General features: G+C 44.5%; 2 protein-coding genes and 1 non-coding gene across 9 annotated transcripts; 2 read left to right on the plus strand and 1 right to left on the minus strand.

Annotated features, from left to right (window-relative positions):
• Positions 1 to 4,085: 4,085 nt before the first annotated feature.
• On the minus strand, positions 4,086 to 20,501 carry TRIM16 (tripartite motif containing 16). Its single transcript, XM_068976815.1, has 6 exons — positions 19,978 to 20,501; positions 13,496 to 13,591; positions 10,563 to 10,796; positions 10,066 to 10,231; positions 9,504 to 9,599; positions 4,086 to 6,389 (listed from the first exon to the last, which is right to left on the minus strand). The coding sequence occupies exons 1-6, from the start codon at positions 20,479 to 20,481 to the stop codon at positions 5,806 to 5,808; spliced, it is 1,680 nt and encodes a 559-aa protein (XP_068832916.1). The 5' UTR covers positions 20,482 to 20,501; the 3' UTR covers positions 4,086 to 5,805.
• Positions 20,502 to 43,745: 23,244 nt separating this feature from the next.
• Positions 43,746 to 110,273, plus strand: LOC138082681 (zinc finger protein 624). Of its 7 annotated transcripts, XM_068975920.1 has the most exons (6): positions 59,720 to 59,748; positions 64,054 to 64,111; positions 66,042 to 66,107; positions 67,910 to 68,036; positions 68,749 to 68,844; positions 70,684 to 72,998. In XM_068975920.1, the coding sequence occupies exons 1-6, from the start codon at positions 59,720 to 59,722 to the stop codon at positions 72,906 to 72,908; spliced, it is 2,601 nt and encodes an 866-aa protein (XP_068832021.1). In that variant the 3' UTR covers positions 72,909 to 72,998. The 7 variants fall into 7 exon arrangements, with proteins under 7 accessions (XP_068832028.1, XP_068832021.1, XP_068832027.1 ...); XM_068975927.1 differs by lacking the exons at positions 59,720 to 59,748; positions 64,054 to 64,111; positions 66,042 to 66,107; ... (1 more) ...; positions 68,749 to 68,844; positions 70,684 to 72,998 and adding exons at positions 43,746 to 43,818; positions 44,971 to 45,059; positions 48,654 to 48,768; positions 49,816 to 49,908; positions 54,401 to 55,632; XM_068975921.1 differs by lacking the exons at positions 59,720 to 59,748; positions 64,054 to 64,111; positions 66,042 to 66,107; ... (1 more) ...; positions 68,749 to 68,844; positions 70,684 to 72,998 and adding exons at positions 98,474 to 98,873; positions 99,545 to 99,645; positions 101,307 to 101,433; positions 101,873 to 101,959; positions 107,581 to 110,273.
• TRNAW-CCA (transfer RNA tryptophan (anticodon CCA)) lies at positions 86,288 to 86,359 on the plus strand. Its single transcript has one exon. It is a non-coding gene; the product is annotated as a tRNA-Trp (tRNA).
• Positions 110,274 to 110,495: the final 222 nt, after the last annotated feature.

Below are 110,495 nucleotides of genomic sequence, written 5' to 3' on the forward strand. Positions count from 1 at the left end.
CTTGTGATCCACACAGTCAAAGGCTTTGGCATAGTCAATAAAGCAGAAATAGATGTTTTTCTGGAACTACCTTGCTTTTTCGATGATCCAGCGGATGTTGGCAATTTGATCTCTGGTTCCTCTGCCTTTTCTAAAACCAGCTTGGACATCTGGAAGTTCACGCTTCACGTATTGCTGAAGCCTGGCTTGGAGAATTTTGAGCATTACTTTGCTAGCGTGTGAGATGAGTGCAACTGTGCAGTAGTTTGAGCATTCTTTGGCATTGCCTTTCTTTGGGATTGGAATGAAAACTGACCTTTTCCAGTCCTGTGGCCACTGCTGAGTTTTCCAAATTTGCTGGCATATTGAGTGCAGCACTTTCACAGCATCATCTTTTAGGATTTGAAATAGCTCAATTGGAATTCCATCACCTGCACTAGCTTTGTTCATAGTGATGCTTCTTAAGGCCCACTTGACCTCACATTCCAGGATGTGCAGCTCTAGGTGAGTGTGAGTGATCACACCATTGTGATTATCGGGTCATGAAGATCTTTTTGTACAGTTCTGTGTATTCTTGCCACCTCTTCTTAATATCTTCTGTTTCCATTAGCTCCATAATATTTCTGTTCTTTATTAAGCCCATCTTTGCATGAAATGTTCCCTTGGTATCTCTAATTTTCTTGAAGAGATCTCTAGTCTTTCCCATTCTATTGTTTTCCTCTATTTCTTTGCATTGATCACTGAGGAAGGCTTTCTTATCTCTCCTTGCTATTCTTTGGAACTCTGCATTCATATGGGTATACCTTTCTTTTCTCCTTTGCTTTTCGCTTCTCTTCTTTCCACAGCTATTTGTAAGACCTCCTCAGACAGCCATTTTGCTTTTTTGCATTTCTTTTTCTTTGGGATGGTCTTGATTCCTGTCTCCTGCACAATGTCATGAACCTCCATCCATAGTTTATCAGGCACTCTATCAGATCTAGTCCCTTAAATCTATTTCTCACTTCCACTGTATAGTCATAAGGGATTTGATTTAGGTCATACCTGAATGGTCTAGTGGTTTTCCCCACTTTTTTCAATTTAAGTCTGAATTTGGCAATAAGGAGTTCATGATCTGAGCCACAGTTAGCTCCTGGTCTTGTTTTTGCTGACTGTTTAGATCTTCTCCATCTTTGACTGCAAAGAATATAATCAATCTGATTTCGTGTTGACCATCTGGTGATGTCCATGTGTAGAGTCCTCTCTTGTGTTCTTGGAAGAGGGTCTTTGCTATGACCAGTGCATTCTCTTGGCAGAAGTCTGTTAGCCTTTGCCTTGCTTCATTTTGTATTCCAAGGCCAAATTTGCCTGTTACTGCAGGTATCTCTTGCCTTCCTACTTTTGCATTTCAGTCCCCTATAATGAAAAGGACATCTTTTGGGGGTGTTAGTTCTAGAAGGTCTTGTAGGTCTCCATAGAACCATTCAAATTCAGCTTCTTCAGTGTTACTGGTCGCGGCATTGACTTGGATTACCATGATATTGAATGGTATGGCTTGGAAACCAACAGAGATCATTCTGTGTCAGCGTCACTTCAGTGTCAGTGTGAGGATTAAATGAGGTATTATTACATGCGAAGCAGGGCTTCCCCACTGGCTCAGACAGTAAAGGATCCCCCTTCATCCTTTACTGGATGGAAGGATGATCCTCTGGAGAGGAAGGAAGATCCTCTGGAGAAGGGAATGTCAACCCACTCCAGTATTCTTGCCTGGAGAATCCCATGGACAGAGGAGCCTGGCGGGCTCCAGTCCATGGGGTCACAAAGAGTCAGACATGACTTAGCAACTATAACACCATCAAAAGGCAGGCAATGGCATGAGCATTTCTAGCACCCACATTTGGAAACTAGCTACTGCCAGAGAAAGGCGGTGGAAGTCATGGCCAGGCTGGTCTTATAAAAGGTTAGGGTGAAGACAGGACCCAGAAGGAGATCAGTGCTAACAGCTCAAGCCTGGAGAAGAGGCAAGAGTGGATTAGCTTCTGGTCCACCAGGAAGGCCAGACAGAGCAGAGAGGCCCAAAGCACCTGTATAGGGGGCACGTTACCCCCAGATATGCTACAAACTGGAAGCAGCTTGTTCCTAAAGGTCTAAATAAATTAGGGTTTTAATCTGTGGGGCTGACATATGCCAAAGAAGCAGTTTTACAATCCAGTTTGGCCTTGACTTCATGCTTGAGGGCCCAACCTTGGGAGTTAGAGATGGGCTGGAATCCCCCACAGTTTTCTTACTGGAGCTGTGGCCTTGGGCAAGCCCTACACCCCCTCCGGGCCCCATTCTCATCATAGAAGACAGGTGCTTACCACTGATTGGTGGGGTGTCCTAGTGTGAGGCCTACATTCCATCTGTGATTAAGGAGCTGCCAGAGACAGTGGAGGCTCCTATATGACATACAGCTTGGAGATATACATACCAAGCTTGGAAAAAATGACAGAGAACATAACACTGGCCTTTGTTATCTTTTTATTTTTTATCTGTTTGTTTTAGGCAATTTTCAGTTTTGGACCAAGTAAAAGAAGATATGACTGTCACTTGAGGCAACAATAGAAAGAAACTAAATGTTCCTAACACCCAGTTTTGCTGTGATCAATCAATTTTGATCACAGAAAAACCGAGCGTTACTAAAATTTAAGAAGGGGCTTCCCTGATACCTCAGTTGGTAAAGAATCTGCCTGCAATGCAGGAGACCCTGGTTCGATTCCTGGGTCGGGAAGATCCCCTGGAGAAGGGAAAGGCTACCCACTCCAGCATTCTGGCCTAGAGAATTCCATTGTACAGTCCACGGGATCACAAAGAATTGCACACAACTGAGCAACTTCTCGGAGAAAGCAATGGCACCCCACTCTAGTACTCTTGCCTGGAAAATCCCATGGATGGAGGAGCCTGGTGGGCTGCAGTCCATGGGGTCTCGAAGAGTCAGACACGACTGAGTGACTTCACTTTCACTTTTCAGTTTCATGCATTGGAGAAGGAAATGGCAACCCACTCCAGTGTTCTTGCCTGGAGAATCCCAGGGACGGGGGAGCCTGGTGGGCTGCAGTCTATGGGGTCACACAGAGTCGGATATGACTGAAGTGACTTAGCAGCAGCAGCAGAGCAACTTCTACTTTTTTACATCAAGAAAAAAGGTCTTCAAGCCAAAAGAAAGAAAAAAAGTGATAGTTGCTCAGTCGTGTCTGACTCTTTACCACCCTGTGGACTATAGCCCACCAGGCTTCTCTGTCCATGAGATTTTCCAGGCAAGAATACTGGAGTGAGATGTTATCTCCTCCTCCAGGGGATCTTCATGACCCCAGGATCAAACCAGCGTCTCCTGTGTCTCCTGCATTGCAGGCCGATTCTTCACCCCTAAACCACCAGGAAAGCCCTTAATGAGTGAACAAAAAGAGAAGCCGGTGTTGAAGACAGGTGAGGAGACACCCAGAGGGTTCCTTTTATGAGTCTGAGTGTGGCGTAAACAAATGACATCTCACGATACTGACACAATTTACCAACGTGACTGAAATCCAAGCAGAAAATTTTGAGAAACTAGGGAGAATGCTGGAGGATGGAGACAGGCAAAATTGTCTAGATTTTTTAAAAGAAAAATAAGGTAGATTCTACAAACAGCAGACTAGATGTGAATTTGTACCTGATTTCTAAAATGCTTTATCAAATAGTTTGTGAGCATTTAAGGAAGAAACATCAACAACCTATAGGGGTTTAAAAAAAACACGGTGGCCAAGCTGATCTCATTTTCTCCTTTCAGAGCACTGTTAGAAGGAAGTGCTGACATAGTGTATCTTGACCTTTGCAGTTGAAAACGTCCTTCATGGTGTCCATTGCATAAAGGTGCAGAGGTGAACTACGTTATCGAAGAGTTCTACTCATGCATAACTTTTTAAAAAAATTTTTTAGACATGGACTATTTTTTAAGTTTTTATTGAATGTTACAATATTGCTTCTGTTTAATGTCTTGGTTTTTTGGCCATGAGGCATGTAGGATCTTAGCTCTCCAACCAGCAATTGAACTCGCACCCACTGCATTAGAAGGTGAAGTCTTAACCATTGGACAGCCAGGGAAGTCCCACACGGATGCATGACTTATTGAATAACTAAAACCAAAAGGTATTGACTGAGGACTGCAAGACTCTCACCAATTTATGTATCAACAAGAGTAAGATTTAAGAAAAGGTCACCAATTTCTGCAGGATAGGAAGGAGAGCTGTTATAACCCAGTAGGATCATGAAACAAATCTATCTCCACAAGCAGCAGTGATGTCATGAGTTTTACAATTCAAATTTTTTAAAAGTCAATAAAATTGAAAAAATTTAAAATTCAGTTTGAAAATTAAAATCCTACACTGTGTAAATCCTATGATTCAAATGTCTGACAGGGTCTCCAGAAACAAGTCAAGTGATGCTGAAATAATGTGCTCTTGAGACAGGACCACCAGACAGGGCAAAGAGGAAGAGGATTGCCTTGACACAGGTCATGGAAAAGACCCAGAAGTTATATTTCCAGTGAATCCCAGAAGGGATTTCAGGTTATGTCCTCAGAAACCCGTTGAAATACAGTTTGTCATTTGCCTAAAGGTTTGATGTTAGTAAAGAACTGTCTGCCAATGCAGGAGACACAAGAGACGCGGATTCGATCCCCAAGTCAGGAAGATCCCCTGGAGAAGAAAACGGCAACCCACTCTGGTATTCTTCCCTGGGAAATCCCATGGACAGAGGAGCCTGGCAGGCTACAGTCCATGAGGTCACAGAGTCAGACACAATTGAGCAAGAATAAGGACTAAAGACACCTTTAATTTTAGGGAACAATCTGTCAAAAGGAAGACAAAGTGATCAGAGACGTAAAAAATCTGGAAACCACAAGGAAACTGGGAAACAGGATGTGAAAACACGCATATTCCCAGGGGACCTGTGAGAGCTACTTCTCAGTGTGTAGACAACTGTCCTTTGGATAAGGAGCTCCCCACCGTCCAGGTGGCTCCAGAAGAGAGGTGCTAGGGCCATATGCCGAGGTCATAGGGACTAGGACATGGACCCTACGAAGACAGTCCTATAGTTCTCGCTGTGCCCAAGCCAGGAGAGCTGCCTGTGAGGTAGTGAGCTCTCTGTCACAGCACAGCTGCAAGGCCCATCAGACATGGGCAGGAAAAGCCACCGAGGCTGTCAGACTCTCCATGCTCACAAATGCAGTTCAGCTTGTAGTTTATTCACTTACACACAACACCTGTGATCTAAGGAGGAGGGCAGGGTTGGGTAGTGGTTAGAAGTTCGATGTCAGGTTTGAATCCCAGCTCAGCCACTCACTCGCCACATGACCACAGTGACCCTGACTGAGTTCACTAACCCCCTAGACCGCAGCCTGTCCATCCGCCAAGTGGGGGTGGTTGAGCACCTCCCCATGGGGCTGCCGAGAAGGTCACGAGGGCTGAGGCCCAGGAGGCGCTCAGAACAGGGAACACGGGAGTAAGACAAGGTTAGCAATGGTTCTGATTCCTCTGCAGTCTTTCTGATAGCTCTGAGGTTGCCTGGTGACCACCTCTGGGCACAGCATGGTGTCCACCCAAGCAGACAGGGCGAGATCATAAGAATATGGTGAGGGGGACCTAGGGTTTGAGGATTACTGCAAACACGGGGACCAGTGCAGTGAGGAGCCCAGGGCGGTGACCAGAGACCTTTCCCCTCATCCTCACATGATCTCTAAAGCCAGCAGGTGCTGGCATGGACCCCTCGTCAGTCTCCCAATAGAAACTGCCACCTGTCTGTGTGTCAGCACAGGTCTGAGACCTGGGTCAGCGTCTAGGCAGCAGCCTCCTCCGGGGCCGGCCCTGGCTTCTCGGGTTCCTCTCCCAGATCCGCAATCCGGATGGCACTGTCCTTCTTGGAAAGCCAGAAGGCTGGGTAGACGGGCTCCGAAAACTTACACTGGAACCTGTGCAGCAGCGTCAGGGTCTCAGGCTCGATGCCGTAGAAGGAGAGGCCCCCACCGGGGAAGTCCACATAGATCCCCAGCCTCCGGCAAGCGCTGGCGCTAAGCAGGGTCTCCACATCGCTGTGCCATGCCCTGAACCCCTTCCCGTCCCAGTGGAGGCTCCAGGAGAAGTCGTTCCCAGAGATACAGCTGTTGCGCTCTTCACCCTTGCGGTCAATGCCCTGGCACGTCAGGCCCACATAGACGCCCGCTCCTGAGAGCTCCACCTCGAAGTAGTACCTGTGCAGGTACAGGCTCCGCTGGGCCAGCACCTGCCGCCAGTGTGAGAACCTGCTGGGCAGGTCGGGGTAGGGGTGCTCCCAGGGCGCCGTGTTGGTGACCTTGCGGTTGTCCTCCTGCAGCCGGAGGTACCTGTGTGCCGTGTCGGGGTCGAAGACAATGTCACAGGCATCTGGGGGGGACATAGAAGGTCGGGGGCTGGCAGCTGACTCACATCTAGCCAGCCTGCAAGGGATGAGTAGACACCCATCCCTCTGTTCCCTGTCTACCCAAGTTCTGTCCCCTCCCAGAGAAGAGGTGGGTGAAAACCAGGAAACAGAACACAAGCGGGACTCTGTGACTTACAGTAATTGCAGACTTGGTCTCTGCCCCTGGCTCCCACCACAGAGTTCCCTGTAATTTCCTGAGTGGTAACAGCACTAGCACCATCTTTTGTTCTAATGTTTGGTCTTTGACAGGCTTCCCAGGCAGTTCAGAGGTAAAGAACCTGCCTGCCAACACAGGAGACGCAAGAGACTAAGTTTTGATCCCTGGGTCAGGAAGATCCCCTGGAGCAGGAAATGGCAACCTACTCCAGTATTCTTGCCTAGAAAGAATCTGCCTGCAATGCAGGAGACACAGGAGACACAGGTTCAATCTCTGGGTCAGGAAGATCCCCTTGGAAGAGGAAATGGCAACCCACTCAGTGTTCTTGCCTAGAAAATCCCATGCTGAGACCAGTTCCTGACACAGAGTTCCTGAAACCCTTGTAATTTCCTGGGTTAAACAAATGTCTTTTTTCTCCTTAAGAGGTAGAGTTTGGGGGGTTTCACTTTATGTTTATTTATTTATTTATTTGGCTACACCAGATCTCAGTTTTGGCATGTGGGATCCAGTTCCCTGACCAGGGATTGAACCTGGACCTCAGTGCCTTGGAGCTAGAAGTATTAGCCACTGGGTCATCAGGGAAGTCCTGGTGTCTTTCGTTCTAACAAAGTGACTCTGTGTGGGGATGGGGGGGTGGGGCTGGCTGGTCACCAGAAGGACCAAGTCATAACCAAGTTCTGCTTGGATCTTGCAGCCCTAATTCCTCTTCTCTTGGGAAGAGAGATGGGCTGGAAGTGGTTCATCATGCCTGTGGGATAAAGCCCCCATAAAATCCCAGGAGTGTGGGGTTCTGAGTACTTCTAGGCTGACAAACATCCACATCAGGCAATTGACCCCACCTCCATGGGGACCCTCCCAGCCCTCGCTCTGAGCATCTCTCCCTTCCTCTGGCTGCTCATCTGTGTCCTTCATCACACCCTTTGATGAACTGGTGAACATAAGTGTCTCCCTGAATTCTGTGAGCTGTTCTAGCAAATGCTCGAATCCAAAAAGGGTCCTGGGAGCCTCGGATTGCAGCCAAGTCGGACAGAAGTTGTGGGTCCTCTGGGGGCCCCATAATTGTGACTGGCATCTGAAGTGGGGTCCATCTGGTGGGCTCTGATACCATCTCCAGGCAGATAGCATCAGGACAGAGTTAAATCCTGGGATGCCCAGCCATGTCTGAGGGAATTGCTAGGTTGGGGTTGGGGGAGGGGGTCTCACTCCCACTCATGTGGTAAGTGGTCCCAGACACCTTTTAACAAGTCACCCCCACTTCCTTCCTTCCTTCTTGAAGCTCAAACTGCTTGCCATTTACTGTATTATTTGTTGAACTGAATCAAGAAATACAATTTACTGATGGGCTCATGTTTTCATTCATTCAACAAACATGTCCTGAATTCAGGTGCTTTTCTATGCAGTGTTGGCAAGGGTCATACACCCACATCTGATTCACTCATTTGTTAAAATATTTGGCCACTATTTAGCAGGGGAATTCTCAAGCAGTCCCCCCCCACATGTACACAGATATTCTTTTCCTGGCCCCAGAGGACACCTCCACACACCCAAATGCTCAAGTCACACTCCAGGTTATTTTGACATTTCTCTTGGCCCCATCCTCCCTCATTTTGCCCCTCAACTCACACTGGAAGCCCCAAGTCCCACCTAGAGACCCCGTTCACCCCCATCTAAGCCACCCCTGAATCTCCCCTGACGCGTGCAGCAGCTCATCAGTTGGCTTCTTGTATCAACTATATGTGCGCATGCTAAGTCACTTCAGTCATGTCCTACTCTTTGCAACCCCCACAGACTGTAGCCCACCAGACTGCTCTGTCCATGGCATTTTCCAGGCAAGAATACTGGAGTGGGTTGCCATTCCCTTCTCCAGGGGATCTTCCTGACCCAGGGATCAAATTTGCATTTCTTATGTCTGCTGCATTGGCAGGAGGATTATTTTCCATCACGCCAGCTGGGAAGCCCCTATATTAGCTGCATTGTCTGTTTGTAAAACATAGATATGCTGCTGTCAGGAAGCACAAAAGATAAATAAAGGAAACTGGAAACCAAGAGGTCCTGGGGGAGACGAGGAGCTGCGGCAAGAACAGGGTCATCAAACCCGAGGCTCCACGTCAAGACCAGAGAAAACGGGGTTCAGGAGTCAGCCAGCCAGAGCTCACCCCAGAAAGCAAGCAGAAGCAGGGTTGAACAGTGAGTTCCAAAGAGATGAAAGTCAGAAAAATTAGCCTTGATTACCCAGACATGTCCTTCCTCTCCTGGGAGACAAGACCTCCCTGTCTTGTTAACCATGAGCAAGTATTGATTGAAAATAAGTGTTTCTAAAAATGCCAACAGACCAGGACACTTCGATGTCAGGACAGGACAATGGGCTAAGTAATTTCAGCCAAGCCAGACTTAAAAGGGAGCCACCTGGTAACCAGCCAGGATCTTTAAAGGGGCCAAGGTTTTGAAGGACACAGAAGGACTAAAGGACTGGACACAGACTGAAGGAAGCTAAGGAGACCAGAAAACATCTGTGACTCTGGACTGGACTTCTGACCAGAAAAAGGACACTGGAAGCAACCCTGGTGAAATCTGAATAAATTCCAGCCAGCAATGCTCACTTCCTGATTTGGATCAATGGACCATATATATGTAAAGTGCTCACGTTTGGAAAAGCTAGGTGAAAGGTGTATCAGAATTCTTGGTCCTCTTTTGTGCAATGTTTTTTTTTAACTCTGAAATACTTTCAAAATTAAAAGTTCTAATTTTTTTTTTTAATTCAGCTTATTTAAAATTTAAATGTACCATTTGGGGATAGACCTAAAGTTGCAAGAACCTGAAACCTGCTGAAAGATGGTATCCTTGCTTCTGAAGCATCACATGCACAGTCCCCACCCACCCACCCCCCTGCCCCGGGAAAGCAGAGCAGCTCACGACTTACACTGGAGGAACTGCTGCCTGGTGCAGGGCTCAGGTTTTGAGGTCCGATGTCTGTGCTCAATGACAGCACACACCTGAGTTCTGATGTCGTACTCCTCTAGAAAATCAAGAGTTGTAAATGCTCACCTGTCCAGGTGGGCAAGAGAATCTAAGGAACAGGAACCCCCCACTTCAGTTGCTCTTCCCTGGGCCTCCTGGGGAAAGTCAGGACCAGACACTAGTCATGCTTCAGAGAATCCTGCTCAATGGACCACATCGAAGTAAAACCCACTGAGGAAAGATCCCAGCCTAACCTGGGTTTCACTTGAAAGCACAGGCATCAGTGACCTCGGTAGTTAGTCTGCACTTAAGTGGAAATGCGGGCCAAGCGCATACCAAGACCATGTTTTCTGAAATCAGTTGTAAGTTAACATCATCAAGGTACGTGTCCACCAGCTGCACGGTCCAACCAGAGGACGGCTCTGAAAATGGGACATTCTCTCCACCCCTGTTCTGTTCTCCTTCCCTGACCCCCGCCTCCCCTGCCAACCCCTCCAGAGATGTCACAAGGCCTGGCGTCTCACCATCCTTGGAGAACTCCTGGAGCTTCTCTTTGTAGCTCTGCAGCAGCTGGATCAGGTGGGCAGTGGAGTCCGTGATGACCTTGTGGATGCCTGATAGCTTGTCCTTGAGCCCTATGTAGACACTGGGGAAGGCGCCATCCTCCGTGTTCTTGAACTTGCAGTACTCCTGCAGGAAAAGAAACACAGCGGAACTTGCCCTGGCTTCTGTGCTTCCTAAACAGGGCTGCCCTACTCAATACAGCACCTTCTGCATCTGTGACACGGGCTGATAGGGGCGTGTACTTCACAAAATGTAATGGGTCCAGCTCAGCACCTGACCACATAGAAGGCATCTTCCACGACCTGGTCTGGCCTCCCGCTCTGGGCAGCCCTCCCTCCTACTCCTGTTCTCTGCTGCTCTCTGCTTCATTTATCAACAGGGTGGTTGCCTTGCCATATCCACTGCGGACCTAGCAGAGTGAGGGTCTCTCTGGCTCCGGCGTCGCAGTGACCCATACCTCCAGGAATAGCACGGGACTGCCAATGGCAGCGATTCTGTCTAGCTCCTGCCTGGCCTTCTCCATCTCTGCACTCCTACACTCCAGGTGGGTCTTGATGCCGTTGGTCTGGCCCAGGGCAGCTTGCTCCTTCTCCTCCAGGAAGAGCATCACGTCGGCCTGGGCCTTCGTCACGGCAGCACGGAGCTCCCCGAACTGCTCCTCCACCCTGGCCTTCACCTCCGACACTGACACCTAGTGGCAAGGGGGTGGGGGAGAATCAGTGAAAAACCCATTAGTGATTAGTGAAGCATCAATCTTATCAAAGCTCAACACACAGAAATGTAAAAAAGCATGCATGCACACTCAGTCATGTTCAACTCTGACCCCACAGACGGCAGTCCGCCAGGCTCCTCTGTCCATGGACTTTCCCAGGCAAGAATACTGGAGTGAGTTGCCATTTCCTCCTGGAGGGGATCTTCCCCACCTAGGGATCAAACTTGCGTCTTCTGAGTCTCCTGCATTAGCAGGTTAATTTTTAACCACTAGCGCCACCTGAGAATCCCAATATAAACCCAAGAAACTCTCAAATTAGGGAACAATTTCCTACTATAAAAGAAAGCCTTTATTCTCATTTGAATCCTGGGTTCCATAAAACAAGGACCCCCCGGGGTGTGAGTCCTTATTTACTCTTCATTAACTTTGTCTCTCATCCATTGGACGAGACTGTGCGTTGTCTGCTGAGGCCAGATCTGACAGTCAGGTTCCTCTTCAGGTCTGTGACATCAGTCTTCCTGCCTGGACAATGGACCTGTTCAGTGTACTTGAGAGTCATATTTCTTGCAGAAAATTAATAATTTGTCTTCTTTGTACAAATCAGTAGCCTGAATTTGCTTTCTCAGCACTTCATTATGTCCAGCTAAACTACCCACCAAGGAAATCAAACCGTCCAGCAAGGAGATCACACCAGTCAATCCTAAAGGAAATCAACCCTGAATATTCATTGTAAGGACTGATACTGAAGTTGAAACTCCAATACTTTGGCTACCTGATGTGAAGAGCCAAATCACTGGAAAAGACCCTGAGGCTGGGAAAGGTTGAGGGCAGAAGGAGAAGGGGATGAAAAAGGGTAAGATGGTTGGATGGCATCACCAACTCAACGGACATGAGTTTGAGCAAACTTCAGGAGATAGTGAAGGACAGGGAAGCCTGATGTGCTGCAATCCGTAGGGTTGCAAAGAGTCGAACACGACTTAGTGACTGAACAACACCAAACTGCCCACTGGATCCATCTGAGCTGAAAGCACATCCTCTGGTGTCTGGGCCAGACACAAAACGTCTAGGGCATGTGAAGGCAACCACAGCACCTGAGCATTGCAGGACAAGCCTACCTGTATGGAATGGAATGCCACATTCAAAAATATATACAACTAACTCCACGTGATGAACAGTAGGGATTTGCCTGATGGCACCTGTGTATGTGGGAGTCTGTCCTTCCATATCTTTAGTAAATGCCTTAGTCAAGGTCATATTTACAACTTCAATCCACGTTCTTTTCAACAGTTCCCTCTTATCTTTGGTAGTTCTTAGGTACTGGTGCTGACAGGTGAGTGGGTGGATGGATGGATGGATGGATGGATGGATGGTTGGGGGAGGGATGGATGGATGAGTGGGTGAACGGATGGAGAGGTAGAATCATTCTTCATACACAAAGATGCCACTGCTCCTAACTGCCAATGTGTGCACGTTTTGCATTCTCCTCTGAGTTGTGGTTATTGGCTTGCCACTAGTGAGAAGCTTTTGTGAAACAGTATGGGTCCACTTCGAGTTTATTATGGAAAGTGGTCAGAAACCAGAGAGACTAAAACTAAGTAGCCTGGCATACCATTATGGGACTTCCCAGATGGCCCAGTGGTAAAGAACCCGCCTACCGATGCCGGAGATACAAGAGACTTGAGTACAATCCCTGGGTCTGGAAGATCCCCTGAAGGAGGGCATGAAGAGCCACTCCAGGATTCTTGCCTGGGAAGTGCCATGGACAGAGGATCCTGGTGAGCTAAAGTCCACGGGGTTGCAAAGAGTCAGACTGGGCACACACGTACACCACTGGCCTTATCAAGTTGCTATTGTTGTTGTTCAGTCACTAAGTCATGTCCGACTCTTTGCAACCCCATGGACTATGGCATGGCAGGCTCCTATGTCCACGGAATTTCCCAGGCATGAATCCTGGAGTGGGTTTCCATTTCCTTCTCCAGGGGATCTTCCTGACTGAGGATTCAAACCCGAAGTACCATCCACTAATCCAGCCGCTCTCGCCTCTCTTTTCTGTCTGCCAGGACTTAGGACAGGCGAGAATCGCATGCGGAACACCCTTTCATGGTGGAAGAAGACAAGATTATGCATAATTTCTGGAGCTCTAGCTAACCACCCCCCTCCATTCCCACATATACCATTTGCTCCTGGTCAAAAAAGCATATGCAAATATACAAATAAGCCAGAGCTATCACAGGACTGGAGGAGGGCATGGTAATCCACTCCAGTATCCTTGCCTGGAGAATCCCATGGACAGAGGAGCCTGGTGGGCTAAAGTTCATAGCGTCGCAGAGTCAGACACGACTGAAGTGACTTAGCATGCACACACATCACAGGACTAGTTTGCTTCTATTCTCTATTGTTAAAAGTGAATCACTTGCCAGTTTTCAACCTTGAACTAATTTCACAGCAAATCCCAGAGACAAGGTGATGCCACCCTACAGTGTAGCCAACCTGATCTGTACCCACAGTTTCCATCAGATGATAAGACCTAAGGGGCCTGTAGACACAGAGGCCGGGCCTGCAGACGTGGAGGCCAGGCCTGCAGCCGAATCCCACGGTTCCGGGTGGGCCTGATTGAACCAGCAGCAGCAGCCAGCCAGGTGTGTCAAAGCCTGGCAGGTGACTCCAGCCAGACTTACCAGGACAGATTTATGGTTAGCCTGGAGCCTGGAGATAGCATTTTCATTCAACTTGAATTTCTGCTCCAGGTCTAACTGGGTCCTCCGAAGCTCAGCCTAAGAAGAGGAAAGGTCAGCAGTGTTAGGGAGGAAGGTGCCCAGCGTACCCGGAAGGTCCCAGGGAGCAACGGTGCCACCTGCCCTTCTTCCACAGAAAGGAGAGTTTGCCTCGGAAGCTGCTCTCAGGGGCAGGCTGGGTGCCCTCCATGGAGGCAGAGAGGGTCCACTGTGCACCAGCATTACCAGCTGAATCTCCTCCTGTCATTGAGACCATGCCCACAGCAGGTAAACACGCTGTCTCCATAGCACAGGTGAGAAAACAGAGCCACGAGGGTCACGTAGGTGTCAGTGGTCTAGAACAGGCTGACAGGGAGCACAGGGGCTTGGAACTGGCAGTGGGGGGGACCCCAGGGTTTCTACTTACCAGCCAAGACTTTGGGACAAAGTTGACTTAAAGCTTCCCCACTTGCATTTCTTCACTGTAAGGTGGGGAAAGCTAGTGTCCAACTCACAGGGTTCCTATGAGGACGGGAGGCAGCAGGAAGTCTGCACAGCAGCTGGCACCTCGCGGGTACTCCATCAGTGGCAGTGGCGTCATTGACTTCGTCATTTTACTGGTGCCTCTTTGGTTGCTTTCCATCACAGAACCTTCTCTCCCGAACGCAGGCAGGGCAACCCCTCCCCACCGAGGTGAGTGCCCACATGAGAACTCTGGGTTTGCCTGCTTTGACCCCCACCCCCCGCCCAGCCCCACTCCACCTCCCTAAGCACTTTCTGCCCAGAACCTGACAAGACAGGAAACCAGAGCCTTTGTGAACTTCAAAGGCCCCCATCACTTTCTGCCTCCACAAGGGTGTGAGACAGTGGCAACAGAAAGGATAGCTTTCACTGCTTTTCACAGTAGCGTGTGTCAGCACTGAGTTCTGAGTCACTTGCCCTAACAGGTCTTGGACTGGCGGGGAGCACCTGACGTGTCTCCCCTTCCTCCCACCAAAGCTCGTGGTAATCCCAGGCCCCAGGGACAGAAGCCCAGGCGAGCAGCGGACCTGCCTCACTCTGCCAAAAACTGGGAACTTCTGATTAAGCTCCAGGGTCCTGACTCATAGCTGATGGGAGTCCACTGACTTCCCACACCTGAGACCTGATGGAGTGGGGGAAGCGGGGGAGAAGGAGGGGATCTGACCTGTTTGGGGGAGATTGTGGAATCCTGATCTATCAGAAAGGCTTACCCAGTGACCTCTCCAGGTTGGGCGGGGGGAAGGACATGAGGTGCTTGTTTAAAAGGTGGTGGGAGACGCAACAGGACACACAAGAGCAACAGCACAGACGTGGACATGTTAAAGGGGCCAGCCCCAGCATGACCCAGGGACCCAGGAGATCCCCAGAGTATATAGGGAGGGGTTTTTCCCCACTGTCTGCAGACAGCCACTAAAGGAGAAAAGGACTCCAAAGTGCCTCATGGGGACCTCTGAGTCACCCCACCAGCGGGCACTCCCGCTTCCCCATGACAGGCGGGACCACTTGGGCAACCAGCACCTCCAGTTATTCCTGTTCCTAGAAAATGACGGGGTGCCTCAGACCCCGGCTCCAGGATTTCCCAAGACTTCAGCCTCACACACATCGCAGGCCAGGGCAGGCTCTGCACCAAAGCAGAACAGGGGTGCCAGTGAGCGTAAATGCCCCACATCCAGGGGCACAGAGAGCCCCGCCCACTTTGGCGGGGAGAGGACAGATGCTGTGCAAAGGACACCGTGTCTGTGATCCAACACCTGCCACTGGCGGGCTCCACGGCCCTCGTCAGGCCCTCTAGCATCTCCTCTGGCACCTCAAGAAAATGTTAACAGACTGTTTCTTGCCTCTTCCTCCAGGGCACAGGCGGCACCCAGCTGGGTGGCCGGGATCAGGTTAGAGATGCAAACTGGAACAGCAGAGGGAGTGAGGAGAGAGAAAAAAAGACATTCTACGTGGTGTCAGGCACTCTGTGTGTCCCTCTGGGAACACAAGAGTCCGGCCTGGGCCCTGACTTCGCTCCTCAGGTGGCTGGTCGGAACCCACTACACGTCAGTCCAGTTATATAAGGCAGCCTCCCTGTTCTTGAAGGCAGTAGAATGTTTAAGAAAAAACAAGTTAGATAATACTGAGCCCAACCACTCTTCAGAAGTTCTAGAAGAAATTCTTCTGAACAGCCTCAAGCCATCCACCTTCTGGCAGCAGACGGCCATGAACAACGCTGGTTAACTGCTCCCCCGAGAACTGGGGACACTTGTGGCTCTCAGAACCTGGCTCTTGCTTCACCTTGAGACTGTGTCCACGTCCCTACCCTGTCCTTAGCTTTCTGGAACCTGTGCCGAGGTTGGATGCAGTGACCTGCCACAAATGGACCTAAAGGTCTAAGACGGGGTCCAGCCCAGGCCTTCCCTCCTGCCAAGACCCCCACCCCTCACCTGCCAGGGGCTCCCTCCTCGGAACACACGGCTGAGCTTTTGTGCTGTCCCAACCCTTGGACGTCTGGGGAGCCAAGGGCCTGCTTTGGCTTCCTGATTACAGCCCACACTCCCTGGGAGGGTGCAGCACACTGAGCCCACAAAAAGCTCTCGGTAATGTTTGATAAACACAGTGAGGAACAGAAAAGAACAGAAAAGCAGTCACAGAAGTGGTACAGACTTCACTACATGCACACACGCATGTCCACTTCTTGGCAGTGAGCCTGAGTTCTGAAAAGGTGAGAGGAGTTAAGACCAGCTGCTCTTGAAGGCTAAGGGAGAGGGATAGACTGGGAGTCTGGGATTCAGTTCAGCTCAGTCACTCAGTCATGTCCAACTCTTTGCCACCCCATGCACTGCAGCTCGCCAGGCTTCCCTGTCCCTCGCTATCTTCTGGGGTTTGCTCGAATTTATGTCAATTATATACAGGATGGATAAACAACAAAATCCTACTGTATAGCATAGGGAACCATATTCAATATCCTGAGATAAACCCTAATGGAAAAGAATATTTTAAAAAGAATATATATATGTTAAAACTGAGTCACTCCATTGCTGTACAATGGAGATTGGCACAGCATTGTAAATCAGCTATACTTCAATTAAAAAAAAATTTTTTTTAAGTTAAGGGGCCCTGGGAAGTTGGCCCCAGGAAGGGGAAGAGGTGAGTCCCCATAGGAAAGGGCTAGGCCCTAGGAGCCCAGCAGCACAGAAGAAATACTCAGAGAACACCTGGAATTTCCAAATTCAAGAGTTTTTGCCCACAGGCATAGCTGGAGAGCATAGGAGCCGCAGAAGAGGCTCAGTCGGAGAACTGAGAAGCCATGCAGACCCTGTGCAGGGTCCTGGCTGCGCTTTGTCCCTGTGGCTGACCCTGCCGTTCTCAGCTTCCTCTGCATGATGGGCTTGCCTTAGCAAGCAGCCCTAAACACCATCCAAAGTGACCTTCAGCAAGTAGCTCCAGCAAGTTCAGGCTGGCTGAAGGAAAGATGGAACTTCTGGAGCCTTACTTAGGTCTGTTAAGGCTTTCCAAATAATCCTGGTGGAGGTTGCAGCCTCCTCAAGGAACTGTGTCTTCTGAGCCAGTCTCCTGGCAAGAAATCTTTCGGCTCCTGAGCAGTGAGGACCACCGAGAGAGAGCACAATTATTGGGCTCGCTCGCTCTGAATTGAAAGCAAGGACACAGGGCAGAAAAGCAGAAAACTCAAACAAGCAGAACCGCAAGCAGAGGCGGTGAACAGGCCAGAGCCTAGATCTGGGGCCGAGGCTACCACACTGCTCCTATAACCGCCACTGCTTTCAGCACCAAAAACTGTCCTGGGTGCCTTTGTGTTACCTGACACAGCTCCCTCCTGGGATGTCCAAATTTGGGGTTCTGCACATGTACTATATAAGCAGCCCCCAACTTTATTAGCACCAGAAACTGGTTTCGTGGAAGAAAAGTCCTCCATAGGTAGGGGGATGGTTTTCTGGATGATTCAAGCACATTACTTATTTTTATTATTTATTGTGTACTTTATTTTTATTAATGGTAAAGAATCTGCCTGCAATGAGGGAGACCCAGGTTCAATCCCTGGGTTGGGAAGATCCCCTGGACAAGGGAATGGCCACCTACTGCAGTATTCTTGCCTGGATAATCCCACGGATAGAGGAGCCTGTAGGGCTACTGTCCATGGGGTCACAGAGTTGCACACAACTGAGCAACTAACACTTATTTCTATTATTACATCAGCTCCACCTCAGATTGTCAGGTTAGATCCCAGAGGTTGGGGTTCCCTTCACTAAACAACTCTCCCTGCTCAGAATGACAACTACTCAATGTCTCTGTAACGCACCAGCTTACACTACATTTAAAACTTATATTGTATCTATGTTGCTACAGGCACAGAATTTTCTGAAAGGAACAAGGAGGAAGAGTATATGATGGTGTTTACCTCTGAAGAGGAGCTTTCCAGGTGGCTCCAAGGTAAAGAATTTGCCTGCAGCGCAAAAGATGCAAGTTTGATCCCTGGGGATCGATGTTATTCCCATGTAGTTATTCCCCTGGGTTGGGAAACTCCCCTGGAGAAGGAAATGGCAACCCACTCCAGTATTCTTGCCTGAAAAAATCCCATGGACAGAGCAGCCTGGCAAGGCTGCAGTCTGTGGGGTTGCAAAGAGTCGGACACGACTTGGTGACTGAGCATATTATACTTCTGAAGAAGGAGATGGGTGGATCCAGGATGGGAGGGAGACCTTTTCTGGTAAAATCTATTGCAGTATTTGGTGATTGTTCCTCTGTTGTGTATGTACATGCATTCCTTTTCCAGCTAAACATGACAGAATTCAGATATTATACCCTGAACAAGGGAAATGCACTCTGCCTTCAACTCTTTACTACATGTATGGCAGGTTTTGGAAGCATTAAAAAAAAAAAATAAGGTTATAATATTGTGACCTTGGAGTTCTTCCTTGTGTCCTCCAGTGGGTGGCCTTCCAGAAGCTTCCATCCCTCACTCCATGACTTAGCCATCTGCATGAGCTTGGACAAATGTGGTGGGGATGAAGAGTCGCCACCTCATAGAGTCATCCCAGGACCAAATGGGGAAATCCCAGGGAAGCATGTTGCACATGGCAACGCTCCAAGACCAGTTTCCTCAATTACCTGGAGCTTTGTCCTCTGACCTGTCTGTTGATCCAGAGCCTCCTCGTGGCCATGAACGTGAGGAGTGGGTGGAAATGACCAGCTCTCTCCTGACCAGACGTTTCCTGGCACTAGAGACGCTGGGAACAGTCAACAAGTGGATTCTAGAGCTGGAAATGGTGACTCACTGACATCTGGGATACAGAACTTTCCAGAATTATTCCCACTTACACCAGATAAAATCCATACTTAAGGGAGGACGTGGAAGAGGGACCCTGCTAGGAACCTGCCCCTCCCAGGAAGCTCCTTCTCAGCTGTCTGGAGCCCTGGGCCAAGGCACTGTGCTCAGTGCCAACAAGGGAGCTGCCCAGCATCTAGACACAAGAAATGTGGCACAGGACTTCCCTGGCAGTCCAGTGGCTAAGAATCCACCTTTCAACACAGGGGACAAGGGTTCAATCCCTGGTCAAGGAACCAAGATCCTACATGCAACTAAGCCGGCATGCTTCAAGCAGCTAAATAAATAAACATTTTAAAAAGAAAGAAAGAAATGTGAGACAAAGTTCAACTGCACGTCACCCCACCCCCCAGAAGCAAAGTGCTCGTAGGAAGTCCAAGTAAGAGAAACAAAGCATTTAAGTCCATTCCCAAGAATTCTCCAGGCTCTCAGCCTTAGGGCAGAGAAAAGCCAGTTGTTCCATAAACAGTTTCCCTATCTGATGGGAATAAAATTATAGGCTATGAGCACAGTGTTTCTGTCTCTCCTGATGCTTCTATCTGATAAGGAGGTTTATTTTCCCTAAGGGAAGTGGTCCTTGACATTATCCAGGAGGGACGTTCCCAGTTCTATGTTATCTCAGCCCATCTCAAGGTCTTGAATTTCATAGCTGGCACCTCCAGGGGGGCCCTGTCTCCTGATATCTCGTTTAGGGTAAAGGGAAGAAGAGAAATTAGGGGAAATTTTTGGCTCTTTTCTCTAGAATTTCTGCCAAGATTTACATTTCATTCATTGCCACTCAGACCTGACCAGAGGGGAACACCACTGTCCTCAGTCATACACCTTGCATACCCCACCCCCAGAAACAGATCAGCACTGAAAGCTGAGTGAGAAACAGCAGGAAACTAGCAAGAGGAGCGACAGACAGACAGGGAGCATTTCAGGGACAGTGGGGCCAGTGGGGATAGAGTGAGCCACTACAGCATCCAAAGCCAAGTGCAAGAGACATTCAGGCTGGGTGTACCGCCAGGTAGCAAGGCTGAGAGAACGCAGCCCCAGGAGCCTCGGCAGAGGCCTGGCAGCCTCCCCACCTCCCTCTCCCCTAGACCCCAGCACTCACCTCCTTGTCCCTGCGGGCGGCGTCCAGGGAGACCAAGGCGTGGCCCCTGTGCTCCGCCTGGCTGCACTCCTCGCAGATGCACTGCCCGTCGGGGTCGCAGAAGGCAATCAGTGGGCTGCGGTGGGCGGGGCACACCCGCAGGTCCCGGTCCCTGGCGGGCTCGGTCAGCTGGTGGCCATGCAGCCTGCTGTTCTCCTGGTGTGGCCGCAGGTGCTCCGGGCAGTAGTTCACCATGCAGGTCAGGCAGGACTTGACGGCCTTCACCCTGCTGGCCCCGAGACAGAAGTCACATAGGACCTCCTCCTCCTCCTCCGGGCCCTCTGTCTCGGGAGCTCCCTGCCACTCAGAGCCCTGTCCCCCAGTTTCCCCTGGGGGGCTCCCCGGGGAGCCCAGGTTCTCTTCTTCTGCGGGACTGGCCGAGCCAGAGTCTGGGCTGAGAGTGGCCGGAGGGTGAGCGGGGACCCCGCTCAGCGGGCCTGGAGCCATCAGATCCAATTCAGCCATGTAAACAGTCTGCCACTGCGAAGCTGGGCTTCCTCTGCCTCTGGGCCCAGGATCCGGAGCCCCAGTCAGACAGCAGAACCACGCCCAGAGGACTGCAGCTGCGGCAGGACTTTAACTGTTTCCTCCCCCAGAGGCAGCTCGGTTGCTCATTACTCCACTGAGCTGGGAGGACAGCCAACTGTGATGGCCACCAGGGAGCCCGGGTCCTCGCGCTCAATGGCCCAGGCTCCAGCTCCTCCTCCAGCCCAGAACCGAAATAGCTATTCTTCTGTGAATCATTCGTACCACCATCCCCACCCCATAATCTCAGCCAAGGCAGGTCAGTTTGGAAAGGACCGGAGATTCCTGAGATCTGCAGTCACAGCCGATGTTGCTTTATATAACTTGACAGGTTCGACTTTTTGGTCATCAACTTTTTCTTTCCTGGGGCCACACCACATAGCATGTGTTCAGTCGCTAAGTTGTGTCTGACTCTTTGCGACCCCATGGACTATATCCCACCAGGCTCCTCTGTCCATGGGATTTCCCAGGCAAGAATACTGGAGTGGATTGCCATTTCCTCCTCCAGAGGACCTTCTTGACCCAGGGATCGAACTCGCATCTCCTTTGTCTTCTGCATTAGAAGGCAGATTCTTTACTGCAGAACCACCTGGGAAGCCCGCTAGATAGCATACAAGATCTAAATTCCCCGACCAGGTATCAAACCCAAGCCCCCTTCAGTAGAAGCACTGGACCGTCAGAGTGAGAGTGAAAGTGAAGTCAATCCGTCGTATCCCATTCTTTGTGACCCCACGGACTGGAGCCTACCAGGCTCCTCCATCCATGGAATTTTCCAGGCAAAAATACTGGAGTGGGTTGCCATTTCCTTCTCCAGGGGATTTTCCCAACCCAGGGATCGAACTCGGGTCTCCCTCATTACAGGCAGACACTTTACCATCTGAGCCACCTGGGAAGCCATCAGGGTGGTCCCTTCTTTTCAATTTTTAAAGGGACCCAAAATGTAAGGACTTAAGTAATAGGACAGCCCTTCATCCCTTCCCACCTCTTAGAATAGGAGGGACACAGTTGAGAACAAGATCTGTGTCTCTGACCTTTTGTATATGACCTTCTCCATTCCAGGAGAAGGGTTTAGGAGGTGGGCCTAGTGGCGATCAGGAGGGTCAGGAAGAACTTGTCCCTTTCCACATAAAACTAAGCAGACAGCCCTCTCGGGCTGCACAACCTGCCCAGGGGCTCCTAGAGATGGCTGGTCTCTTTACCCACTTATTAAGGTTTTCCTAGATATGATGAGGGCTTCCCATGTGTCTAAGTGGTAAAGAATCTACCTGCTAACGCAGGAGACATGGGTTCGATCCTTGGGAAGATCCCCTGGAGAAGGAAATGGCTACCCACTTCAGTATTCTTGCCTGGAGAATCCCATGGACAGAGGAGCCTGGTGGGTTACAGTCCGTGAGATCACAGAGTTGGACAGGACTGAGCGACTAAACAATAAGATGCGGTGATGGGTTTCCTCCAGCTACACAGATTGGCTGATTTAAGCAACAGAAGCTTATCTTCTCCCAATCCGAGAGGGCAGAATTTCAAGATCGAGGTCTGAGCAGGGTTGGTCTCTCCTGAGGCTCTCTCCTTGGCATGCAGATGGCCGTCTTCTCCCGTGTGTTCACATGACCTCCCCTCTGTACACACCTGTGTCCAGATCTCCTCCATTTATAAGGACAGCAGTCAGATTTGGATGAGGGGCACCGTCATGACCTCTCTCTTACCTTAATTCCCTCTTGAAAAAGCCCAGTCTCCAAATTTAGTCACATTCTGAAGGTTAGGACTACAACATATGAATGGAGGGGACACAATTCACCGCGTAACAGATGCCAGAGGATAAGACGTGAGCATTTATCTCCTTAGGAGAAAGATGGGGATAGACAGCAGAGGAAGAATCTACCAGATGGGCATCACAGAACCAGGATATTCCAAGGCACCTGGCCCCCATCTGTATCTGTTCTACAGCTCCCCCGTGCCCAAGGATTTCTCCAGATACACTCAAGGGATTTGGAACGTTAATGGAACAGAGACAGAATGGGATGGGGATGATCTGGTTCGCCCCTGAGATTAGCGTTGGGGTAAGTCCAAGTCATGGCACCACCCCCCGGCCATGGCTCTCCACCTATGTGAGTTCTACAGGATCCAGATAAAAGCAAATAAACCAAGAAGTCCTGCCTAGTGTAGGAGGACAGGCAGGCAGTAAAAATCTATGTCAGGCGCAGCCCTGTTTTTTGTCAACATGTACAGAGCATGCATGTCAAGATGGCCTAGACACGCTCCTTTTCAGCAACATGAAGGTTCTTCTCCCCTCTCCACTGGTGAAGACACCCAAGAAGAGGTTTCCCTGCATTTCATTCCATGGGTTTTTCCCTCATCATTCTATTTATTTATTTATTTTTGGCTGTGCTGGGTCTTCGTTGCTGCACAGGCTTTTCTCCACTTGCAGCGAGTGGGGGCTACTCTCTAGTTGCAATGCTCAGTCTTCTCATTGCAGTGGCTTCTCTTGTTGCAGAGGTTCTAGGGTGCTTGGGCTTCAGTAGTTGCGGTTCCTGGGCTCTAGAGCACATGTTCAGTAGTTGTGACACAAGGGCTTAATCTCCACGTGGCATGTGGGATCTTCCTGGATCAGGGATTGAATCCAAGTCCCCTGAATTGGCAGGTGGATTCCTCACCACTGAATCAGCAGAGAAGCCCCACTTCATGGCTTTAAATCTCCAGGTGGGAGGGAAAGGAGATGACTTCTCCTGGCCCAGATCATTTCTGGAATTTTAACAAATAGGGTTGCTTTCCTTTCTTTCTCTAGATGACCTGGTTCTGGAAACTGAACTGGTCTACTCACATGCCAGGAGCCTCTGATTTTTCTGGGGAGGAGGAGGGGAGGTAACTGCCCGGCCCGACCTGTTCCACAACCTCGGGTGCCAATCCGAGGGCACTGAGCCAGCCTCTCCCTCACGAATGGTCACCTTGCCTGCCCCTTCTCTCCTGCTGACCCAGAGGGCAGCCCGCACGCTTGGTGCCCATTGGAGTCCTGAGCCAGCAGACATTCCACAGCAGCATGGAGAACAGGACACCTGACATTCCGATGCCAACCTGATCCAGGAAAATCATTTGTCCTGTCTCAGCCTCAGTCTCCTCATCTATGAAGTGGGCAGGCTGGCAAAGCCAAGGCCAGTAAACATATTCCTGGCTTGGCTCTCGGGGCAACTGTGCTGCTGTACCTGAGATCTGCCCAAGCTTGTGGGAAAGAGCACTGTGGTCTAGTTGAGACATCTGGCCTGGGCTCAGGCCTGGAGAACGCTGACCATCTGGAGGCCCCTGGCCCTCTAAGGACCACGAAATCCACCTCAACTTCTAAGTCCCCTTCACTGCCGGGCCCGATGCAGCTTCTTCCAGACAACACTGCTACCTGAGCTTCAACCTGACCTCCCAGGGCTGTAGCGCATCTCATCATGCCCCAGGCACCCTGGTGCAATGCTCCAGCACCTCAAGATTGGGGCTAATGTCCCATGTGTCTCCTAAGCCCAAATTCCCTACTGACCCAGCTTGCCACAGTCACCCCCCTCTCTCCCCTGTGCCCCGGGTGCCCCAATATTCTTAGTCACAGTTCCCCACTTCCCTGCCTTAACTGAAGCTCATGCGTGCTAAGCCTCTTCAGTCATGTCCAACTCTCTGTGACCCTGTGAATTGTAGCCCTCCAGACTCCTCTGCCCATGGGATTCTCCAAGCAACAATACTGGAGTGGAGTGCCATACCCTCCTCTAGGGGATCTTCCCAACCCAGGGATCGAGCCTGCATCTCTCATGTCTCCTGCATTGGCAGGCGGGTTCTTTACCAAGCTCGGCTTTTCCCAAAAGTGCTGTTTCTCCCGCTGACCCCCTCCCCTTCCCCAGACCCCTGCCATATCTCAGACTGAGGTGGAAGTCCCCCATCACGAAGTCCAGACCACCCTCCAGCCCTCTCATCACACCTGCTCCTTTGATGTCAGATGGAACCCCACATATTTTTCTGGGCTCCAAAATCCCTGCAGATGGTGATTGCAGCCATGAAATTAAAAGAAACGCTTACTCCTTGGAAGGAAAGTTATGACCAACCTAAACAGCATATTAAAAAGCAGAGACATCACTTTGTCAACAAAGGTCCATCTAGTCAAGGCTATGATTTATCCAGTGGTCATGTATGGATGTGAGAGTTGGACTATAAAGAAAGCTGAGCACCAAAGAAGTGATGCTTTTGAACTGTAGTGTTGGAGAAGACTCTTGAGAGTCCCTTGGACTGCAAGGAGATCTAACCAGTCCATCCTAAAGGAAATCAGTCCTGGGTGTTCACTGGAAGGACTGATGTTGAAGCTGAAACGCCAATACTTTGGCCACCTCATGCGAAGAGCTGACTCATTTGAAAAGACCCTGATGTTGGGAAACATTGAGGGCAGGAGGAGAAGGGGACAACAGAGGATGAGATGGTTGGATGGCATCACCGACTCAATGGACATGGGTTTGGGTGGACTCCAAGAGTTGGTGATGGACAGGGAGGCGTGGCATGCTGTGGTTCATGGGGTCGCAAAGAGTTGGACACGACTGAGCGACTGAACTGGACTGGACTGGAGCCCCACAACTCCACCCTGTCCTGTCTTCCACACCAGCCTCTGACCGTTCAGCCTCGCATAATACTAATGTTTTTCTTCTTCACAAAACAAACATAATTTCCTTCTTCCCTGAATCACATCTGCCATCGGGGGCCTCAGGGCCAAGCTGCAGCTTGGTTTTCCTTTCTGGAATTGAGGGAGGTTTCCTGCCCAGAATTTGAGCCCCGGTGGTAGGAAATGAGTCGGCAGGTAGGTAATGGTTAATCTTTCATGAGTGACTCTGTGATGAATAACCCCACAACCTGACACTCTCCCTCAGGGCCACATGAACAGTAGCGCCAACACACCCCTTCCTGGTTTCTGGGTTTAAGGTCATCCCCCTGGGGGAAGAACTCAAGAGGAACTTTCTCCACCCGAAGACTCTTGTCTGGCAGTTTCAGGATAAGGAAGCCTCTCAGCCTTTTCCCTAAAGAAACAGCTTCCAAACTCTCTCTGAGGACTTCCTGGGTGGTCTAGGGGGTTAAGAACCTCCCCGTCAATACAGAGGGCGTGGGTTCGATCCCCGGTCTAGGGAGATCCCAAATGCTTCAGGGAGACTAAGCCCATATACCACAACTACTGAAGCCCGTGTGTCCGAGAGTCTGTGCTCTGCAACAAGAGAAACCACCACAGTGAGATGGCCGTAGCCCCTATCACCACAACTAGGGAAAGCCTGCACACAGCAACAAAGACCCAGTGCAGTCAAAGACAAAATAAGTAAATAAACACATCCTTTAAAAACAATCTCACTGAATGTTTCTCATCTTTGTCTGCTGAGCTGTGATTTATAAACCTAGCTAATACTTCCTGTCAAAAATTAGAAAGGGGACTTCCCTGGTAGTCCAGTGACTAAGACTCCACACTCCCAGTGCAGGGGGCCCAAGTTCAATCCCTGGTCAAGGAACTCGATCCCACATGCCACACTAAGCGTTCGCCTGTCCCAACTAAAGATTCCACGGCAGCAAAGATGGAGAATCCTGTGTACCACAACTAAGACCTGGCGCGGCTCAATAAATAAATATTTTTCAAAAAGAAATTAAGAAAAAGCAGGCATCAGACTGAGATAAATAAGGATAATATAATAAAAAATTATACATCTGAATTTGACCCATCTCTAGGGATAATACTTAATTGAGGCTGTGTCCTTTCCCCTTTTCTGGAACTGGCAGTCTTATCTTTAATAAGTGGGGTAGAGTTATCTGGAAGAGTTACACCAGTCCTCCAAACTCACTCTGCAGCTTTTCTGGTGAAATCCCAGGGTCTGAGAACCACAGAGGTGGAAGCGGCACCAACACTCCTCCAGACACCAGCCCAGACTTCTCCTGCCACCTGGGGATGTGGGTCCAGTGGACTTTCCAGCCTATGGTCACCATCAGGGTCCCCAGCCCTGCCTTTCTCTCAAGATGAAAAGACTTAGATCATTCCGGTAATTTGCAAACTAAAAGAACAAACTGAAGAAGAGAATAGACTCAAAGAGTCTTTGCTCTAAGTCTCAGAGCTGGATGGCTGTGACTACCCCAGCCCCTCCCCAGCCTCACCCCCAAGCCCCTGGTCCCTTTGTGGGGTAGTGACTGTTCCACTTGGGAAGGAGGGGTGGTCCCGGGGTGCTGCACATGCTTGCTCTTCACAAAGATGGGGGACACACATGTTGGTTCAGGAAATAAGACTGTGAACCCGACAGGGTGCTCTGGCTTGCTCATGAGCACCTACCACAGAGCTTACAAAACTCATGCTGATGGACAGAGAAAACCGGCCGAAATCAGCTTTCACTGTGCCTGGAGTGACAGACCTCCTCCAACTTAAGGAAGCACATGGATCACTTCCTGCCTCTTCCACAGAAGGTCTGGCCCTGGGCTGTTTCCAGGTCACTCTTGTTTGCCCATGAGGTGTGGTCACAGTGCACCCCTTGATCAGCAATCCTCAAGCCACCCAGGCTCTCAGGGCCATAATTAGCTGCTGGACCTGCCAATAACTCCCATGGGAGCTTTCAATGCCCTGGAAACAGGGAGCCCAGGATCCAGGCCACACACTCCAATCATTCCTCATACATTCCAGACATACATCCCAAGAGCATAACGCTTTATGTGGCAGGTGGCTACCATATGCCTTAAACTGTGCCCTGTCCAACCTACATAACAACTCTAAGAACCATGAGAGAAAACCCAAAGTAACTACACAAACTAAATGCTAGTCCCCTTCACAGCTTAGGCATAAAACAGCCAAACATCCTATTCTGACCAAATGAGTAAATCTTTTAAAATATAGAACAAATGCTCTTTCCCACCCTGGGGATGGAAGATGGGCTTCAACTGTGACTCACCCCAGAGGTCCCAGGACAGCTGCAGCTTTGGCCAGTTTCCTGGACCTGGGACAGCTGCACAGTCCCCAGTCAGAACTGGCTGGGGCACCACACATTCCAAGGAGCCCTGTTCACTTTCATAAAGGTATTTCAGGCCAAGAAGCCTTTCTGGGACTTCCCTCGTGGTACAGTGGATGGGAGTCCACCTCCAATGCAGAGGACACAGGTTCCACCCCCAGTTCGGCAGGATTTCCATATGCCGCGGAACAACTAACCCAGTATGCCACAACTACTGATGCCTTCACGTTCTAGGGCCCCCAAGCCACAGCTACTGAACTGTGTGCTGCTACTACTGAAACCCACACGCCCTAGGGTGCATGCTCTGCAACAAGAGAAGCCACCACAATGAGAAGCGCTCGCACCACAAGGAAGAGTAGCCCCTGTTCACCGCAACTAGAGAAAGCTCACGCAGAGCTTCACAAAGACCCAGAGCAGTCAAAAATAAAATTTAGAAAGTTTTTTAAAAAAGAAGTCTATCTGTTTACCTCACCTGAACAGTATGAAAGAATGTAGAGCGAGGGCCTGTTCCAGGAAGGGAAATGTCACCAGAGATAACTACAGTGAGAACTAGGTGTGGGACAGGGAGGAATCCAGCTGAGTCTGTTTGCTGGAATTCCACTCAGCATCCTATTGACTGCACTGGCCCAGCAAACACTTGTTTATCAAACATTCACTTTTCCATCTTCTTGTAAACTGACTTCCTTCCCTCTGAAATCCCAAACCACTACCCACAACATCCTCTTTTTGTCTTTAACTTAAAAGTGTTGGTCACTCATGTGTCTGACTCTTTGCAACCACATGGGCTATAGCCCGCCAGGCTCCTCTGACCATGAGATTTTCCAGGCAAGAATACTGGAGTGGGTTGCCATGCCCTTCCCGAGAGAGTCTTTCTGATCCAGGGATCAAACCCAGGTCTCCTGCATTGCAGGCAGAATCTTTACCATCTAAACCACCAGAGTTGAAGATGGTATTTAGAGTGAGGGTTTCGACTGTTTTGGTAAGTTGCTCAGTTTTCCTGGGTGTCTCCCAAGTACATGTATTGTTATTAAACTTGTACTTGATCTCCTCCTGTTAATTTGCCTCATTTAACTCTCACACCAGCCAGAAGAACCCAGATCAGTTCAGTTCAGTCGCTCAGTCATGTCGGACTCTTTTTGACCCCATGGATTGCACCATGCCAGGCTTCACTGTCCACCACCAACAAACTCCCAGAGTTTGCTCTAACTCATTCATGTCCATTGAGTCGGTGATGCCATCCAATCTCACCCTCTGTCATCCCCTTCTCCTGCCTTCAATCTTTTCCAGCATCAGGGTCTTTTCAAATGAGTCAGTTCTTCACATCAGGTGGCCAAGGTATTGGACTTTCCGCTTCAGCATCAGTCCTTCCAATGAATATTCAGGACTGATTTCCTTTAGGATGGACTGGTTGGATCTCCTTGCAGTCCAAGGGACTTTTAAGAGTCTTCTCCAACAACATGGTTCAAAAGCATCAATTCTTTGGCACTCAGCCTTCTTGTATAGTCCAACTCTCACATCCATACATGACTACTGGAAAAACCGTTGCTTTGACTAGATGGACCTTTGCTGGCAAAGTAATGTCTCTGCTTTTTAATATGCTGTCTTGGTTGGTCATAGCTTTTCTTCCAAGGAGCAAGCATCTTTTAATTTCATGGCTTAAGTCACTATCTGCAGTGATTTTGGAGCCAAAAAAAATAAAGTCTCTCACTATTTCCATTGTTTTCCAATCTATTTGCCATGAAGTGATAGGACCAGATGCCATGATCTTAGTTTTCTGAATGTTGAGTTTTAAACCAACTTTTTCACTCTCCTCTTTCACTTCCATCAAGAGGCTCTTTAGTTTTTTTGCTTTCTGCCATAAGGGTGGTGTCATCTGCATATATGAGGTTACTGATATTTCTCCTGACCATCTTGATTCCAGTTTGTGCTTCATCCAGTCCAGCATCTCTCATGATGTACTCAGCATGTAAGTTAAATAAGTAAGGTGACAATATACAGCCCTTCCCAATTTGGAACCAGTCGGTTGTTCTACGTCCAGTTCTAACAGTTGCTTCTTGACCTACATATAGATTTCTCAGGAGGCAGGTCAGGTGGTCTGGTATTCCCTTTCTCTTGAAGAATTTTCCACAGTTTGTTGTGATCCACACAGTCAAAGGCTTTGGCATAGTCAATAAAGCAGAAATAGATGTTTTTCTGGAACTCTCTTGCTTTTTCAATGATCCAATGGATGTTGGCAATTGGATCTCTGGTTCCTCTGCCTTTTCTAAATCCAGCTTGAACAACTGGAAGCTCACAGTTAACATACTGTTGAAGCCTGGCTTGGAGAATTTTGAGCATTACTTTGCTATCGTATGAGATGAGTGCAATTGTGTTGTAGTTTGGGAATTCTTTTGCATTGCCTTTATTTGGGATTGGAATGAAAACAGACCTTTTCCAGTCCTGTGACCACTGCTGAGTTCTCCAAATTTGTTGGCATATTGAGTGTAGCACTTTAACACCATCCTCTTTTAGGATTTGAAATAGCTCAACTGGAATTTCATCACTTCCACTAGCTTTATTCATAGTGATGCTTCCAGATGTCTTCCTCCCTGACGATGCTAAGATGGGGACAATAAATACGAGAGTTGGAGGAGAGCAAAGGTGATAAAAAGCATAGATGAATGTAAAATGGGAGCAAGGGCAAAGGTGGGAAAGTTCAGCCTGAAGAAATCCAGACAGACACCGAGGAGGACCTGCTCTGACTTCTTACCACACACCCCGGGTCTGTTCAGACTTCTGGGCTCTCTCCCCAGCATGACATCTCAGTCCTGGCATCTCAAACATGGACAGACCACGTCCTAAGAAAACATGCACCAGGGACACTTCCTAGGTCAGGCAGGAGTCTCAGGATCTAGGTTGTTGTTCATTGTTCAGTCGCTATGTGGTGTCTGATCAAGGCAGAATGTGCCTTAGGTCTGCAGCTCCAACCACGAACAGGCAAACAGGGCTTCCACTGACCCTGAGGTTATGTGCTCCCCTCCCGCTCTGGCTTCGTGTGGGTGCCTTCTGGATCGGTGTCAGGTTTGAAACTGGATTCTCCCTGGGACCCATCCTGACACCCATATGAACCTATCTTTTTGTTCCCTTGAACTGAGCATAGCGGTTTCTGAAGTTTCGTCTTTGAAATAGTGTGGCTTCCTCTTAGGGACCAGGGAAAGGGTGTGTTCATTCTGCTCCCATAAACTAGAAACCCATGTGGACCCACAGGGCCAGGAACATCATGTCAGGCCCAGGCACAGAACACATGCCCTCCAGGGTTGCATAAGGGCGGTGGGGATTACTGATGTGAGCCGTGGAGACTTTAGTTCCGGAACCGCTGTTCATTCCAAAAAGTGAATGCATATGTTCCATAGAAAGTATATAAAAAGATCATAGGAGCTGGGTAGGACTGAAGGTCATCCACCCAACAAGGTTTGTTTGCTTCTGCCAAGCTGTTCTATTTGCTTTTCTAACTCATTCAAAACCAGTTACTCATTATTTAAAGGCATGAGGAAGGATCACAATATATTAAGTTTCTTAAAGGTTATATAAAGTGGATTGTACACTAGGAGACTATGTCAAAAAGAACAGCTTTAGTATATGTGTGTCACTGCAGGAAACACAGGTTCCACCCCTGGGTCAGGAAGATGCCCTGGAGAAGGAAATGGCAATCCACTCCAGTATTCTTGCCTAGAAAATCCCATGGACAGAGGAGACTGGTGGGCTACTGTCCATGGAGTCGCAAAGAGTCAGACACGACTGAATGAATGAGCAAGCAGACCACATCTACACGTAGACAGCAGGAATGAAGTTATTCCAGGTACTCCATCCAGAGATGCATGACATTCTTCCAGGTAGTCGTGCTTTCTACCTGGAATGTGCTTTCCCAAATTATCCAACTTTTAAAATAACAACTCATACCATACATCATCATAAAATAGTATTAATAACTTAAAAAAAAAAAAAACCTGTTTGTCGACATGTCCCCTGTGGCAGCTCAGGGGTCATCTTCCAAGGAGAGATGTCCAAGAGTCGGGAATCAGAAGACAAGTCTGCACTCAACTCAGCCACTGGTTCATTAGCCACTTTTGCATGTCATTTGTCATCCAATCCTTTAGTCTCTTCACCTGAAAAACAAGAGTAGGACTTGCTTTGTCTAACTCTCAGGGTTATTGTAAGATTCTAAATTTTAAATCAAGAGAGCGTAGCCGGTAACACCACATTGTAAAGCAACTACATTTCAATAAAATAAAATTTAATAAGAAACAAGATAATGTAGTAGAAAACTGGATAATGACTAGATAGCCTTCAAAGGACACTCCCCCCCTTTCTCCTGACTGCCCCATCTCACGGCCACTACTTTCCCTTCTGCTCTTCTTGCTTCTCTCCCTCTCCCTGGCTGTAAAGACAAGAAATTCTTTGCAGTTCAAGCCAAGATCACTTTCTCTCCCAGCTGATGCTCTGCCCTCAATGAGTACACCCCTTCCTTAACCTTCAGTTACCAAGTGGACAAGTTGACATCTCCAGCTCACACTTTCGGATCTGTATCTCCAACTACATTCTAAATATAAAAACTTGGGATGTCCCTGGTTGTCCAGTGGTTACAACTCCACACTTCCATTGCAGTGGCCACAGGTTCAATCCCTGATCAGGGAACTAAGACCCTGTATGCCATGCACTGAGGCAAAAAAAAAAAAAAAATCACTCTAAAACCAGCACAAGATTAGATATAACAGAGTCCAAAATTAGACCCTGGGGATGCATGCATTTCGTTACAACAGAAAGGAAGGAATTAAGTAATAAAGGTTGTTAGTTCAATTGGCTAGCTGTTTGACAGAATATTAAGTTTTATCCCTAACTCACCCCTTACTCTAAAAGGTCTTGCAGGTCTTCATAGAACCGTTCAACTTCAGCTTCTTCAGCATTACTGGGCAGGGCATAGACTTGGGTTACCGTGATATTGAATGGTTTGCCTTGGAAACGAACAGAGATCATTCTGTCATTTTTGAGACTGCATCAAAGTGCTGCATTTTGGACTCTTTTGTTGACTATGATGGCTACTCCATTTTTTCTAAGGGATTCCTGCCCACAGTAGTAGATATAATGGTCATCTGAGTTAAATTCACCCATTTCAGTCCATCTTAGTTCGCTGATTCCTAGAATGTTGACATTCACTCTTGCCATCTCCTGTTGGACCACTTCCAATTTGCCTTGATTCATGGAGAAGGCAATGGCACCCCACTCCAGTACTCTTGCCTGGAAAATCCCATGGACAGAGGAGCCTGGTAGGCTGCAGTTCATGGGGTCGCTAAGAGTCGGGCACGACTGAGCGACTTCACTTTCGCGCACTGGAGAAGGAAATGGCAACCCACTCCAGTATTCTTGCCTGGAGAATCTCAGAGACAGAGGAGCCTGGTGGGCTGCCGTCTTTGGGGTCGCACAGAGTTGGACACAACTGGAGCGACTTAGCAGCAGCACCAGCAGTGGACCTGACATTCCAGCTTCCTATGCAATACTGCTCTTTACAGCATCGGACCTTGCTTGCATCACCAGTCACATCCACAACTGGGTGTTGTTTTTGCTTTGGCTCCATCCCTTCATTCTTTCTGGAGTTATTTCTCCACTGATCTCCAGTAGTATATCGGGCACCTACCGACCTGGGGAGTTCATCTTTCAGTGTACTATCTTTCTTCCTTTTCATACTGTTCATGGGGTTCTCAAGGCAAGAATACTGAAGTGGTTTGCCATTCCCTTCTCCAGTGGACCACATTCTGTCAGACCTCACCATGACCCGTCCATCTTGGGTGGCCCCACACGGCATGGCTTAGTTTCACTGAGTTAGACAAGGTCTGTGTGATCAGATTGGCTAGTTTTCTATGATTGTGGAACAACAGACTGGTTCCAAATAGAAAAAGGAGTTCGTCAAGGCTGTATATTGTCATCCTCCTTATTTAACTTATATGTAGAGTACATCATGAGAAACGCTGGGCTGGAAGAAGCACAAGCTGAAATAAACATTGCTGGGAGAAATATCAATAACCTCAGATGTGCAGATGACACCAACCTAATGGCAGAAAGTGATGAAGAACTAAAGAGCCTCTTGATGAAAGTGAAAGATAAGAGTGAAAAAGTTGGCTTAAAGCTCAGTTCAGTTTAGTTCAGTCACTCAGTCGTGTCCAACTCTTTGAGACCCCATGAATCGCAGCACGCCAGGCCTCCCTATCCATCACCAACTCCCAGAGTTTACCCAAACTCATGTCCATTGAGTAGGTGATGCCATCCAACCATCTCATCCTCTGTCATCCCCCTCTCCTCCTGCCCTCAATCTTTCCCAACATCAGGGTCTTTTCCAAGGAATCAGCTCTTCACATCAGGTGGCCGAAGTATTGGAGTTTCAGCTTCAACATCAGTCCTTCCAATGAACACCCAGGGCTGATTTCCTTTACGATGAACTGGTTGGATCTCCTTGCAGTCCAAGGGACTCTCAAGAGTCTTCTCCAACACCACAGTTCAAAAGCATCAATTCTTCTGCACTCAGCTTTCTTTATAATCCAACTCTCACATCCATACATGACTACAGGAAAAACCATAGCCTTGACTAGATGGACCTTTCTTGACAAAGTAATGTCCCTGCTTTTTAATATGCTGTCTAGGTTGGTCATAACTTTCTTTCCAAGGAGTAAGTGTCTTTTCATTTCATGGCTGCAATCACCATCTGCAGTGATTTTTGAGGCCTAAAAAATAAAGTCAGCCACTGTTTCCCCATCTATTTGCCATGAAGTGATGGGACCAGATACCATGATCTTAGTTTTCTGAATGTTGAGCTTTAAGCTAACTTTTTCACTCTCCTCTTTCACATTCATCAAGAGGCTCTTTACTTCTTCTTCACTTTCTGCCATAGGGGTGGTGTCATCTGCATATCTGAGGTTATTAATATTTCTCCCGGCAATTTTGATTCCAGCTTGTGCTTCTTCCAGCCCAGAGTTTCTCATGATGTACTCTGCATATAAGTAAATAAGCAGGGTGACAATATACAGCCTTGATGTACTCCTTTTCCTATTTGGAACCAGTCTGTTGTTCCATGTCCAATTCTAACTGTTGCTTCCTGACCTGCATACAGATTTCTAAAGAGGCAGGTCAGGTGGTCTGGTATTCCCACCTCTTTCAGAATTTTCCACAGTTTATTGTGGTCCAGTCAAAGGCTTTGGCATAGTCAATAAAGCAGAAATAGATGTTTTTCTGGAACTCTCTTGCTTTTTCCATGATCCAGCAAATGTTGGCAATTTGATCTCTGGTTTCTCTGCCTTTCCTAAAACCAGCTTGAACATCTGGAAGTTCACGGTTCACGTATTGCTGAAGCCTGGTTTGGAGAATTTTGAGCATTACTTTGCTAGGGTGTGAGATGAATGCAACTATGCGGCAGTTTGAGCATTCTTTGGCATTGCCTTTGGGATTGGAATGAAAACTGACCTTTTCCAGTCCTGTGGCCACTGTTGAGTTTTCCAAATTTGCTGACATATTGAGTACTGCACTTTCCCAGCATCATCTTTTAGGATTTGAAATAGCTCAACTGGAATTCCATCACCTCCACTAGCTTTGTTCGTAGTGATACTTTCTTTTTTTTTTTCAGTCTCAGATACTTTTATTTTTAACACTAGAAATTACAAACACTGTCTGCATACAGGCATAAATTTGCAGTTGAACTAATGCAATGTAAAGTTTTCATTATGTTAAAAACTCAAATTCTAGAAGAATTAAGAATGTCTGCTCTTATTCCAATGTGAAGAGAAATAGAAAAATATGCACATACCAATGAAAAGGCTGCATGTGTGGCTACTTTAGAAACTAAAATATTTTTGTTAAATTCTTGTCTTTCCTCATTAATAATATCCATACGTTTACAAAAGATCCCCAAAATGAGGATTAAGAGTATTTAATCAATTATGAATCTGCCACTTTAGGTGGAGCTTTTCAATTAGCTCTCTCTCTTTCTCAAAGTGGATCATAACTCCAGAAAGGGATTAGCAGTGGCTTTCCTGGGGGTGGGGTCTGCTGCTGCTGCTAAGTTGCTTCAGTTGTGTCCGTCTCTGTGCGACCCTATAGACGGTAGCCCACCGGGCTCCCCATCCCTGGGATTCTCCAGGCAAGAATACTGTAGTGGGTTGCCATTTCCTTCTCCAGTAGTGATACTTTCTAAGGCCCACTTGACTACACATTCCAGGATGTCTGGCTCTAGGTGAGTGATCACACCATCATGATTATCTGGGTCATGAAGATCATTTTTGTATAGTTCTTCTACGTATTCTTGCCACCTCTTCTTAATATCTTCTGTTTCTGTTAGGTCCATACCATTTCTTAAAGCTCAACATTCAGAAAACTAAGATCATGGCATCTGGTCCCATCAGTTCATGGCAAATATGGCAATCAGATGGGGAAACAGTAGAAACAGTGGCTGACTTTATTTGGCAGGGGGGGCTCCAAAATCACTCCAGATGGTGATTGCAGCCATGAAATGAAAAGACACTTACTCCGTGGAAGGAAAGTTATGACCAACCTAGACAGCATATTAAAAAGCAGAGACATCACTTTGTCAACAAAGGTCCATTTAGTCAAGGCTATGGTTTTTCCAGCAGTCATGTATGGATGTGAGAGTTGGATTACAAAGAAAGTTGAGTGCAGAAGAATTGATGCTTTTGATCTGTGGTGTTGGAGAAGACTCTTGAGAGTCCCTTGGACTGCAAGGAGATCTAACCAGTCCATCCTAAAGGAGATCAGTCCTGGGTGTGCATTGGAAGGACTGATGTTGAAGCTGAAACTCCAATACTTCGGCCACCTGATGTGAAGAGCTGACTCATTTGAAAAGATCCTGACGTTGGGAAAGATTGAGGGCAGGAGGAGAAGGGGATGACAGAGGATGAGATGGTTGGATGGCATCACCTACTCAATGGACATGAGTTTGGGTAAACTCCAGGAGTTGGTGATGGACAGGGAGGCCTGGCATGCTGCAGTTCATAGGGTCTCAAAGAGTTGAACATGACTGAGTGACTGAACTGAACTGAACTGATCACCACTTACTCAAAATCAAAATTCAGACAAAGCAATAATAAGCAAAAGATATAAAGAGCTACTTCAAATTGATTTTTCTAAATTGAATATAAAATTGGGAAATGTACTGATAAACATTAGAAAATATTTTAAAAGATATGAAAAAAATCCAACTTCATAAGAATAATACAATACAATATGAATTAAAGATAATCAAATATTGAGGACTTCCATGGCAGTCCAGGGGTTAAGATTCTGCACTTCCAATGCAGCAGGCTCAGGTTCCATTCCAGGTCAGGGAACTAAGAGGCCATATGTCACACAGCACAGCTAAAAAGTAAAAAAAAAAAAAAAAAAGACAGTATTCAATATAGATATTAGATACTAATGGATACCAATATAGGTGAGACTATGGGGAAATGGATTCGCTCTGGCACTTTGGAGCACAAATCAGTGCTTCTGAGTCATCAAGATTCTACCTTTCATGCACTCTGACTCATCACATTTCTGGAAACCTATCCTGCAGCAACAGCAGGATAATCACAGAATTGCTTGCATTTGGAAGAAAGGAAAAAAAACTGGTAAGAACTCAAGTGCACATCAATAAGAATATATATAAATAATTATAGTATTTATAATATAATTTTATATATAATATATAATAATATATATTATATATAATATGTTGTGTAAATTATATATTTATATCATGATTGATATGTTAATTATATATCATAATTAATATATTATAATATTGTATATAATATATAAATATTATACATAATATATATAAATAAACTATAGTACACGAGACACTATGCATCCATTTAAAGCACATGGTAGCTCAAGAGGACTTGTAAAGTTATCCAGAGTATAATGTTGAGAAAAAAGAAATGAGTTGTAAAAAGAAACAGTACAATACTGGTGACATGTGTGTGTACATACACATGTATACATACACAGACACACATACATGAGAAAAGATTCTGAATAGGTACACAGATTCAAACTCAATTCTTTTTTATTTTCGGCTGTGCTATTTTATTTTTATCTTCGTTGCTGTGCGCAGGCTTTCTCTAGTTGTGGTGAGCAAGGGCTAGTCTCTAATTGTGGTGTGCAGGCTTCTCAGTGCAGTGACTTCTCTTGTTGCAGAGCATGAGTTTAGTTGCCCTGCGGCTGAGATCTTCCCAGACCAGGGATAGAACCTGTGTCCCCCCACACTGGCAGCTGGATTCTTAACCCCTGGACCACCAAGTGAAAGTGAAGTCGGTCAGTCGTGCCCGACTCTTCGGGACCCCATGGACTGCAGCCTTCCAGGCTCCTCCGTCCATGGGATTCTCCAGGCAAGAGTACTGGAGTGGGGTGCCATTTCCTTCTCCAGGGGATCTTCCCGACCCAGGGATCGAACCCAGGTCTCCCACATTGCAGGCAGACGCTTTAACCTCTGCACCACCAGGGAAGCCCTTAGGACCACCAAGGAAGTCCCAAACTCCTTTCTTTAAGGGTAAGCCTTGCAGGGGAACAGAGGAACCCTTATATCGTACTTTAAGATCCCCTGGAGGAGGGCATGGCAACACACTCCAGTATTCTTGTCTGGAGAACTCCATGGACAGAGAAGCCTGGTGGGCGATACAGTCCGTGGGGTTGCAAAGAGTCAGACACAACTGAGCCCCAGGAGAATGCACCTGGGGCTGGCGAGCGCCTGTGATCTAACATCTTAGCAGCAGGCATGACTGCCACCTGGTGGTCATGTGCTGCCATGGCATGCCACCAACATGAGGGTTTCTCAGCCTTGCACTGTTGCCATTGTGAGGGGGTAGGGGGGCTGTTTTGTGCACACTATGGGAGGCTCAGCAGCACCCCATGGAAACCAGCACCTTCTGGAAACCAGTGACACTCTCTCCCCAAGTGGTGACAGCAAAAATGTCTCCAGACACTGGCAACTGTCCCCTCTGGGGGCAAAACCACTCCTGGCTGAGAACCTGAGTCTCGTGAATGCAAAGAAAATAACTAAACTGTTTGTTCATTCACTTAGGAACAGCTCACGTTAGGCAAAGGCTTTTGTTCCTAATGTCAGCTGGAAGGAGTGAGCTCTTGGCCAGGGTCACTCACACACAGAATGCTTCTCATAGCTTTGCGAGATTCTGAGCTTTAAATTCGGGAACAAGAAAATCCATTCTTACCCAGTGACTCCCCACCTGCCTGAGGCAGAAATAACAAGCATGGTGACTCCTGGCACACACACGCCCCACACTCAGCTCAGACCTCCGGTGGGAACTCACAGCGGACCACGCTGCGGCCTCATCACGGCACTTCAGCCAGCGACTGCCACCTCACCCAGACAGAAAGCTGCTTTACCCCTTGGACTTGAGTCTCCTCTCCCCCACCTAGAGCTGAAGTCAGGGTGAAGTGGGGGATCCTACTTGAGAACCCTCTTTGTCCCCCGCAAACCTGAGACTCCACTAACCCGCAGAGAGAAACCAGGCTCCAGGTGGCACTGGCAGAGGTCCAGGAAGTACACTCTGTCCCAGATGGTCCTGGGAGTCCCCACTGCCCCTCGAACACACACACATACACAAACACCCCTAGAGACACCAGATGGCTGGGTGCTACTGGTACTGGCAGGGAGGTGCCACCAAACAAAGCACTCTCCCCAGGAAGTTCCTCTTCCTCACGGGCAGACGATCCCCTACCCATCCAGTTGCACTCCCTTTCCACCCACTCAGGCAGCATCGGCAGGGACCAGGTAGAGCTCCAGCAGCACCAGATCAACCAAGCTAACCAAAATAGTACCACAAAGGCTCTGAAGATTAAATTGCCATTGAAACCACGGCCCACAAAACTACACCGAGACCTACTATAAACAGGGTGACGATGCCCTAAAGCAGAAGTTTTAAATAGCACCCTCAGTTACATGAAAGTAACACGTAAAAGCCTAGATTGAAAGCTTTATCTTTTACAATTTGAAAAGATCCTTTTCTTTTTGTAGTCAGTGCTACTGACAAGTCAGATTTACTCAGTCAGTTATTCACTGAGGGACCACAAAATGCCAGGAACTGGGTTTTTTTAAATTTGTTTAATTTAATTTTGCCTGTGCTGGGTCTTCATTGCTGCCCACAGGCTTTTCTTTAGTTGTGATGAGAGGAAGCTACTCTGTAGTTGTGTGTGGGCATCTCATTGGGGTGGCTTCTACTGTAGAGCATGGGCTCCGGAGCACAGGCTTCAGGAGTTGTAGCACCTGTCCTGCAGGCATGTGGAATCTTCCCAGACCAGACATCAAACCACTGTCCCCTACATCAGCAGATGGAGTCTTAACCACTGGACCATCAGGGAAGTCCCAGGCACTGCTTTTGACACTGGGGTTTTAGCACTCATTGAACAAAACAAATCATTCTTTTTTTTTTTTTTTTGTCTTGTAAGTGATCCATGTTTAGTCTTTGAGGTTGTCAGAAGTCCTTCTTTGTTATTTATTGTTAGAGGACTTCAACAAGAGGATGTGACCATTGGTTGACCCAAGACCTGTTGTTTAGTTGCTGCTGCTGCTGCCGCCAAGTCGCTTCAGTTGTGTCCAACTCTGTACGACCCCGGAGACAGCAGCCCACCAGGCTCCCCTGTCTCTGGGATTCTCCAGGCAAGAAATCTGGAGTGGGTTGCCATTTCCTTCTCCAATGCTAGTTGTATCCAACTCTTCACCACCCCGTGGACGGTCAGCCTCCTCTGTCCATGGGGTTTCCCAAGCAAGAATACTGGAATGGGTTGCCAGTTCCTTCTCCAGGGGATCTTCTCCACTGAGGAATCAAATTTGTGTGTCTTGCATCTCCTGCGCTGGTAGGTGTGTTCTTTACTAGCTGAGCCATCAGGGAAATCAAAGGAATTTGAGTTATTTTCAAAGCAGAGAATCCATGGTGTTAAAATATGGTCAAGACCACTCCCTGTTTATTACCCTCTTCCTACCAGATGATCTTATATAATAATAAATCTATTTTCACTTCTGTTTTGCAGTAATCATCTGGCTGACTGCATGTATGTTCCTGCATGTGCATACGTATTTGGGTGTTCATGTGGATCAGGGTGCGACAAAGGTGAATAAAACCTTTGGAAGTGGAGCTGCTTGTATCTGTTAGTATCTACTCCTCTCCTAGCCCAGCTATAAGGTTACCCTGTGCTATGGTGAGTGGATAAAGATTTTCCCAGAGTGATGTCAGAGAGAGTAGAAAGGAGCACACAAGACATCAGAAAACACCCCCACTCCCAAAGCACATCCCTGAGTCCCCTCGTGGCATCTGGAGCTTTTCATCACTGCTACCATTCCATCCCCATCTAGACACGCCGCACACACACCCTAGGGCAGACTGTAGCCATCTGTCTCCCAGAGGGTCTCCAATCCATTTCTCATTCATTTCTTAATTCAACAACCTCCCTCCTTCCAGAGGCACCCAGGTTGGGTTTGGGACAAGGATCTAGCCATGTACATTGGGATGCTGTGTTAGTTACCGTTTTCTATCTAACAATATTACTACATACTTAGTGGCTGAAAATGGCACACATTTGTTATCTCACAGTATCTGTGGATGAAGGTCCAGGCACAGCTTAGCTGGGTCCTTGCAGTGGGCTGTCAAGGTATCAGCCAAGACTGGTTTCTCATGTGAAGACTCTACTAGGGTTGATCCACTTCCAAGCATCTGGGGGTTGTTGGCAGGCGTTAGCCCTCATCTGTCTTTCTGGGCTGACAGTTTCTTGTCTTGCAGATTTCCCCAATATCATACTTGTTTCACCAATGCCAGCAAGGAGGATTCTCCTAGCAAAACAAGCATTAGAATCGTGTCACCTTTGTTCCGTTTTATAGGTTAAAAGTTAAGTCAGAACTCCTACTCACACTCAAGGTCAGAGAGCGGATAACACAAAGGTGTGAATACCATGAGGCTCAGATCATGGGAACCACTTTGGAAAATGGGAACTGGATAAGGAGTACCTTCTTCTTCTTTTTGCCGTGTCTTGTGAATTGCAGGATCTTACTCCCCCTACCAGGGACTGATTCTGCGCTCACTGAAATGGAAGTGAGGAGTCTTAACCACTGGACTGTCAGGGAAATCCCAGGGGGTGCCTTATGGTAGGAACTAAAAATCTTTTCCCCAAAAGTTTTTGAAAACCATTGAAGGGTTTTAAGCAGGAATGTAACATCTTATTCTTAACTTTAGAATGATCACCAGCCAGAACATGTGGCTAACTGGTGGGAAAGCAAACTTGACTTACAGAAATCAGCTAGGAGGCTGGTACCTTAACACCAGAGAAACGTCGGTGTCTAGAACTAAGGTAATGGGGCTTCCCTGGTGGCTCAGACATTAAAGAAACCGCCTGCAATGCAGGAGACCCAGGTTTGATCCCTGGGTCAGGAAGATCCCCTGGAGAAGGGAATGGATACCCACTCCACTATTACACTAAGGTAATACTGAAAGGAAAAGAGAAACATGAACAAACTGGAGAATGATTTAAAGAACACAGTGAATAGGACTTGGTGATGAATAAACAGTGAGAGTTGAGGATATTCAGGTTCTGGTTTTTGCAAATGATTTGTAAGCAGTGATATTATTCACTGAGAAGAAGAGGGACAGTGTAGACAAAAGTTTGAAGTGCCTAGGTTTGTCCAATAACAGAAAGTGAAAGTTGCTCAGTTACATCCAACTCTTTATGACCCTCCTGCTGCTGCTGCTGCTAAGTCGCTTCAGTCGTGTCCGACTCTGTGCGACCCCACAGGCGGCAGCCCACCAGGCTCCCCCGTTCCTGGGATTCTCCAGGCAAGAACACTGGAGTGGGTTGCCATTTCCTTCTCCAATGCGTGAAAGTGAAGTCGCTCAGTCGTGTCCGACTCTTAGCGACCCCATGGACTGCAGCCTACCAGGCTCCTCCACCCATGGGATTTTCCAGGCAAGAGTACTGGAGTGGGGTGCCATTGCCTTCTCCATATGACCCTATAGTCCATGGAATTCTCTAGGCCAGAATACTAGAGTGGGTAGCCTTTCCCTTCTCCAGGGGATTGTCCCAATCCAGGGACCGAACCCAGGTCTCCCGCATGGCAGGCGGATTCTTTACCAACTGAGCTATAGGGAAGCCCATTAACAGAGACTAATCGTGCTCCCTTAAGGGAACACCTCCTTTGATAAATTTAATTTTTATGCTTGCAGAGAACCTGTTGCTCAAATCTGTTGAGCCAGTTGAAACTGGTTGAATCTTTTCAACTCACCCATCTCACATGTGTGAATTTTCAGTATTACAAGTAGTCTACGAACGCATACACATCGGTCTGCAAATACACCTTTCACACTGTTTGACGGCAAAGGATGAGTTTGGGAGAAAGGAGACGAATGTGGGGAAAGCCAAGTACTCTGAACATCTTACATTGGAGTGTCTTAAGTGGGACGCCTCAGCAGCGCCACGTGGAGACAGAGCGCGGGACTTGCAATATCTCGGTTCTGCCGTTTGCTCTTTTGCGTGTCCGCGGGATCCCGCATGAGCTAAGCGCCCACTACTCTCGCGAGACGGAGGCAGCCCGCGGCTCCTAGGATTTCCCCCAACCGCGCCACGCGTGCTCCCACCTGCTAAGGCGCGGGAGTCTGGCCGCGCCCGGGGCCTTCTGGGAAGCGTAGTTCCGGGACCGAACGAGGCCCGCCAGCCTAACCCCCTGCTCTTGCGCATGCGCGGTCCCGCTGGCCCGAGAAGTTCGTAGCCTTTGTGAGGCCGTGGTGGGAGGTGAGTTGTCGCTCAGGTACCGCTTCTCTCACTCGGCCTCGGCGGTGCCCCTTGGGCAGCTGTCTGCACCGATCAGGGCTGGAGTGCGCGCTGGAGGAAGGGGCGTCGAGGGCAGGAACGAGGCCCGGGGGCGCGGGACGGGCTGGCGGGTGGGGGGCTTGGTCTGCGCGGCGGCCCCTCGGCGGCGGCCCGGGCGCTGGTGCTCCTGCCGCGCGGTCCCGGAGCGGCAGCGCGAGGCGCTAGCGCCCAGCCTCAGGGATGCTTGTCCCGGCTTTCCAGGTGCCAGCTTCGAGGGCCGAGCCGGCTCGGGACGGAGCGAAGCCTTTTGGAGGAGCCCCCCGAGGGGCGGCGGGAAGGAGGATCACGAGGCCTCGGGGCTTCCCGCCCCTCCGCCCCGAGCGGGCTGCGCTGGGGGGAGAGCAGAACCTTCGCGGCCGGGAGGAGGCGGTGGCCATGGAGACTAATGTGGCCGAAACGCCCGGGAAGAGAGGTGAGAGGGGCTGGTGTTGAACTTGTGCTGGGGGCCGGGCCGAATCCTTCCTGATGAACGGGAGTCAGTGTTGTCTGGCTCCTTTGTCTGGGGACGGACGGGCTCTTCGAATGAGAGTGGAGAGCTTGCTGTGGGATCCCCTCTCTTCCCACTCCAGCTGGGTGCACAGGAGACCCTTCAAAGCCTCCCTCAAAATGTGAGCGAAATGTTATTAATTGCTGCTGAGGCTTGGGCATAGCCTCTCACTTAGTGTCACACCTTCTTCTTCTCCTGGGTGGTTATACCATCCTAGCTTCATCAGTGGGTCCGACGGTTTAGCTTTTTGGTAAACAAAAGTATCTTCCACATCTTCCCAGTTGGCTCAGTGGTAAAGAACCCGCCTGCTAATGCAGGAGACACAGGAGAGAAAAGCTCGATCCCTGAGTCTTGAAGATCCCCTGGGGAAGGAAATGGCAACCCACTTCAGTATTCTTGTCTGGGAAATCCCATAGACAGAGGAGCCTGACGGGCTACAGTCCATGCGATCGCAGAGAGTCGGACACGACTGAGCACGCATGCATTTTCCACACCTATTTTTCCACTTTGCACAAAAACTCTTTGATTTCGGTAGAGCAGATCCTTTGTCTTACAGAGGAGACACGAGGCATAGGAGTCAGTGACTGGCTTCCAGTTCTCCTAAATCAAGGCTTTCTTGAAGTTTTCTCTGTGACCTACATCAAATCTACACTCCTCCCCCACCCCTGCTTGTTGGATTTCTAAGTTCTACCCCAGTCTCAAGTAATAATAATTATTTGGAGGTGGGATCCAGCAGTCTACCTTTGGACTAAGGTTGCAGAGTGATTTCTTTCAGAGCTGTTGAGCCTGTTTTTCCTATGTAGATCAAGCCTGGGGCGGGGGTCGGGGGGTCGGTGTGGCTGGGACTTTTAATTTCCAGGCTCAGAGGATGCTGTCTTCCAGGATCTGTTAGGGTAACAGCAGCTGAATGAATTGAAGCCCCGAAGAGCAGCGTTCCTGAGTTATTTCCAGATTGGGATCCCTTCAGTAGCAGTGTCTGTAAGGAGCACCAGTAGTACAGAGGCAGGAGTTTTAAACCTGCAGATCTGCATCACGAGATATATTTGGGTCCTATCATGACTGCTTTCTTGCTTTTAGCTCTGCCTCCCCAGGATTCTCCCTTTTCCCAAGAAAACTGCACAGAAGAGGGAGAAGTGGCAGCTTTGCGCCTCATGGCCAGGTCGCAGGTGAGTGGATCTCTGCTGATTATTGAAATTCACCTTATCTCTCAGATCGTGGACACGCTCTCTTCTGTTTGAAGTGGAGTTTCTGTGTCCCGCTAGAGCCCATCTGGAGAGCTGAGTTCTGATTCTAAGAGATGGCTCAAGTGACTAGTGGATTCGGTGAGAAATGTTTTCTACTTCTTCATAGTATCTTGTGCATCTAGTTTGATCACTCAGCAGGCATGGAAGGAGCTTTGCCCTTCTTGAATGTAGCAGCTAATTTCTGTGCCTGGTATTTGGAAATGATTTTAAAAGATAGTGTGGTGCACTCTTCTTAAAATGTATGTTTCAGTAGAGGGAAACAGCATATACGTGACTGTTAAGTAGGAATTTAAGAAAGCACCGTAAGTGCTGGAGTGAATTATGAACATAATTACTCAGATAGTTCAAAGAAATACTGGAAGAGGAAGCCTATAGAAGATTCTAATCACCCCTCCAAGATGATGAATGCTCAGGTATTTTAGAGGTGAAGTGTTATCAAGTTGCAGCTCACTTTCCAATCTCTCCCTTCCCCAAGGGCTGATATTAAGAATTGTTAATTTGGGACTTCACTGGCAGTCCAGTGGTTGAGACTGCTTCCACTACAGGAGGCTCGAGTTCAATCCCTGGCCAGTGAACTGAGATCCCTCATGCCCTGTGGTGTGGCCAAATATATATATATATTAGAATTGTTGGATATAAGTGATAGTTGTAATATATGGGTGATTGGTATAATAGTCTTTCAACTTTCTTTGCATGTCCAAAAATTTTTAATTTTTATTAAACTTGGGTAGGAGAAAAGAGTTCTCCCTGATGTGTGTCATACCACAACCCAAAGATTCCTCCACTAGCCTCTGTCTTGGCTGCTTTAATCCAGAGTGTGAAAAGTGGGCCTGGCACATTCCTACCATTTAGCAAAGTGATTTCTCAGAATCCTTGTGTACTTGGTGGCGTCCGTTGGTTTCTTGAATATCTTATATGATTATTGAAGATTTTATCACTCAAGAAGCTTTTTAAGTTGCAGCTAATGAAAACTCAATTCAAACAGGCCTAAGCAAGTTTATTGACAGTTATAAGGGAAAATCCAGGTCTGGCTAAAATTAAGTTCAGACAGTGACATTAGAACCTGTTTTCTCCATTTCAGTCAGCTTTTCCTTTCTCTGTGTTTTGCACTCAGTCTTTTCTTCTAGTGCAGGCTGGCCCCTAACAAATTTAAGCTTACATCTTCCTATGTTGAAAATCAGAGGAAAAGAACATCTTCCTTTCTAGTCGTTCCAGATTCCAGAAGTACTGAAAGTTAACTCTAATGGGTATTATACCCTTCCTTGGACCATTATTCACCAAATCTGAGTGTGATGATCAGAGTATAGACCTGAGCACACATGTAAACCTGTATCCCACCCGTGGGTTAGAGGTGAGCTAGGACTGCCTGAACTGTGTGGACTAAACGTGGCTAGGCATGGCAGCCAGAGGACAGTCAGGGTATAAAGCACCAGAAGAAGGGTGAACGCTTAATACATTTCAACAAGAGACTAGTTTCGAGAGTTGTTACAGCTTCAGGATGGATTAAACCTTTTATGGAAATTTTGAAAATTCTCCGTGTGTCCTTTTTGTATTGCATTAGATTTTGTTTGATGCTAATATTGCAACTGTCTTTCTTATTAAAATTTGCCTGGGCTGTGGATCTTTTACTTATCAGATTTTTTTTTTTTAATGTTTTAAAATTTTGCTCACAGTAACCAGGTGAAAGGCACAGACATGTATAAATATAAAAGTATAGTATGCATACTGACCTCACCAAATTGTTTGCTACCTCTCCCTACTGAGGATAACAGTTTGGTGTATATTTTTCCATATGTTTTCGTTGGACTTGAACTACTATATTCAGACATGTAGTATACTGTGTTTCCTTCCATTTCCCCAGCCACCCACCCAGTCCCCAACTTTGGGGGTTTTGTCTGGATCTCTTTTCTGTAAAGAGGATGTGTCTGTTTTAAGAAACCTTTTTATAAGGGAAGTGAATTTATTCATATTAATATAATTGCTTGTGTGTTTCACATTTTTGTTGCTGTGTGATTTTTGTAATTCTGTTTACTGTGCTTTCTCCTTCTATATTTTTTCTCCCTTTTGTGCAGTAGTTTGCATTTTGTTTTTCTGATTTTTTTTGTTTGTTTGGTTTTCCGATTTTTTTTTTTAATGGTTTGGAAGTTAATTTCCACTGTCAGTTTAGCTATAGATAGGCAGATTGGAAGATCAAAGTCATTTTTTCTCATAGTATCTTGTCTACTTAGTAGCTGATTAATGATTTTTATATTTTCTAAGGATGATTCCTAAATTTTTTTAAGTCTCTAAGGTTAGTTCCATTTTGGGAAACTTTATTTGAAATAATTTGAGACTTATGTAGCAAGTGGTAGAAAGATTTCTCATATATGTACTCCATTCAGATTCTCCAGGATTTAACATTTCACTTCATTTATTACTTTCTTTTTCCAGAATCAGGAAGTTGATGTTGTTATAGTACTATAACGTACTGCTCTTATTCATGTTTCCCAGTCCCTTATTTTTCTTGATTTTCTTCCCCTTAATTTCTGCTTTTATCCTGTAATTCCTTCTGTTTTCCCTCATTCTGTCTCTAATTTGACTTGTATGCTTTGTTCACTTAATTCTACTAATTTTTTTTAATGAAATGGAAGTGTTTCTTCTGAGTACAATTTTAGCCTTATGACATTGATTTTTGCCTTTTATTTCATTATTTTGAAATTTTAATATTTTTGTAATTAATTTTTTCAATTACCATCAGTTATTGCTTTTTCATTTCTCTTTTGGAATTTATTAACATTTACTTCATTACTTTTGCAAATGCTTTATGGATATTTAAATAGAAGTGGTTTTCTATCAAGTTATAGCATTTGGTATATTTATTTCAACAATGTGGAATATTATTACCATTCTCTATCGCTTAAAGAGAAACCTTCAGTACTGGTATATATCTTTTTCTAATGAGTTTTTGTATTTTGTGTGTTAGATTAATTCAGTCCTAAGGTGTTTACATATGAACATTTACATTTTATATCTGTACCCTTTCTTAATCTGTTGCTGTCATTTTCCAGTTTAATGCTTCTTGCTTTGAATTGATTCCATGCTTCACTGAGCTTGTCCAGTCACAAGTTCTGTGTAAATTATCTTTCAAATTTTTTATTGAGGACTCCCAAGGAGAATTATACAGATGTGCTTTTTGTCTCTGCCTGTATTTCATTTACTTTGCCAAACTGTTTTGTTGATTCATTGGTTCCTGTTTTAATTCTTTATTCCCCAGAAAAAATGATAGTCTCTCAGTGCAGAAACCATGGTCTTCTTTTGATTCCCATGTTGGATCTTGGACAGTGTGCCTGGCACGTAATTGTTACCCAGCGACTTTACATGGAAAGTCCAGGACACATGAGAATGGTTGTCTCTTACTGCAGTCATTCCCCCTGTTGAATACATCTACGCACTTACTCCAGGACCAGCAGAAACTGAGAGGTGATAGGGAGACTGCGAAGAGACGGATGGTAAACAGAAGTATGTTTTGTGTCTTAGGCATCAGTGACCTTCAAGGATGTGGCCATGGACTTTACCCCAGAGGAGTGGGGGAGGCTGGATCCCGCCCAGAGGGACGTGATGCTGGAGAACTACAGGAACCTGGTCTCACTCTGTAAGGACAGACTCTCGTTGTGACTGCTGACCTGCTTATGGGGACCTCATTGTTTTATTGACAGTGAAGTAGCTTAACAAAGCCAGAAAAAGTATTGGTCCCTTTGGGCCCAGAGAGAATCTGTGTATGCTCTAGGGTCTTGGTGAAAGGTCTAGGCTTGTTTTCTTTTATTAGGAGTCTTTGGATTCAGGTGACAAAAACTGAATTCACACTAGCTTGGAAGGGAATCAGGTATGGTGTCAGGAGTTTCTTTCACCTGCTTATTTTTTAATGACGTGCCATAGGTTTTCCCGAATCTCCCTGTGGGCAGAGATGGCCTTTAGCGCCTCTAGTGTTACGTCCTTCCAGTTACAGAGCTGAGGAAAGAAAGAGGGCTTCTGTCCTGGGAGTTTCAGCAGATAAGCTCATGTGTCCATCATGAGACAGTTACTCAAGCCAGGGAAATAGAGAACACTCTGGCCAGTTTGGATCCTGTGTCCACCTCTGTGTGGTGTGTTTGTGTGCAAGTGTGTCCATGCATACACATGCATGTACATGTATGTGTTTGTATGAGTAGTGGAAGGAACTATCTTAGCTCCTCCCAAATCTCATGTAATAAATTCAGTAAGAAAGTGGGTTCTAGTAACTGAAGAAAAAAAGAAAGGAAAACATCAGAAACAACTAGTCATAGACCCCCAGGCTCATGGTGCTGCTGCAGGGGTCCCACTTCACCCAGCTCTTTCCCTGAGCTGAGGATTGATGAGCAGTGTCTCCCTGGGACTCCCGTAATAAACAAGTGAGAAAATCTTTTTTTTTTTTCTTTCCATTTTTTACAGGCTAAATATTTGTCTTCTCAAATGTGTGTGACTCCTTACTGTGCCCAGACTCTTGCTGCGCATGTTTTAAGCTTCATTTATAGGCTTCCACCTCCCTTATTCCAGAACTTCCTATGGTGTCTTGTCTTTGTGGATCCAGGGGTTGGGGCTGTGCTCTGGGACACAGCTTTATACCCATCACCAAGAGCTAAGTTCCCTTTTTTTTTTTTTTTTAAATTTTTCTAATGAGCAGGGCTTCCAGTTTCCAAACCTGAGAACCACAGTTTGGAGAATGGAGAAGAACCACTGCTGCTTGAGAGAAAAGCCCCCAAAAGCAGCTGCTCAGGTGAGTCAGATAGATGGGGGTCTCCAGAAAGAACAATCCCATGGGATGCTAAAGAAGTCAGGACTTCTTTAGCATCTGGTGGTCCAGTAGTTAAGACTCCTTGCTTACAATGCAGGAGCCATGGCATGGGTCCAGTCACTAGTCAAGATACTAAGATCCCGCGTGCTATCTCTACTTGTTTATGTCAAAGATGCTACAGTACAACATGTTGAAAACTCAGTGCCTGGTATGTGCCCAAATTCTTCATCCCCCTAACAGGATCCTCTTCCAATAATTGTATTAAGGCACTTGCTGCTTATCAAATTGTACATGTCAGAAATCTGAACAATCTTTACATAACCTCTTTGCCTTTATCCAGTTCATCCTTGTGTTTATCTGATCACTTCTAAGTATTTCCTCATCATTAACATCTCTCTGTCTCCCTTTCATCTGAGGTCATCTCCCTGACTCCACCCTTACCCCTATAAACTCCATTCTTTATGTGGCAGTGAGTGATACTTTCAAAATGCAAGTCTGATGGCGTCACCCTTTTGCTTAGGGCTTGTCCGTGGCTTCCTGTTGCTCTTAGGATGACCACCAAAATCCTAGAGGCCTATAGACGCTTGTAAAATCTGACCCTTACTCATAATATCCAGCCCTGCTTCATACCTACTTTCCCTCTGATTTTGTACCTTATCTTAGCAACTCTTTAATGGTTTTAGCATCATTGAACCTATTTAACTCCCAAAATTGTTGAGAATCTTAGCATGCTTTTGTTTATGTGGGTCATATCTACCAGTAGTTACCATATTAGAAATTAAAAGTGAGAAAGATTTTAAACTATTGTATGATAAATTTAGAAATAACAATTATAAACCCATTACATGTTAATGCAAATAACACAATTTAAATAAAAATTATTTCTCTACAACAAAAATTTATTGAAAAGAATGGCATTGTTTTACATTTTTGCAGGTCTTTTTGTATATGGCTAATAGAGGACAGCTTTATAATTATATCTGCTTCTGAATGCAGCTTGATGTGATGCATTGTTTTGGTTGGCCTGTATGAAGAATATTGCCTCATGCCAATATTTAGCTGGAAGAAGTAGGAGTATTTTATAGCCTTTTGAGATAATTTTGGCTTTTCTCCTGATTATACACCAAAGTGGGGCAAGTAGTAGTTTCCTAAAGGGTTAGGTACAAGGTGCATCTGAAACCATATCCATGAACTTTTCATACTCTTAAAATCTATTGATCTTTTGGAAAATCTTGTTTACTGAGTTAGGCAGATCTTCCAAATATTGACACATTATGGAATATGTTAAAAGTCACAATTTTCAGTATCACCACTGACCTTATCAGAAAAGCCTTTAAGTATTAGGAAACTATGAAGCTCTCAGTGGGAGGTAAAAGTTTTCCAAAATTCTAATTTCTGCCTAAAAGCTCACATTTTTTCAAATACTGTCAGTTGTTTTCTTTGAAATGGTAGGCTCATCTTTTTTTCAGTTTTGAGAGAATATCTGCCAGATACCCAACATAGATAACATAGTTTGTCAGTCATTCTTTCAAGTAAAAGTGCTAGTCTATTTAAAAAGGAAAAAATGACTGATTCCACAATGGATGGTTTTCCTCAAGACAAGCACCATATTTTTATATAAGTGGACTTGCATTATAAATATTTCCTATTTCATCATCTAGAATGTTAAAAAGGCGTGTAGTCAAAGTTTAATAGATTAAAATTAATTTATTAAATTAATAGTGTTTCCTATTGTTTCCATAGACATTTTTAGGTGAAACTGGCTCCCCCCTCCCCTTAACTGAGAGTACACAGCAGGGGAAAATGTAACAGCTACTGGTACATCTGGTGTTTTGTCCTGATTTGTGCCTAAGTTGTGGGCAGTTTCACCACCATTACTTTGCAACATAAATGCAAATTTCAAGACAGTGAAAAAGGCCAATAAGATCCAAGTATTATTTTGAAAACAGTTTTGAACCTAGAGACTCCCAGAGGTCCACAGACCACACTTTGAAATCACTGCCCATACTAGCCTTATATCAATTTATATTTTACAAACAACTTATGTAGCACCTATGCTGTATTAGGGTCCTCAGTGTTTTATAAATATCCTCATTTAATGCTCCTTGAGGTAGGTGTTGTTTTTATTCTTCATGAAGCAGGTATTGTTTTTGCCCCATCTTACAGATAAGGAAGCTAAAGTAGAAAGTTAAATAACTTGGGCCAGGTCACATGGCTGGAAGTGACAAAGCTGGTTTTAAATTCATGCGTTCTGATTTCAGAGTCCATGCTGTCAACCACTGTGCTCTTCCTAAGTGCTCCCTCTCACCTTGGGGCTTCTATACATATCATTTCCTCTACCTGGAAGGCTCACCTTTTCATCTGTACCTGTTACCTGGAACACTCACCCGGACCCCAGCCCTACTTGGATTTCAGCTCAGTGATTTACCTTCTCAGGGAGGACCTCACCCCCCATGCCCCTGGATTCCCCTTATAATCTTTCACAGCATCATTTGCCTTTTATTTCTTACTAAGGTGCATTTTTTATATGTATTCATGGATGTCAGACTAAATTTTTTTCTCCCCTTGTGTACATAAGGACTGTTTGTTTTTCCCCAGAGCCTAGCATATCCACTAGATAATCATTGAATAAATGGATAGACGAGTAAATAAATGAACAAAGTTCATCTGGCTGTGTGGAATGAGGGACAGGTCTAACTTGTCTTCTGAATGTTTAGTAAGTCACAGGACCATTTCCTTTAAAAACCAGTTATCTTTAGTTCACTGACTGAAATTCCACCTTTGTATTGTCCTTAATTATATACTTGATTTTGTTTCTGAATTGCTCTTCTGTTTCATTTTTTGTTGTTTGTTGTTGTTTAGTTGCTAAATCATATCTGTTTTGCGACCCCATTAACCCACCAGGCTTCTCTGTCCATGGGCTTTCCCAGGCAAGAATACTGGAGTGGGTTGCCATTTACTCCTCCAGGAGATCTTCCCAACCCAGGGATTGAACCCGTGTCTCCTTCATTTCAGACAGATTCTTCACCACTGAGCCACCTGGGAAGTCCACCTATCAAGCTATCAGACTTTTTTACCAGACCTTTTTTTAGGCAACCAAGAATTTATCTGGTCAAATGGATTTCACTGAACTATTTATTTATTCTTTGGAACTATAGTCTTTATAAATTATTTTGGCTTTATAATTTCATATTGAACATAAAAATTCTAATAGATATATAGTAGATAATATTCAGAGAGGTTGGCTACTGTCCCTGCTCTCTTGTATTCTGGTGCTCTCTCTGAGTAATCTTATTTTCTAGTATTTCATGTATCTGTCCTTGATTTTGGAAAATGTAACCAAATATGTCGATAATATCTGTATCTCTCAAAGTAGCAAACCAAACACACTCCTTTCCAGTTTGCTGGAGTTTTTTGTTTTGTTTTGTTTTGTTTTGTTTTGTTTATTTCACTTTAAATATTGTATTGGTTTTGCCATACATTGACTTGAATCTGCCATGAGTGTACATGTGTTCCCCATCCTGAGCTGGGGTTTTTTAAGTCTATTTAATGTATCCTGAAGATCACCTCCTAGCAATTATCTAGTGATCAATGTACTATTTTTTTAAGTTCCACATACTCCATTGTGTATATACACCATGATTTAATCAGTTCTCTATAGTAGAATATTTGAGATGTTACCAGTTTTGCTACCTCAATTAGTGTTGTAATGTTTAGCCTTGTGCAGGTATCAGTTCAGTTCAGTTCAGTTCAGTCGCTCAGTCGTGTCCGACTCTTTGCGACCCCGTGAATTGCAGCACGCCAGGCCTCCCTGTCCATCACCAACTCCCGGAGTTCACTCAGACTCATGTCCATCAAGTCAGTGATGCCATCCAGCCATCTCATCCTCGGTCGTCCCCTTCTCCTGCCCCCAATCCCTCCCATCATCAGAGTCTTTTATATTTGCCATTATATCTTAGGGAGGTCATAGATTTTTGAATCGGGACATTATAAATGCATTCTTAGGAGAGATTTTAAACTGAAAATGGAGTGCATAGTAGGATTGAGTAAGGCTGGGTGACTGGAAACTTAGAAGTCATCACTGTGCCTGCACCAAAGTGGTGACTGCCTGGCTGTATCTGATAGACAACACTTGATGTTCTGTTAGAGGTTGTTCCTCCCCTGTCCTGATCTGGGATACTCATTTCCTGCTCAGCCAGCAATATAGCACTTCCTCTCCATCCCTCTTCTTGTCTTTTTGGTCATCTTTTGCCTTATTCTGCCTCCTGGGTCAGATTGTGTACGGATTTATCTGCATAGCTCTGTACATTCGTTCCCCTCCATTTTCTTCTCTTTGCAAATCTTCTTCCAAGAGTCAAATCCACTTCCTCATTGAAGCCATGCTTTTCACCTTCATTAACTCTGACCCATTACAGAACTACCATTTTGTCAAACTCAGAAGACGAAAGAAATTTACATTTCCAATTTCTTTCAGACTCAGAGACTAGTCCCAGAAGCAAGGATTCAACTTCAGTGCAAGATTTTTGCAAAGAAGAATCATGCCAGGTTGCAATCATAGACAGGCTGACAAGGGACAGTGTCTGTATCTCCAGCACAGAAACAACTCTTGACTGTAAAGACTGGTTGGAGAATCAGCAGGGAAGTCAGGAGAGACACTGGAGAGGAATGTTCACCCACATGAATTCACTCCCAGAAGAGAGAGCCCCTGAGCACGACGTTTACTGGAAAACCCTAGGCCAGAAGTCAGTCCTTCTCACTCAAGACAGAATTCCCAAAGGACCCTATGCTTTCCACACCCTTGAAAAAAGACTGAAACAGAAATCTACCTTAATGAAAAAGCAGAGGACCTATAAGGAAAAGAAACCTCATAAATGCAATGACTGTGGTGAACTCTTCACTTACCACTCAGTGCTCATTCGACACCAGAGGGTCCATACGGGGGAGAAGCCCTACAGCTGTGCAGACTGTGGGAAATCTTTCAGCCACAGGGCTAATTTAACCAAACATCAGAGAACTCACACAAGAATTCTCTTCGAGTGCAGTGAGTGCAAAAAAGCCTTCACCGAAAGTGCATCCCTTGCCATTCATCAGAGGATTCACATTGGAGAAAGACCGTATGAGTGTGGTGAGTGTGGGAAAGGCTTTAATCGAAGCACCCACCTTGTGCAGCACCAGCTGATCCACACGGGGGTGAAGCCCTATGAATGTAACGAGTGTGATAAAGCCTTCATTCATTCCTCAGCACTCATTAAACATCAAAGAACTCACACTGGAGAGAAACCTTACAAATGCCAGGAGTGTGGGAAAGCCTTTAGCCACTGCTCGTCGCTTACCAAACATCAGAGGGTTCACACTGGAGAGAAACCCTATGAGTGCAGCGAATGTGGGAAGACTTTCAGTCAGAGCACACATCTTGTCCAGCATCAAAGGATTCACACAGGAGAGAAACCCTACGAGTGTCATGAGTGTGGGAAAACCTTCAGCCGGAGCTCCAATTTCGCTAAACATCAAAGAATTCATATTGGCAAGAAACCATACAAATGTAACGAGTGTAGCAAAGCCTTCATTCATTCGTCAGCCCTTATTCAACACCAGAGAACTCATACTGGTGAGAAACCCTACAGATGTAACGAGTGTGGGAAGAGCTTTAAGTGCAGTTCATCCCTCATCAGACATCAAAGGATTCACATGGAAGAGCAACCCTGAAAAATGACTTGAGTGCTAAGGAATGTAAGTTGGTGTTATCGCTGTGTTAAATACCTGAGTGGTTTGGGAGGAAGACCCAAAAAATGCTGCCTGAGAAACAGTTCTGTGTGCATCTAATTCTACTCACATAACACAATAGTTTTGAGCCATAAACAGAATGTTTCTTCTATCCATTGATTTGATGATTCTGAGTGCTTCCAGCCAGAAATCTCAAAGGTTGATCCCTAAACCACCATCCCACTACCCATAATGCTCTTTTGTAGAAATTCAGAAAGTCCTTGGGAGTGGGTAGCAATACAGTCATTGTGAAGTCCAATTCCCCCTCTTTGTCACACCAAAGCTTGTTACTGCATCTCACTGTGTAAGAACATCCTTGTGGGTGAGGTTCATATCCTCAATTATCAGGATGACACAGAGCTGTTTATTTTCAAATCCAAAGTGGACACCCAGCTATCTGGAGAATGTTGTTTCTTTTACATTAACTGTAAAAATTTAAAGATTAGAGTTGAAATACACTCTGGCTTCCCTCCCAGCCCCAAAGGCTGCTGTCTTAGTTGATGAACAATGGGGTTTGAGTTATGCCCACATGGATTAGGCTGACACTTAGATAGTTATTACCCCTCTGCTGGATACATCCTCACTTCACACTTCCTTGGAAGTGACCTTGAGATAAAGAGTTGGAACCTTAACTGTAGTTTTGTTTCAGGTCCCTCTTTCCTTATCTTTGACATTGAATGAATCCTTGGTTTTCTGTACTACAGAATTAGGGAGATTTCACTCCTTTACCTCATTCTGCTGTTTGTAAAGTAAGTTTTGTCACTTTGAGAAAAAGCCCCTGGGATATGGAGAGTCTAGAAAGTTGACTGACTCAGTGTGCTGTTCCATTTAGAGTCCCAGGCAAGAAGAAGACCTGGAGCAGCTCCGAGGCACAAGAAATATATCCTCAGACCTCACATGATGCACATTTTTTGTCGTCGTTCTTCTATGTATTGGTCTTTGTCGTATCCCAGAGCCCTGGAGAAGGTAGAAAAGGCACAGAGCCACCCTGATCTTGACATAAGTTACATGGGTGACCAAAGACCTAGTAGTGGGATGGAAACACAAAAGCAAGAGTTCAAATAAATATTTAGCAGGACACCACACAAATGTCTTGTTACAGACTTTTTATTTATTGTTACAGAGAATAACAGAGACTGTGAAAAGAAGATTATAGAAAAGAAAGTGGAAACATTTGCAGATTTCCTCTCTCTTCTAAATCCTGTCCTTGATGAACACTCAACAGCCAGCGCACGCTTTTCCCCTCCACGTTATCCCCATTACTCCTTACAGTTCTCATTGTTCCCTCCGTATACCTTAGTTCTATCGTTGAGGAAAAGGAGAGGAAGAGTTTAAAGTGGGGTAATAGAGATCAAGGTCAGGTCTAAACCCAGCAATAATGGAAACCAAAACAATAGGAAATAGAGTGTAAAGGACTAAGGAGAGGCTTTGAAAAGAATTAAAAAAAAAAAGCTGGAACTTGAGAGATGATACTAGGAGAATGGCTGACATAGGACAAAATAAAAAGGAGCTCAGCCCTCATCACTTGATACTCGGATTAACAACCTAAAGCAGGAATTGACAAACTGGCCTGGACCCACCACCTTGTTCTGTAAATAGTGTTTAATTGGAACTGGGCCTCACTCATTATTTACATGTCATGTATAGCTGTTTTTGTACTAAAATAGTGGAGTTAAGTAGTTAAGGCAGAGATTTCATGTCCCAGAAAGCCTAAAACACTTGCTGTTTCTCAACATTCCAGGTGTTTGAGTGAGAAGTTCATTCATTTGGCGGCCAATACTTGGCTAACACAAGATTAGTGGGCTTGAATTCTGTCACCTCCACTTGGCAATTAATTATGTGACTTTAAAAAGCTACTTCTTTCTGAGCCCCAGCCTTATCTGTAAAATGGAAACAGGTCATCCCTCTCTCAAGGCTGTTGTGAGGATAAGACTGCAGGTAGAGAAACTGGCACACAATTATTCTTTTCTCTCATGAGTTTCCAGGAGCCCCCACATAAGCTCAAATCCACGGATGCTTAAGTTCCTTACAGAAAGTGATGTAGTACAGTTGGCCCTGTGTTTCTGAGGCTTTTGCATTCTCAGATTCAACCGACCGTGGATGGAAATTTTCATCCACAGTCGGTTGAATCTGCTGATGCAAAACAATACAGAGGGCAGGTTGTATTTATTAAAAACACGCATGTAAGTGGACCTGTGAAGTTCAAACCTGTGCTATTCAAGGAAGGATTGACAACATTTTAATGAAGTGGTGAGTCAGTTTAGTCTGCTGTAACGAAATGTCACTAAGTGATTTGTTTATGAACAACTGTCTCACAGTTCTGGAGACTGGAAAGTCCAGGGTCAGGACCCTGGTAGGATGTCTGATGAGGCCCCTTCCTGATCCACAGATGGCCATCTGTTTGCTGTGTCCTTCCATGGTGGAAGGGCTGGGGAGCTCTCTGTGGCCTCCTTCATGAGGGCATGTTTGTGAGTCCATGTTTCATGAGTTCTGTTTGTGATGACTGCTCTTACGACCTCATCACCTCCTAAAGGTCCCGCTTCCAAATACCAGCACTTTGGGGATTAGGTTTCATCGTGAATTGGAGGGTGGGGGTGGGGACACAATCATTCTGTCTATTAACAAGTGGCTGAGCATCAATCAGAAGTTACTTAATGTGTTTTCCATACCCTTTGTTTATTGATCTGGAGGTAACCACCCTGCTCCCAGCACACGGTAGAGAAGGGCTTCACAGCTCTCTGCTCTTGCTCCATCCCACACAGCCTCCTGGAGATCTTGTGGAATCTGTCTTTTTTCCTTGTAAGTATCACATAACCAGGAGCTGTCCTGTATGTCTTCTAACTGCAGTTTAGCATCAAGGGACTTACTCTAAGATAGTTTTACTAAGAGCTCTGGCCCTTTTCATATCAGTATTTGTTCCTTTTATGCTTACGAGTTTAATCTGACTGCGTGTTTGTACTTCCACAGCAATCTTGGAAGTTTTAGTGTCCTGCTTTTCAAATGTTTTTGATAATCTGTAAACTAAATTTGATTGTTCTTATTGGCCCACTGTCAATAAAGATATCGTTTGTATATTTGTTGTCAGAAACTTTTGTAAAATGCTTTTAAATTCTCACTTAAGCGAGTTTTGAGAGGTAAAGACCAGCTATAAAATATCTCCACATCATTCAGGAAACCGATTGCATTTCTAATTGTTCACCTAGGCTTAATAACCTCTATCCTAGAGAAGGTGAAAGAGCCGAGGAAGATCATTCCTACCAAGTCGTGCTCAGGCCAAGTATATCCCTCACTTCAGAGTGATGGGGAGACCAGGGAGGGAAGGACTTCATGTAAAAAGTACAACTAAAACTAAGCCAAATACATTGTTGGGCCAGACACAGAATAATCCATACATACTAAATGCACACGTTTATAACACACGATACTAATCTGTAGGGTTGGAAACTAGATGATCCTTAGCTTTGGCAGGACAGAATGGGTAGTGTTTATGGAGGTTGAGGAGAGAAGCCTCTGTGTTGCTAGTTTTATTCTATTTTCTTACACTGTGTTGTAGTTACAAACATATGTTCAGTCGCTCAGTGTCCGACTCTTTGAGACGCCATGAATTGCAGCATGCCAGGCCTCCCTATCCATCACCAACTCCCGGAGTTCACTCAAACTCACATCCATCGAGTTGGTAATGCCATCCAGCCATCTCATCCTCTGTCGTCCCCTTCTCCTCCTGCTCCCAATCCCTCCCAGCATCAGAGTCTTTTCCAAGGAGTCAACTCTTCCCATGAGGTGGCTAAAGTACTGGAGTTTCAGCTTTAGCATCATTTCTTCCAAAGAACACCCAGGACTGATCTCCTTTAGAATGGACTGGTTGGATCTCCTTGCAGTCCAAGAGTCTCTCAAGAGTCTTCTCCAACACCACAGTTCAAAAGCATCAGTTCTTCAGTGCTCAGCTTTCTTCACAGTCCAACTCTCACATCCATACATGACCACAGGAAAAACCATAGCCTTGACTAGACGGACCTTTGTTAGCAAAGTAATGTCTCTGCTTTTCAATATGCTATCTAGGTTGGTCATAACTTGCCTTCCAAGGAGTAAGCCTTTTAATTTCATCACTTGGTAATAAATCACTAAGCAGTAGAGTTATGATTTCTGTCCTTTTTGCTGTATGTTATACTTCAAATAATGCACTTGAATACATTTTGTAATTAAGGCAAATAATACAAATTATAATAAAACTTTGCAATCTTATTTCCATTTCATGAAAAACAGTCACCAGAAGGACTCCAAGATTAAGTACCATGGGCCCAGGGTTCAAGCCCTGGTAGGGGAGCTAAGATGCCAGAAACTGTTGGGGAAAAAAGGGGCAGGGGGCGGAGGTGGTATTAGAGTTAACAGTCTCATCATTGAGGGAAGCTGCTCTAGAAACTTTGAGGATTCTGTGTGACCCAATGTGGAAATATGGCCTTTGGGCATCAAAACCGTGGAACTGAGGCAAAAGAAAGAAAACGTGCTTTAAATAATACTGTCAACATTTATTATTAGGATGAGTCAAGGAAACTTTCAAAGATCCAGAAATTAAAATGAAGGCATTATGATTTTTCGGCCAAGAAACTGAATGAGGCAGATACAGGTGGACACGCAATCCCTAATTCCCCCGCCCCTAACCCCCAAGCGCGTCTGGGGTTTTAGTTAGTTGCATGAGGCTTCCCTTGTGCCTCAGATGGTAGAGTCTGCCTGCCATGGAGGAAACCTAGGTTCCATCCCTGAGTTGAGAAGATCCTCTGGTGGAGGACACGGCAACCCACTGCAGTATTCTTGCCTAGAGAATCCCATGGACAGAGGAGCCTAGTAGGCTACAGTCCATGGGGTCGCAAGAGTCTGACATGACAGCGACTTGCACACTGTTCTCTCAATGGCTTTATTTCTTTAGTCAAATGGAAGTGCTCAGAGGCAAGGGCTGTGTCATTCTTTGTATCACTAGTTTTAGTGCTCGACACACAGTCGTGATCTCTCAACGTGACCAAACTTCTTAGGTCTACAAACTGTCTACGATGCCAACTCCCGCACCAAAGCAGAAAGGAGTTGCAAGAGCAGGGCGGCGGCGCGGAGGATTCTGGGCGCCGTGGTCCCCGCCGGCTGCGCAGGCGCACTGCCGTCCGCGGCCGCTCCCGCCGCCGGCGCCATTGCTGGAAGCGCTCACGCCCTGCCCTGAGAGCGCCTTGTCCTCAGGCGGCCGCCAGGTATTAGTTGCCCTGGCGCCTGGCCGGGTCCCCCTCACCCCTCCCTCGGCGCTCTGCTCCCGGCGGCGTCAGGGGCGGGGCCGCTTCCTGTGGGGCCTCTGGCCTGGAGCTGACCCGCCCGCCTCAGAGGCGGCCGGGGTCGGGCTACCTCAGAAGGCAGCGACCTGGAGGCTCTGGGAGAGGGAGCCGGGCTGGGCGGGGGCGCGGCTGGACCCTCCCTTCTTCCTGGGGCCGCCCCTAGACTGAGGAGGAGTGGGCTGAGAAGGGCTTTGAGGGGAGCAGACGGGTTGGAGGAAGGAGAATCTCTCCGTCCTGGGTTTGGCAGCGTGGAGGGACTGGGGTTCGATAGCGGAAACCTGACAGGTGTCCCCCTCCTGCCTTTGGGAAGCGGAGGCAGCTTTTCCTGCCGGCGCAACTTCCAGATACCCAGCACAGGTTTTTTTGTCTGTTTTTGTTGCTGGGGTAACTTCAGTCTCTCAGTCGTCTCCGACTGTTTGCGACCCCGTGGACTGCAGCACGCCAGGCCTCCCTGTCCAACACCAACTCCCGGGGCTTACTCAAACTTGGAAGACCTTAGATCCCCGACCAGAGCTTGACATGGGCCAGGGCAGTGAAAGCCCGGAGTTGTAACCACTGGATCCCAGGGAATTCCGAGAACGCAGTATTATTAACTCTGCTGTGCGTTGCAGCCCTGTTGCTTATTTTATTTTATTTATTTATTTTCTTGGCCGTTCCATGCAGTTTGTAGGAACTTAGTTCCCCAACCAGGATTGGAACCCGTACCCCTGCAGTGGAAGTCCCGTGTCTTAATCACTGGATTGCCAGGGAAGTCCCTTGGACTTACTTATTTTGTACCTGGAAGCTTGTACCTTTTGACCACCTTCACCAACTTCGCAGCTACCACCCCCCACCCCACCCCCCCAAACCATCAATCTGTTCTCTGTATCTGGCAGTCTAGGGTGTTTTGTTTTGTTTTTAGATTACACATTTAAATGAGATCCTATGGTACTTAATTCACTTAGACTTAATCTTTTTTAATGTGGGATAGGTTAGTAGTCCAGTTTCATGCTTTTGCAGGTCACTGTCCAGTTTTCCCAACATTATTTTTTGAAGAGACTGTTCTTTCCCTGTTGTATATTCTTGGCGCCTTTGTTGTAAATTAATTGCCCATTTATGTGTGGGTTTATTTCTGTACTCTAATCTTTTCCATTAATCTGCATCTTTTGCAACATCATACTGTTTTCATTACTATAGCTTAGTAACATAGTTTGAAATCAGGAAGCATGATACCTCCAGCCTTGTTATTTTTCAAACTTGCTTTGGCAATTTGGGATCTTTTGTGGTTCTGTACAAATTTTAGTATTATTTGTCTCAATTCTGTGAAAAACACTTTGGGAATTTTGATGGATTTTGAATCAAATCTATAGCTTACTTTAAGTAGTATGGACATTTTTAACAACAATAATTCTTCCAGGCTTTGAGCAGGGAACATCCTTCCACTTAATGTCTTCAAGTTTTCAATGTATGCAGGTCTGTCCCTTTCTTGGTTAAATTTATTCCTAAGTATTTCTTTTTTAAGCAATTGTAAATGAGATTGATTCTTAATTTTCTCTGTGGTAGTTCATTATTCGTGTACAGACGCACAACACACTTTTTTTTAAGTTGGTTTATTATTTATTTTTGGCTCTGCTGGATCTTCATTGCTGTGCGAGTTTTTCTCTAGTGTGGTGAGCAGGGGCTACTCTCTGGTTGTGGGGCGCAGGCATCTGATTATGGTGGCTTCTCGTTACAGAGCATAGGCTCTAGGGCTCTCGTGCTTCAGTAGTTGTGGCTCCCAGGCTCTAGAACATAGGCTCAGTAGTTGTGGTACATGGGCTTAGTTTCTCCGTGACATGTGGCATCTTCCTGGATCAGGAATCAACCTGTGTCTCGTGCGTTGGCAGGTGATTCTTTACCACTGAGCCACCAGAGAAGTCTTGGATGTGGATTCTTAATGAAAGTATATTATACATGTAAAGGAGGGACATATTCAGCATAATTCAGCATAGATCCCTTTGGGCCTCCAAAGTTCTGCTGAATGGTGAGAATATCAGACTGCCCGGGAAGCTCTTATTCAAAAGTAGAATTTCACAAGATATGGAAAGCTCAATTCTCTCTGTGTTCCTGCCCTTTTATTTGCCTTGCAGCATCATTCCACAATTATGCACTTGTTAAGAAAATGTTTTCAAACCTCAAGCTCTTGTTTTCAAACCAAACTCAACATCAACAAGGCCATATCTTTAACCAAAGACAAAAAGCAGAATCAAAAAGTGCCTCGGGTATCTGAACAAGATCTCTGCCACTTTGCTTCTCCACAGTGTAAAGCCTTTATTAGGCATATAACATTTTCAGTATAAGAGGACTACTGCTCAGTGCTTTGTGCACTGGATTCCACTTTGTCTTATATCGTTATTACTATCCTGCTCCTTATTGTTTGGTTTTGTCTGATATAGAAAGGATAGATATTTGAATGTGAGATTGAGAGAAGCATGTCAGGGTTTCTAATATCTTTGTTTGGAGTTGTGGTGTTCTTTTTACATGAAGCTGAGGTCTGTGAAACTGTTAGCAAGTTGACTCTTCATAGGAAAGACAGAAAGAGATTATTAGATTATTTCATTGTTAGGTAAGGAGGTGATTGTGGCAAGGAAAGATTGAATTGTTTTCTTTCACAACACACAGCAAGTTGTAATGGAAAGTGTGGGCATTATAATTAGATTGATTTGGAATCCTACATGGCATTGTGTAAAATGGTTTAATTTTTCTAAGCCTCATATGTGATTTTCTCATATGTGAAATGGGAATGTAGTTTCCATTGGGTGATGTGAAGGTCATTGAGAAAGTAGTTTAAAAGCTGCTTGTACTGTGTTTGATCTGCTAGCTGTGACTGCATTTAGTAGTATTAAGAGCTACACTAGTAAGAATAGTATTCCCTCACTGATCTTGGGGGTTAACTTGTAATTTTTAGAGAGGTCATACTAACTTGTAATGTCAAGATTTCACCTTAGTACATCTGAGATTTCCAAGGCAAGATTGGTTTTCATGGCTTATTTCTCTTTCTTAGATTTGTCTTTGCAGGGCTCCCTTTTTCCAGAGAGGGGAACCCAGAGGAAGAGATTATGGCTGCTGTAGTTTTTTCAATTGGACCTCTGGTAAGTTGAGGAAACCTCCTCTGATCTGACCTATTGTCCTGGTTTGAAAGCACGCCTACTTTTCCCAAAGTTGTGTGACTTCTCTACCTCACCCATACCCATTTTGGTAACTGAATCAAATTGTTTGATCCATGAAAATTGGGTTTATCATAGTAAAGCTTGTAGTCTATAGGGAGATTCACTATGCATATTGAAACAAATATCAAGACACCAGATCTCACAAACAGTATATGCACTATCTTGAGATATGATAGGAAGTCTGGGAAATTTACTTATGATGTTAACTTTGTATTGTTCCCAGGAAATTTGAGTTATTTATGCGATAGTAGAATGGAGTATTTTCCAATTGGAAAATTTTGTTTAGGAAACTGTGAAAAAAGAAAAATGTACACATACGCATACATACACACACCTTAATTCATAGGGACTGTTCCCCTTGTGCCCACTCTTAGTGTTCTCCTCTTTTCTACCCATAAGAAGTGATCAAGCTTAATAGATGACATGGAGAGAAAGAAGATGTTTAAGACACAGTGCTTGGCTGTAGGGAGCTTACAGTCTCACTGAGGTAAGGCTTACAAACGAAACAGTTACATAATTTATTTAGGTGAATGATAGTTGTTGAGCAGTATGATAAAGTTGATGAGTGATATGTAAGAAAAGAAATGGGATATTAGTATGGGCTAAATCAGTCATGGAAAGCTCAGGAAGATAGTTAGATTTAAGCTGTGACCCAATTACAAGTGGGATTTAAATCGTCATAAATTAATTGTGAGGGTACTTCAGATGAGAAGGCAAGGCTCTGAGGCAGAGAACAGTGAGTGAGCTAGTGATTCGAGATAGATATTTGAGAAAGATAGGATTGAAATTTAGATATTTAAGCTGAATTTTTCATGTTTCTCTGAAAACATTTAAGTGTATATATGCATGTGTGTGTGTTTGGGTGTGTTTGAGGTGGGTAGTAATGTGATTAAAGCTGTGTTTTAGAAGTGACATTTTTAAACAGGAGAGACAGAAGAAAAGTAGTCCCAATATAATTTGTTATAGTAATGATTCATAATAACCTGTAGTGGTGATCTTTTATTCTTGATAGCAAGATATATAACATGTAAATAGTCCTGAAGACAAAGCCTTGAAAAGATAAAATGAAAATCAAAGTGTTTCACTTTATTAGTAGATCTAAAGTATTTGTCTAGTATAGGCCTGATCAAACCCATCTCTAATTATCAGAAGTTGAGCTCACATCATCATAGATTTTCTAGAAGCTGAATATTTGTATTTTTAACGTGAGAACTTGAAAGGGAAGAACTAAGATGACATTTTTCTCAATGAAATTTAAAGATAGTTCTGTTACCCTTAATTTTTAAAAATGGCCCAAGATCCAGAATCAGTAAGTACTACTAGAAGGTATAAAATTAGGTCCTTAAAGGTATACAGTGTCTTAAGGTTTGGAAGAAAACAGTGTTGTGAGAGGTCCCTGAAATATTTCCTGAATGAGTATGGAGACATGCCCTCCAACCCCCAGGCATGGTAATGATTTTCCAACTGTAGAAAACAGATGGTGTTAGTAGCGTTTGAATATTATTCTTGAGTAAGATAGATAATTTCTGAGAAACAGACTTCATCCTCATAGGAAAAAGAATTATGTGGCATCTAAGACCCCTTATATGTTTATTTTTGTTTTGATAGGTTATTTGTTAGAGCCTTTAAAACCTATACAGTTATATCTTTCTCAGTCTTGTGTGTGTCATTGTCTCAAACAAAATGAAAGAAAGTTATGATTGGATGTTGCTATGGACCTTAATTTCATCCCTAAATAAAACAGTAGAAGAGATGTATATACACCACATCTGCGGTGGACTGGTGGTGCTTGTTGAGGCTGTGCTGTATGTAACAGGTAGGCATGGAGTGATCTTATCCTGTGTCCCCTCAGAGTCCTCAAGTTTTCCAGCCAGAGGAAGATCTTCACCTTCAGGCAGAAGAGCCAGAATTGGTAAAGGTAATACTTGGCATTGTATCTTAAGGAGAATGAAGTGACAGCTCCTCTTTTACTGCCCTAATTCTTAATGTTCCAATACCATTGCAGGTTCACCATGCATACCATCTTGCTTGATCAATGCAGTAATTCCAGGGCTAGTAGCATCAATTTGACAGATTTTGTTTCTCTTAGTGGTGGCAGCCCTAATTTGACAGGTGGTCTTGTTATAATTCCTGATGAAAAAGTAGCCTGTGTCACATACTTCACTTCTTGCTCAATCATCTGATTCCATTTTATTGCTGTGCAAACTGGATGTTTGCATTGGAAAAGAAGGGCAAGGGTTGCTTCTTTCTCTTTACCAGTCTCCAGGAATCTTCCAAAGTTGATCAATGAGTATCCTTTTAGTTTTATAATGAAATAATAATTTTAAATACATTAGATATTTTTGAAATCCATTACAGTTATTGTTCTTATTGATGCTCAAGTCTTCCCATCTTTGGCTAGTGGGAGCCTCTTCAAGTTGTCTCCAATGTCTTAGATATTTTCCTCTAGTCTTTGAGAGTTTCCTTGCTTTTAATTATGACAGAAAGTTCCAGGTCCTTATTTCGTTTAGTGGAATCTGTAGAGGTCACAGTCTAAACTGCATAAAAGTACCTTTTTGGTTATCATTTCTAGACCTTTTCAGTGGACAAAGCTAGGAAGTATGATGGGATATTTTCTTTAAACTACTTAGTGAGTTTATACCAATATTTCCAATTCAGTTTTGAATTTCTTGAGTTTATACATAATCTCATTGATACTGAATCTATATGTTCTTTCTCCCATGTCAGATTTATTAACTCTGAATGATACTTGTATTCTAATTTGCTTTATCCAACACTGCACACATAATGTGGGTAAATACTGTGGCTCAGATGGTAAAGAATCTGCCTGTAGTGCAGAAGACCTGGGTTTGATTCCTGGGTAGGGAAGATTCCCCTGGAGTAGGAAATGGCAGCCCACTCCAGTATTCTTGCTGGGGAATTCCATGGACAGAGGAGCCTGGCAGGCTACAGTCCATGGGGTGGCAAAAGAATCAGACATGACTGAGCAACTAACACACACACAACAGTTACAAAATAGCTTAGCATTTCCATCACTGCCACCAGCAATAGGATTATTTACTGAAAATGTGCTGTTTTTTACAATTCTTTTTCTCCTCAGAATATATCTCTCAAGAGATACACAGAAAAATTACTGTGTTTTAAAGATGTTCAAAATAGTTCCTCTCTGATGAATGTGTATGCTACCAGTTGATTTCATTTTACTTTTAATTTTTAGGAATTGCTTTTTTAAATTTAGTTTTTCTTTTATAATAATATAAAGTATTTGTATGGATCAAAAGTCAAATCTGTAAGGCAGGAAATATTCAAGGAAATCTAGCTTCTGCTCCAGTTCTCTTCACTCTATTTCCTCTTTCCTCTAATAGATAAACATTAAAACAGTTTTATAGCTCATTCTTTGATTTTTTTTCTTTGCAAGACGCATATACATATGTTTTATAACCTGACCAAAAAAGCTCCTCAGGGTCCCATGATTTCTTATTTTTCTTTCTCAGACAGCTTATTCTATAACTACAATCTGAATGATAAACTATGTGTTTTATTAAGCCATATTTTATAGAATAGAACTGAAAAAAAGTTGATAATATACATATGGCAGGATTTTGAGGAAGGAAACATTTGGGTGGAAACTGCTAGTTTTCTTCCCCAGTTTTGTATGTGTTAATCTACCTAATAGATCTAACTGTATAGTCCCCTGAGGGATCTCTGTATTTATTTCAGGAATCAGTGACATTTAAAGATGTGGCTGTAGACTTCACATTGGAAGAGTGGAGGTTGATGGACCCTATGCAGAGGGACCTGCACAAGGATGTGATGCTAGAGAATTATAGGAATCTTGTCTCCTTGGGTAAGGATAAGCTCTGTGCATATGTACCTGACACTGGACCAGATTTACTGAAGATAATAGATTCTCTAAAATACTTAACTGAATTTTGGGTTAGAATTTAAGCATTAAAATCTCAGTCTTGGGGGCATATTGTTAGGAGTTGTACTGTCTCTTGCTCTTAACTCAATGGTCTGCCAATTGTAGAGTAAGAAATATGTACTTCATTGTAATCTTAGAGAGTGTTGACAGTCCCTCTGATTAAAGACTAAAGTTTTTTCCAGTCATTTCCAGAGTAAGAGTTATCAGTGCCTCTAGAAAGAATGAACAAATATGTTTATTTTCTTTCTAAACAGATTATTTCCAAACCTAGGATTACAGTCTAGAGCTTCTTTGAGGTACCTTTGTAATTCTCTACAACACTGCTGTACAGTAGGATGTTCTCCTGTGATGGGAATTTGCTGCATCTGTGCTGTCCAGTATGACAAGCAGTAGACACTGTGGCTACTGAGAACTTGAAGTCTGGCTAGTAAAATGAAAAACTGAATTTTAAATTGTATATAATTTTAACTAATTTAAATTTAGAGTTAAGTAGCCATAGGTGGCTCTTGGCAGCTGCCTTGGACAACGCACCTCTAGAACTTCTCATAGCCACTCCACACAGGAGATAAAGAGCAGTTGACCCTGGTTCTTGCTCATAGGCACAATCAAATCCTATTCGTTTTTCTCTGAGCAGGGCTTGCAATTTCCAAACCAGACATGATATCTCATTTGGAGGATGGAAAAGGACCATGGGTGGTAGTGAGAGAAATTTCAAGAACCCCCTTTTCGGGTGAGTTAATAAGAAACTGGAGGATGAGATTTATTTAAAGTCAGTAGGTCTTGGATGGAGCAGAATATTTGAAATATCTGAGGGATATCTTTGTTCAAAGCTGTCTCAAAGGAAAAGATTCTCCCCATCTCATCCTCTCTCCTTACGCCTCCCTCCTGCCTTTTCTCCCTCTCTCCCTTTTTCTCTCCTTTTCCTTCTCCCTCATCTCTGCCCTGTACTTGTAGTCCCCATCCCATCCTATTTTATTTTCTTGGGAACATGATTTTCATAATTGTTCTTTCATTTCTTCTTCATTCTTTAAATTCTCTCCTCTCCAGTTAACTTTATATTTTTCTCATTTGTTTAACTAGTATGTATCTGATATCTCTTCTTTCATTTTCCTGAAAGTGCTTTCTTAAGGATCATCACTGATTTCTTTTACACTAAACCTGTTGACTGATTATTTAACTTTCTTCACTTACAAGCCTGCTGAACCCCCCTCCACTCTGCCAGGATCTTAACTTATTGAGAATATGAACAATAAATCAGTTGGGAATCAAAATACAGTATTTATCTATTTAGCCAATATTTACCCTTTTAACTAAGATTATCTTTCTTCTACTTAAAGAACACTGTTCAATACTCTCTTTTATTCAGATATGCTGGTGTCATATTCTCTCCATTTTTCTTTTTCCCTAAAAAAAAATTCCTGTCACCTTAATTCATTTAGATATTTAAATCATCTGAGTTTTAGTCCTTGGATTCTAGAGTGGTCTTTTTTGGTGACCCTGAATTCAGACCTGTGTCTCACCCTGTGAATTCATTGAAACTTCTACTCAACTTGAGTTTTAAAATCATCGAACATTTCTTTTTTCATAAAACCATTTTACTAACCACAGATTTTGATTCCTTTTTTTTTTTTTAATTTAGATGTGATTACTTGGAAATAAATTTAAAATTTTCAAGAAGTTTGAAAGTGTTTTAAAAAGTAAAATATTAAGTTTGCATATACAAATAAATTATAAGACCACCACCACCCAGTATAATTGTTTAAGAAAATTTTGAAACTGTCAGAAATTTTCTTAAGACCCATAAAAAGGTTGCAGAACTACTCTTGATAAAAGTAATTGTCATTATTTGTAATATTCAGAACTATATTAATTTTGACTAATTCAGCCTACTTTCTGAAAAATCAGTGTCTTCCATAAATGTTGTGTAAAAAGATACAGAAAAGAATATTAAAAAAAAATAACATATGTATGTATAACTGAATCACTTTGCTGCACAGCAGTAATTAATACAACATTGTATAATAATCAACTGTACTTAAATAGATAAATACAATTTTTAAAATCGAAATTAAGAGCAAAAAAAAAAAAAAGATACATATGAAGACTTGAAGAAGCTATTCTGACAAGGAAATGTCAGAGAAAGCCTTCACAGAAAAGCTAGTGAACAAATAATGAGAACAAGTGGAAAGTATTGTTGGGGGTGAATCTCTGGTTTGTGGAGTAAATGGAAATCAAGGAAGTAGTTACAGCTTTTGAAGAAACTCTCTAAAGAATTTGACTCTAAAAGGAATGAGAAAAGGAAGACATATTTGAGAAACTTGGATCGTAGAAGGGTTACCAGGAATAAATTTTTTTTAATAGGAAGAAAACTCCTTGAATTACTACTATGGTTCTTTGCTCAATCAGCCACCCTTAACCCTACCCCCTTCTTCCTAGAAAACAAGGCCAATTTGCAAGCAGTTAAAAACATATGTTCATTATCAATTCAGTTCTCTTTTGTTATGCTGTTAGTACAATCTCCTCAACCTAGGAAATAGGAGTCATTTGACTTTTCTTTTTTTCCTCCCAGAGTTGGAGACCAAACCTACAACCAAGAATACTATACCAACAGAGGATTTTTCTAAAAAACATTTATCACAGGATGCCATTGTAGAGAAACTCACAGAGAATGGTCTATGGGACCCCAGAATGGGAGGATTATGGAAATGGGGCGACAGGATACTGAGACTGCAATATAGTCAGCAGAGTCCTGTAGGCCAAAGAACAGTTAAACACAAGAAAATCCCCACTATTCAGAAAGGCTTTGGGTTTGGATCTGTTCTTCTTCCAGAACCAGAAGTTATCACAGAAGAACCCCATGGCAAATACCAAACACATGATGAAAATTTTACAGAGGGTTTAGATTTGATCACAGATACCCATCTGAGGAAGGAAATTTGCAAGGATACAGAAGGCAGCAAAGTCATGAGCCCTGCCTCAGAACTCACTTTAGAGAAAAAACCCAATAATAAAGAAAAACCCTATAAATGTAGTACATGTGAAAAGGCCTTCCGTTATAGGTCATTACTCATTCAACATCAGAGAACTCACACTAAAGAAAAACCTTATGAATGTAATGAGTGTGGGAAAATGTTCAGCCAGCCTTCTTATCTTAGTCAACATAAAAAAATCCACACTGGAGAAAAACCCTATAAATGTAGTGAATGTGGAAAGGCTTTCATTGCTTCTTCATCACTTATGGTGCATCAGAGAATTCATACTAAGGAGAAACCTTATCAATGCAATGTCTGTGGAAAATCTTTTAGCCAGTGTGCGCGCCTTAATCAACATCAGAGAATTCAAACTGGAGATAAGCCCTATAAATGTAGTGAATGCGGGAAAGCTTTTAGTGATAAATCAAAACTTGCAAGACATCAGGAAACTCACAATGGAGAGAAACCCTACAAATGTAATGATTGTGGGAAAGCCTTTAGGAATAAGTCATATCTTAGTGTACATCAGAAGACCCATACTGAAGAGAAGCCATATAAATGCAATGAGTGTGGGAAGTCTTTCAAGAATACCACAATCTTTAATGTTCATCAGAGAATTCATACTGGAGAGAAGCCCTTTAGGTGTAATGAATGTGGAAAAGCCTACAGAAGTAATTCCAGTCTTATTGTGCATATCAGAACTCACACTGGGGAAAAACCCTATGAATGTAATGAATGTGGGAAAGCATTCAATCGTATAGCAAATTTCACAGAACATCAGAGGATTCATACTGGAGAAAAACCCTATAAATGTAATGAATGCGGGAAAGCATTTATTAATTATTCATGCCTTAGTGTACACCACAGAATGCATACAGGAGAGAAACCTTATAAATGTAATGAATGTGGAAAGGCCTTCATGCGTTCTTCATCTCTAATTATACATCAGCGAATTCATACTGAGGAGAAACCTTATCTCTGTAATGAATGTGGGGAATCTTTCAGAATAAAATCACATTTAACTGTACATCAGAGGATTCATACTGGAGAGAAACCATATAAATGTACTGACTGTGAGAGGGCATTTACCAAAATGGTAAATCTCAAGGAACACCAGAAAATTCACACTGGCGTGAAACCCTACACATGCTACAACTGTGGAAAATCCTTCAGAACTAAGTCATACCTTATTGTACATCAGAGGACCCACACTGGAGAAAAACCATATAAATGTAATGAATGTGAGAAAGCTTTCACTAATACATCACAGCTTACTGTGCATCAGAGAAGGCATACTGGAGAGAAACCCTATAAATGTAATGAATGTGGGAAGGTTTTCACAAGTAACTCAGGCTTTAATACCCATCAAAGGACACATACCGGGGAGAAGCCATTTAAATGTAATGACTGTGGCAAAGCATTTAGCCAGATGGTACATGTTACAGAACATCAGAAAATCCATAGTGGAGAGAAACCCTATAAATGTGATGTCTGTGGAAAAGCCTTCAGGAGAGGTTCATACCTTACAGTTCACTGGAGGACACATACTGGAGAAAAACCCTACATGTGTAAGGAATGCGGGAAAGGTTGTATTACTCTATCACAGCTAACTCTGCACCAGAGAATTCATACTGGGGAGAGGCCCTATAGATGTGAAGAATGTGGAAAAGCCTTCAGAACCAACTCAGACTTTATTGTGCATCTGAGGATGCACACTGGAGAAAAACCCTATAAATGTAGTGAATGTGGAAAAGCCTTTAGGAGTAGCTCCAGCCTTACTGTACATCAAAGAACACATCAGAGAGAAATTCAGTTAATATAGAGAACAGCAAATCATCGTTCAGACAGTAACAAGAATCTTATAAACTGTATATTTTATGAATGTGGGAAAACATCCAGGAGCAATTCACCAGAAAATACACACTGAAGAGATGCTTTATAAGAATGTAGAAAAGTAGTTGGTCATCTTAAATCTTAGAAATTATAAGAAAATTCATAATAAAAAGGGCATGTGAAAGCCTTCATCCAAATTTCATATTTTATTCATTTAACAAGTTGTCTTCAATGATTGCTTATATATATTTTACACATATATATATATATATATATATATATATATATATATATTCATATTGGCCTGTCTACATTTCTTAGGAATCTAGAGGTGCTCTTAATGTATTTGAGATATTAATCCTTTCTCATGTGTGTTCTAAATGTTTTTCTTAACCTAGTATTTGTCTTTGTATTTTTTATATAGTAAAAGATTGTAAGTCTTTAATTTTTTATAGTAAAACATCTTTTCCTTTTTACATTCCTGATTTACTGTTAAAAGGACCCATGTAATCCCCAAGTTATATATAATCTCTTAAATTTGTTTCTAAGGTTTTTATAATTTTATTTTCTTACCTTGAGGTTTTAATCCATCTGGACTAGATGGCTATTCATAGAAAAACAACTCCAAATGCATTAACCTATGACAATGTTATGAACCTAAATGAATAGTACTCAGGGAAGTGCATATTAAAACAACCCATGAGATGTTAACTTCCACTTCGTGGAGTTGGCAAAAATTAAGAGATGTTTTGCTAGTGGAGTTTGGTAAACCATGTGCTCTTGCAAAATGGTTATATCAACTTATATTTCCACTTGCAATCCAGCTATATATTTTTCAGATTTTTAAGTAAAAGTTTAAAAGCATTTTGACCCAGCAGTCTCACTTTGAGAATTTGCTGCACAAAAATAGTAGCATCAGTGAAAAATATATGCATAAGCAAGGATGTTTGTTAGAGTGTTATTTATAGAGACAGAGATGAAACTCAGCTGGAGACAAAGTGAATGCCAACTAATTGGGGAATGGGTGAATTAACTGTTATATAGCCATACCATGGAACAACTTGAGAGTAATTTTTTTAATGAGTTATATTTACAGTAGTTGACTAACAGGTGTTACCACAATTTTTTGGTAAGTAATTGCTTTATTACAGAGATGTATATGTACAAAATTTCATTTTTAAAGTAATGATCACATGCATTTGTGTGTATATGTGTGCATGTCATTAGATGAGCATGGAAACAGGTAACAAGAATATACACCAAGCTGTTAATATTGGTTACCTTGAAGCGGGGGAGAAAAGGGAAGCGTGAGATAAGTGCGGGGAAAGACTAGGATAACAGAAAAATGTAAATGCAGTGTTTATGGTATAAAACTACTATGTATTTCTGTAAACATTTGATAACCATGAATGAAGGGATGGTCTCCTAAAAGTTAATGACATTCATTTCAGATTTTTTTGAGAATCTAGTGTTTTTTTGTTTGTTTTACCTTTCTGTGCTTTTCCATATTTTTCAGTTTTTTTCTTTGCAGTGAGCATGTAATATTTATGTAAACATGAAAAGCTATTTTTCTGTGAAGCTAATTTTTTTTTCCTGTGGACACCTGTCATGTCCCAGGAATTACCCTGGATGCTGAGTATACCTTGGCAGAGCATGAGTGGTCATGGATCTTAAGAGCTTGGGAACTGGTGTGGCTGCTTCCTAGATTCCAAAGAAATTATCCAGCGTTTCACCACCACCCCTCACTCTCTCACTTTCATTTGGAGGAGGTAATAGAAATTTCAGGTAGATGCAAAATATATCCAAGAATATCTGGAACTTGTGTCCAGGTTATAGACCAGAAGGCTTGCAAGCCTCAGGACAAGTTCCACTTTCAACATGGCACCGAAGGAGATCACAGTGGTGAAAAGGTCTGTGTACAGCCCCACACAACATTGCAATACTGGAGTATAGAGAGGGAAACAGCCAAGGACTCCCAAGTCCATTTTAAAGTATTGGAAATACTAAGAGAGACCTGCAGTCAAAATGGGAACCCAGAGGCTGTAATCCTGGTCCCAGAAGGCCCTAACAGACCGTGGACCTGACGCCTGAAAAGGACAAGGCATGTAGGGCAACACTTTAATGGAGACTGACGGAAAGTCAGATACCCTCCCACAATGTTGTAAAGAGGATCTCGGGTGAGTGATGGGAACTGTCTCCCTAAAATGAATTTGACATTGTGGTTAAAGTGACTATTTTGATTGAATTTTAATAGTGAAATTTATTAACTATTACTAGATGTGTCTTCTTTGGACAAAACGTACCACTTTCTGATTGGAAGGTTTTGAGGGTCTAACCTTGAAATACTACCCTTAAGAAACTATATTGTCAAAGAGTCTGCATGACTTGATAAACTCTGTTGGCTGTTCCTTTCTGCCTTCAACCCCTCATCACACCTATACCCTGTCTGCCTTACCTCCCCAAGAAAGGCACAAAGCGGTAAGGTCAGCAGGTTAAAGTGACATAAGAACTGAAAGATGTCCCTTGGATTTGGGCACAGAGATAACGCAGGGCACCTTTACTAGAGCAGTTCCATGAACTGGAAGGTGCCAGAGCCTGGTTCCAGTGTGTAGTGTTATCACCTTAGAGGTTTAATCTGCATCACCTTACACTCTACTGATGTTGAGTCCCTTTCCAGGTGTTTACTGGCTTCTTGAATATCCTCTTTTGAGGAGTGCCATTCAAGACTCTCCCAAACTTTCTGGTTATTTGCAGGTTATTAGAATATCTTTCTATATTCTAGATATAGTTTTCTTTCAGTTCATGTCTGCATGGTGTGTTAGGCAGAATTCTAAATTGCTCCCTAAACTTCTGGCCCCTGGTATGCAAGAGGTTCCCAATTACTTAGTCAAACACTAATCTAGGTACTTTTGTGAAGGGATTTTGCAAATACAACTGAAGTCCCAAATCAGTTGACTCAGAATAATGAAATTACCCCAGTGGGCCAGACCAAATCAGTTGAGATCTTAAAAAGTGTGGTGCTCCTCCTGGTGAGTGAGATTGGGAATATGAGGGGGAGTCAGTGTGAGCTATGTTCTTCATTGCTGACCTTGAAGACAAAGGGGCCACGTGACAGGAATGTGCACCCTGTAGGACCTGAGAGCAGCTTGTGACTGAGCCCAGCAAGGAAACGGGAACATCAGTCTTGTAGCTTCAAGGAGCTGAATTTTGCCAACAAGTTGATTTAGCTCAGAAATGGATTCTTCCTCAGCCTTCAGACAAGAATCAACCCAGCTGACTCATTGATTTCAGCCTTTGAGACCAGAGCAGAGAATCCAACCTCACTGTGCTTGAACTCCTGACCCACAGAGCTGTGGGCTAATAAACAGTTGTTGTTTTAAGCCACTGTTCCCATTAATGCATTATGCAGCAGTAGAAAGCAAATATACACGATATATGTCTTTCCCCTATTTTTTACTTTTAACCTAATCTGTGACCTTATATTTATAGTATGTCTCCTGTAAGCAGCATCCATTTAGGGTCTATCTTTAGTCTGACAATCTCTGTAGTTTAATTAGTGAGTGTAATCCATTTTCATTTCATGTACTTACTCATTGGGTGTAAGTCTGCTTGTTACCTTGTTTCTTCCATTTCTCCTTTATTGCTTTTTTTGTATTAATCAAATATGCTTCATTATCTCATATTCTACTCTATTCAACTTAATTATACATTCAGTTATTATTTTGGTTGCTACCCTAGAGAAGCAGGACTATTTTCATAATCTAAGGCATTATTTACCTTTCTCATTCTCATTTTTCATACTCATTTTCTCATGAGTATAGATTACTGTTTTTCGGAAGCTGCATGGCATGAGATATTGCAAAATATTTAATGCAAAAGAAGATCTCAGAATTCAGCTATCTTCTATTGAGCCATTGTTACTGAGTGAACTGTGTCCCTCACCCCTCAAATTCATGTGCTGAGACTGACTCCCAAGTGCCCAAGAATGTCTGCTTTAGGACATAGGCCCTTTAAAGAGGTGATAAGTTAAAAGCCACCTTTCCACAAGGAGGCTTTCCTTGTGGCTCAGATGGTAGAGTCTGCCTGCAATTCAGGAGACCCGGGTTCAATCCCTGGGTCCAGAAGATCCCCTGGAGGAGGGCATGGCAGTCCACTCCAGTATTCTTGCCTGGAGAAGCTTATGGACAGAGAAGCCTGGTGGGCTACAGTCCATGGGGTTGCACTGAGTCAAACACGACTGAGCAACTAACATACAAGTTAAAATGAGGCTGTTAGGGTGGTTCCTAAATAAAGTCTGACTGATGTCCTTAAGAGGAAACATGGATGAACAGAGAGTCCACCAGCAGTGCACACTCAAAGGGACAACCATATGAAGAGGCCCCAGGAGGGTAGCTACCAGCAAGCCAAGGAGAGGGGCCTCAGGAGAAATGAGCCTTGCAGACACCTGGCTCCTGGACATCTGTCCCCAGAACCGTGAGTAGATAAACTGTCATTTAAGCCATTTCATCTGTGGTACTTTTGTTATAGCAGACCTCGCAAACTATTCTAGTCAGGCATTAAAAGAGATTTGCAAAAAATTTCAGACACCATCACTCTTAGCACTAATTTTTTGTTTTGAAGATTTTTTTTTCAAAAATATATTTCAATATCATTGTAAGTTTAGTATTTTTAATCAATAAAACAGTAAACATTTTTCCAATTTTACTTTCAAATACAGTAAATATTGATATAATTTATAAAAATAAAAAGTCTTTGGTTTCCTTAATTTTTAAAATTGTAAGGTTGTCCTAATATTGAAACATCTGAAAAATCATTACCCCTAAAATGTCTTTGACTCGTTGGAGCACTCTTGAAATTAGTATTTCAATATTTCAAAGCAATGAAAAAAAATAATGGTTTAATTCCCTTGATACTCTGCCTTTTGTTCCATTGTAGTCATATATTTTATTTCTGTTTTAAACTCCAAAAGATATTATTATCACTATTTTAAACAGTGTTTACTCATATTTATTCACGTATTTGCCTATTCCTGTGTTCTTAGTTCATCCCTGACTTTCCTCATTCTAACTGGATCATGCTCCCTTTGCCTGGTTATCAGAGCATCCAGTGGCTTATCTCAGCTTTTGTCTTTACTGTATCTTTTTTTTTTTTTTTTTTTTGTATATTTACTTTGCATTCACTTAGGTAGGATATTTTCACTGGGATAAGGGTTCTAATCTGGCAGTTGCTTTTCATTATAGTTAGTTTTGGGGATCTTTTTCATAACCTAAAATAAAATGGCATTCCACTGTCTCTCACTGTGGTCCAGGTCTCTCTTAAAGCTTCTTCTGTCTCCCATCTCTCTCTTCTCTGTGTGCATCAAACTATATACCTCCACTATCCTAATCTGCTAATAAACCCTCATTTTGAATTTTTAACTTTAGTCAGATTTTCTTTCTGGAATTTTTGTCTGCTCTTTATATGGATTGTAGGTATCTGCTGAAATTCGCCATTCTTTTCTCCTGAATATATTAATAATATTCATTTCAAGTCCTGGGCAGTTAACTACAGTAGCTACACTTTGGAACCTACTCCTATGTCTGTTGTTTTTCTTGCTATCTAGTCAGCTGTTATCTTTTTTTTTTTTTAATGGAGGATATTTACTTTATATGATTTTTTAATACACCTACTAAATATTAGTAAAATATCTCATTTGATGCCAGCTATTGTAAGTATAAAAATTGCAGAGATCCCTGGTTTATCTTCCTCTAGAGAGAATAAGGTTTTATTTTAACAGAGTACTAGTGGATCACGTTAAAGTTGGTCTGTCTCAGTTTTGTCCTTGCTCTAGAGCATGGTTCTCTTGGAGTCTCAGCGCAAGCTCCAAGGCCTTTACCAAGCCCGTCTAACTTAGTAGAGCTTGATCTTGAACTGTAATCTCTGTCTTCCCTGTACTGTGCCAGCTGCTGAAATCAGCTCATCCATTTAACCTCTCGTAACCTCACTTTGCTGATTAAGGTCTGTCTAGTCAAGGCTATGGTTTTTCCTGTGGTCATGTATGGATGTTGAGAGTTGGACTGTGAAGAAGGCTGAGCGCCAAAGAATTGATGTGTTTGAACTGTGGTGTTGAAGAAGACTCTTGAGAATCCCTTGGACTGCAAGGAGATCCAACCAGTCCATTCTGAAGGAGATCAGCCCTGGGATTTCTTTGGAGGGAATGATGCTGAAGCTGAAACTCCGGTACTTTGGCCACCTCATGGGAAGAGTTGACTCATTGGAAAAGACTCTGATGCTGGGAGGGATTGGGGGCAGGAGGAGAAGGGGACGACAGAGGATGAGATGGCTGGATGGCCTCACTGACTCGATGGACATGAGTCTGAGTGAACTCCGGGTGTTGGTGATGGACAGGGAGGCCTGGCGTGCTGCGATTCATGGGGTCGCAAACAGTCGGACACTACTCAGCAACTGAACTGAACTGAACCTCACTTTCCCCGGTGGCTTCCCCAGTGGCTCAGAGAGTAAAGAATCTGCCTGCAGTGCAGGAGACCTGAATTCGATTCCTTGGTTGGGAAGATCTCCTGGAGAAGGAAATGGCAACCCACTCCAGTATTCTTGCCTGGAAAATCCCATGGACAGAGGAGACTGGCAGGCTACAGCCCATAGGGTCGCAAAAAGTCACAACTGAGCAACTAACACACACACAACCTCACCTTAAAAAGGTGCCACTTTTTACAGGGTTTCTCTTGTTTCACTGCTTGGAAGTCAGCTAAAGGTTTGAGGGGAAATAGCATTAAACCTTTCTCCTCTAGGATATCGCCCCTTTGTCTCCCAGCGACACCCCTAAATTCTGACAGTAAGAGAGGAATTTTCTCCCTGCTCTCCATAAACAGAGGAAAAGCCAGGTAAATGTAAGCCCAGCTCCTACACTTCATTTCTATCCAGGATCTAAGTTGATGTCCATCAACTTTTGTTCAGTCGCTCAGTGCTGACAACACAAGCTTAAATTTTGAAGCCCTGGTGGCAGAGATGGAAGCTCTGCATATATGCCCATCATCCCAAGCTGCCCCTTCCCAAGGCTTGTTCACTTTCTGCAACTGCTGACTGTCCAGCCTTCCAGCCACAGGGTCCCCAGTGCTAGGTCCCTAATATGGTTACCACCCCACTAGGAGACCAGTCAGACACTTGGTGGCAAGTTAGTGCCACTGGATCCCTTCTGTTATGAAAACAACAGCAATTCATATGACTGAATCAACTCATATTCTAGCTATTTGCTTTCCTTTCCTGCTTGCAAGGTCTCAGACAAAACCACTCACTATCTTGGGGCTCATAGAATGTTTGATTCATCCACATGACAACATCCACATAATAAACAAGGAGTTTTATCCTTGTTTATCCTTTATCCTTTATCAAACTTTACAGCAGAGGAGGTTAATGCAGTGTGCATATTCTCACAGGATCCACTAGTCCTATCACCAACCACGTCCCCAGAAGCTTCCAGGGTGATGGACACTGGAACTGGAATGGCCTGTTGAAGGCATGCCATAAGTGCCAGTTTAGGCCACACTTTGTGGAACAGTTAATTCAGGAAACACATTGATAGTCATTGATAATCCCTTTGAGATGTAAACTGCAGCTGCTGCCAGGGGACCAGGCAGCAACAAGAGGAGCCAGCACTGCTACAGGGATATCTGATCTGATCTCTAGGAGAGGGTGGGGCTGTTACTGCAGTGGTGGAAGGGAGGCATATGTTTGGCACCCAGGTAATTCCCCATTGTCTTAGAATACCTCCTAGTACCAACTCACCCATCTTGGTGGTGAATAACGAACACAGCAGTCATAGCCTGAGGAGCACACAGCAACCAGGGCCCCAGGGATGAATGTCTGAGTCTTGCCACTGGGTAAGGCACCAAGATGAGTGCAGGTGCTGGCTGAGGTTGAGGAGGCAACAGTGAATATAAATTAAAACCTTAAGACCAGCAGCAGAGGGAGAGGAGACTGTAGTTCATCCCCCTTGTAAGTTTCTTCCAGGAAAACAGACCCTCCAGAATCCTGGTGTTTCTTTTCCCAAAAGTCATATGAAGTGAATCCAGGTGATGAAACAGTGAGCTGCCCTGTCCCCACTTTCAGAACTGAAGTGTTTATTCGACATACTCTAGACATGCTGTTGGCAGGCAGTCCTGACGTTGAGAGTCACCTCACCCCTGAAGCAGACCCATTCCCGGGACAGCCCACATCCAACAACTAGTTGACCCAGGAGTAGAAATCTGGCCTTTCCACTTAACGCTGAGGCAGTTGTGAACTTGGAGCTCTTCCTGGGGTCAGTTGATGTGTTCATTGAGTCTGCATAACAGCCGTCTCCTCTCTCTCTCCAGTCCTGCTTCCTTCTCTTGTGATCCCAAAACCCTCCGTGCAAAGATCCACTCAGAGTCGGCTGGGGAACCCAACCTGGAGTATTCTTCCTCCTTCCTCTCATATTTCAAAAATCTAGACTCTGCTTCTGGAAAGGAGCAGCTAAAACTGCTGCTAATTCTTCACTGTTATAAACAATTTTAATAACCCTACAGGAAAATCACTGGAAATATGCTGAACTGTTTTCCATGGGATCATAAAAATGGAATTTCTGGGACAAAGTGCACATATTAATAAGGCCTTTTCATACACATGCCAGATGCCTTCTAAAAGCCCTGACTCTGACCAGTCACATATGAGGGTGCCTCCTGCCCCATATCTTTGCCAATACTGGGCAATTGCATCCTTTTTAATAATTGTTATTTTGACACTGCCTTTACCAAGTTGGAGAATTTTTGCATCCCATACAAACTGGAAAAGGAATCTCCATGTAAAATCCTTTCCATGTAAAATCTCTATACATTCCATTGAATTCTCCAGGCCACAATACTGGAGTGGGTAGCCATTCCCTTCTCCAGGGGATCTTTCCAACTCAGGAATTGAACCCAGGGTCTCCTGTATTGCAGGCAGATTCTTTACCAGCTAAGCTACTAAGGAAGCCCATGAAATCTCTAGAAGAAGGAAATGAGCTTTTGAGAACAGCAAAATAACAGAGGAGAGCAGGATCCCAATCTTCAAAAGAAAACTCTCAACTCCTGCCAACCCATCTGCACCAGGGATTTCCCTGAAACCGCTATGTGAGCACCACCCTGTCACTTTAGTTGATATTTTCACCTTAGAAAATCCTGACGTTCCACATCCCCAGGCAGTAGATCCACCAGGAAACCCATGTACATCCAGAAATGTGATAAGAGGATTGGTGCAACAGCAGATTCTGGACTCGAGTCTCCTGAGGAGAAAGCTGTTGTCTCCCTCACAGTGGTTTCTCTGTGGGGCCAGTGCTCATGGCTTTACAAGGCAGAAGGGAAGGAAGTTAGTGTAATCGGGCCAGAGCTTCTAAAATTTACGTTCATCATCCACATTGTCCAGAAAAAAAAGTTAAATCAACCTTCACCAGAGGGGAAAATTGGTGAGCAATAATAAATGGAACAGTCAATAGAAACAAATCCAGAAATGATTCAGACCTGGAGTGAACAGTCAAAACTGCTGAGATTCATATGTTTAGAAAGCTAGAAGGAAAGGGGGTTACAACTGATTTTTTAAAACATCTGGGATAGAATATTTCAAAACAATTAAAACCTGCCAGAAATCAAGTGGACATTTTAGAACTGCAAGATAAAATATTTGAAATTCATATTACTAAACAGAAACAGACGGACATTGAGAAGAGACTTGTGGTTGCCAAGGGCGAAAGGAATGGAGAGTGTTGGATTGGGAGTTTAGGATTAGCAGATGTAAATTATTATATGGGGCTTCCCTGGTGGCTCAGCAGCAAAGAATCCACCTGTAATGGAGAAGAGATGTGTTCAGTCCCTGGAGAAGGAAATGGCAACCCATTCCAGTACTCTTGCCTCCAGGACTCTTCATGGACAGAGGAGCCTGGTGGACTACAGTCCATGGGGTCACAAAAGAGTCGGACACGCCTTGGTGACTAAAAACAAAAACAAGTGGATTACTACAACCTTCAACAATTTTTTAAAAACCTGTAAAGGGGAGAATCTGATTACTCCTCTATTTGAAAAAATCTCCATTTGGTATTTTGGTAGATTTTAACTGTACCAATCTGATAGATAAAATTTGATATATCCATGCAATGGAATATTATTAGGCACTAAAAAAGAATGGAGTGTTGAGACATACAGCAACATGGATGAATCTTGGAAATATTATGCAAAAACTATGGGAAATTGGTTGAGTAAGCTGTGCTTGCATCCACACCAGAAAGTACTGTGTAGCTGTAAGAAAGAAAGATCTCAACAAACTGACGTGGAGTGATTTCCTTTTCGCTAAGCTAAAAAAAGCAAAGGGCAAAATAATATAGTGTGCTGTCCTTTATCTAAGAAAGAAAAGGGTGTAATAGAATAAACATATACCTGCTCATTTGTGCAAAAGAATGCAGGAAGGATCAACCAGAAACTGAAAAGATTAGTTACCTGCAGCTGTAGTTGATGAAGAGCTGGAAAGAAGAGGGCAATGAGTCTGGGTAATAGAGATGACAAGAGAGTGACACAGTTTTTAGTATACCCTTTCACACAGCTCTGGCACTTAGAACCATGGTAATATTTTACAAATGCTGAAGTTTAAAGAAAATAACAGTAATCAGGTGTGTTCCTGCATGAACCAGAAATGGAATATAAAAGTAACAACCTAACTGTACTACAGATAAATAATATAACCAGGCATGAAGGACTTGGGGAAGAGAAGAACTAATGTTAATGACTTTGCAAAACAGTATTTTGCCTGTAAAGCTAAAGGCAAAAACAAAAAGCCATACACATATAAGGTAATCCTCTTAGTAATCTTTTTCTTACAGGTGTGCAGCTAAGTCGCTTCAGTCGTGTCCGACTCTGTGCGACCCCGTGGACTGCAGCCTACCCGGCTCCTCCGTCCATGGGATTTTCCAGGCAAGAGTACTGGAGTGGGTTGCCATTGCCTTCTCCTGTAACTGCATAGTGATACACCAATTCAGCTTACTGCTATGGGGGGAAAACACCATTCAATGAGACATGAAGACAAAGCACAAACCCGACTAAGGGCACACACACTGTGGACCACAGCATGGCTATGACCAGAGCAAGTTGGGGGACGGGGGAAGGGAGATGGATGGGTAAACTACAACCTTGGGGGCAGGGGAGGGGTCTGGATTGACGACAACTAAGCAGACAACTGGATGAGACAGGAAATCTAAACCAATGATGAAAGCAGACACACCATCAGAGAACTCCAAAAGCAAGGAAAACATACAGAACTGTTCTTTAACAAATATTCGGAAAGAAATCAAGCATGAAACCACAAAGAAATCAAAGAATTTAGGTGTATAGGTTAGTAATTCTGAAACACATATATGTATGTTTACATATGTATCATAAGTGCATATATTATTACTAATGAGAGCTGTATTTCTCAGTGTCCGAGAAGCTACAAATAATGAAAAGGAGGGTGACAGCCCATTGTAATGAGCACACCCAACAGCCAGATCTTGATTTCTTAAAACCATACTCCAAAAACAGGAACCAGAGCTCCTTGGAGAAATGGTTTTCTGGTGAATTCCTGGTGCAGGGAAACTAAAAAATAATCCTGGAACATCTTGTGTCAGAAACTAAAAAAGTGCTGAAAACAGGATGCAGATGTCAAAAGGCCACATTAACTAACCAGAAGGACTTGTAGCCAAAGCTGGGAGACTTTCAGAAACATTATTAAAAATTATATTCTATGGATTAAAAGAGTTTCCCTGGTAGCTCAGATGGTAAAGAATCTGCTTGCAATGTAAAAGACCTGGGTTCAATCCCTGGGTTGGGAAGATCCACTGGGGGAAGAAATGGCAACCCACTCCAGTATATTTGCCTGGGAAATCCCATGGACAGACACGGCTGGCGGGCCCCAGTCCATGGGGTCACCAAGAGTCAAACAGGACTGGGCAACTAATACACATGGATTAAAACTATAAATTTTAAAAATACCCATGAATCTGTATTGATGCAAATAAATAAATGAATATGTAATACCTAAGTAAATGGAAGAGAAGTACCAGTTCTGTTTTTGTTTTCAACTTTTTGATCCTGAGGGATCTTAGTTCCCCAACAAGAAATCGAACCAGCGGCCCCTACAATGGAAGTGCAGAGTCTTAACTAACCAGCCACCAGGAAAACCCCAAGAAGTACCACTTCTTTCCTGTAGAAGAATTATGTTGATGAACATAGATGGAAAAAGGGAAACAGAAAATGACCATGAGACAACACCACAGTCATAGTTGTTGCAGTCAAGTCTGGATGCTAAAATTGGTGCAAGTTTGAAGAGAAACAGCTTGTATAGCTTGAAAGCATTTATCCCCAAAATATTTATTAATTACCAAGGGGGAAATAGTAGCATACAGTGGAGGACCACCATGGAAAGCATAACTAAATGACGTAAGTCAGCATTCTCCAGTAACAAGACACACTGACAACAGAAATGCGAAACCTGAGAACAGGGTGGATGAAGTGACATATGCCCCAGACAAAACACCACCACAGTTTTTACTGATGCACATTTGGGTGATTAAACTATGAAGCAAGGAAGTCCTTTCCATAGACATCCAGGTGGACTGCTTGTCAGGGAGGAAGGCAGATGTCAAGCTCTTGGGGTGGCTGGCAGGTCTGGGGGGAGCAAGGGTTTGTGATCCTTCTCTTTGTTTTGTGCCAATTTCTGTAACTGCTGTACTTTACAGCAAAGAAGGTTTAACACACACAGGTGGACACTCATGTATGTGGTGGTGGTTTAGTTGCTAAGTCATGTCCGACTCTTGTGACCCCATGGACTGTAGCCTGCCAGGCTCCTCTGCCCGTGGAATTCTCCAGGCCAGAATACTGGAGTAGGTTGGAAATCTGGAAAGAAATACATCAAAATGCTTTACAGCGGGTAGTGGGATTATTGATTTTAATTGTTACTGCACATTTATGTAATGTTCAAAAATGACGGATGGGGCGAAGGGTGGACACAGGAGCATCTAATTTTATGCTAAGTTCCAAAGTCATCTCCCAGCTGTGCCCGCTGATTTCGGCTTTTGTTCCCCTCTTTAACGGTTTTCAGCGGCGGGAATGCGGTACTGCACTCACCCCACCCCCGCACCGGCCGGACTTTGGGTTTTGCAGCTGTTTCCCTGCTTGGGCTTGGGTGGGCTGGGAGTCCCGGGAGCTCGCACAGCCAGGTCCTCCGCCCAATTCTCGCTCTTTTTCTGTTTGACCGGAAGTTTACCGGAAAAGCAAAGAGTTTAATCCAAGAAGCGACCTGGATGGGCGGGACTGAGGAGCCTTAAAGGATCAAAAGTCAGAGATTCTTCGTGACCTCGTGGCGCAATGGTAGCGCGTCTGACTCCAGATCAGAAGGTTGCGTGTTCAAGTCACGTCGGGGTCATAGTTTCACATTTTCGCACCGAGCGAACCGGGGACTTTGGACCGTTCGTGCTTCTGTGCTCCTATTCCTCTGCAATAGTGTCGTTTTCTTATCTGACAGGGGTGACTTGGAAGACTCCTGGGGGTGTGAACCGAGCACTGCAGCCCCTTGTCACCCGAAGAGCTATTTTAAAAAGAGAGCAACAGTACAGGCTTTCCTGGTGGCTCAGTTGGTAAAGAGTCTCCCTGCAATGCGGAAGACCTGGGTTCAGTCCCTGGGTCAGGAATATCCCTTGGAGAACGAAACGGCAACCCACTCCAGTATTCTTGCTGGGAGAACCCATCCCATGGACAGAGGAGCCTGGTGGGCTACAGTCCAAAGGGTCCAAATGAGTGGGACGAAACGGCAACCCACTCCAGTATTCTTGCTGGGAGAACCCATCCCATGGACAGAGGAGCCTGGTGGGCTACAGTCCAAAGGGTCCAAATGAGTGGGACTGGACTGAATGATTAACACACAAACAGCACAACAGAAGACAGGACAAGAGAGTTATTGGGAAACTAAATGTAAATTATTTTTAAACACATGAAAATAACTTCTTTATATGATTAGAGAAATGCAAATTAAAATTCAACAAGTTATTTTTAACCTGTGAAGCTAACTAACCTATGATCAAAAAGCTTTTATTAAATTGCAATGCTCACATACTCAAAGCTATGGAGATAAAGGAACATAGCCCAAGACCAGAGGAAATTTAAATTATAAAAGACTACTTTTCAGCCAGTTTAGAGAAGTTTCCTAGTGTATTTTTCAGTATTGCTTCAGTTCCTTTTGCTCTAGACTTTTCCTGGGAGTGTGTTCACCTTTCCATAGGGTGGGTAATTCCCACCACCTGGATGGATAATCATGCTGCTCCATCCTCTGCATCAGTAATCTCTCAGATTGTCTCCAGTTTTCATATTCTCTCTGCCCTTTGGGCATCTTCTCAGGCATGTCCGCCATCTGGGATTCCATGCTCTGCAATTTCAGAGACCACTTGATCCTGCTATTGTCATTTCAGTTTCCAAAAGGCCTCCCCTGTCTTACTCTCCTCTCTTTTAAACTCAAAGTCAGTTGCCCCATAAAGCTTTTCAAACCTCATTTTAAGGAGGCCACACCTTGAAGGAAGTCTCATACTATTTTTCTGGGGAAAAAATCTGAACCTCTCCATCATTTTCACTGTTATATCTTTCTTCTGTCATGAACTAGTCTCTTTTCCTAGTTCTTCAGAATTTAAAAATAAACAAACAGCATGCTTTTCTCTCTTACTCATACTCTGAAATTACTCTTGGCCTTCTCTAAAATCTGTTCAGAGCATCAGATGGGGCTGTGCTATGCGTGGTCTCGCTCTCTGTTCCCTGGGGGTTGGTGGGGCAGATCCCTTCTCAAATCCACTGACCAGAGAACAGGCTGGGGCATAGCACCCATCCCCATCTCCCAGTGCTCAGGAGGCTATCCCCTAGGGCTTTCTTGCAGTGACCTTTTCTCCTCTTCTCCTTGAGGTTCCTCTGCTACTGTGAACCAGTGGAAGCAATACTTACTCCAAGAGATGTCACATTTTAGCATGAGTTTAAACTTAAATGTCTTAAGTGGGTCTTGCCTCCTTGGCTAAGGCAGAAAACAACCCCTTTCTATTCACTTAAATCTCCTAAAAGTAACATTTTAATTTAATACCAAACAAACACTCCGAAATCTCTTAGACTGTTCTTCTTTCAAGAATCTTACATTCAGGGACTTCCCTGGTGGCCCAGTAGCTAAGACTGCACTCCCAGTGCAGGGAACTGGGTTCAATCTCTGGTCAGGGAACTAAATCCCACATGCCATAACTTCCACTGCAACTAAGGGTTCATGCTGAAACTAAAGATCCTGCATGCAGCTAAGACTTGGTGCAGCCAAATAAATAAATAATTTTTAGAAAATAATTTTATGTTCAAATCTATTTTGTAGATATTCTAGCCTAAGAATTAGTTCTAAGCAAACTTTATTAAAGTTTTAATGGTGTCCTTCAAGTTTCTCATGGAATTGATAAAATTCTTTTTGTGTATTCATAAGTCAAATTGTAAAAGGTTGTAATTGTCAGATAATATTTTACCAATACAATCTCATTTTTGTTATAAAAGTGGATTTTCAGTTATCAGTTTTAACTCTCAGTTCATTTATTACACGTGAATAAGCACTTGTTCCCCCAGTTGAGAAAACAAAGCAGCATACATTATTATAAAAACTGGGGCAAGGGTATTTTTTTGTGGTTAAAGTATCACTTTTTAGAAAGAAAAAGTAGGGATGAAGAGAAAGAAAAAGAAAAATTGTCTTAAACTTAACTTCAAAGGTTTATTCCACCAGCACCAAGGCATCAAATATTTAAAAAAAATTTTAATTCCTAGATATTATTCTGTTCCATTAATCTACTTATACATTCCTGCTTCACACCAAACTAGCTGTACTGCTTCATTTTGAAAGGAAGATAGCATTTTAAAATGGCATACAGGCTTCCCTGGTGGTCCAGTGGCTAAGACTCACGCTCCCAGTGCAGGGGACCTGGGTTTGATTCCTGGTCAAGGAACTAGGTCCCACCCACATGCTGTAACTAAGACCCAATGCAACCAAATAAATATTTTTAAAATGAATTTTTAAAAATGAAGCTGGCACAGCCTTGCCACAAATACAGTATATGATAAAATTTTTCTTTGGCCCATTGCCTCTCCCACTGAAGATGTTTTCTTATCTCCAGACCTGGGACACATCAACTGGCCAGAGAGTTGCTCTCCCGATAGATGCTGAGCTACCGGTGCTGTATGCGTTGTCTCCAAGGAATCAGGATTGGAAGCAAATGGGACTGGCCGTTTGTTTCAGAGGGTGTTCTAAACATGTACAAGGTGAGCTGAGATCATAAAGTGACTGTTTCCTATCATTCCTCAAAAAGGTGTTCAGTTTCTAGTTCTTCTCATGGATGACAGAGCAAAGGTGGGTGAAGAAAGTGAGAGACAAATCCAGTTAAGAAACACTCCCCCAGACTGTGATTACAGCCATCCTATGTAACAGTCAAGACTCTGAACATGAATTAAAGTTGAAGCCGCTTCCCTCCTGGTCTTGCTGAAGTTTCTCTGAGCGCTTCTGAGTCAGAGCAGGGAAGGGAGGATAAACACAGGTGCAGAGAACTCTCCATGGTCAGTATCTCTAGCAGCACCCTACTCTCTCTGACTTGGGTGGAATTTTAAGAGACTCCCTCAGGGCTGAGGATTTCACTTAGCCTTGGAGAAAATAGTATTTCAGCTCGTTGCTCTCTACTGGGGAAGCCTTAACCTAGATAATATATTCAAAAGCAGAGACATTACTTTGCCGACTAAGGTCCGTCTAGTCAAGGCTATGGTTTTTCCTGTGGTCATGTGTGGATGTGAGAGTTGGACTGTGAAGAAGGCTGAGCACCGAAGAATTGATGCTTTTGAACTGTGGTGTTGGAGAAGACTCTTGAGAGTCCCTTGGACTGCAAGGAGATCCAACCAGTCCATTCTGAAGGAGATCAGCCCTGGGATTTCTTTGGAAAGAATGATGCTAAAGCTGAAGGTCCAGTACTTTGACCACCTCATGCGAAGAGTTGACTCACTGGAAAAGACTGTGATGCTGGAAGGGATTGGGGGCAGGAGGAGAAGGGGACGACCGAGGATGAGATGGCTGGATGGCATCACGGACTCGATGGACGTGAGTCTGAGTGAACTTCGGGAGATGGTGATGGACAGGTAGGCCTGGCGTGCTGCAATTCATGGGGTCACAAAGAGTTGGATGCGACTGAGCAACTGAACTGAACTGAACTTTATGTGATCAGCCCTCCAGGCCACCCCTCAGATGGCACCTAAGAGGACCTTCCCCCAAACTCCCAGCCCCCTATCCCCTACCCCAGGCACCCAGAACATGTCTAGATCATGGGAAGAATTCTTGCATCTTTTGCCCTCAAATTTGTGCTTTAAAAAGCGTGCAGATACCTTTTTACTTTGGGGCTGCACCATGCAACAAGTCGCATCTTGGTTCCCTGACCAGCAATCAAACCCACACTCCCTGGAGTGGAAGTGCAGAGTCTAAATCGCTGGACCACCAGGGGAGCAAAAATATACATCAGGCCACTGAGTATGCCCCCAAACACCAGGGGACCCATGTCAAGCTGCCCAGGCGGCCTGTTAAAATCACTGTCACTAGGTTTGATCTGTGGGACAAGCCACCTCCCCACCATCTTTCCAAAAGCTTAGAAATCCTTTTCAGTCCTTTTCAGGACTGCTTTGATGTTCTCATTATAGGTGAGGGGCGTAAGAGTCCCCCAAGAGTTTCTCAGCAACTTTTTTTTGCGGGGAGGTCAGTTTTGCATGGCATCCTGCCTCACATCTCACTTTAGGTATCTGATCTCTGCTGTCTTAGATTCTTAGCAGAAATACCCATTTTAACACCATGTTGCACTTAGGCAATGGAAGAGGTGGACATGGGCAGCATTCTTATCTGCACAAGAGTGGAGTAGCCCCAGGGTCATGCCTGGCACGCTGCTCTGGGGCAGCTCTAACAGGATCTGCCTCCCATCTGTCCCTGAGACATCAGCGCGCCAGGCCCGGCTCCCTCCCTGGCCTCCCTCGCCAAACCCACACTCCCGTTGAGGGGTGTGTACACCACCCCTTAGGGCACCTCCAGCCCAGTCGGAGGGCGCTGTCCAGACCTCGGTGCTGAAACACCTTGGTTCTCGCCGCCCTTGAAGGAAGTGGAGCCACAGCCTGCAGCAGCCTCCCCCCTACCCCTACCCAAGCCCCAGAACACACAGGTTCAATGATCCACAGCAATGCACTGATGCCTCAGCCCTTCCGACCACAGACCACACCAGGCCTTTGAACCCTCAGCATCTCCTCAGGAGGTCTGATCTTCCCTAAGGAACCCCACAGAGAGCCAATGGCTTAGCATAAACTCTCAGTCCACTTCCCCGAACAGGGGGAAGGCTCAAACTCTGACCTAATGTGCGAGTTGGGATTTGGGGGCTGGCCACGAGGGAGCTCTTCCCTCTTTCTAGGGACACAACCCTTTCCAACAAATCCTAGAATTCCAAGAAATCCTAAACCCCTCACAGGCACATTCCAGGTGTAAAGACACCTCACTGTCTAGTCTGGGTGATTCCCAGCTGTGTGTAAGTTAGGCACCCCTTGTCCCCAAGCTCAGGGAGATGTGTCCCTAATGAAGGTCATCCTGGAAGCTTTGCAAAACCTGGACAGCAGTGATGTTGGGGACCACGAAGAAGGAGCAGCAGCCAGCTTGGAAAAGAAGGGCTAATGGGAAGCAGAATAAGCAGCTAGAAGCTGGCAGCCACGACCCAGACTCTACCGCACTCACCAGCTCCACAGCCCAGGACCCCCCGTCTCCTTAAGCAGTGTAAAGGATCAGTGTGGGACCAGGTCGTGGTCGAGGAAACAGGGTTTGAGAGACTATTGCAAGGAGCCTATAACAGGCCCTCTGGAGCCTGGGCAAGCGTCCTCTGTTGGCTGCCTCCGAGTTTCACAAGAGGACATTGCCAAAATCCAACCATTGCTGGTGAAGCCCCAATCTGGAGGCTCAGCCTGGTGTAGACAGCAGTGCTCCGCAGGCCCCAAGACTGTTGAAACATCTCAAGACATCTGCTGACAGCTAATGCGTGTAACCGGACCCTTGCACCCTGCACCCTACTTTATCCTGGAGACCAGCTCGGATGGGAAGAGGCATTTCAGGAGTCCTAACTGAGGACAGCTGATGCCAGCCTTACTAGCAAAGGCTGAGAGGTAATTCAAGTCTTCACTTCATTTATGGGGATGATGTTCAGGACACATGGGGGTAATCAGAGTGGCAAGTCTTTTGTGCAAAAATACCTTGATCTTCATCCGTTGCCAGATGGTTGTTAAATGTATGATTTTGTGACACTTTAATACAGAATACATTTATAGTACCTTTAACAGAGCTAAATTTTTTTTTGTTTTTCCCCCTAGCCTCACCAAAGTGTAATAGACAAATCATTTAGCAAATTTTTAAAGAGCAATTTTAGTTAAATTCTTGGCTAACGTTATCCAGCAATATAATAGCTTTGAATAATCACAATATTTAAATACAATTAACATACAGCAGTAATTCCATCAGCATTTTGTTTCATTTTCCTCAGTTTATAAGAGTCTTACCCTTTTGGTTTCATTGTTAGGGCTCATGTGAGCATGGGCAGAATATATAGAACTGTATTCAATGTTGTGATTTAGCTGATGAAAGCAATAGAAACTCACAGGTGAAGATAGAGGAACGGCTCATTCAGACTCCAGGTAACATTCAGTCTGCTCTGCAGAACTCTTCACTCCCAAATGGAGATAATTATAATGGACTGTGAAGAAGGCTAAGCGCCAAAGAATTGATGCTTTTGAAATGTGGTGTTGGAAAAGAGTCTTGAGAGTCCCTTGGACAACAAGGAGATCCAACCAGTCCATTCTGAAGGAGATCAACCCTGGGATTTCTTTAGAAAGAATGATGCTAAAGCTGAAACTCCAGTACTTTGGCCACCTCATGAGAAGAGTTGACTCATTAGAAAAGACTCTGATGCTGGGAGGGATTGGGAGCAGGAGGAGAAGGGGACGACCAAGGATGAGATGGCTGGATGGCATCATGGACTCGATGGACGTGAGTCTGAGTGAACTTCGGGAGATGGTGATGAACAGGGAGGCCTGGTGTGCTGTGATTCATGGGGTCGCAAAGAGTTGGACACGACTGAGCGACTGAACTGAACTGAACTGATAATGGCCTTTGAAATCTCTGATCACATATTCTTTGATGTGTTGTCTTCTTGTGATCACTACTCTTGCCAAGAAACATTCTGGCAACTGGATAAGATTTTGTCTTATTTTACAAAATGCTCCCTCAAGTTATGAGTACGACATTCAAACGCCTCAATGAGCGGCTATTGTTGTAAAATAAATCCTAGTACTGAGAGAAGGTAAAGAATGAAACATAGGGACAATCTATTAAACGAAAACTTCTGCAAGATAAGTCGGGAAGCTCACACTAAGCGTTTTCCTCCCCCTTGGACTAGGTGCCCCATCCATGGGCGGAACATGCCTGCGCTCCAGGAGGGTCATGAAGGGCGGGTTCGCGCGCCCTCTTGTGGCCAAAGGTGGGCAGCGCAGGGAGGCCGGCTGCCTGCCGAATCCGGGAAATTGAATTTTCCGTTTCATCTAAATTACGTAAACTTGTGGGCAGTTCACAGCACTCTTATATTATCTTTCCTTTGCGAAGAGACCGCAGCAGTGCCCCCACTTTCCAACAAAGCTTGATCAATTTCTGTTTTTCCTCTTTTTCTTGGTCAGTAAAGGTAAAGACTAACCTCGACCTCCCATCATCCAGCCTTTATCTCGTTGGTTGTGTAGACTGAACACCACCCTGTTGTGCCTGGGAAGACACTGTGTTCAAGTAATTGTCCCCATCACTCTCTGAAGATAAAGCGCTCCCCTCACCTGCTCACCGGCCTTCCACGTTGGCCTTTCTGCTCTTTCTTTTTTTTTTTTTTCCCCACCCCCCACCCTTTTTTCTGCTCTTTCTGTAAGCCTGATCTCTGAGATTTGGTGAGCCCGGTTCTGTAAGGAACCTCCTACATCAGCCCCAGCAGAGCTTCTCAATGACGCTGGTGCCCCCTCCCACCAGACCTTTCTGTATCTCCACAGAGGGGTTTCCCCCATCTTCCAAAGAAATGGAGTGGGGACGTTTTCCACCCCTACATTCTCTGCCTGTTCTGGACTGTCCACTTCTTTGAGCATTTTAACCATCTTTTCCACCATTTGCCAAGTGATTCTGGCCTCTCTGCTCAGTGTGGAGCTATCATTTCTCCAAGCTTTTCTCACCACCAGTGTGTTAGCACCACCTCCTGACACCCTCGGCAAAGTGTGTAAACCCTTATCACAGGCGTGTGCTCCTTTCCAATTAGCTCTCCACACCCAGCTGTATGTTCTACGCTCCATGGTCCAGCATCCTCGGGATCCAGACCACACTCACCTGACTCCTTCAGACGCACGTTGACCAGGGCCCACAGCAGCTGAATAGCCGTCTTCATCTTTTACCATGTCCAGCGTTTCTCTTGTGGGCTGTCATGGTGACTTGACCCTAGTTATGGGTCTAGGGATCAGGAGGGGAGGAAAGTAGATTGTGAGGGGACACAGGTCTTATCACAAAATAGAAGCTTCCTCTGCATCATCTTCAAACAAGACCGAGAGGAGTGGGTCACGTTTGCAGGCCCCAAAATCCAGAGGGATTGGTGTTTACAGATATTTGTCCACATCAACCCAAATGTCCCCATCCCGAGTCTCTGGGTTTCCTCCTTTGAGAACAAGGTCCTGACCTTGGCATAGAAAACTTCCTGGGATCAAGAATCCAACTTAGCCAAAGTTATGCTACTCTTACATTTTTGCCTCAGGCTTCAAGCCCTCTGCTTTTCACACTTCACCTTAAATTGGTGATTAATCACCCTCAGCCTTTTCTTGTCAATGGCTCCTAGCAATAACCACTCAATTCCAGTCCTAAAATTGCTCCCTCCCCCATCCTCATGAAAGGTTGTTGCTGAACCACGAAAGACGTTGGGATTCTCGGCCTCCAGAGGAGAAGAATTCAATCCAGGGCCAGAGATGGGGCTTGATCACTCAGAGCTTTTGTGTAATAAAGTTTTATTAAAGTATAAAAGAGATAGAGAAAGCTTCTGACATAGACATCAGAAGGGGGCAGAAAGAGTGCCCCTGTGCTAGTCTTTAGCTGGATGGCCCTTTAGAGAGACTGCAAGTTGAGGCAAGGGGAGAAGGTCTTTGAACCCCCACAGTGAGCACCACTAGATGTGGCTGCCCCAGGGAGGGCGTGTGACCTGAGACAGGATGCTTGCTTCATCCAGGACAATTCCCAGGGAAATATTTTATTGTGAACCATTAGCAGCCAAACACACAGATGGCTAGGGAGGGGGGTGCTACAGCCCATCACAGTGTGCTCTACAGGGTGTACTAAAGTTTCTAGCTTCAGTTTTGATTTCTGTTTTGCTCTCTGCAGTTACATGAGTTATTGCTTGGTATTTTTTGAGGCATTATTGTTAGAGACATGTATTTAAGATGATATGTCTTCTCTGTCAAGTTTTATAAGTATTATGAAGTTGTATCATGCTTATCTTTTCCCCTAATGATTTTTAAAATATTTTATTTGCTTATTTGGTTGTGTCAGGTCTTGGTTGCAGCATGTGGGATCCTCGTTGCATCGTGTAGGACCTTTCCTTGCTGTGCAGACTCTAGTTGTGGCGTGGGGGCTCAGTAGTTATAGTGTTCTGGCTTAGTTGCTCTGAGGCATGTGGGATCTTAGTTCCCCAGCCAGGGTTTGAACATGCGTCCCCCGTATTGCAAGGCAGATTCTTAACCTTTGGACAATCAGGGAAGTCCCTCCCCTAATGATTTTTTAAGATTCTATTTTGTTAGAAATTAGGCTTATTACTTGCATCAGTTAGGGTTCCACCAGAAAAGCAGAACCAGTAGGGCATACATACTAAAAGTTTCTCGTTTTTTTGCAAGAAATTGGCTTACTTGATTGTGGAGACTGACTAGGCAAATTCAAAACCTGGAGGGCAATCTTTTGGGAAGAGCAGGCTGGAAGCTTTGTCCAGAGTTTTTTCTTCATCAAGAAAGCCTCAATTTTGCTTTTAAGGCCTTGAATGATTCAGACCCAACCTATTTAATAAGATAATTTCCTTTACTTAATTCATCTCAGTTTATGGATTTTAACCACACTTACAAGTAGCTTTACAACACCATCTAGGTTAGAGTTTGATTCAATAGTGGAAGCCTGTAGCCTTGCCAAGTTGATACATCAAAGATCATCACACTACCCAACTTTTTTGTTGTTCAGATTTGCTTGGTGAGCTAATAGTAAGACTCTGACACTCCACCCGTCATGAGATGGAGTCGACATCTGCCTCAACTTGATTCCACACAACTTGTGATGCCTTTGGCCAGGAGTATGATGGAAGTCATGCTTTGTGACTTCCACAGCTATATTCTAATCAGCCATGGGCTTCTCTCTTGTTCACTAGGACACCTGCTCTTGAAGCCCAAAGCCACCATCTCAGCTGCCAGCTGAGTCCTTCATGTCAAAAAGGCCAACATGTCCAAACTGAGCTTATCCTTAAGCCATCTCAGCCCAACCAGGAGACATGTGAGTGCAGATACAGCTTGAAAGAGGACCCTCCCTGCCATCAACTGAGGCTCCAGAAACGGATCAGAGAAAAGCCCCAGGCACTGTTCACCTTCCAAATTCTTGACCCACAGAATCCATAAACATAATAAAATGCTTCTTCTTTAACACCATTAAGTTTGGGGGTGATTTGCCAACACAGCCGTAGATAATGAGAACACTTGTATGTTTTTCATTCTTTTATTTTCAGGCATTTTTTTGTATGTTGTGAGTATTTATAAACGTGATGCAGGATGTTGTTCTTGTTTCCAATCTGAGAGTCTCAGAATCAGATTCCTGAGGAGGGACTCGGAGTCTTTAACAGTGAATAGTAAAGAACCAGCACTTTGGGTCTTTCTACCTTAAGACCCACATCTTCCCTGCCCATCCTTCCTCTAGAACTCAGGCACCAACTTTCTCAGGTTGATTCGCGCAGGGTTACAACCGCCCCCCATCCACACCCCCCTCATCTGCACCCCTTTTTCCAGATACTGTTGCTCTCCGACCTCTCTCACAGTCATCTACCAGACCTGCCACTGCCCGGGGGAACTTTAAAGCCCGCTCAGAACCTCGCCGGCTACTGAGCAATTCACAGTGGGTGGGTGGAGGCGGTTGCCACGGAAACGGGTTCACTATCCGCGGCTCCGGCCCGGGGGCCGGCGCGGCTTCCGATTGGCTCTGCGGGCGCGCAGCGTCCTCCCTGCGCACATGCGCAGTGGTGCCGAGGCGAGGTCGCGGCGGAGCCGGGGCTCGGTGGTTCCGGGCCGGGCTTCCTAGGACCGGGCTGGGCGGGCGGCTCCGGCCGAGGTTCCGTGCCCTCCGGGACGAGACCTGGCGGGCGGAGGCCCCTCTGCAGCGCGGAACCGAGCCCCCCACGCAGGCGCAGCGCCCGCCGCCATTGTTGCCCGGGGCCTCTAGGGCCGCTCCGCTGCGCGTCCGCCGGTCCGGCCACAGGTTAGGATGCGGGCGGCCTGAGGGGTGGGGGCTGCGGGGCAGACCCCACGCAGCTGCCCGCGACCTTCAGACTGCGGAGTTAGGGGGACCCCGCCGGGTGAGGAGGCCAGGGGCGTCTCTGCCCTGCAGGCCTAGTGAGCAGCCGGCTTTAGGGGACACTGTGCGGTTGAGGGGGGCTTGGAGGTGGAGACCGTGGACAGGTGGTGTCAGGCCTGCAGTGAGGTTTTCCGTGGGAAAACTGGTTCCAAATTCCTAAAGAATTGTCCTGTAGAAGCTGTGCACGGGCTTCAAGTCACACGGGTCCCCTCTGCTGCTTTTCTGTCCCAGACCTCAGGTAGTGATGGGCTTGGACTGGCCGCCATCGATACGGAGAGCAGGTGGATGGCTCGCCCCTTTTCCCCACTCTTGAGCGCTTTAAAAAGTTCTCCGAGTTTGTTCGAAGTAACAGATTTGCTGTTGTTTTTGAGAGTCACTTCAGTCATTACAGCTTGTGTAATATCAATGACTAAAATACTGAGGCTTTTTTTTTTTTTTTCCTGTACAAGTTAGAAGTTTGACCTGTGTTTTTGCTCAGGATTCAAGTCGTTGCATCTAGCACCACTCTTTTATGGCCGTCCCAACTGGTGCCCAATTGGTAAGGTCTCTAGGTGGGCTGTTTGTTTGTGTGTCTGTCAGAGAGCTCCAGGAATTCCTGACCTTGTGGTCTATTCCTGTGTTTCAGGGTCTCTTCCCCATCCCTACGAGTTCTGGGCTCAGAATTTGTAAGCAAGACAGCTGACTCCTCCTTGCCTCTGTTCAGCCCCTGGCTGCAGCAGCCCTCCGTAAATGTCTCGGTGGCTCTAGCATGTGGCTTCAAGCACTTGGCTCTGACCTGAAGAAATAAAGGCTGTTGCCAGATTGACTGTCCTGTTTGTAGCAATGTTCTCCCCAAGCAGGAGGACGACCAGTTCTCGTGCGCAAGCCCTGCCAACATGGAAGATGGACAAGGCTCAGAGTGGACCCCGAAATGCTGAGAAGGAAATCCTCGCCTTGAGACTCCTGCGTGACACTGAGACCTGTCGGCAGAATTTCAGGAACTTCCTGTACCCAGACCTGGCCGGTCCTCGGAAAGCCTTGAACCAACTCCGAGAGCTCTGCCTTAAGTGGCTGAGACCCGAGATCCACTCAAAGGAGCAAATCCTGGAGCTGCTGGTTCTGGAGCAGTTCCTGAGCATCCTGCCTGGGGAGGTTCGGACGTGGGTGAAGTCCCAGTACCCGAGGAACAGTGAGGAGGTAGTGACGCTGGTGGAGGACTTGACTCAGATTCTGAAAGAAGAAGGTAAGACTTGTAGGGCAGAGTTGGGAGGAGCCCAGGGTGGTACAAGGAAACAGCCATCACGTCAGAGAACAGTCCTTGGAGGTGATCAGGAGAACAGAGCTCAGGGAGTGAGTGAGGAGCCCGCTTCACCTGAACCCCCTTCTGTACGCATTCCCCTTCTACCTGCTCAGAACCCAGCCCATGTTCTCTGAACGCAGACGATGTGTCTTGTAGAACAGTGGCCAGGCACAATAGATGACCCCTGTTGCCTCAGGAGGTTCCCTACAGATGTTTGAACCTTTCGCCAGTAAATAATTTGTTTTGTGAACTGGATTTTATTTAGTTTTTTTAACCTATGCTTCCAAATAGCTAGGAAAGTGTCCAGGGAATATTTCTTTACTAAGTGAAAAGAAAACTCAGAAAATTTCTGTCACATGAGAGTTTAGTGGGAAATTGTGAGTTTGGCACCTATTCTGAGGAGTCCCAGAGCAGACTTGTTTTTGAGGCCTGCGCCAGGGTCTTCAGGTGAATCACTGCCCCTTCCCTCTAGTTCTTCGAAGCAGGGGTGCTGTTTCTGGTTTCCTTCTGACTCCTCTTCACTTTAAGAAAACATAGACATCTACTGGTGAAGAGTTTCCTAGGCTCTTCAGACACCTCTCATCTCCATCATTGTCTCTCTCTCTTTTTCCCAGCTGCTCCTCAGAACTTCACCCTTTCCCAAGAGACCCCAGAGGACGACCCCAAAGGAAGACAAGCTTTCCAGGCAGGGTGGTTCAATGACTTGGTTACCAAAGTGAGTGTCAGTTTCTTCCTTTCTAAAATATTTATTTATTTATTTGCCTGCCGGGAGTCTGAGTTGCAACACTTGGGGATCTTTAGTTGCAGCATGTGGGATCTAGTTCCCTGACCAGGAATCAAACCTGGGGCCCCCTGCATTGGGAGTACAAAGTCTTAACCATTGGACCACCAGAGGAGTCCGAGTGTCAGTTCCTTCTGTGATTGTGTGGACATATTCTAACCTGGCCCTCTACCTTCTGTGACCCCAGAAGTCCTATCAAAGACCTAAGCCTCAGTTTTCAACTTAAGTTTCCCTGGCCTGTTAAGGTAGGTGAGTGCCTTTTACAGGAAACGGGACCCATTGCTTCTTCTGATCATCCCTTTCCTTACCGTAGGAAGGGGGTGCTATTTTATTTTCAAGGAGCAGTATCACATGGAGGCTAAAGCATTGACCTCCAGAGCCATGTGGGTCTAGATTTGGTTCCGGGTTCTGCCATGGAACCCGTGACTTGGGGCAAAGATGCTTAACTACTCGTAGCCCGAGTTACTCAACTCCAATGAAAGAATATTCCTCTTGGATTGTGAGCATTAAATATTATGAGACCCATTAGTCTGGACTACAGTAAGTCATCAAGAAGACCACAGTGAGATTAAACAACAGTTACTATTTTTCTTTAACAGGTAATTAAAGGCCATGACTTGTGCAGTGTTCCTGTTAATTACGAGTTTCTGTTATCTTCAGGAAGAGCAGCTCAGGCCGTCTTAAGAGAAAGGTTTACTGTAAAAGTATATGTGGTCTAAAATTGATAACCAGGGTAAAATTATTATTTGTAGATAATATGAATGTTTACAAAAAACCTGAGGAAATCAAGGGGAAAACTGGTAGAAACAATAGTGGAAAATTTGAGTAAAGTGACAACTACAGAAAATGGCTTACAAAAATTAATCATTTTATTATTTACCTGAAAAAATCAGATCATAAAATGAAATAAAAGATTCCATTCATAGTATTATTCCCTCAAATTTAAAATAGCCAGAACTCAACATAGTGTAAATTTTGCAATCCTGTGTTATTCTATGGGACATGAAAGAAGAAGCCTTATATATTGTAAAATTGTCAGCTCTCCCTGAATTTTACACTTAACTGTGATTTGAAAATCCCAATACAGTTTTTTAAAGAAAGAAAATTTATTTGAAAAACATGTGAGAGTAACCAAAAAAAAAATTTTTTTAACAAAGGAGGAACAGCGGGATGCTGACTTTACCAGACTGTAAGATGTATCTGTAAGTTCAGTAGTTCATTGTGGTTATAAGTACCAGTTTTATTTTAGAAAGAGGAAGGGCCCTGCTTTCCATAATAGAACAGACAATATATCTTAAAATGTCAAATTATAACGCATTTTATTCATTCATAAGACAGCACTTGAAAAGCCGAACCTTGCAACTCTGTCATCTATGTTCACATCCCTTTCTTCTTTAAGATGGAACTGCCAATGCCTGCACTAAAAATGGTAAATTTTATTTTATTTTCATACTTCTAGGCCATTTGAGTTTGCTCATCCGTACACTGGGTGAGTATTGGGTGGTAACCCTTAGGGTCCTGCCAGCGCTCAAGACTCTGTGGTTCCCTCACCATGCACACACCTGTGCCATCACTGTGCCCTTCCAATGTTTCAGGAATCTATGACATTCAAAGATGTGGCAGTGGACATCACCCAGGAGGACTGGGAGCTCATGCGTCCTGTGCAGAAGGAATTGTACAAGACTGTGACCCTGCAGAACTACTGGAACATGGTTTCTCTCGGTGAGTGTCTGTCTGTGCCCCGCAACCACACACATACCAGAGTCTGTCTTTCCTCAGCTCTCAAAAGTGGGTTGGGCCTAGAGGTGAACATGCTCATCTGTTCAGGCACAGAAACAGCCAATTTCTGCTCCCTTTTCCCAGATGAAAGGTTTCAAAGTGAAAGGTCATCAGGAACCACGATGCACGGCCCCCCAGGACCGCCACCCCACGCCTTGCCCAGCGCCTGCCTCCCCCACAGTCTCTGCACACGCATCCTCCAGGGTGGTGGGAGATTTTTGTCCCTGCTCCAAAAGGGCAGTGACCTCATTCATGAGATCGTGTCTGTGAACCGTTCTTTTCCTGTAAGAGGTCTGTCCTCATGGGTAAGAAGGAGTCAGTTAATAAAAGTAGAATGACTGTTTATCTCCAGGGTAAAACTCATTTTGTTCCTCCTGGACAGGACTTACAGTGTATAGACCAACTGTGATCCCCATGTTGGAAGAACCATGGATGGTGCTAAAAGAAATTCTAGAAGGCCCAAGTCCAGGTGAGAGAACCACCAGTGGACAAGATTCTTTGTGCTTAAAAGCCTGTGTTATCCTAAGTGTGTGAGATGTGTTTTTAAATATGGCTGAGTCACTCACTGTACACAGAGACACCCCAGCTTGTCAAGATGACTGAGCTGCTTGGTGATGCTTCTTTCCAGATCCCGTCTTCAGGAAAAGATTACCATATATCATCTTGTACTTCTCCATGACCCTTGGTTTCCTTCTGTTAGAGCTCTGTCTGGGGCTTGTGTTCCCTCCCTGTATTCTTAAGTACGCATGAACGTCCCCTAAGATCTTAAATTTCAAACCCTTTCGACATCTTTTTGAATTTCTTTTACTCTATTGACAAAATCCTGTATCCACCTGCCTCCAGTCTCCTACCTCAGTTCTTCGTTTTTTATTTTCTAATTATTTAAAAAGATAACATGTTGACAAGACCAGAAATTGTAAAAATATATAGAGCCAGAGCTATACGGACAGAAGTCTCTACCTGTTTGCCACATTCACACAGTTCCTACATCTGTGTAGTCATCTGTGGATTGACACCTAAATGACTATTCTAGCCCCTGATGATCTTTCATTTGAGGTTCGTAGCATCCACTGAAGATCCTTGCTTTATTACATTGCAGGTTGAAAAAGGGTGATTTTCTAATTCTTGATCTCTTTGAAATTATTTATCTTTAAAAAACAGTTATCCCTCCTCCCATCCCATTCTTACGTGTGCGTGTCACTATGGACTAACGGAATTTTTAAAAATTCAGTGTATTATTGGTCCATTCCCTTTGTGGGGTGGGGAAGTTGCTTTTGATTATCAGTTGTCCCAAATGTGGGTGATGGCCGCCTTTCAGCCCAAGGCCATGTCCTTTGGAGGCATTTCCATCCATGTTTCAGTGCTTCCTGGCTTCCTGGCGGAGGGTGGTCTGCAGGCACACCTCATGCCCACCTTAGACCTGGAACTTCTCTGAGGAACAGTGGTTCATTGTAGTGGAGATGAGCGATGAGAAGCCAGAATCTGGACAGTGAGGGGGTGTTCACTATCCTGGGTACCATTGCTTCTAGATTGGTTCAGTAGGTAGAGCTGTGAAATATGTGTGTAGGTTTCTTGAAACATGGATTCATACTGGTAACTCAAATTCCAGTTCAGCATCACAAGGTCCATCTTGTACCTTCCCGTATCCATTTTCTACTTCCTTTCCCACACAGTGAGTCACCTGGTTCCCAGCATCAGTATATCTGTTTGCTCATTTGCTCTGTCATAATAATACACACAAGAATGGTTTCAGAATTATATTGCTGAAATAACAGACTGTTCAGGTAATATTCAGAACACCTTCTTGTTCTCAGGAAATATTCCACCAAGGATACACAAGGATATCTACCAAGGATGGTGGGTTCAGAGTTACTTGAATTCTTCCCTTCTGGTTTTCTTAACAGTTTGATGTACATTTAAACTTGTTTGATTCCATCTGGGTTCAGTTTTAGTATTTTCTTATTTCTTGATTCTTTTTTATTTAATCTTACATGTTTGAGTCTATAAAAGCATTAACATGGTTCAGAAGTCAAAAGTGTAGAGAAAAGCATGTGCTGTCTTCCGTCCTGCCCTGTTCCAGCCCACTCTGCAGTTTACTGTGTTCACTTGTCTCTGGTTTATCCTTCCTGTGTTTCTCTTTGCAGAGATAAATCATAAATATAGTCTTAGCTCTCCTTTTGTGTAGAAAAGAAGTACATTGTACTCGTTTGCATTTCCTTTCCTATCCACGACCCCTCCTTTTTTAAGGCACTAACTTCTGGTTGTCTACCACTATCAATGCTGGAATATAGTAGTAACAGTAAATTAAATAGTAATGACAGAGAATAATATGCTCCCTTAGAGCTGATTGCTTCACTTTTTAAAAAAGTTAACTTTATCTGATCACCAGGTATTTTAAGGGTGCTACCTGACAAACTAATTCTTCTTATAATTTATGGCCTATTGGCTTTAGTTGGCAGAGTGACACAAAATATACACCAGATTATTTAGGGAGTGATTTCAGCACAGTCTAAATACTGAGAAAACATGTGGCAGAATGGAACTACCCCTGCACTGCAGTCAGAACAGTCTTCTGGGAGGCACTGCCCCTCTGGGGCCACTTCAGTTTTTCAGATGATTCAGGTTGAATTAAGGCTATAAACCCCCAAAAGGGGGCCTATTGGTAGGGGGTGGTTTGCTCCCACCAAAGAGCACAAAACTGAGAAAGGCAAGTTCCTCTTCTCCTTCAGTTGAGGTGAGCTTTGCGTTTTGTTTGTTTTTCTAGCCCATCCTCTATGAAGAGGGTGTGGCACAGAGCATACAGGCTCCTGCCTTCTGCCCCTCCTGGTTGGCTACAAGCTCTGTCTTCTGGCCCCCAAACCCCTTGCACCCTTAATGGGCAGCTAGAGGCCATCAACAGGATGGAAGAGTTTTTCAGGCAGTCAGCATCAACCTCCAAGACTCCCGGTCTTCTGCTTTTACTTGATTTGGGGCCTCTAAGGGTTTTACTTTCTTAGTGGCTCAGAGTGGTGTAAGTTGAACCTTTGGTTACAACATCTCATCAGTCATACTTGAGGAGTGGGATCTTTGATGACTCACAAATCGAGCATCTGTGTTGGTCTCTGATGGCCAGTCCTGTCTTAGAATTTCATGGTTCTTTACATCATACAGGACCACCTATTTCTTCAGGTTCAGACCAGCCCTCCCCCCATCCTTGATATCCCTCCCTTGATAGCCTGATTAACACTGATCTCTTCTGCTAGAAATATTACACCACTGTGTAATACCTTATGCTTTTAATCCATCCTTTCTGGTTAGTTATATATACATATTTAAGCCCTGCTTAGTGGTCTCATTAGTTTAAGAATGTATGCTTATAATAGCGATTTTTTTGTCGTCATCATTCAGGCTTGTTACTTTAAGCTTGTTAATTATAACTTTATTTATTTATTTGGCTGCACCAAGTCTCTAGTTTGCAGCATGTGGGATTTAATTCCCTTACCAAGGATTGAACCAAGGCCCCTTGCTTTGGGACCTTGGAGTCTTAGCCACTAGACCACCAGGGAAGACCCTAATTATAACTTTAGTACTTCCTTCTTAGGTGTATGGAACATTCTGTCACAGACTGATTCTGATCACATAGAACCTAAGCCCAGTTTCTGGGACTATCTTGTCTTTATATACACACATACACACTACTTGTGTGCTTGTGCTCAGTCACTCAGTTGTGTCCAGCTCTGCAACCCCATGGGATGTAGCCCTCCAGGCTCTTCTGTCCATGGTATTTTCCCAACAAGAATACTGGATCAGATTGCCATTTCCTGCTCCAGGGGATTTTCTCAGCTCAGGGATGGAACCCATGTCTTGCATCTCCTGCGTTGGCAGGTGGATTCTTTACTGCTGAGCCACCTCAGAAGCCATATATATATATGTGTATATGTGTGTGTGTCTGTCTATCTATATACACACACATACGTACACAAACACACACACATATACACATACATGCTTTCTCATGCATTCCATTAACATTCTCATTTTATTTTATTTTTTTTAAGGAGGGAGTAATAAATCCTGGTTTAAGAAAGTTGTTTTTAAAATTTTTTTCCACTAGATAAAGTAATACATTAACATCTGTAGTACTAAATAACAAAGAAATACAGGCAATTTCTTGAAAATCAGAAAATATTTTTGAAGCTTAAAAATCCCATTGTTGGCATCTTGATAATATTTACCTAGTTCTAATGAGTTTTCATGTTAGTCACAAAACTGCTTTTTTCATTTAATATTACTCCTAAGCATTTTGTAATGTCTAATTTTTGTATTTGAATCAAAGTAACAAAAGTAGTGTGTAAATCGAAGCAGCACAAGGCAGAGTAATGAACTATATGTCTCCCTTTCCTTAACCACATGTATGTGCAGGCATGCAGAGAACGCTGATCTGAGGGGAGAAGGCCCTGATTTGGGGTGAGGAGTTGGAGATACACATCTTTACACTGATGGGATCTTTCCCTACATACCATTCTCTTTTTTTCCTGTTATATGTCCTGCACACTTTTTCATGTCAATGTACCTACTATTCCATTATCTCCTATTCTAACTAGTCCTTTATTGATGGATGAGTCTACTGAATGGATATATTTGTAAATATCCTGCTTTGATCTGCATCTTAGAAAGTTTCTGAACATTCCATTATTGTTTGTACTGTATTATAAACTCTATTTGATGTTTCATTATATAATTCTTAATATTTTCAAGTTACAAGTTTCTTACCTGATTTCAAAGGTGTAGCTTAGATTTGTTTTAAGTCATCATAATGAAACATAGGCATCAACAAATGAATATTTGATGGCTTTGCAATCAGGTTTTGGGCTCCCTGTGTGTGTGTGTGTGTGTGTGTGCACACATGCACATGCTTTCATTTGAGTTCACCGTTTTACAACAAGGTATTGTCATTTATTTTACCAGGTTCACTTGAGTGGCCTCCATATCCAGAGTCTTAACGCTTTTTTCTGAAGGAAATGTAAAAGAAGGATAAGCCATTTCCAGAGTTTGCATCTGAGTTGGAAATAAACACACAAAACTGTGAAATAATGTAAGGCCAACTTCTGCCATAGGCCCAACATTATATTAAGTTGAACTATATGAAACTGCTGATATTCTGCCATATTGACCTATATACAAGGCAGTTTTGTATGATTCAACTTAATCTGTACTTTAGGATTCTAAGAAGAAGAAACAAACATGAGCTGGGCCATAAGCATCTTTCTTAATAGGTGAAGGTGTCATAAGAAAAATCTGGAGTCTGGAATTAGTGGCACCTTCAGAAGATGATGAGGACACAGTTGCAGGTTATGTGGATAACGTGGAACTTTAAGGTGAATGTGAGGTGTGGAAGAGGGAGAGTACAGTAGAAAAGGGTAGATTATTTGGGGCGAGAGTACTGAATGGAGGTATTTTAACTGTTTTTCTTTGCCTTTCATCCTTTAAGCCACTGATCCTGAAACTTCAGTGTGATTTAAACCTCCTGGAGGGCTCAGCCCTACTCCCAGGGTTTCTGCCTCAGGATGTCTGGGAGGGTCCCAGTCACTTGATGTGTTTCAGGTGACAGTGATGCTTACACTGAGGGTCTGGACCACTGCTCCAAGGCTGTAGGAGTTACTATAAGAATTAAAACAGGGACACACGCCATGAAACTGCCCAGGATATCATGAGGATGTCCAGGGTAGATTGGAAGGGGAGGGGTGGTGACAGCCAGCCTGCTTTATGACCTGTTATGTAAATTAACTTATATGATTATAAATGATTATGTAATGGAAGTCATGCCACGTTGTTCATCATTTGTTTTCACTTCTCAGCTCTGTTGCCTGACCTCACCTATTCTAGTAACTCCACGCTGGTGTTAAATAGAGAGGAGCTGCTCCTCCTTCAACTATTTAGGCCTGTTTTCTGCCATTTTATCCTCCTTCCCTGAACATTGAGGACCATGTTATGGGGCTGTCAAAGCCACAGTCTTTAGGCATTTTTATTCATGTTCATTATTGTTTCTACTTTAATAGTTTCCTTTCTCCAAACAGGAAGACTTTTTTATGTGTATTTTTTAAATTTCAGAATGGGAAACCAAAGCCCAAGAGTATACTCTGGTGGAAAATGTTTCTAAACTCAAAAAGGATGGAATCAAGCTCATCAAACTGGAAGAACCCTCTGACTATGATGACAGAATGGAGGGACAAGCGGCAGAGACCTTCAGGAGAATTCCCACCAAAAGGAGACATTTCAGTGTGAAGAAGTCAGTCCTTTCACAAGAAGATGGTCCTGTAGAAGACTATAAATATGATATATATAGAAGCGATTTTGAAAAACATTCAAACCTAATTATGCAGTTTGGTACCCAGTCAGACAATAAAACGTTCATGTACGATGAAGACAAGCCCTTCAGCCCTGGCGTCGTACACAGGAAAATATACCCCGGAGAGAAGCCTTATAAGTGTAAGGTGTGTGGGAAGAAGTTCAGGAAGTACCCATCCCTCATTGCACACCAAAACAGCCATGCCAAAGAGAAGTCTTACGAATGTGAAGAGTGCGGCAAAGAGTTCAGACACGTCTCATCCCTCATCGCACATCAGAGGATGCACACAGGGGAGAAACCCTACGAATGCCACCAGTGCGGGAAAGCCTTCAGCCAACGTGCCCACCTCACCATCCACCAGCGGATCCACACGGGAGAGAAACCCTACAAGTGTGATGACTGTGGGAAAGACTTCAGCCAGCGTGCTCACCTCACCATCCACCAGAGAACACACACAGGAGAGAAACCCTACAAGTGCTTGGAATGTGGTAAAACCTTCAGCCACAGCTCATCACTCATTAATCACCAGAGAGTTCATACAGGAGAAAAACCTTACATATGCAACGAATGTGGGAAGACCTTCAGCCAGAGCACACACCTCCTTCAACATCAGAAGATACATACAGGAAAGAAACCATATAAATGCAATGAGTGCTGGAAAGTATTCAGTCAGAGCACTTACCTTATTCGACATCAGAGAATTCACTCTGGAGAGAAGTGTTACAAATGCAATGAATGTGGAAAAGCCTTCGCTCACTCCTCCACACTTATTCAGCACCAGACCACTCACACTGGAGAGAAGTCCTATATATGCAGCATATGTGGGAAAGCCTTCAGCCAGAGTGCAAACCTCACCCAGCATCACAGAACACATACTGGGGAGAAACCCTATAAGTGCAGTGTGTGTGGGAAAGCATTCAGCCAGAGCGTTCACCTTACTCAGCACCAGAGGATTCACAATGGAGAAAAACCGTTTAAATGCAACATATGTGGGAAAGCGTATAGACAAGGTGCAAACCTTACTCAGCATCAAAGGATTCACACTGGAGAGAAACCCTACAAATGCAACGAGTGTGGAAAGGCATTCATTTATTCCTCATCACTTAATCAGCATCAGAGAACTCATACTGGAGAGAGACCCTATAAATGTAACGCATGCAACAAAGATTTTAGCCAGAGAACATGCCTTATTCAGCACCAGAGGATTCACACAGGAGAGAAGCCCTATGCGTGCCGCATATGTGGCAAAAGCTTCACCCAGAGTACGAACCTCATCCAGCATCAGCGCGTCCACACAGGTGCCAAAAATCGAAACTAATGCATCCGGGAGACTGCGCATAGGTTTTCAAACCTAATCGTTCTACATTTTATTTTGTACTCTGCTTGTTGAAAACATTGTTCAAAAGAAGTGCAATATGGGTTAGATTTTCACTCAGCAGAAGTATCAGAATTAGTGATGGGAGTATAACCTATTTAAATGTACTGTGAAATTTCAGATGAAAACATTCACTTCATAATAACCTTTATTTGATACCGGTTTAGTTCATTCCAGAAAGAAACCGTAGGAAAGGAAGAGTGCCAGAAACCTGTTAGCCACTAACTCAGAACGAGTTTCAAGTACTTCCTTCATGAGGCCTTAAGAATGTACTGTAACAGGAAGGCTTCCATCCAGTAGAGCTTCCACACCAGAGGGTAATCCCAGGGTGACAGAACAGAAGAGCTGCCCTCCGGCCTTTAGTTCTTCCCAGCTTTGAAGCCTTAAATATGTAAAGGGCCCCCTTCCCTTTTCCTGTTATGCCATAACTGCCACGTGAAGCCAGTAGGTTTGCCAAAAAAGAAAATGGTTGAAAGTATGTTAAGGAAGGACTTCTGTGTGACCACTGTTTTATGTTTTCCTCTGAATACTGAGATGTTAAAGGAAGAGCAGCCTAGTGAAAGATGGTCTCTTAGGAGAAGCTAATGTGTCTAACCCTTAGACATGTGCACAAATTTTCTTGAACAGGCAAAAATTAAACAATTTAAAATTTAGATATGTTTAGTATCTAAAACATAATAGCCTGAGTCTCACTAGTTTCTGACAGGCTTCCCAGGTGACTCAGTGGTAAAGAATCTGCCTGCCAATCAGGAGACGCAGGAGACCTGGGTTTGATCCCTGGGCTGGGAAGATCCCCTGGAGGAAATGGCAACCCACTCCAGTAGTTTTGCTCCAGGCAACGGGGTTGCAAAGAGTTGGACACAACTGAGCACACACTAGCTTTCAACAGCTGTCATCCAGAAGAAAAAAAAGAGTACAGTTCTTAACCCCACCTCCCATCTGATTCCTAAATTCACAGTTCCGTTTTTTTTCCCCCCATCTGACTCCTAAAATCATACTCTAAGGCTCCCCCGTGACTGTCTTACTGTAGAAAGTCCATTTCTGCCTTTGAAACATGTTTCTTGAGTGCCTGCTGTGCTCAGGGCCCAGACCTCCTAGTTGGATCCTTCCAGGGCTTACCTGCTTAAAGTCACAGCTGACTGAAGCAATAGAAGGCTTTCTAAAATAATGAAAGGTAACAAAGTCAAGGACATGATCTTAACCAGTGCTTCATGGAATGAACCTAAGAAACCTGCTGAAATGGGTTGCTAAATGCAACCCCATTATCTTAAGAAAGTAATGAATGAAAGCAGCTATTTAAAC

Source organism: Capricornis sumatraensis, chromosome 8 (assembly GCF_032405125.1).
Source record: "Capricornis sumatraensis isolate serow.1 chromosome 8, serow.2, whole genome shotgun sequence".
In the NCBI taxonomy this organism is placed as follows: Eukaryota; Metazoa; Chordata; class Mammalia; order Artiodactyla; family Bovidae; genus Capricornis; species Capricornis sumatraensis.

Excerpts from the sequence above, each read along its gene's own strand:
- TRIM16 (XM_068976815.1), bottom strand. The coding sequence starts at position 20,481 with ATGGCTGAATTGGATCTGATGGCTCCAGGCCCGCTGAGCGGGGTCCCC. Across the intron at positions 10,232-10,562 it reads GTCCCGTGCTATTCCTGGAG|GAGTACTGCAAGTTCAAGAA; the intron begins GTATGGGTCACT and ends CTTTTCCTGCAG. Across the intron at positions 6,390-9,503 it reads CAGGCAGCAGTTCCTCCAGT|ATGCCTGTGACATTGTCTTC; the intron begins GTAAGTCGTGAG and ends TGTCCCCCCCAG.
- LOC138082681 (XM_068975920.1), top strand. The coding sequence starts at position 59,720 with ATGTCTCTGCTTTTCAATATGCTATCTAG. Across the intron at positions 66,108-67,909 it reads AAGAGCCAGAATTGGTAAAG|GAATCAGTGACATTTAAAGA; the intron begins GTAATACTTGGC and ends TATTTATTTCAG. Across the intron at positions 68,037-68,748 it reads TAGGAATCTTGTCTCCTTGG|GGCTTGCAATTTCCAAACCA; the intron begins GTAAGGATAAGC and ends TTCTCTGAGCAG.